The sequence below is a fragment of the Canis aureus genome, chromosome 20 (genome assembly GCF_053574225.1).
Source record: "Canis aureus isolate CA01 chromosome 20, VMU_Caureus_v.1.0, whole genome shotgun sequence".
NCBI lineage: Eukaryota > Metazoa > Chordata > Mammalia > Carnivora > Canidae > Canis > Canis aureus.
This window is the reverse complement of record NC_135630.1, coordinates 34,127,958-34,233,217: the sequence shown is the minus strand read 5'-3', so window position 1 is coordinate 34,233,217 and position 105,260 is coordinate 34,127,958. Positions and strand designations below refer to the sequence as shown.

The following is a 105,260-nucleotide window of genomic DNA, read 5'->3' as shown; positions in this document are numbered from 1 at the left end:
TACAATCCATATTTTCAGTGCTGTTACTAGGGAAATTCATTTAAAAAAAAAACAAAGAAACAACATTTTTCTTTACTTTGAGGCTTCAGGAAAGGCATTGGATTCAGATGAGTAGATAGCACTACATCAATCTAAGTTCAGGATTGATACGGATGGCCATTGAAACCCTGAAGTTTCAAATTGCTGCAAAGAATTTTACCATAATGACTATATTGCAATTTTGAAGAGTTACAGATAAATATCAAAACGAATGACAAGCAAATAGATTTTAAAAAGAATCAGTTGCATCCTTTCATTCAATACAATCTTAGCAATTAACAATGCAATTTGGTCATAACACAAACGTTTATTCATTAATTTGTCATAGGTCAATCATGTATACAGCACCGTATTAGGCACTAGAAATTTTTATTCATTCAACAAATAATGCTTTTCTGTTTAGAATACTGTTTTGGAGCTGAGGAAACAGCAGTAAAACTCATGTGACATTTCCATCCTCATGGAACTTATATTCTAATGGAGAAGAGGCAAAATAGGTAGGACAAATAATATATAGAGTTTGCTTAAAAGTGTTAAGTGCTAAAGAGAAAAAATATATAAAAAGGGAAAGAGAATAAAGACTACTGTGATGGGATGGCGAAGGGGCCACATTTTAGATGTGTTGAGACCTGATCTGATTTGTGATTTGGGAGGCCCACTCTGACTAGTACTATGAGACAGGCATGCCAAGGTGAATCAGATACGGTCCTAATATCAGTGAACTCACACTTCATTTGAGAGGCTGAGACAGATAGAGGTTCACTGCAAGGAGGTAAACATTACTAGAGAATTCAGAGTGTGATGAGATTTGAGAGTTGCAGTCAGACCTCTGCTTACCCCTTGGCCTACTCCAATTTGGCTTCTACCTCTATAATCCCACTGAGATAATTCTTGCTAAGAATTCTCATGACTTTTGTGTTGCCAAGTTCCATGTCCTTTTTTATATCATCACCACACTTGATGATGTCTCAGCCACCTTTGTAGCTTCTCATCTTGCCTTGCTTAAAATACTCTTTTTTCTTTCCTTCTGCTGCCATAATTGGTCCATGTTTTTCTCTTATTTTTCTTTACATGCACTCACTTGATAAGCTTATCCTTCTCTCCCCTAGTCATTGGGTCCTCAAACTTCTGTCCAGGGCTGTCAAGTTGCATAACTCAGAGGGGCCCATTTACAATATAGTCCAAAGGACCGGTGCTTTTTGAAGTTGAGTAATGCTCCTCGGCATAACATGTAATAAAGTAACTCATCTCTGTCTTGTCTGTTTTGGTTTCTTTCTTTAAGCAATCTTAATTGTGCAAGAGACTTCAAATAAGAATTGTTTATTAGTAAATGTCTCCATCCTAGGATACTTTGCTGTGTAACAAAAAAAATTCATGCAGTTGAGTGCTTGCATCACCAGTTGGTTGTCTCAAATGTACTTCAGGTTTGTTATGTCCCAAAGTGAACTCAAGGACTTCCCTTCATACACAATCCTCTTCCCATGGTCCCTGATAAATGGAGAACACTACCAGTCACCCTACTATGCAAGCCAGAACCCTTAGAGTCCTCTCCAATAAGTCTACTTCTGTACCCTCTAAATCCAAATCCATTATCCAGTCTACTGATTTATTTCCTCGAGCCATTGGTGTAATCCAAGATACCTTCACCTCCTGCCCTTTTTTCCTCCAGGAATCCTTTCTTCACACCGCAGCCATACATAGCTTTCAAAACACTAATTAAGTCATGTTATCAACACCCACCTGTTTAAAATATTGTGATGGATTTCCTTTTTAAACTGGAAAAAATGGTCATAAACCTTAAGTCTCCATATGTTATAATTTTGTCATTGCCTATCTCTCCCCACATATCATGCTCTGATGCTTTTCCTGGTCACTTTGCATTCTTACTACTACTTGCAATTTTAAATGTATCTGACCAGGACTGTTACACACAAGAGCCTTCCACGTAAGATGCTGAGGTAGATATCATCATTTATTTATCTGTAACTTTTTCTGAACAAATATCCCCCAAGACACACAAAATATCCAGAAATATCTGGAACTTAACCTTCCCAACAAAACTACCCCTATGGAGTTTATATGGAGCATTTTAAAATTCAATTGGATCTGAAAAAATTCCAGGCAAGAATTAGAATCTGATATAGATATTTTAAAAGATTTTATTTATTTGATAGAAAGAGCCCACATGTCTAAGCAGGGGGGAGGGGCAGAAGGAAGAAGGAAGCAGGCTCCCCACTGAGCAGGGAGCCCAAGGTGGGGCTGATCCAGGGTTCCTGAGATCATGACCCCAGAGGAAGGCAGCTGCTTAACAGACTGAGTGACCCAGGCACTCCTAGAATCTGATGTATTTAGGGAGTTGTACGGAAGGTCCATGCAGACGGCCTGGGTTCTAACCTCAGAATGGCCAGGTTTCAAGTTTTTTTCTAGACAATGTGCACAAGCTCTTCATGCTTCCTTTTTTTTCCATAAACAAAATTTCAGTGAACATTAAAAAAAATGGGAATAAATAAATAATAACTAACATTTATCTGATTTGGTCTATCAGCTATTAGTGCTGTGGCCCTATACTTTCAATAAAATAATAAAACGAATTTTGATTTAATTTCCCTTTCCTCAGATGTCCTCACTGGCTAAGACACTGCTTCTTTGGTTTTAGATACGGTACACATGTGTTTCTATAAAGACTTTCTCTGCCTGTATTAGTAAGCTTAAATGTCATGGAGTGTACACAAATTACACAGATCAAATAGGAAAAACCAGACAGGATTCTCTTTCCCAACAATGAGGAAAAGAAGACATAACACCACTACCTGCAATTAGAAAAAGTGGTTCGAACTACTAGGAGGTATTTCAGTCTACCACAACGTTTTTGGCGTCTGTAGGGACACCTCTCACTGCAAACAAAAGGTTAATAGCCGTGCTTTTCCAGCTGTTTCACTTGGGCCAGCTGTCTGAGTGGCCCAAACTACTTAGCTGCACATTAGCGCCGCAGAAACTGCCGGCTGCTGCTTGCCGGGAGAATTGTTAACTTCTGTAAAATGTTGGGCTGAATGTCATTATGGTTTGAATTAAAATAAATTTGCTAAGTGGCTTGTATATTAGCACTGGTACAAGGATTAGTCTAATGGAAACGAAAATACATGATTCCCTTTCTAGCTGATCTGAGGGCCACTCTAAGGCTTTAGTATACAGCCCTCTCCACAGTCTGTTTCCTGGCTGGCTTTCAGAGTTCCGCCAGTTGCCTGCACATTGCAGTATGTATACCAACCCCCTCTCTCAAAGCTAATTCCTCTAAAATGGAAAGAAATTGAGACGTCTGGGTTGCTCAGTGGTTGAACGTCTGCCTTTGGCTCAGGGATCAAGTCCCACAACAGGCTTCCTGCAGGGAGCCTGCTTCTTCTGCCTGTCTCTCTGCGTCTCTCTCTGTGTCGCTCATGAATAAGTAAATAATTTTTTTTTTAAACAGAATTTTTGGAAAACCTGTTAGGTGTTTATGCTTATTGAGAATATTGTCGTGTGCTCCCTTTGGTAAGCACGTATACTAAAATTGGGACGATAGGGAGATTAGCATGGTCTCTGCAACGGTGACATGCAACTTAGTGAGAATATTGTAACAGTGAACAATTATATACTGTTCTATAGTTATTAATGACAACATTAGGGGCATGTCTTGGATTTTGCCTATGCTTTAGATTTGGTGCTTAGTTCTCTACGTACTGTTTCGTTTTCTTTTTTTTTTTTTTTTAAGATTTTATTTATTTATTTGAGAGCAGAGCACATGAGAGAACACAGGGGCCGAGTGGGGGAGGGGCAGAGGCAGAGGGAGAAGCAGACTCCCCACTGAGCAGGGACCCTGATATGGGGCTCCCTCCCAGGAGTCCTGGATCATGACCTGATCTGAAGGCAGAGGCTTAACCCCACTGAGCCACTCAAGAGTGCCCTCTACATACTGCTTCTGCAGGCTGTATCTAGAGGCCACACCTCACATTCTGGCCCATTTGCACACACATTGTCTCATTGATTCTTCATAATTACTACAATAGGTGGTTATATGTGCTATCTTCATTTTCTTGAAGGGACTCTGAGACGAGGCAGGATGTGAGTTTACTGGTGGGTGGTGACACCCAGATTTATCCTGCAGGGCTATAACTCCATAGGCCATGATTTTTGTATTGTTTCATGTTTGGATTGGTACAAATGACCTCTGTGGCAACTATGACAATTGCAGGAATCGAAGTTTTGACGCTGGGGCCAGCAGGGAGGAAGGGGAGCATTTCAGAGTTCAGTTCAAAACTGAGTGAGTGCCTGGAGGTCTAATGAAGCAGTCTGGCTTTGGGAAGGCTCTTAGGACCACAACTTTCTCTCTTCCCAATGTGCTTGCGTTTGCCACAAGGAGCAGTTCCTGTCATTTTCACCTAAGACATCTTTGAATTCTTCTCATAAGCTATCTGCATGCATTGATGCCATACAACTAGTTACTCTTCAAAAGAGGAAAGTACAAAACTCATAACTTTAAAACAAAATTATTCCTTTAGTACTGAGTTGTAGGAAGCATTTATTTTATTTTTAACAAGAAAAGTGGCATTTCACTGGAGTCCCTGGGTGGCTCAGTCTGTTAAGCGTCTGCCTTTGGCTCAGGTCATGAAGGGAGGGGGGAGGCGGTCTCTGATAGAGCCCAGCATCTGGTTCCTTGCTCAATGGGGAGCCTGCTTCTCCCTCTGCCCCTCCCCCTGCTTGTACTTTCTCTCTCTTTCAAATGAATAAATAATCTTTATTTATTTATTTTTTTTATTAAAAATTTTTATTTATTTATGATAGTCAGAGAGAGAGAGAGAGGCAGAGACATAAGCAGAGGGAGAAGCAGGCTCCATGCACCGGGAGCCCGACGTGGGATTCGATCCCGGGTCTCCAGGATCGCGCCCTGGGTCAAGGGCAGGCGCTAAACCGCTGCGCCACCCAGGGTTCCCTCAAATGAATAAACAATCTTTAAAAAATTGCTAGCAAACACAAAAATGTTCTATACATAATTAGTTATCACAGAAATAAAAATTATACTACAACCTGATGCTATTACCTATGTATTAGAATGACTATAGTTGAAAACAAAAGCAAAACAGTGATGATTTTTTAATACTAAAATTCTTTCATATTGCTGGTGGGAGTATAAATTGGTACAGTCCCTTGGAAATCTATCTTATAGTATGCACTAAAGCTAAGTGCTCGCATACTATATGCTGTATGACCAGCAGTTCCATTGCCAAGCATATACCCCAAAGAATGGCATGTACATATTCATGAAAAAATACAGGTAGGTAAATAGGCATATCTATATATTTATACTCATAGTTGCAATGTTTATGTGAATCTAAAGTGGAAACAGCACAAATGTTTATCTGTAGTAGGATAGATAAATTTTGGTATAAATTTTTCTTAATTTCTATTTCTTATATTAACATTTTATAACTTCATTTTGATTAGAATACACCTACTTTTTTCTTTTTAATAAACTTACACAAATAATTTTATTATTTTTATATGCTATTTAAGCAATATATAGCTAATTAATTTTGATTTGGTTTTATTTATTTATTTATTTACAATCTAAGAATCTCCTTTTTAATAGTTGGGTTAGCTCATTTATATGAACTGTGTTTATAGGTACATTTAGTGTTACAAATTAAGAAATATTTACCTGTGGGGATAATCAGTTTCAGAGGATTTGAGGAGGACTTCTGTTTATTATACTGTTCTGTTTTACTATACTGTTCCGTTTTTTGATCAGACTGGTGATAAAATTTTATCAATCTGTAAACTTAATATGTGTCTTTTGGAACACACATTATATGTCAACTAATGCATGTCGGTTTAAATATTTATGTAAATGTATTTTTGTTTTTTCTATTTTGTTTTTGTTTTTTATTTTCTTTTTTTGTGTAACTGTGTTTAATGAAAATTTAAGGATTTAAGGACATCTCCCCAAAATGTATATGGCATGTGCTAAATATACTATTATAATTCTAAATAAAAATATTTACCAACCATGCTACAGGCAAAAATAAAATGAATTAAAGATGGATTTAAAAGCAAAATATGGAAGAGGAAGCATCAAAATTATTGGAATGAATGAAACAGAGTATAATTATGGCATCAGGTAAGGAATATATTCTTCAAGAAAAAAGTCAAAGAAAAAAGTCAAAGAAAGAAAGAAAGATTATGTTACCTGACTTCATAAAAATTAGCATTTTACAACAATGAAAACAATCACAGAAAGATACCATCAACAAAATGACAGGAAGTATGATTAGGAAAATCAATTTAGAATGTATATGATATTTAGAATTTTTGATGGAAATGTAAACTAGTATAAAATCTGAAGGACAAATTTTAATATCTATTAAAATAAAAAAGGATCCAGCAAAGAAAGAATATATATGCAAAGAATACATATATAAAGATCACGTATATATAGAGAATACACATACATACAAAACGTATGTATAAATATAAATTCTGGTACAGGTGCATGAATATTTATTGCAGAAATACTTGTAAACAGAAAAAAAATGCGTGGGCTAAACATTCTTTAAAAAGACAAATTAAATATTTAAATATAATACTAAATACAATATAATATTCTATGTATCAGATAATGGGAAAAATTTGTCCCAATGATTGTATAAAGATAGATATCAGAGCATATTTTGAATGCAGCATAATCTGTCCAAGCGATCACATTTATATAAATTTAAAAGGACCATACGCATTAAGTATGCTAATTTGTTAAACCAGTGCAATTCATCCTTTTCAAAAATTAGTGTGTGTATGTAAAACTGTAAAAATGAGTTGGACTCATGATAGAGGTTGCTTCTGACCAGGATGGAGAAATAGGAAGGAAATAAAGGAGAATGACACAGGGTATGACACTGAATTAGAATTTACTAAAAATTATTATTTTTAGTTTAAAAAAATTGAAGCAAATATTAAAGAATTTTAAATGCTTAAAATTCTTGGTAGAATAATTCATATTTGATCACTTATTCAATATTTTATAAAATAAAAGTGTTAGAGAAGGATAATTTATTAGATAAACAGGTTGATTTAAGTGGCCATGAGTATTGGCAAAGTGATTTGGAGACCAGATGAAAGGTCAACTCCGGACCCTAAGTAAGGGATGTTAGCATGTCATGCTGGAACAAAGGTATAAAGACCCTAGAGACACACCCCTGAAAATTTCACCTATCTTGTTTTGCATTAGAGATGGTGAAGGGGAACAGAGGAAGGCAAGATTAGTGACAATCATTCTTTTATTCACCTATTCATTCATTCAGAAAGGATTTATGGAGCAAGAGCTATGTATTGCATAACTATCCTAGCTGCCATCAGGTCACACAGGCAAGTTTCATTCCGTCCCAATGAACTGTGCCGAGCCCTCTAAGAATAAGTACAAATGGCCACTGTAGTACAGAAGAAAAGATTTCTTTGTGGGTCCCAGGGAAGATCTCACAGGCTGGAGGGTTTTTGAAAGATGGGGTGTATCGTGAGAGTGGAAGAGAGCTGTGCACCACTCTGTAAAGAAATGGAGGCAGGAAGGATCAGGGACATTGGGTCACTATCATCATCTTGTCCTGCTCAAGCAGAGACTGTCTTGTGGGAACCAGCAGAATGGAGGCTTTAAATCAGCCTGAGGCCTCATTGCCAAGAGCCCTTTTGACTGTTCCTCATTGTTATGGGTGATTGGAAGCCATCTAAGCATTTCCAGACTGGGGATATCACCACAATTACTGTTTTGGAAACGAAATCCTGTTAGCTGGGCAGAGGAAGGTCTCATAGGAACAGGGGCCAGGGACAGAAAGACAAATGAGGTTGCTAAAGAAAAACACAGACTAATAAGACAGAGGCCATGTGGATGGAAAAGGAGGGGGGAGAATTTAAAAATGAAAGTGGTATTATATGGCAAGGTTTGATGGCTATTTGGATATGAGAAGGTAGGGGGAGGACAGATGTGATAATGACTGAATTTTCATAGCTTCAGATAAGCACTTGTAAGTCATCCAATGATGTCCACTTGGCAGGTGGAAATAGGAAAACCAATTATGGGTCTTCTTCTGCCTATGAATTTCAGGAAGGCTGTATTGAAACTAGTTCCTCTTCTACTCAGGAGTCCTGTTTGGGCTAATAAGCTATAGAACCAGTACTTACTTCATGTCATGGCTTTGGCTGTGACAGGAAAGTTTATTTAATAATTGAATTTTCCTGAGGTGCCATCAGTATGGATGCACATCCAAGGGAGAATATTTCTCTTTTGACAACATGCCGTGAAGTGAAAATTTCCAGAGACCTGGAAAAAATATTAACATAGGGAGACATTGAGAAAGGATACTGATTGGTTTGAAAATGATTGTGTTCAGATGAACTCTTAATATGTGTAGTCAGTCTCAAAAATAATCACCTTCTCTACTCTTAGAATGTCATGGTATTAAAATCTTCCATGGCCATTCAGACATTCATCACTTGAACACACAAGTTAAAGGAATACTGAACTCCTTTGATACCTGGAAGCATGACTTTAAATAGTTGAGGAAATTAACAGCTCAAAGCAGGAAAAGTCAGACTGGAAACTAGGTGATAAGTCATTAATTTGGGGAAAGTCAGAAGATGTCACTGAGTATTTGCTGGTCACTTATTTATGTCAAGAAATTGATTACTTCTTTTGCCCAAAGTGAAAAAGTTCTGAAGACACTTTGTCAAGATCTGAATGTTTTGAAAACAGTTATAGTCATGGTCTCAGAAGTGCTTTAACTCATATTCATTGGTTATGCTCTAACTCAGAGCCAGGGCACAGATTTTGAACAATGAAATCCAAATGTCAATTTAAACAATATGCCTGCAAGTTGCAAGTTCTTGAATATTCAATTAAATCGCTAGCTCCTTCAGTTATGCTTCCTCTAGCAAAAAGGATTCTCGTTTCCTGAATCCCAATGACATTTTCTTTATCCATTTGTGAGATGCCTTATTTAGAGAAAAACCAGTGTGAACTTATATATTCATCTGTTTTGTAATGGTTCACAAGACTGGGTCACTTTGCTCTAGGAGAGGATATAAAATCAGAAGAAAGTGGATTTTCCCATGCCAATCACTAGAAGAAGAAATTATACTTGAGAACAAGGTAGAAGGAAGCTAGATTAGCTCCGGTTAGGAATCCATGCAGATAGATCCATGCATAACCTCTATCTCTGTCAAAACAGCTATTTTACTTTTGTTGCCAGCAGTACTGAATGCCCAGTGCCAGAGGCTGGCCCATGTCAAGTGGATGAGACATTTTGTCAGCTTATGATTTAGTGCCTTTTCCATGGTGGATGCTCTCTGCTGGGCATTAATGGGCAATACAAAGGTCTTCATACTTTGTGCCCACTCCCATGTCTCCACCTCAGACCACCTTGTCCTTAATCTTCTGATTGTTCTCTATGCAGGCCCTTCACCAATTGACCAGCCCATTGGCCACTGCTCATGAATTCACATATATTCTAATTTAAGGGTATTTCTTTTTTTCAAGATTTTATTTACCCAAAAGAGAGAGAGAGCACAAGTGAGAGAGAGCATGAGTAGGGGGAGGGGCGAAGGGAGATGGACAAGCAGACTCCCCACTGATCAGGGAGCCTCACATAGGGCTAAATCCCAGGACCCCAGGATCATGACCTGAGCCAAAGTCAGATGCTTAACTGATTGTGCCACCCAGGTGTTCCAAGATTTATTTATTTATTTATTTGAGAGAGAGAGAAAATGAGGAAGAGAGAGCAAGCAGGGGGAGGGTAGAGGGAGAAGAAGAGGGAGAGAAGTAGACTTCTGGTTTAGTGTTACTTTCTCAGGCTATCTGCATTGGTCTTTAAGAAGACCAAGATTGTTATAGCCTTGGACTTGAACTTGGGATCAATTTCTGGTCCACTCCCTTGCTTCCTTCTGGTTTCTGCTCTGATATGACCTCCTCCTAGGTCCCTCCTCTGAATAGCTCACCCTATACACTCCCCCAGCTCTTTTTTTTTTTTTTTTTCCATGAGAGACACAGAGAGAGAGAGAGAAAGAAAGAGAGAGAGAGAGAGAGAGGCAGAGAAATAGGCAGAGAAAGAAGCAGGTTCCATGCAGGGAGCCTGATGTGGGACTCAATCCTAGGACTTCAGGATCATGCCCTGGGCTGAAAGCAGGTGTTCAACCACTATGCCACCCAGGTGTCCCTCTTCTCACTCTTTACAACATTATTCTTTAATGTGTCTTGCTTTCTCTTCATAGTGAGATAGACCCTAAGAGAGAAAAAACTTTTTTTTCCCCATTCTTCTTTTTGGGCTTCTGTTCTTGCTAAGACCTACACTCCCACTGCACTCTATGCATGCCCTGTAATGCAACTCATTTATGTCCTTCTTGTAAGGGTCAAGGAGTTTAATGATTCTCTAGAATAATAGCATCTATGAAGGACCAGATGAGAATGACCAGAGAAAGCTATCATATGCATATTCCAGACCACCGGCAAGACAACTAGACAACTCCAAGCCAAGGCCTTCTAGCTCCAAGGAATAACACCTGGGACCTCATTTTTGTTTTTTTGGTTTAATGGTTTCCTGGATGCCCAAGAGGACACAGGCACCAGACCACTATACTCATTAAAAAACCCCAGACTCAGAGAGTGATGTGGAATATTTTTCATGTGCTTGTTGGGCATGTGTAGGTCTTCTTGGAGAAAGGTCTGTTCAGGTCTTTTGCTCATTTCTTGACTGGATTGTTTTTTTGAGGGTGTTTACTTTGGTAAGTTCTTTATAGATCTTGGATACTAGCCCTTTATCTGATGTCATTTGCAAATATCTTCTCCCATTCCATAGGTTGCCTTTAGTTTTGTTGACTGTTTCTTTTGCTGTGCAGAAGCTTTTGATCTAGATAAAGTCCCAGTAGTTCATTATTGCTTTTGTTTCCCCTGCCTTTAGAGACTTGTCTTGCAAGAAGTTGCTGTGATCGAGGTCAAAAAGGTTGCTGCCTGTGTTCTCCTCTAAGATTTTGATGGATTCCTGCCTCACATTTATTTTACTTTTTTAAAAGATTTTATTCTTTTATTCATGACAGAGAGAGAGAGAGAAAGACAGAGAGAGAGAGAGAGGCAGAGACACAGGGAGAGGGAGAAGCAGGCTCCATGCAGGAACCCGATGTGGGACTCGATCCCAGGACTCCAGCATCATGCCCAGGGCCCAAGGCAGTGTTAAACCTCTGAGCCACCCTGGGATCCCCTGTAATTCTCCTTTTTGATGGGGTCTTTGTTTGGCTTGGGGGTCAAGGTAAAGCTGGCTTCATAGAATGAATTTGGCAGTTTTCTTCCTATTCCTATCTTTTGAAATAGCTTCAGTAGAATAAGGTTTTATTTCTTCTTTAAATGTTTGGTAGAATTCCCCTGGGAAGTGCTCTGGCTGTGGACTCTTGTTTCTTGGGAGGATCTGATGACTGCTTCAATTTCTTTGCTGGTTCTTTGCTGGTCTGTTCAGGTTTTCTATTTCTTCCTGTTTCAGTTTTGGTAATTTATAGGTTTACCAGGAATGGATCCATTTCTTCCAGATTGCCTAATTTTTTTGGCATATAATTGCTCATAATATGTTCTCAAAATCATTTGTATTTCCTTAGCGTTGGTTGTGATCTCTCCTTTTTCATTCATAATTTTATTAATTTGAGTCTTTTCTCTTTTCTTTTTAATAAGTCAGCTAGGGGTTTATCTATTGAATAATTCTTTCAAAGAACCAGGTCCTAGTTAGTTTCATTGATCTGTTCCACTATTCTTCTGGTCTCTATTTCATTGACTTCTGCTCCAATCTTTATTATTTCTCTTCTCCTGCTTTATTTAGGCTTTATTTGCTGTTCTTTCTCCAGATCCTGTAGGTGTAAGGTTAGCTTGTGTATTTGAAATTTTTCTAATTTTTTGAGGAAGGCTTGTATTGAAATGTACTTCCTTCTTGGGACTGCCTTTGCTGTAACCCAAAGATTTTGCACATTGTGCTTTCATTTTTGTTAGTTTGCATAAATGTTCTTAATTCTTCTCTAATTTCCTGGTAAACCTATTCATTTTTTAGTAGGATGCTCTTTCATCTCCAAGTGTTTGAGTTCTTTCCAAATTTCTTCTTATGCTTGAGTTCTAGTTTCAAATCATTGGGGTCTGAAAATATGCAGGGAATAATCATAATCTTATGGAATTGGTTGAGACCTGATTTGTGGGGGCAACCCCAGTGGCTCAGTGGTTTAGTGCCACCTTCAGCCCAGGGTTTGATCCTGGAGATGCAGGATCGAGTCCCACGTCAGGTTCCCTGCATGGAGCCAGCTTCTATCTCTGCCTGTGTCTCTGCCTCTTTCTCTCTGTATAGCTCTCATGCATAAATAAATAAAAAAAAAATCTTAAAAAAAAAAAAAACCCATAGGAGACTTGAATTGTGACCCAGAATGTGATCTACTCTGGAGAAAGTTCCATGTGCAGTTGAGAAGAATGTGTATTCTGTTGCATTAGGATGGAATGTTCTGTATTTATCTGTGAAGTCCATCTGGTTCAGTGTGTCATTCAAAGCTCTTGTTTCTTTGTTGACCTTTTGGTTAGAAGATCTGTTTGTTTGTTTGTTTGTTTGTTTTGCTGAGAGTGGATGTTGAAGTCTCCTCTTGTATTATTATCTATGTTTCTTTACTTTGGTTATTAATTACTTGATATAATTGGCTGCTCCCACATTAGGGGCATAAATATTCATAATTGTTAGGTCTTCTTTAAGTATGATATAATGTCCCTCTTCATGTCTTAGTACAGCCTTTGGTTTAAAATCTAATTTATCTGATATGAGAATTGCTACCCCAGCTTTCTTTTGAGAACCATTTGTATGGTAAATGGTTCTTCATCCCCTCATTTTCAGTGGGAAGGTGTCTTTAGGTCTAAAATGAGTCTCTTGTAGACAGCATATAGATGGGTCTTGCTTTCTTATCCAGTCTGATACCCCGTGTCTTTTGACTGGAGCATTTAGCCCATTCACATTTAGAATAACAATTGAACAATATGAATTTAGTGCCACTGTATTCCCTGTACAGTCACTGTTTCTGCAGATTGTCTCTGTTTCTTTGGGCTCACTCTTCACTTACAGGATCTCCCTTAATATTTCTTGGAGGGTTGGTTTGTTGGTCACATATTGTTTCAGTTTCTGTCTGTCCTGGAAGATCTTTATCTCTCCTTCCATTCTGAATGACAGCCTTGCTGGATGAAGTACCCTTGGCTGTGTGTTTTTCTCATTTAGTATCCTGAATATATCATGCCAGCTCTTTCTGGCCTCTCATGTCTCTGTGGATAAGTCTGCTGTTAATCTAATAGTTCTCCTGCAATATGTTAGCAATCTTCTGTCCAAGCTACTTTTAGGATTTTTCTCTTTATCTCTGAAATTTGCAAGCTTTACCATTACATGCTGGGGTGTTGATCAGTTTTTATTGATTTTTAAGAGAGGTCCTATCTCTTGGATATGAATGCCTGTTTCCTTCCCCAGATTAGGGAAGTTCTCAGGTCTGATTTGTTCAACTATACCTTCTGGTTTCTCTCTCTCTCCATGCCTTCCAGAATCCCAATAATAACGGATTTTTTTTTTTTTCAAACTATAACTTAATTCTTGGAGCCTCTCCTCTCGTGGGTTCTTAGTTGTTTTTCTCTCTTTTCCTCAGCTTCCTCCCTTTCCATGAACTTGTCTTCTACTTATCTTCTATGTCACTTACTCCGTCTTCTGCCCCATTTAACCTAGCTGTTAGAGCAACTAGTTTAGACTGCATTCTCAGAATATTTTTAATTTCAGCCTGATTAGATTTCATTTTTGCAGTAAGAGATTCTTTGGTCTTTTGTGTTTTTTTCAAATCCAACTAGAAACTTTATAATTATAATCCTGAATTCTATATCCAATATCTTACATAAATCCATATCCATTAGATCCGTGGCAGAAAGTATTACTTCTGGTTCTCTCTTTTGTGGTGAATTCTTCTGTCTAGTCATTTTGTCCAGTGGAGAATGGCTGTATGAATGAGCAGAGTCAAAAATATCAACCACAACATGAGCAAAATGCACACTAGACAAATCTGAAGAGGTCAGGGACCAGAAAATAAAAGAAAAAAGACAACGAAAAGAAAAACAAATTAAAAAGGGGGGAGGGCAATGGCGGAGGTGAGAGAATATAATCTCACAGAGTGGATCAAGACAGTGACCCATTTGGTTCTGAGTGTATTTTGGTCTGTATGTTACTAAATCCCCAAATTGTCATTATTTTTTAAAAGCAAAACATATATATACAAAAGTAAAATAGAATACGGTGAAAGGAAGCCAAAAATGAAGAATATATCTATAATATATGATTGTAAAATATGAAAGTTAAAAGAGAAAGAAAACTTAAATACTTAAAAACAAAGAGTTGATAAAATATCAAACTAGTTGAGGTGGGAAAAAAGAAAGAATATGGGAAAATTTTAACCTGAAAGATAAATGAACCATAAGAGAGACACCTCGAGTTTTATATACTATTTCTCTCAGTCCTGGAGTTTTCCTGCTTGGTCAGTATACTTGTTGTTCAGCTGTTCTTCCAGCTTGTTTTCTAGGAAAGGGGCCTGCTGCACTGATTCTCAGATGTCTTTTGTCTGGGTGGAGTTGTACCACCCCTTGCCAGGTGGCTGGGCTCAGTGTAAGCAGTTTGCCAAGTGAGGTCTTTCTTCCCTGGAGGCTTTCAAGCCTCTTACAAAAAGTGGTCTCTTTTCTATGTGTAGAGTTTCCACTATTCTTTCTTTACTTCTCAGGCTGAATTCATAGATGCTCAGAATGGCCTGATAGTTATCTAGCTAAATTTGGGGACCAGATGAAACAAAGACCCCTTCTCTTCTGCCATCTTGCTTCCTTTTTCTGTTTTTAGGTTTTTAAAAACCATTCTGGCTGTGTGGAGAAAAGAGGGAGGGAGAGGATATAAAAGTTAGTAGGCTAATGCCATGTTGCAGGTAAGGGATCACATCATGATACTCTCACTCATCACCTGGAAGTAGGGGTAGAAGGAGTACTGCCTGAACTGTGTATTTATAGATGAATCACATGGAATAGAACCTGTATATTCCATACTTAGAATCAAACCGTGTTTATCTTTTATCTGTTCTCAGATGAAAGTTTATTTGTGGGTATTTATTCTTTTTTTTTTTTTTTTAAACTTAGGCACCTGCTCTCCTATACCAATTAGAATTTCAACATGAAGAAGCAGAGCCACTATCTACATAATGAAGAAGATAATTAAAAGTGATGGGACAATTTCAAAATGACTTTAAAATAGATATTTATGAAATCTTTAAATAGTAGGAAAGAAATAATATCTACAAACATCAATAAGAAGTCAAAATAGAGAGAAATAAGATCTAATTGGAAATTCTAACAATTCCAAAAGTTCTTGAAATTGGAAAAATGTCAATTGATGGGATAAACTCTTGGCTGGACAGAAGGAGTAAATTTGGAAGATGGACAATGGCAGTGAATATTTCTTGAATGCAATATATATTGATAAATCATGACAATCGTGAAAGAGAAGAAAGGTGCATGGAATATCTATTTAGAAGAACCAACACACACCTGTATGTAAATTCCAGAAGGAAAGAGTGTAATAGTATTTTCAAAATGATTGTGATTATTTTCTAGAATTGAAAGACAAGTATCTACAGATGGAAAATACACTCTGAGTACTAAACAATGTAAACAAAATTGCCCCTCATTTAGACACATCATGGAAAAACTGATGCATGTTAAAGATTAACAGAAACCATTAAGGTTAAAAACAAAGTTTTCACCAATGGGAAAGAACTAGATCAACAAAGGGTTCATGGGAAGCATTCTTTGGGTCTGTGCTGGTGTGGCAATACCAGTTGTCAGATATTTCCTAGCCAATTGTTAAACTGCCCCAGCCTGGGCCTCAGATTAACCTCACCACTGCCATTTTTTGACTTGCCAACTCCTCCTTTAGGACACAGTGGATCTCCCCAATATACGGTAGTTGAGAGAGCTCCCCTTGTACAGCAGCATGAGCCTCAAGTGCTGTGGCTGGTATACATTGCATGGAAATATTAAAATATCATCTGGGACACATTGCATGGAAATATTAATGTATCATCTGAGAGTAGATGTAAACTATCCCTACCAATAGATGCCCAGTCAGTAGCTCAAGCAAAATAAAGATATCTTCAAATATTGACGAATCTCAACTTCCTGAAAATGAACATGCAAACACTTCATTGGGATTTTAAGTGAATCCAAATACAAGTGGAATGTAAGAGGAAAAAATATGATGAGCAAAGCATGTGGTAAAATTTACTAAAAGAGTTAAAAAGAATTCAAAATAAACATAGTTATTTAGGAAAATAAAAATATTTGAAATAAAATGTGAGGCAAAAATAATAAGGAAAGATTTCATGGGAAAAGAGCAAAGATACTATAATGTTATTTAAAATCTGCTATGCTCCCACTTCATTTAGGTGAATAATCAGTATTTCATGAATTTAGACACAATAAGAAAAAGTTAGGAACAAATTTGTATGAAAAATATATCATAACTTCCATAAGAAGAAATCTGAACCAAATGCATGGACATTTCCCAGAAGCATGAATAATAAATAAATACAGATAAAGCTACACAGTATCTTTAATGAGCTGGGTAATGCAAATTAAGACCACCATGAGAAGCATTTTTCTGCCTATTAAAAAGGCAGAAGTTAAGAATCCTGACAAATGGGAATTTTAATATTTTTATGACTCATTTTATTTTTACTTAACATGAGAAAAATGAGCATGTTGCTGAGCATGTGGCATAGAGAAACTCTTACAGTGTTTTTACTTCTCAGTCTTCAAAAGTCGAACGTAAATGTTTCATGTATCACATCAGCTCCCTTCCTAGAGAAACTTATAATGTTTCTCTAGGAAGAACCACAATATGTACCACAATATATGTATAATAATTTTGGCAGCACCATGGCTCATAATAGGAAAAAGTGGGAAACGTTTGAATGTCCATCAATAATAATGGATAAATAATTTGTGTGTATTAATGTAACAGAATACTATATAGGAGTAAAAATGAATAAAACATAACTTTGTGAGTCAGCATGGCTCACTCTTAAAAATATAAGCAAGAAATAGAAGACTGTACTCCAAATCTTGATTTTTTCTTATAAATTATGGAAAGAAGCAAAACAAAATCATATATGCTTTGAGATACATAGGTACCTAAGCAGCATGGATTGAGACCACAATAAAGGCAGGGAGGAGATAATAAATTTCCAACAGTGAGGCAATGGCTAAATAAACTGATATATTTTTATACCATTTGGTAGTATAGAGCAGTTAAAACAGATAAAAACGTGTCACTATGTATAAACACAAGTTACTAAAATACAGTTTTGAGTTAATAAGTTACAGAATGTAACAATGCACTGCATGATGCCATTAATGTAAATGAGAATCACAACTCAGTTCATGTAGTTCATTGACATATGCATACATATGAAAAACATAAAATGTACTGAGTACACACACCTACATTCATGATAGCAGCTATGTCTGGGGTGGGAAGTATGGCTTGGGATAGAGGATGAGGGGCATTTTGGATGATAAATATATACATATTTTTATATTTTCCTTACACCTTACTGTTTTTTTTTTTTAAAGAAAGATTTATTTATTTGTTTGAGATAGAGCACATGTGCACCTATGTGCACATAGGTGGGGGGAGGGAATCCAAAGCAGACTCCTTTCAAAGCACAGAGCTCCATGTGAAGCTCCATCTCATGACCCTGAGATTATGATCTAAGCCAAAATCACGTCGGACACTTAACTGTCTGAGCCATCCAGGCACCTCTCCTGTTTTTTTTTTAATATGAAAAATATGAATATTCATTAGAATTAAGATTGTAAATCTGAAAGTCTGAAGGATCTATTCCCAGCTCTGCCTTTGTGCTGAATTACTAGGAGCCATCTATTTGCCTCAAATGTATTCAAAGTCCTCACTTCTAGAAACAAATTACAAAACAATTTCTTAAGATCCCTTCTGGCTCTGACAGCCTTAGTCTGACATATGACTTACAATTTCACTCTGTTTCAGGGGCAGTGCATTTGGACAGGCTATTCTAGTAAGTTTCCATTAGACCAGATAATCTTTGAGAAACCCTAAGAAAGGGATTTCAGTTTAACATGCCCAAATTATTCTGTACCTTTGACTGACCTTGAATCACCCTAGGTATAGGCTTAGACTCAGCAGGATATTGTTGAGGTTCATAAGAAAGAGATGTACACGAAAGGAAATAGTACCTGTAGTCTAGGAGAGGAAGTTTCACTTTGCATAGTTATCCTGAGGGAAAAACAGAATGCTATGAGGGTCAAAAAATCATAAATGTCAAAGCTTTGGGTGAAGTGAGCATTTTTGATCTTGGTTCAGTCCACAGCATATACGGAACTCTGAGGCTGTTAGCTAAATGGAAGGAATTTCAGATGTGAATGAGCCTGGATTCAAATTCTCTGTACTACACAACTATTAGACGTATGTCTCTGAGTACATTACTTCTTTCAGCCTCCACATCCAACCATCCAAGGAAATACAGTGAGATGATGGAGATAAAACATCTAATATATTTCCTGGCACATAAAATACCATTAATAAATGGTAGCTGGGATTATTTTAATGGTGCCCCCACTTAAGTCACTGGCATAATTCATTAATAATAATTTTTAATGTTTTATACATGCATTTATAAGCATTAATTCACTATATATTCACAATATAGATGAATATGTAGTATTCTTGAAACAAAGCCAGGTTACTGCTCCATTTTATCAATAGCAAGAGGTTTCTACAGGCTTAACTCTGTATAAATCATGTACATAGTCCTTGAACATTTTGCATAAAGGATCTCTAGGCAATCAACTTTGGAGTGTGCATAGTTCATAGCTCTCCTCATAATATGTGCAAAGTAATCAGAAAATCCATATTATTTTCTTCCACTAACAACACAGATTTGAGATCATGGTATAAATAATTCTTTAATAATATTCAATAAAATAAATAATAAAAATACTCTTTATGCAAGGGACCATTAAACTTTAAAATTATTAATAATAATACCTTGCCTTTTAATAGGGTTGTAAACTTTTCAAAGTATTTTTAGACTTTTTTTTCACTAGGTAATGGGAATCCAGACCAACATGTCATAAAAGGAAGATAAACTCATGAAGGATGTTCTGTTTTTATTAAATGACTATACAAAATATATATTTGCAAGTTTCTTTCTTCAGCAGTATTCCTGTGATCTCTATAATCTGTAGGAAAGCAAGATGATGTACTTGGAGGTATTGACTATGGAGTTGACTATACTTGAGTCTTATGTGATCTTTGGCAAGCCATTAACTTCCTTGAAATTTCCCATTTGTTAAAAGGGAGATAATAATATCCATCCTCAAGTGTTAAAAATATTAGAATTACTTCTCTATGGAATCATGCCTAGTATCTTATATAATGTTGAATAAATGGTGAATCCTTCTTATTTTATTTTAAGCTCTCATCCTCTTATTACATTGAGGCTCTGAAATATAGAGGTCTTGGGAGATGTTTCCTGTGACCTGTGGAAGCAGCCTGGAATGAGGTAGAGGGGTTCCCAATAAGACATCATGGGTGTCTGCCTCTTGAAAATGGAATAAGTTAGTCTCTGAGTAGAAGATGATTCACAAGAGTTCTGGCAATTTTCATAAAGAGTTATTATCTGATGTCAGTTATCTGTCAGGAAGCAGGTAAAAACCATACTTATGCTTAGGGTAAAACATGATACAGAAAAAAAGAATGTCCCATCTCCAATTTCCAGAGTAGCAGTGACAGTGTAGTCCTCACTGAGAGGATTCTGACCCCAGAGCATTGCTAGATTCATCAACTAGAGGCTGATGGTGGCGGTGCCCACAGGCTGGAGTGGGATACCTGAAGACTTTCTTCCTGAGCCTGTGATACCATTCCCTTCAGCAGTGTCAGAAAAAGATCAGGACATTTTGAGGGGGAAGCTAATTTCTGTTAATAGCATCATAGATTTGTACCAACTTGTCTGAGTTACAAATGTAAGATAATTAGCAAAATATTAACACACAGGATGCTCCATTTAGCATTTTCCTCCCCTTCTTTTTATGGCCGTATTTTCACCCAAATAAAAAAGTAAATAGATTTGTCATCTCTGCTTTGAATCCTATATTCAACTATAAGCTCCATTTTTAACTTTATTCTATCAGATTGGTGACATGATTTGGCAAAAGCTGTAGAGTGTTGGTTATACAGAATGAGTTATCCAGGATGGAGAAATGATAGGGCTGTTGGCTTGAGGCTTTGTTGACTATCCAACTGCTCTACAGACCCTCAGGAAAAAGTCTTTATTTTGACACTAAAGACCTATCATAGTGCCTTAAAAAGAGAAGGCTCACTTCCACTTGAATTACAAGACTTAGTCAAAGTAATTCCTCTTGCCTTCAAATAACTATTTTTCTCCCCAAATTAAAATGCACAAGAATAAGAAGACACAACCCCATAAAAATTAACAAACATCCCAGAAAGTTTCTTTAATGTTGCCAAAAAATATTAAAGGAGATGACAATCCAGGTGGTATTTTCCATTTGACTAGCTGATATTTTAGTACTTGGCATTAGTGTGTCCACTCCCATAACAAACTATGTGGTGATTAAAAATTAAATGTTCTGTATTGTTTCAAGAGCTGCTGTTTAGGGCATTGCATTGAAAAACGCTACATGAAAGGAAAGCCAGTGTTCTGATGGCAGAGGGCAATGACTGATTCCCATTTGCTCTGTGCATGTCACTAGAGAAGTTCTAAGTTAGGATACTTCAGTGTCTACTTATGGGGTTTATGTATGTGGTTTCTACATGAGTTGTCTTTATAAGTGGGACTCAGAAATATCTTTACACTTACCCAACAGCCTTTCCTCATCTCCATCAAGTAGAAATGAACCCTTGGGACTGAAAGTATCTTCTAGGTGTTTGATTTTTCTGGGAAATTTTGAAATGATTTTCTAGCTCCAGAGTTCATAAAAACAAGGTGATTTTTTAAATGTAATGATATTCTGAGAAAAGATTCCTGTATCTTGCAACTTATATGATATAAATTCCAGGGAAAAACATGAGATTTGCAGTTAAATCTAATAGTTCTTGCTTCCCCCTGCTGCTTACTGGCTCAGTAATGGAGGACAAATTATTTAAATTCCAAACTTCAGTTGTCTCATATGTGAAATGGAGATGAAAATTTTTTCCTGAGCTCTGCTTCCAGAGGATATGGCATACTGATCTAAAAGTTGGGATGCTTGATGCAAAAGACAAAAAGGAAAACAGAGGTGAGAGAAACTCATGCAAAATCTATGAGAAAATATTATGAATGCAGAAGGTAATGGAGTCTCATTGAGAGAGAAGGAGCAGCTTTGAGTAAAAATGATCCTGATGGGTGCTCAGAGAGTATGTTGGCAAACCCTGCTTATTGTGATTTTTTCTCCCCTAGCATTTCCCAGAAGACTGTTGCCCAATCTGTGACCCAACATGGTTGGTCAGGAATAGCAGCACTATCTGCATGCTTTTCTGAGGTGGTGAGGGTTATCAACAGAGCAGCCTGTGATAATGGCTGGCAGAAAGTAAATCTCAATCAATTTAGGTAGCAGAGCTGACACTTGAGAAATCCTTGCCCACTCATATAACACATACCTCCAAGGGCTAGGTGATTACACAAACAGCACAAATCAAAGAAGAGGCATAGGCATGTCCCCTGAGGAGCAGGGCTGTGGGTGGGGGGATGTGGCAAAGGTATTAGATTTACACTTTAGGATGTGTCCTTTTACCAATACAGAGATACCCCTTTGCCCAGGCCTGTCCCAAAGTCCAAATATGGTGTATGTTAAAGCCTAGGATTTTGCTTCTTCTCCTTGGGAATACAGCAATTTTTAATATGGTTGAAAGCCTCAAGAAATTATGGGATCACAGGGGAAAATAAAGAAACACAGACCCCAAAAGAAGGTTAATAAGCTAACTAACTTCTATCTGATGACCTACTAAAAATGAGAATTAAAATGAAACCCATAAATAGAAGGGGTAATATTGATAATGAGAAAAAATTCCAATAGTTCCTTTTAAAAGAATCAAATTAAAATACTAATCAAGAAAATTTTAATAGTTGAAAGAGGAGAATTGATTTATGGTGACGAATTGACTTTACAAAGCAATGATTTGCAGATCCCTTTCCCAGAAAGCATTGAGAAGAAATATAAAATACAAACTAATAAACAGAATAAAAGAAATTTTAAAATAATAGGCCCATTAGACAATATAAGAGAAATGGAGGAAAAAGTAGGTACTTGAGTAAATTATGCTGAAAAAATCATAATTAATGGAGGATGATGATTTTATATTGATGGAGTTTGTAGGGGCCACAGAGTAAATAAGGAAAAGAAACCCCAGAACATTCTTGAAATTATAGTGAAATTTAGATAGATTAAACGATGAAGCAGGATTCCAAATAACTTCTGTAAGAATCAAATTTTATCAGATACCTCAAGAGCAAAACTATTGGCAGGGTATTGAGATTTATTTATTTATTTATTTATTTATTTATTTATTTATTTATTTATTTATTTTAAAGATTTATTTATTTCCTTTAGGGAGAGAAAGAGAGTGTACAAGCAAGGGAAGGGTCAGGGGGAGAGAGAAATGAGAAGCAGACTCCTCACTGAGTGAAGAGCCCCATGTGGGACTGGAACCCATGATTGGGATCCCATGATATCATGGAGCTGAAACCAAGAGTAAGATGCTCAACTGACTGAGTCACCCAGGTGCTCTGTTGAGTTTTGTTTTCAATATATTCAATCTGGAGAATATTTTTAAATTTTTCTCAGTAAAAATAGAAACAAAGTTTAAAAACAGCATAAGAGAACATAATAAGGAACAACAGATCAAGACATAACAGACTTAACTATATAGGAACCTAAGTTTGTAGAATTGAAATGTATGAAACAACTTGCAAAGGTAGAGAACAAATACATAACCTCATAATTGTAGTTGGATAATTGAACATACACATTTCAGAAAATAACAGGTCACACAATCAGATTAAAATAAATTTATTACAAAATCTAAACCAATTAATTTATTACAGATATGCATAATGCATGTGTAGATGGAGGGATTCCACCAAAAATAAATATTTTGAATTCACAAATAATACAAAAATTACCATATGGAGGTTACAAATGGAGTTTCATAAATTTCAAAGATATAAAATCCTGTAGACTAAGCTCTTTGATCCCAATGCAATACAATTTGGAAATCATAATAATAGAGCTACTTCAAAATTCTATTTAAGATATTTAAGTAAGACACTAAAGAGGTTTTGAAAAGTATTAAGGATATTATGAGCTGTTCTTTGCTAATACATCGAAAATTTAGATGAAATAGCAAATTCTTACAAAACCTGAAATGTCAAAAACTGTCAGGGAAATAACATGAAGCATTCATGAAGTGTTAAACCAATTAGAGTGGTCAGCAAGGAGTTAACCAATAAGTTCTACAAACTTCCAAGGAGTAGTTATTTATTAACTTAAAAAGTTTTTCCAGGAGAGGTGCCTGGGTGGCTCAGTTGGTTGAGCATTGTCTATTGGTTTCAGCTCAGGTCATGATCTCAGGGTATGAGATCGAGCCCCATTCTATGCTCTGTGGTCAGTCCAGAGTCTGTTTGGGATTCTTTCTCTCCCTCTTCATCTCCTCTACCCCCACTCATGCTTTTTTTGTCTCTCTCTCTCTCAATAAATAAATGTTTTTGAGGAAGTAGGAACACAGAATGAAGCTTTCTAAGCTCATTTTCTGAAGTCAGAGTAATCTTTATTTATATATTCATATATATATATATATTCACATCTATATGCAGTCTAAAGAGCCACTGGAGCTTTATGTGGCCAATATACTACTGATTTGAAATTGAGAGATGAGGATAAAAAGCTCAGAAACATAACCATGTGTGTATGGCAGATGTGATATATGGTAGGCCTGGCATGCCAACCCAGTCATGAAAATGTCAAAAATATAAGCCCACTAAATGGAGCAAAGTGGATTGGATTTCTCTCATTCAATATATAAATGTGAAATCTAGAGTGCTTACAAATCTTTAAAACTATAAAACTAAATAAAGAAAAAGAAGGAGAATATCACTGGGGCGTGGAGGAAAGGTGGAGGAAGGAGATAACATTCCTGACCTTCAAACCAAAAATTCTAAGGAGAAAACGAATGAATGGATTTCATTACATAAACATCAGAAATTCAGTAAAGAAGGAAAATATAGACAATATTAGTAAAAACATGGCAGAGGTATTTGCAACAACTGAAATCAATTAAGGATTAATATCTTGGATATGGAAGACCTACTATAGATCTACCAAAACACAAGGAAACCTAAAGAACAAGCAAAAACATCTAGAGTATATAGGTAGTCAGCAACAATAAACACAGATATCATCTTACTATTATTAGAACATATCTTTTAGAAAATGATTGAGGTTTGAATCACACCAAACATTAGTTTGGATGGGCGCGCGTGGTGTGGATGTGGGCAGTGTGGATAAAGCTGGTATAGCTGATCTAGAGAGCAACTGGCAATAGCAACATTGTATATGTACATATGCTATTACCCTGAGACCCCATTCCAAAAAGTTCATAAAAAAAAATGTATGAAGCTAATTCTTCTCAGCATTGTTTGTGGTAGCTATTGGTTGTAAACATCTCATGTGTTCATCTCTAAATAAATAAAATATGATGGATACATTTACTGTAACAACATTAGAGAGCAATAAATTAGGGGCATATACAACAGCATGAAGAAGACATAAAGCTACAGCATTACACACACACACACACACACACACAATTTCCATAGCACAATATCATTTGCGCAACCTAAAAACACATACAAAGGTACCACTGTATTTTCATACGGTTTTATACATATCCAAGGACATGTGACAAACACAGCAGATTAGGTACCTGTGTGGGAGAGTAGGACAGGACCCAGAATGAGACGAGTGAAAAGCACATAAGAGAGAATGAGCTTTTCCATGAATTGATGAGAATTATATACCATAAACTGGAAGTTATACTATCAATTCCAAAGCTGAAGCCAATGAAAAAGAAGAAAACGCATGGCAGCAAGATATTTCAGTTACTCATATTCAACTCATAAGTGTGTCTTTGTAGTTTAGAACACTGCCATCTTGAAGGTTTTGGTTAATTTAGTATTTCCTATGCTTTTTGTTTGATCAGTCTTTATCTCAATTCCTTTTTGAGGAGAGGAGTTTATTTCTTGCTGTGCATTTCTCTTGTAGTCTTCAGGCAAAAATCCCCAAGTGCTTTAATAAATATATGATCTTTCTTTAGTATCGGATTGATGTTGGTTAATCAGTTTCTTGCATTCAGCTCCTTGCTCTGTCTAACAGACACTGCTGAAGGGTATGATCCTTAGTTAACAGGAAAATACACACTAACAGTAAAAACCGACCACACTTGGGCAGCTCACCTGGTGTTCCCAGCACACCATTTTGCTATGACGCACTAGTGGGCAAACACAGCTAAATGAGTTCTAGTAAAGTAATTCAAAAGGACACTATATGGCCATGAAAATTATGGAAACAATTTTAACAATATGAAGAATATAAATTCCATGGATAGTATTTGTAGTAAAGATAGGTTGAAAGAAAGTGTAAAACAGTTTAAAAGCGATTTTTTCTTTATGGTAGGAAGATTCGTCTTGGCTGTAGCTGACACAGTGAGTGCCCCCCACCCCCATAGTCCCCCAACCCTTCATTGTGCTCTACCAAATTTCAGTTGCCAGTACTGCATCTTTGTGTCTGAGATCTGTTCCCTTAGAAGAGGGGAAAACTGCCCTGCTGTCCCTACTGTTTACATGCCAAGCAATTGCTACCTCCTGGGGGCAAATCTCAAAAGACACACTTTGGGAGTTGTTTAACACCAATAGGAAAAACAATACGACATACAGATCACTTTATAATAAATTAATCACATTGGGGTGATGACTGATAGTCTAGAAATGTTGTCTATTACATGACTTTCTGACTTTCTCGGACTATGCTTAACTGTAAGGTTCATTAAAGCATGCTAACCACTTCTTAGTAGCTCTGTGAAAAAAAGAAAACTGAAAAGATCAGAGGAAAAATAGAAAATAAAAATTATATGAAAGACTCAATTGTGGATTTTTTTTCCCCTAAGAGCCAATTTATTTTGTTAGGGTACTGCTATGACATAAGTCTTGGATTAACCAAATATCTGGTACCAAGAGATTAGGATATGTGAATTTAAGAACTTCTTAATTTTTATTTCGGTATTTCATTAATTAAAAATGCTTAGTATTCTAAAAGTTTTTGTGTTCATACCTGTCACTCAAGATAGGCAGGCTAGACCATTATCCATGGAAATGTTGTGCTAAAAGTCCAATCCATCTTAAGCTGTACTTGATGTTCCTTTAGGAGAGCTTCATCTAAATGAATTGGACAATAGCACCGCTCTCTCCCATCTAATGGTTCCACATGCCTTATAAAGAAGTCTCTGAATCTTGCATAAGCTTACTTCTTGATATCACTTTGGTTGGCTGTCACACTGAATCTACAAACCATGTATTGCCGGAACACAGAAAAACAAGTTAAAGGCAAAGATTCCTTTTTGGAAACTAACTGCTCAGTAGTCTTCATGATAAGTCTTGGAAAACCAAGTCACATTAAAAAAAAAAAAAAATCCCCCACATACTTGCGTATATGCACATGCAGGCAAAAGAAGTGTGCTTTTAATCTAAGACAAAACCCTTTTAACTCATTCAATTAAAAATAATCACTCCATTGAATACCAAAAAAAAAAAAAAAAAAAATTCCTGCACAGTTTAATGTTTCAATTAAAAGAAATTCTAATCAAAATATTTCTCTGACATTTAGAAAATGGTTCTCAAATTTCTCTGTAAGAGAAAACAGAATAGCAGATATCTTTCTTTTTAAAGGGATGTGGGATTAGCTGTGCCTTGTGTGAAAGGGACACTGGTACTTAAAAATGTAGGTGGCTTCTTACCTTCCATACTCAAGCCTTTTGAGAATTTCTTTCACTTCTTGCAATGAGGCGCCTTCAGCCCACCCCTGGACCTTTGAACTGGATCTTGTTTCTTCTGTAAAATTATTTTTCTCCCCACATCTTTCTCCAAGGTTTGTATTTAATCTTTACCTAGTCTCCACACTCAGGGTGTTCCCCATGGTTTTCTATAAATATTTTAGTGAGAATTTATTTAATACTTGTTTCTCTTACTAGAATGTAAGCTGTGTGAGAAAACTAATTTTGTCCATTTTTTCCCCTCATTATTCTATTCTCAGTGCCTGATATTAGGAGTGTCCAATAAATAATCTCAATTTAGAACAAAATGATGAAATCAATAATTTATAATTGGATAATGAGTTAATTGTCTAAAACAAATTACATAGGGCGCTCTGCCTTACATAACTTCAAAATAAATGCCAAATGTTTGTCACCTGGGTAGCTTAATTGGTTAAACGTCTGAGCCTTTGACTCAGGTCATGATCCCGGGGTCCTGAAATCCACTCCCTGCTCAGTGGAGAGTGCTTCTCCTTCCGCCCCTCGCCCCTAGCTTCTGTTCATTCTGTCTTACAAAAATAAATAAATAAAATCTTTAAAAAAATAAATAAATGCCAAATGTCCTAAATATTTAAATGTAAATGATGAAATTACAAAATATTTTAGTAATATATCTATAATTTGGGTGGTTGGAGAAAACTTTTCAAAATATAAAACCAAAATTGAAGCCATGTGGAAAATATTAACAGTTTTAATTGCATAAAACTTAAGTGAATTTGAATAACAAAAGAAAGTCTAAAAGTATTAAAAAAATCAATGCTGAGAAATATGTGTAAACCTGCTCCCATCAATAAGGAAGAAGAAGAAAACATTTCATAAGGAGATGATTTTAAACAAGAAATAAGTTCCTCTGATTTATGGTTTATAAGTATATAAGAACATTGAATCTTATTTGAAAATAAAGAAAAGTAAATTGTGTAGCACGGAGATACCACCTTTTTCCTGTCAGATTCTTAAAGAAAATGTAATAGAAATAATGTTTCCAAGTGTGCAGAAGTAGACACTCATCTACACTTTAGTATACATGTAAAACAAATTTACAATACAATAATTTGAAATATGCCTATTTATTGGTATGTGTATTGTCACATTATTTGTAATAATACATTGGACAGAATTAAGTCTCCTATAAGGAGGTTTTTAAAAATGTATAATAGTGCATCCAACAAAGGAAGGAGACACCAAGAGTGATGTCACCGAGTGTTTTTATTAGCATGGAAAAGAATTTCTTTTTTTTTTTTAAGTCTTTTTTTTTATTTATTTATGATACAGAGAGAGAGAGAGAGGCAGAGACATAGGCAGAGGGAGAAGCAGGCTCCATGCACCGGGAGCCCGACGTGGGATTCGATCCTGGGTCTCCAGGATCTCGCCCTGGGCCAAAGGCAGGCGCTAAACCGCTGCGCCACCCAGGGATCCCGGAAAAGAATTTCTGTACCATGTGTGAATCTTGCTCACAAAGAAGAATGTTTCGAATTATTCATCATCCAGTATTAATGGTATCTATATATATGCATATACATGCACATCAATTTATACTTATATGCACTGAAAAAGTTGTATTTTTATCATAAACAGAATAACAGGAGTTATAGGTTCTTTATATATGACTTGTTTTTATTTTAATTTTAATTTTTCTAATATTTCCTCTGTAAATGTCTTACCTTAAATAAAAACAACCTTTCATTGAAAGGTATTTGGAATAACTCCAAAAATGTATTCTGTGTGTCCAGCCCAAACCTGAGAGTCAATAAAGTTTAAGAATGAAAGAAATTGAACACAAAACACTTTTCTCAATTTTTTCTTTCTCCTTTCTCTGATCCATCCTGCTTCGGCCCTCATTATTTTCTTGGAAATGAGAAGCAGTTTATTTCAGGTGTCTTAACTTTTTTTCTTTTTTTTTTTTTTTTTTTACTATAACTAAAACATAGGCTGATTTGTCCATTCTTATTGAAAGTCTAATGCTCAGAGGACTTTATGTGCACTGCATATATGTCACTTTCTTCATGGCAATATCATTATTTATGAGCATGCTTTCCTTCTACTGGGTTGTAAATTTTATGAGAACTGTGTTCTGACTAATTGATCTAATGTACCTCCCGCAGTGTTGAAATTAAATATGTATTTATTCATAATAGATTCTTAATATAGTTGAGGCAGTAAATATACTTTTCCTTTTCTACTGTTTCTTTTTTAAATATTTATTTATTGATTGATTATTTTTTAAAATTTTTATTTATTCATGAGAGACACAGAGAGACAGGCAGAGACATAGACAGAGGGAAAAGTGGGCTCCATGCAGGGACCCCGATGTGGGACTTGATCCAGGCATTCTAGGATCACGCCCTGAGGGGAAGACAGATACCCAACCACTGAGCCACCCAGGAATACCGTAGTTTTTCTTTTTTTTTTTTTTAATATGGGGCCTGAAATAGATGTACCTGTTCTTTATACTCAAGTCCCCTCCTTTGTCTATTTGAATCATTTTCAGATGTTTTACTATGTCTTAGGAAGATATATAGGGAGGTTTACGTAACATGGTTGTATGTCTAGTTTCCTTGGTATGAAGATCTTATATTTGTAAGCTGGTCTATCTCACTATGGACTGTCAAGACTTACTTTTTTCTTTTCTTTTTTAAAGATTTTATTTATTTGAGAAAGAGAGAGCTCAAGGGAGGGAGAGGGGCAGAGGGAGATAATCTCAAGCAGACTCCCCTGCTGAGCATGGAGCCCTACTTGGGGCTCAATCTCACAACTCTGACATCATGACCTGAGCTGAAACCAAGAGTCAGTTGCTTAACTGACTGAGCAACTCAGGCACACCTAAAATTTTCTTTCTAATAGGTGGACTGAATATTTTATCTGTGAATCTAGCCATTGGTTCCATCTCTGTGCCTTGTAGAAACAAGGTAGTGTGGCCTTTTGTCAACATGGTGGCTTCACATTTGAAGATAGGCACTTCTTTTCTGGGCTAAATGGCTCTACGTTCTCATGTGGCAGTTTCCTGTCACTTATTCCAGGCACTTGTGATGGCTCTTCCTGAATGTTTTGGTAGTTAACCCCTTGTGTTCCTTGGCTCCAGGAATAAAGCAAATGGGTGGAGCCTATCTGTGGAGAGCCCAGCAAAATGTGCACTTCCTGCTTTAGACCCTCAATGTGCTGGAAACAAGATGTCCAAGTAGCTAGTCCTAGCGCCATTTACCTGGCAGATGGTTCCAACATCTAGCTCTTGTTCTCAGTAGGAACATATTCCTGAAGCCAAGCTTGGAAGGCTGCTGGGAAAAGATCACCCAGAGTTGTCCCAGTGAAGCAATTATGCTCTGACTCAGCTGCTAGGAGAAAATGGTTTTGTGAGTTTGTTAGTTTGGATTTTCAATTTCCATTCGTCTATTGTCCTTGTATCTATGCGAATATAATTTCCTCCCTCTGAAACTGAAAAGGAGTGAGTAGTAGAATTCCTGTAGCAAAAATCCTGTTTTATATTCTTAATATTAACCTTATACTGTCCTGACTTCTACCTGACCTGGGGTTAGAGCTAGCTGATTCAAGTAGGAAGAAACATGGGGTAGCCTCTCAGAAATGTTCTTAGCTGGAAATAGCCAAAAGTACAATCTTCATGGGTGGTAAAGACCTTCTTCTTCTTCCTTAGGACACAGATACCCAGCTTAAGTGCTGTCCCTGTGCCCCTCTGCCACACTCCAAACTTGTTTTTCTCCCCTCTGTAGCATATCATGCCTTTCTTCCTCTTCCTGTCCCCATGTTTTGATGCAGTAGGTTCTTTCTGACTAGACAGCGGAAACAGTCTCTGTGTGACCTCTCCTTCCTCCCCATAAGCCACAGGTCCCTCTGTAACATGATTGTCTCTTTATACATTTTGTTTTACATTGCATTTCTTATTGGAGCAGAAATCAGTATTAAGCCTGTTCCTGAGGGATGGAGGTGAGCAGCTTACTTGATAAGATGGGAGTGAAGTTAGGGGAGCAATGCCTTCCCTGATGCTTTGGGCTGGATGCTCCCTCCATGGGTGCTGAGAGAGTTTGTCATATTGCATCCTGCTACTTACTAACTTTTTAGAGTATGATTTCCTTAACTATTCCTTCCTTTATTTACTCAACAAGTACTATTTAGAGATTGCTCCCTGTGCTTGAGTCATAACTAGATCCCAAGGTAAAAAGAAACAAAACAAGTAAAAGAATATGATACCCTCCAAGTCACTGCTGGTAAGTCACTCACATCAACCCAGACAAGGAAACATGTACAGTAGAGTCACTGCTCAAAGGATCGGCTAATGTCTGTGAATCCTTAGAAGAGGTGCACTACACTTGGCTGAGACATGAAGAGATCCTGAATGGAGCAGATCACTTTAAATCGAGTCCTGAAAGATGACCAGTTAGTCAAAAGAAAAAGCAAGGCTGGGGCAATGAAATACAAGCATCCCTCATGCACTGCAGGTGAAACAGTGGCAATGCATTGTTCCTAGTGAAAGCACAGACAAGCTCAGGAGACTGGGAGTGTTGAGAGCAGCTGGAGAGGAGGGTGTGAGAAATGGGGACTGGAAATAGAGTCTTGAGCCAGTTACTCTGATCTTGGCATCTACTCTATGACCCCACAAAGTGTAGCCTTTACTGTCTACTCCATCTATCTATCTATCTATCTATCTATCTATCCATCATCTATCAATCTATCCATCTCTTTTTCTCATTTCCTAATGAACACATGAATGAAGAACAAAGTAGACATTTCAAAGCTATTTCCCCAATGTTATGTAAATATACATGAATAATAGCTGTTGAAATCATCAGAAAAAAAAGAACATTACCGTTTAAGTGTCATTATTTCTTAAGTGCCTGTGTGTGTGTTTGCTTAATTACTTTAAGTGAAAGCATATTTTTAAATTGCTGTGACTTCTACAAAATAAATGAATGACAGGGAGAGACTCAAACCATGGACCACAAATTGCCTTTCATCCTATGAAGTGATCAATACCAGTCCTTGTTTATTGATTATTTGAGGGATTTATTTCCATCTGGAACATTTTATCACAGATATTTTAGTCTGCGCTAAAGGCTCTGGGAAGGCACACCTGTACAGTTTCTGTGATGTGACACCCTGTTCTTGCATGAAGCTGTTTATGCTGTAAACTCATGGTCATCCAGAAGATTCTAGAATAAAAACTATTGGAAGGAGCAAAATAAGGCTGGAAATAGGCCAGAGAAGAAGTGAGATAGAGCAACCACAGCTGAAGAGCACTCAAGTGTGTTTGTCTCTGAGTGGATCAAGGTGTTATTTGCATTAAGTTAAATAATCAAAACTGAACAAAAAAGTTTTGGGGTACCTACTTTGTTCTTAGTACTGAACCAAAGAAAAAAAAAATATATATCCTGGGATTATAGATCTGTACTCTGTACTTCATTAAATAGCTATCAATCATCTTTCCAGAACACCATAATGACTCCCAGGAAGAAAAAAAATTTCCACAGAAATAAAAGGAACATTGGGTAGGTGGGGGAGGAAACAGAACCCTACGAAGAGCTGGAATAAATGTTAATAGCCAGCTGAATGGAAAGATGATGAGATCTGTAGTTAACATTTGTTAACGGGCCTGTAACTTAATCCCTTATAAAGTAGAAAAGAATGAAACAAGAGACTAATATAATGGGGAAAAGATAGTTTTTTTTCAAAAAGTGGTGCTAGGAAACTGGATAGTTACATGCAAAAGAATGAAACTGGACCACTTTCTTACACTATTACAAAAATAAATGTGAAATGGACTAAGACCTACATATAAGACCTGAAATCACAAAAGGGAAAGTATAGGCAGTAAAGTTTTGCACATCAATCTTAGTTCTAGATTTTTGGAATATTGTCTCCTCAGGAAAAAGCAACAAAAGCAAAAATAAACAATCAGGGCTATGTCAAACTGAAAGGCTTTTACATGAAAAGGCAATCGAGTGAACGGGAAAAGATACTTGCAAATGACATATCTAATAGGGTATGGTATCCAAATTATATAAAGAATGCACACAACTCAATGTGCATAAATACATACACAAACAAGCCAATTGAAAATGAGCAGAGGACTTGAATAGACATTTTTTTCCAAAGAAGGCATACAGATAGCCAAGAGGTACATGAAATCGTGCTCAACATCATTAATCATTAAGGAAATGCAAATCAAGAGCATATTGAAATATCATCTCATACCTGTCAGAATGGCTAGAGTCTCAAAAAGACTAGAAATAATAAGTGTTGGTGAGGATATGGAGATGCACAGTTGGTAGAAATGCAAATTGGTATAGCCACTATGGAAAATAATACAGAATTTTCTCAAACAATTGAAATAGAAATACCATATGATCTAGCAACTTCACTTCTGGATATTGATCTGAAAACAAAAAAGAAGCACTAACTCAAAGAGATATATGTACCCCGATGTTCATGGTAGAATTATTTACAATAGCCAAGATACAGAAGCAAACTGATTGTTCATTGATAGATGAATGGATAAGGAAGAAGTCACACACACACACACATAGGAATATTACTCAGCCATAAAAAATGAGATCTTGCCATTCGCAAAAACATGGTTGGACCTAGAAGGTATTATTATAAGTGAAATAAGTGAGACAGAGAAAGACAAATACTGTATGATTTCACTTATAAAAAGCAAAACAAACAAGCAAAACAAATCAGAAACAGGCTCATAGCCTCGGTGTCCATCAAAAGATGAATGGATAAAGAAGATGTGGTCTATGTATACAATGGAATATTCCTCAGCCATTAGAAACGACACATACCCACCATTTGCTTCAAGGTGGATGGAACTGGAGGGTATTATGCTGAGTGAAATAAGTCAATCGGAGAAGGACAAACATTATATGGTCTCATCCATTTGGGGAATATAAAAAATAGTGAAAGGGAATAAAGGGGAAAAGAGAAAAAATGAGTGGGAAATATCAGAAAGGGAGACAGAACATGAGAGACTCCTAATTCTGGGAAACGAACTAGGGGTGGTGGAAGGGAAGGTAGGCGGGGGGTGGAGGTGACTGGGTGACGGGCACTGAGGGGTGCACTTGATGGGATGAGCACTGGGTGTTATTCTATATGTTGGCAAATGAACACCAATAAAAAATAAATTTATAAAAAAATAAAATAAAATAAAATTCAGAGAAAAAAGAAAAGAAACAGGCTCATACATACAGACAACACCCTGGTAGTGGCCAGAGAGGAAGAGGTTGGGGTGGTGGGCAAAATAGGTGAAGGACATTAAGAGGTACAAACTTCTAGTTACAAAATAAATAAGTCATGGGGAAGTACAGTACAGAATAGAGAATATAGTCATAATAACTTGGTATAGTGACAGATGGTAACTAGACTTATTCTGGAAATCATTTTATAATGTATATAAACGTTGAATCACTATGTTGTGCATCAGAAACCAATATAATATTGTATGTCAACTATACTTCAATGAAAAAAGAATAGGGAGACTGATACATAATTTTCATGCCTACCATTAAGATTAGGCAATGCATACGAAGTGATAGGCAATTTGTAATTCTTGCTATTTCAACTGATGTAGCTGTTATTACTATTATTAATTTATGTTATTTTATTTATTTTTAAAGATTTTACTTATTTACTTGAGAGAGAGAGATGGGAGAGGAGAGCAGGGAGAGAGAGAAGCAGACTCCCCGCTAAGTATGGAGCCCCACACTGGGCTTGATTCTAGGACCCTAAGATCATGAAAGCCCCCCCAGTGCCTCACCATTATTATTTTATATATTTTAAAATTGTATATCCTTTGCTCTCAATGAACAGAAAGAAAACTGAGTTCTTATTAAAGGTCATGTAGTAGTTAATGAGAGATGTAGAGTCAGTTCCTCTGACCCATAACCAAATTCTCTTTCTATGAAATCACGTGACATGCTCAGTTAAAACATTGTTGCCCTACTCTGTGCTCCGTATGGCCTCTTAGACTCTCTCTACTTGCTCTTCTCCACTTACATGCCTCAATGTAAAGAGAACCCCCCCCCCCACCCCTTAATGGAATAATTTGAGGAGTCAGGAAGAGGCACTGCCTCAGTAAAACATGTCTCCTGCTACCCCAGTGATGACTGAAATCTTACCATTGAGAGTTTAGTACTCTGATTTCAACATTGCCTTCTTCCTCTGTTTGTTTTCACAGTTACTTCTAGCCATGCAATAGGAGCATGAGTGACTTCTTCAACACTGAGGCAAAGATTCCTGAATTCATTCAAATGATTACACCATTGGGAATTCCTCTACCCTTTGGGGGAATGCTTTGGTATTTTCATAGGTTCACATTAAAGGAAGTAATTAAAGCAGACACCATTCGTTCTAGGCCCTAGTATGAAAAAAAAAGTTTAAATAAAAGAGACAACATGAAAATAACCCCTCCCAAATTTCTTATGTATAGATCTAGCTCCGATAATTGAGAGACTAATATTATCACCAGGCCCCTCCCTTCATGGCCAGGCATGACAGAAATATATAATGTTCTCTCTGGAATAAGAGAAAAGGGGGAAGATGCTGGCACATGGTAGTGATTACTGGTTGAGCAAATACCAATAACAAAGGTTACTTCAATAACTGGGAGTTAGTGAGAAGGATCTGGGGTTAAGGGCATAGACTCAGACACAACTTTTGTTCAAGTGCTAGCACAGCATGTTGCAAAAGTGACTTACCTTTCAAAGTTTCTCAGTTTCTTTATTTGTGAAATGGAAGTAATAAGATCTGCCTCTTGGGTTGCTGGGAGAATTATGTTACATAAGAAGCTCTCTGTTTTGTCTTTCATAGAGTAGACTTTTAGAAGATGCTAACAATTTTTTAAAAAGATTTTACTTATTTATTCATGAAAGACACAGACAGAGGTAGAGACATAGGCTGAGGGAGAAGCAGGTTCCCTATTGGGAGCCTGGTGTGGGACTCGATCCCAGGATTCCGGGATCACGCCCTGAGCCGAAGGCAGACACTCCAGCACTGAGCCACCCAGGCATCCTGATTCTATCAATTTTAAAAATAACTTTATAAAAAAACATTTAAATTCTATATCTCATGAAACACGTTTTATTGCCTGGATAGAGTGGCCCAGTAATCTCCTCTCATATGTAGGATGCCTCAACCTTTTTACTGACCAAAGATTCTTTAAGAAGCCCAGTGTTTCAGCTACATTATGGGATGCAGGCCAACCGTAATGTTTTATTTGAACAGCATTTCATGAAACTAAAATCACTCCAAAACATTTTAAAATAATGAGATTTCATATTAAAAACCAAACTTATGTACATCTGTTGAAAAACTGTAAACTCAAGTAAGCTGGGCTTTGTTCTGGTGAGGTGGTGATGAGGGGGGACTCAACTGTGTCAGGCTGTCCCTTCAGAAAGGGCTGTCCCAGCTCCCACTCTGCTGATCACTGATCTGGCCTGTCTGGTTGACCCTCATCTTAAGCTCAGAAGTTTAATAGTCCTGAAAAGTGGTCTGTGTTCATTTGCTGATATCTAAAGTATCATTTTTTTTTCTCGAAAATTGAATAGTTATTATTTGATGCAGATTTTCACCTGGTCTCAGAGCCACCAAACATATCTTTTATCCCATATTTTGAGAATTCTATTTTATCAAGAGTGACAAATAGATGGGACTATCCAGTGTTTTAACGTTCACTATTAGAAAAGGGAGGAAGGGAGGTGGTGATATCAGGCTTGAGAAGGATGATAAAGTCACAGAGGTGAACTGCCACTGAAGCTCAGATAATGAAGACAGATGAACAAATGTTTCCTGTAAACCTCCCTCTAGAAGGTAGTTTCGTGCCTGTTCAAGTAGAGGCCTGCCTGAAGTTTTAAGCTTCCTTGTCCCAATAGGACAGAAAAACACAGATTTGGAATACATCCTGTGTATTGTAGCCAGAAGAAAGTAGGGCCAGGCAAGTCCAGAAATTCTCTAGAACTGTAGCCCCAGGCCTCGGACTGGTGCAAGGTGGGAGCATGCAGAGTGGTGAGGTCAGGATCCTGGAAATACACCTGTACTGCAGCCAGAGAACTATCTTAGAAATAAGACTGCTAACTCTGGGAAACGAACTAGGGGTGGTAGAAGGGGAGGAGGGCGGGGGGTGGGAGTGAATGGGTGACGGGCACTGGGTGTTATTCTGTATGTTAGTAAATTGAACACCAATAAAAAATAAATTTAAAAAAAAAAAAAAAAAAAAAAGACAGGCAAGAAGCAGTTATGTGAACAAATGATTCCAAGCCAGGGGAGGTGGTGAGCCAATGCTTAAGCAACAATGTACTTTAAACTACTTCATCTCAGGCCATGTAGTATAAATGTGTATATTAGCAAGTTTCCATTGCATGTTTGGGTTGGTCAGTTGCCATAATCATGCCAGGGAGATCTGCTAGCTTTAAATCAGAAAGCTCACACTGCAGAAGTGCCTACCTATGCATTCTATTTGTTTTCTCACCAAATGATATTAGAGGCTCTGCTAATTAACTAGAAAGCTTGATAGATATTAGAAAGGTTGTTGATTAGAAATAGGAGGTGTTAGAAATGTGCTTCCACTGAATAATTTTTGGTATTCAGTATTTGTGGATAAAGTAAGATATTTTGAAAATAATCCTTGCTTTTTAAGGAACAGAGCACTAAAATCTAGTGTCCACCTTACCATATACCCTTTAGAGATAACGTGGATGGCTTGATTCATCAGTGAGCTTGTGTCTAGAGGCTGGTTTAGAAAAGAATTGGTCATAGCATTCCAAGAGATGATTTGCTGAAATACGCACTTTGAATATTATATGATTTATTTTCAAAGAATCTTCCAAGCAAGGCATATTCAGTCTCAAAATAGAATAGTGGGATTTCATTGGGGCTGCACTCTTGCTTGTTAATATTTGTACATGTGACAGAATTTGGTCTGGGACTTGATTTTATAATTTCCTGGTACCTACGTTATGAGAGAGTGCTAAGTTTCACTTATATCCAATCATTGGGCTGTACTAGTATGATTGTTAGAAAGCACCTAGTAACTATGCGTGACTACCATGCCTATGAGCTGGGGAGATAGACAAGCACAAGGATGACCCAAAGATTAAAAGGCAGAGCACTGGTACCAAGGGAGCTTCATGGATCAGTAAAGGCATCTGTGCTCTGGTGGGGCCAGCATAGGGCTTGGTTGTAGCTCTACCTGCTGGGGGCAGTGGGGTAGATACCTTGGTGAGTGGTAAAGCACTAAGACAAGACTTGGGAGGCTTGGTTTGTGAACTTGTGTAAGACTTCTCTCCGCTCTGGGCTTCAGCTTCCTGATACATTAGATGAAGCATTGGAGGAGATATAGTATCAGCTGGACTAGCACAGTGCAGTGAATGAAACAAGATTTCAGAGCCTGCGGTCATGGCTAGGATCCCAGGCTTACTACTGATTAGTTCAGACTCCTCGTGCAAGTTATTTAGCACATTTAAGTTTTCATATTCTTTTTTTAAAATTTTTATTTATTTATGATAGTCACAGAGAGAGAGAGAGAGAGGCAGAGACACAGGCAGAGGGAGAAGCAGGCTCCATGCACCGGGAGCCCGACATGGGATTCGATCCTCGGTCTCCAGGATCTTGCCCTGGGCCAAAGGCAGGCGCCCAACCGCTGCGCCACCAGGGGATCCCAAGTTTTCATATTCTTATCTATCAAACAGAGGCAATGATATTTCATAGAGACTGGTTTTGAACTAAGTGAAATGAGAAATGTGAAGTACTGAAACATGGCATGCCACACGAATGGTGTTCAACAGTGGTGAGCCATCCCCCTCTTCTCTTTCCTTTAGGCTCATTCTATAAATCTATGCTTAAGAGTAAATGAAGGCCAATTAGGACCCAGGTAACGTAATCTTGGGAATGGTGATGTTATGTACTCAGTGTTGGATTTGAGATGATGGTTAAGTGATGACAGTAAAATCTCCTACTTTTGGGGATCCCTGGGTGGCTCAGCAGTTTAGTGCCTGCCTTTGGCCTGGGGCATGATCCTGGAGTCCCGGGATCGAGTCCTGCATCGGGCTCCCTGCATGGAGCCTGCTTCTCCCTCTGCCTGTGTCTCTGCTCCTCTCTCTCTGTGTCTATCTGAATAAATAAATAAATAAACAAACAAACAAATAAATAATAAAAATCTTTAAAAAAATCTCTTACTTTCAAAGTTAAATGGTTAACGTGCTAATGAAGGAATGCATGTTTAATAAGTGAGAGACTCATTTTTAGGCTGAATTCTTCCCCACAGAAAGGGCAAAAGACAGCATGCCACAAACTAAGAAAGCTCTGAAGGGAAACTAGAACACACAAACTATTCCTTCAGCAACATGACCAAGAATACCACCAGAGAGGCAGAATCTCTCTTCCGCCACACATGCATACACACACACACACAAACACACAAATTATATATATACATATATTATACATATACATATATATTCAAGTAGAATTAAAAATATGGAATTATGATTTTAGTCATCACCAATTTCTTCTGTCTTCTTTAAGCCATTAATTAATGACTTTGGCCTTATTAAAAACTCAAATTGCTTGGTTCCTTTATGTGGCATTTCAGTTAAGCAATAATTTACGTTTATTTAAAAATTAAGCAAAATATTGGGGCACCTGGGTGGCTCAGTCAGTTAAGCATCTGACTCTTGATCCTTAGGTCATGAGTTTAAACTCCACATTGGGTTCCACACTGAGGCTAAAGCCTACTTAAAAAAAAAAAATAAGCAAACAGAAAGGAGAAGCAAAACCTTAAAAAGCAAAAAAGGAAGCCCAATTCAATGAAAGAGAATTAAATCAGTTAGTATTCAATAAACAGGAGAGGTAGATATGGATGTGGAGGCAGAGAAGCAGAAGAGTAGTTAGATAGCTAGAGACAGATATGTCTTCTTATTGGAATAGGGAGAGCTTCTGTCCCCTGTCCTAGGAACACAACTCTTTAGGTGTGATTCCAGAGTGAATTGGTGTGGCTCACAGAAACCTTCATGTGAGGATTTTTTTTTTTTTTTTTTTAAGATCTCATGATTTCTGCTCCTTCTTCCCCTTTTCCTCTTCCCAACAGTTTCCCAGCCAGAGGTAGGCTGAAGACGCAAAATGACACCTGGGAATGTTTCCTTCTTCATCTCTACCTATTTTTAAATGAGGTCTGCATGTGAACATCTCCTACTTTTCCTTTGCATCCCTCATTCCTCCTTCCATTGTTACTCCCTCCAATTGTCCCTCTTTTAGGGAGATCTGAATCTTGAAGACCTGAGTTAGCACTTTGAGGCTTCTACCTCATTTTGTGCCCAGTACCATTATATTTGGAAAATGATCTTCAGAGCGTTGGAGTTAGGAACATATCCATACTGTGGTGAAGATAGACCTGTCTCATTGATTTTTTGTGGTTGCTTTTGTAGATTTTAGCAAGTTTCCTAGGGTAAGAAGTGAAACAGGAATGGCTTTATTTAACCTCCTTAGCCAGAAATCCCATACCTGTGAAGATTTGGGTGACCAGATTTAAAACAATCAAGTAAGTATTTCCGAAAGATTTATGCCTTAGCCATTTATTTTCATTTTTGGATGTGTCGTGTTTTATTTCAGTACTATCTATAGAAGAAAACAACTACACAGGTAACAACAAGGGAAAGAATGTCTGAAGGGCCAAAGTAAAAATATTTTAAAATATTTAATATTTAATGTATTCAAAACCTGCAAGTTTTTAAGGGGGAGTTCCAAATGAAAGAAACATGAAACAAAATTAGAGATGAGAAGGAAAAATGTTCTCACATTGCCATGTGTGTTTGATGTCTTATTTCTGCCGTATTTAGGGGGATGTCCAGGGTACATTAAGGCTCCATGTGGCCTCCCTTACCATGAATCCCCCTCCAACACCCCTGGTACAGGATGCTATTTATTCTCTTTGCTTTTCTTCAGGAGTTCTTTATCCCTCTTTTGGATATATATTTGCCCCTGCATGGTAGACCCAAAGCACTAGAACTGAAGCATTAAAACCTTTTGAATTAAATAGTGTTAGGAGATTATTTTCACAGGAACCCTTAAAAATAGATGTATCAAATTACTGTAATTCTAATTTTTCAAATGTTAGTACTTTTGACAAGTTGCAGCTCTGTTTACCCATTCTTATAGGAGCCTCATGATTTCCCCTAAAAGAGCAGCATGAGGCTGGAATTTTCAGTTTATCAGAGAAAATTGCGTGCATTTTCCAAAGGCAAATTGCAGACCAAAGGCATTTGTAGATGAATAGAAACCTATGTGAAAGGGAACACTCCGCTGTGTTTGCCCACTTGTAACTTCAACCACTTCAACCCAAATTACCTTTTGAAACACCGTTTGGAAATCTAAAGAATTTCAAAAGGCACCATTAATAGGTATGTTGAAAATAGAACCCAACTTCCTCCAAACCCAGGGCTTCACTATTCAACATCTTAACTTCAGCTGAATCTTTCTTTTAAGTTTTTTCAAGTATGTTCAAGTTTAAGTTCATGAAATTCACAGGTCCAAAATACACGAGAATTTACATTGTACTTTCTCAGCATTATGAGATTCACTATTAGGAAGTCCTGGATTTAAACCTCATCCTGCCCTGAAGAAGCATGGCTTATTGCGAATCTTATCACATATATCTGAACAACCCTTTTATTAAAAAAATAGTAAGTAAAAATATTATTGTGAATTGAAGCACAAAGGATTACGGGACTCTTTTGAAGCTTCTCAGCAAACCCACGGCAGGCTTGGTACTTGGACTCTGATCTCCTCTAGTCTTTCAGGAGAATATTGCTTTAAGCGGAAAGTGCTTTATGTTTTCTCTATAATATTTAATTAGATGAAGGCGTCACTCCCTCTGGTATTGGCTTCTCAACATTTACTGTCCATCCCCATTCTCTAGCTTACCCTCTCCTGTTCTGTGTTTCCTGGAGGCTGATGGCCCAGGGTACTGACTGGGATCCTTTCCTCTTTGGCTTCAGCTCTGGTAGCCTGATGGAAAGCATGGAAAAGGGAAGAGGGTGGGAAATGGAAGACCAAGTGCTTATTCCTCTCACTCAGGCCATCTTCAGGTCTGGCAACGTGGCAACCCTGAGACTATAGCCGGGGGGCAGCTCCTGTTTCATACTCTGCTCTTGACCACATTCCACCTCCTCCCTTCACTCCATTAGGTCTAAGGGCGAAACAGCTTCCCACTATTGCTAGTTCCTAGATGTCTGCTTATACCCTTGGGAGTTTCCTCACTCTATCCACATGCTGGTAAATAATTACTTCATTAAGAAGTTACTTTAGGAGATCCCAACTGAAGATTCCGTGTTTAATGCTGCACTCTGACATGTCATGAACACTTTGCATGTTTAATAAAAAAGAAGTTTGTATCTCTTTCTACTCCTGCCCACAATTGTGGTGCATAGCCTGTGGTTATAGAAGAGATAAGCAAACTCTCTGTAACTAAAAGCAGATGTGCACTGGAATGCTCTAATTCAAAAGCTGCTACCAAAACAATTTCTAAAGTGGGCAAGACATTTCTACTCTGGAGAGATGGATCTACGTATGTACCCATGTTATTCTCTTAGCAGGAGCTTCTCATCGTGTGATTGGCTTGCTGTATCTCCCTGCTGTGGTTTCTGTGTCTTATTCAGGTGTCTTGATCTCATCAGTCTTTGTATCCCCTAGTGAGCTGTTCCAAGCAGGGTGTTAGGGAAGGACAGATGACAATGCAGAGAGCACAAAGTGCTGTTTCATGTTATCAGGGAGAGCAGAGTTCTGATATACAAAAGAGAAGATAATTCTTTATTTTTGCTTTTGGAATATGCTTGGCATTTATTAATTAACATGCCTGTGACATACTCTGAAAACTCTAAAAATGTACTTTCTTAAGAAGTGTAAGTTTAAGGGGCACCTGGATAGCTCACTGGTTAACCATCTACCTCCCACTCAGGTTGTGACCTTAGGGCTCTAGGATTGAGTCCTGCATCAGGCTTCCTGCAGGGAACCTCCTTTTCTCTCTGCCTCTGTCTCTCTCTCTCTCTGTGTCTCTCATTAATAAATAAGTAAAATCTTATTAAAAAAAAAAAAGAAGTAAAGCTTACTTTCCTCATGGTATGCAACTTTCTTCTCCCAACCTAACATTAATTGAATTATCCTACTCTATTTTGAAAATGGCCAGTTTCAAGCTGAATGCAAAACTCACATCAAAATTTACTTCTCTCTCTCTGTCTCTCTCAATTTCATTTCTATCATTGGTCTATCTTATATAACTTCATTTTGCCAATTTTCCTGGTCCATTATGTCAAAGTATTAATTTACTGTTTTACTGTAAAAGGTTTTCCATTGCCACTCAAGCTGCATTCCATAGAATGCATGAGAAAGAAGAAAACTTTGAAGAAAAATAAACAATCAGTAGTCTGATTGAATTTAAGTTTATTAATAGTAAACAATCAAAACTATTTGTTAGGGGAGTTTTCAATATGTAAATTACTCTCCAATGCTCAAAATAATAATAAAAATAAAAATTGGAATAAGAACATGTGAAAAAAAGGTCAATGAACACCCTGTGAAGTATTCGGTTTTGGGGTAATTGGTAATTGCTTATACTTATATGCTTTGCCATCTATCAACTATTCACTTATTCAACAAATATTTCCTACAGCTCTTTTAATATACAAAGCATTTTGGAGTGGCTTTAAGCACAGAATATATTCCCTACCATAAAAAGAACTTAAAGTTTACTTTAGAAGAAAACACAGGCATTTTTAAATACAAAACTAGCAGCAAATAAATATTTCAAGCAGAATGAGGCAGTGCAGTGGAGCATCTACCCTGGGGGTGGAAACAGGATTCTACTCTCGGCCACCAGTCAATAAGAAGTGTCACTGACAGGAACCCCCCAATGTAGCCACATTTTTTTTTACCCCTTCTGGATACAGAGAGATGCTTATAGCAGTTCCATAAGAATTCCTCCTGGAAACTACTCTCTGGAGTCAGTGAACAGTCAATCATGAGAAATTTTCGTCTGCATATTGGGAAATTTGATTAGCAGTCATATTTTAAGGGTTAGGAAAAACACAACTATACTTTCCAGCAGTTTAAGTGACTTCATCAAAGGAAATGTATTTATTTATGTCAGCTGCTCTCCACATTCCCTTTTCTTTGTCCCTCTCTATGTGCATGTGTCTGCACACTACACACACTCATGCACACACACAGCAGGTATTGCACGTGAGAACTGGTACATATCACTAGCATTTTAGATATATAATTGGTGCAAAAAGGTACATTTATGACAACTATTTTTTCATGTGGAAATTCTGACAAAAATCTCACTTTATTTTTTCACTACTCAAAATATTTTCTCTTTGTGCTTACCTAAAAGTCATTTGTCCTTTATAGTTTATTTCAAGGGCCTGTTCTCTTCTTGTCCTATTCAGAAATGATCACCCCCATCTACTCTCCATCTTGCCCCAGAAGACAAGCCAAATAATTATAGATCACATGATCAGTTAGTAGCCTCACCAGGTAAAGAATTAGTCCTCTGTGCCAGCAAATAAGGAAAGAAAAAAAAGAAAAGAAAAAGAAAAGCTACTAATATTTCTATTAGTCTGCAGGAGAAATGCACTATTTGAATAGTAGCTTTTAATTGTCATTTTCTGGAACAGCTACTTCATTTAAACTTCTCTGTTATTTAAAATAAACACCCTAATGCTCACATTCCTGCCTGGGACATTTTTAGCAATAACTGCTGGTTGTCAATGACAACAATCATATTTAATTGTTCATCCTGACATGCTCCAGCACTCTATTAGACACAGATTACTCTAGATTGAATAAATGAATAGCAAAGAGGCTGGCCAAGAGGTCTGAACACATTGGTGGAAACAGTGAGTTACATCAGCTCTCATGAAATGCAGGAAGAGTCAGCATGGGTCAAGAGCTTGTTAGAATTTCAGGTTGTCCATTTCTGCCTGAATTTTCAAAAATCAAGCATATTGTTGACTTTATCTTATAAAAGGGAAGAAGATGAAGATCAGATTCTGAGATTGGGTGTTACTTCACTATTTCACTATATCTCCCCAAGTTATAATTCAGGAAGAGAATAAAATGTATCTTGTTCTTAATAGGAATTTTTAGAAGCTACACAATCAATAGTCTTATAACTGAGTTATAGTTCAATTTTTCTTTCATTTCAATATTTTTATTATTTTATTAAGAAAGATAACTAAGTAATACCTTTACATACCATATCAGAGCACTGTTGTAATATAAATGGGATTATCACAATGAATGCCTGAAGATAAAATTACAGAACCTCCTTTTCACTCACATAGAGTTTTATTAACATGCCTTTCCTTTGTTTCTATCCTATCTTGAACTTTCCTTAAAATTCTAGAATAAACACTTTTCTGATCATCTTTACATCATTGACAAGTCATAAATGGCTATGTTTTTCTTTTAAATGATAAAGATGAAAAGTTTGGGATATTTTTGATCACTGAACCCAGATGTATGGGAACCACTTTTGTGCCCTAGTTAGGGCTTCATACCAGATCAGGAGTCTGGATCTCATGCTCTGGTATTCGGTTAAACACTGAATCAAAATCATCAAATAATAATAATAATAATCACCATTATTATTTTACACATATGTGTTAACATTGAGTATGTATTATCTCAAAAAATGTTCTCCTTTTAGAAAATATGTGCCATAAATATTTTCTCCACATATGTAAGTAAATGTCTCTATTTGCTACAGAGTAGTCCATTCACTGACAGCACCCTCTTGAATAATTTATTCAAAAATTATTTTGTTACTTCACGTTCACAAGTTTATTGTTTTATAATCTTTTGTATCAACACCCCTGTATGTCTCTATGCACAAGAAAGGCAGAGAATAGATATTTGAAGACCTTTTTAAAAAAGATTTTATTTACTTATTTATTTATTTATTTATTTATTTATTTTTCATGAGAGACACAGAGAAAGAGGTGGAGACATAGGCAGAGGGAGAAGGATGATCCCAGAAGGGAGCCTGATGCAGGACTTGATCCCAGGACCCCAGGATCATGACCTGAGCCAAAGGCAGGCACTCAACCACTGAGCCACCCAGGGGCCCCTGTCAGTTTCCTTTTTTAAAAAGCATATTCAATATAAAAATGCAATATAATTATTAGGGTGATTTAAAAAAAAAAGTGTCTTTGGCACCTGAATAACAATGCATTCAAATAAAGAATAAGTGGCTAGAAGGGTATTAAGGAGGTCACTCATGATGAGCACTGAGTGTTTTATGTAAGTGATGAATCACTGAATTCTACACCTGAAACCATTATTGCACTGAATATTTGAAGAAGAAAAAAGAATAAATGTCATGGTGCAATTTTAAAGAATGGGAACTCAGTAGAAATCTGTCCTTACAATGCAGTGAAAGGACTTTGTGAAGACTATTTTCTTCAGCCCAGCTTTACTAGATCTGCATTTTTGAAGGTGTCAGAAATTTTGTCCCAAGATACATGAGTATTGTTCTCTGGTGCTAATTATTATTTTAGTTATCTAAAGATAACACATCTATATACCTACAAGTTAATTGAAAGGGAATTTCTTGAAAGTTAAGGAATGAGAGTTGGTTTCCTACCACTTTGCTTTAAATTTAGATGGTAGTTTTGTTTCTACTCTACATTTATGGTCAATAACCCTGCATCATAACCAGTTGACAAGGGTGAGCCAAACATGCTGAAATATCAGCTTGAGAATTTTAAATGTAGATCTTATAGAAAATAAAAGCAAGCTCGTCTTACTAATACTAACTGCCCAGGAGGACACCTGCATTTTAATAAAGCTAATGAAATGTTTTTTGTTGAATCATGGTTTCCTTATTATCAGATGCTCAATGAGTATTCCGTGTTAAGCCCTGTACTCAGCACTGGTGGATTAAGGATTATCTATCTATCATCATATCTGTCTTTATCATCTATCTAGATATTGATATATACATATAGATATAGTTTTTATCTTTAGGAAAACCAGAATTAAATGAGGATCTCAAGGGGAATGAGGAGTGAAAAGTGGAGACTCTAATTCAAGTGAGTGATTCAAGGAAGGCTTCCTAGAGAAGGGAATCATTACATTGAAGCTCAAAAGGCCAGGACATTATGTGGGTAAATAACTACGGAAGGGCTGTAAAAGACTAAGGAGGAAGAGGTAAGCTTTAATATGGTTATTTAAAAATTGTTCTATAAAACTAAAGGATAAGTAATAAGAAATTACCCTAAGTCAGTGTTTCTCAAGCCTGTCCATAAGAAGGAATAATTCTTGTGAATTTAAAAGGCTCATGAGCATGGAAACTATCCTAGGCCTACTTATAAGAATCTTAAAAGGCCAAAATAGAAATTTTAAATAATGGCAATCTTGAAGACCACAGATAAAGAAAAAGACTGAAGGAATCAGTGCAAATAATCATTTCAAGCACAGAGAAATAAGACAATAAATACTATTCCTAAATATGAAAACCAAACTTCTTACTAATGCACAGAAATATAGAAACTCAAGGCAATATTTGAAATGAAGAAATGAAAAAGATAACACATCTATATACCTACAAGTTAATTTCAAGAAAATAAAACTTGCTTTTGGAGAAAAATGTTAGGAATTAGGCAAATAAAGAGGAAGAAGAAAGTTAAACTCAGTGCCTGATTAGAAATATTAGGTTTCTCGACTTAATCATTTTATTTTCTTTGCTAACTTAATGAAAAGCTTTGGAAACAGCCAAGTCTCAGAAAGTTCTTACCAAAACTCATTTAATACTCTCTCAAATCCAAGAATCTTTCTCTCACACACATATACATATCCATATAAGTATACAGACCCAGTAGATTTTAAACACAAAATCAATAAATATGTCATCCAGGTATTAGATATTTCAACATTTAATATAAAAAGTACCATAATCAATAAATATGCTAGGTGTAAGAAATTTTCAGTTTTTGCAATATTTGCTCCATATTTCTAAAGCCTTCAAAAGGTTCTAGTTGAAGTGTCTTGTGTATTGTCATTCTTGGTCTAACTTTTCTCATTTCCTCTCTTTGCAGAAGATAGCATATTACTGAGCATTAAACATTTTGATTGAAGTCATCCCATTTAAAATCTGTGTGGTATGAGTCCATCATAATTGTTTTACTCATTCTTTTATTTATGGACTTTTAAGATTATTTCTAATTTTCAATATTACAAAATGTTGCAGTAAGTATCAGTATCTTTATCTCTTAATGCACATGTATCAAAATTGCCCGGAGTTCTAGACAGAAGTGGGAGTTCACAGTTGCAGTAGAAGTCAGCATGACTAAATCTCATCCTTTTCATCTGTCTTTGATTTTTTTCCTGGCCCTACTTCTACTTAATCACATTCACCAAAAGGGCAATAGGCTTTGAAGGGTATTATCGCCCAGCACTCTGTGATGGCCTGAAGCACATATTCTTTTCAAGAACAGCATGAAGTATACAGACTTAGTCCCATTCTACAGTCGAGGAAGGTAAAGTGAAGATGGACAGAATACATTTCTTAGATCTCAGCTAGCAAATGGCATATCCTGCATTGGAACTCAAAAGCCCGGGCTGTTTTAACCAAACTCAAAAGCCATGATAGAAGATGAATTTATAAGAAAGCTGCTGGAGAATATGTGCATATGTCTGTGTCTATGTTCTTGTATGTCTGTGTATAAAGAAGTACTACACAGCCTATAATCCAAATGGATCAGCCTCCCACTTACTATACACATGTGGGGTGCACACGCCGATACACATGCAAAACACACACACAATATAAAGGTTATTTCCAAAGCACATGACAACATCAGATTATAGATACTGCCTTTATCATAGTCTGAAGGCTGCTTTACGGAAGTCTCTGGTAAGAATTAATTTGAAGGATATAGTTGAAATATCTCCCTGCTGTCAAAATATTTCCTTTGTATACTTCAACAATGCCTGATAGTTCAACACTGGAGGTGCATTAATTTGTTGGCAGGCATTGGGATTTCCAAAGATTCTTCCTTTAAAATAAAATTTTTAGAAATTATAAAAAAGCATATTATGTCACTAAACTTTGAATAAGTAGACATTTCTAAAGCATTTGTAACTACTTTCCTTTTACATTTTGGGAGGAGTATGATGGTGAGGAATATAAAGAACCCTAGCGTGGGTATGTCCCACTAGGGTAGCACACAAAAGGGAATGAAAACCTGAGGCCAAAAACAGAGAAATTATTGCTGCAGGGACAGGCAGGAAAATGCCAGTGGTTACTTTAAAATTTCACCTAGCCTGGCCCCCAAAGTGTAAACACACTGAGTGTGTTCCAAATCTGGGTTGTCCACTGTGGTCAGCGCTAGGATTTCAAAGGCAATAAGACACGACCCATTCCCCAGGAGATCACAAAGCATGCAAATGATTGGTGACTAACTTTAACTCAAACAGAGTTGACCTGATACTTTGTAGTCCATTCCCTGCTTGCCATGGAACTAAAAGGAACAGCAGTGTGTCTCAAGAAGCGTTGAAATGCCGAACCCTACAATGTGTTTTATAAAGAGGAAGACTTCCTACAGAACCTCATTCAGAAACCTTCTCTAAATGTCCTCTTTGAACACCACTCCCCTTCCCTAACACAGCTGGTAAACTCTCCCTGTATCTCTTCTACCCCACAGCTCTCACTGTCAGACTTCCTCATTCTTCCTTTCCCTGCCTTCAGGTGCTTGGGCTTCTCCTGCCATCAGTCCCCATCACACCCACAACCTCAGCAGGGTTGGCCTTTCTGGACTGCTTTCTGCTCTGCTCATGTGGTTCTCTCTTCATTCTTTCAATTCAGAATTTCTCAACCTTGGCACTATTGACAGTCTGGGCTGCATAATTCTTTGTTGAAAGGGTTGTCTTGTGCATTGTAGGGTACATTCACAGCATCCTGGGTCTTTACCCATTGGGTACCAGTAGCACATCTCTAGTGTGAGCATCACAAACGTCTCCAGACATTGCCAAATGTTCTCTGGGGGGACAAATGATTGAGAACCACTCTTCTTTTGTATACATTTTCTCTTGTTACTTTAAAAAATTGCAATACAGAGTAGAAAAAGATGTCATGAGGATATGTTGCCATATACTGGCAAACTCTAAGCCAGGGGTAAATGGTGGTCCAGTAAGACCAAAGAAAAGACCCAGAGACAGTGATGGAAACATGAATTTATTGGAGGAACTCATGTAGAGAGAGGCCAGGAGTGGCCAACTGGACAAAGCATCTGCTGCTAGGATCTACATGAAACAAATAGCATAGCAACTAGCCTCACAACTACCTATAGCCCATCCCCTCTTTTCATGACAGTGTTCCAAGATCAAGGCATGCCAAGATCAATGGCCATCCAGATGTCTTTCACTACAAAGGAGATGTTCTGGGTTGGCCATTCCCAAAGTCTGTGACTTTGATGCTAAGCGATGTATTCTTCTATACATTCTGCCTAATGGGAATATAGAGGGAGGACGGGATCCCTTCTTTCTCAAGATTGTGATTAACAGGGGCATTCAGGGTGTGCTTGTGCAAACCAGCCTTCCAGCACCTACTACAAGGTGGGTACTAAGAAAGCACTTCACCCAAACTGGAGAATTCAGAGAGCTCCCTTTAGGGAATGTCAGAAACACACACAAGAGGTAGAGTTTTCCAGATTGAGATAAAATCAAGTATGAAGCCTGCTAGTAAATGAGAAAGGAAATTAAGGGCATCAATAGGAGAGTAGCAAACTATATAGCCAGGGGAGGTGGGCGGGAGGGAGAGGATGAAGAAGCTTGTGTGACTCCATGAGCAATTTAACATTCTCCTAAGGTCAAGAGGGGACCACGGAAGTACTGCAAACATACAAATAGTTTTATTTTAGAAAGTTATTCTGGTAGCCTTATGGGAGTAAATTAGAGACCAAGAAGAATAGAGAAAATTAGCAATGGCTCTCAAAGAACATTCCTATAATGTTTAGGATGGCGGGGTCACTGAGTGACACTGAACGCCAGTGTCCTTCTATATCAAGATTCTTTTAAAAAGTGTGAATTTTGACTATATACAAAGGAAGTCATAAGGTGCCTGGGTGGCTCAGTGGCTGAGCATCTGCCTTTGGCTCAGGTCATGATCCTGGGATCAAGACCGCATCAGGCTCCCCGCAGGGAATGGCTTCTCCCTCTGCCTGTGTCTCTGCCTCTCTCTCTGTGTCTCTCATGAATAAATAAGTAAAATCTTAAAAAAAAAAAAAAAAAAGGAAGTCTCATTTTCACACACTTGAGTTTGGAAAGAAGAAAATAATATATCTATGAACTCTTAATCACAATTTTTACTATGTTTTATTAGAACTGTTTTTGTCATTTCCTCAATCTCCCAAATCTGAAGTTCCCCAAGGCTTAGCATTTGGACTCTTCTATCTTCACACCCTCCAGGGGCCTTATTTAGTCTCCAGGCTATAAATATAACCTATATTCTAATAAGTCCAATTAACATTTCTAGCAAGGCTCTCCACCCCCACCCCACCCCAATTCTAAACTCAACAACTGTTCAACCTACTCACTTAGATTGTACAAGGCATCGTTTACACAAAAGCAAATTCTGAAAAGCACTACCATTGATATATATTTTACATATATCTCTAACACATACATATTTTACATGTATCTGTAATACACACAACTCGTGGTCATTTAGAGTTTCAAACATGATTCCTTCCCCCTCCCCCCCAACTGGTTGCAAAGTGAGTTCCTATTTTTATAATCAGTCTTTACTCAGCTAATGTCAGCTATAGTGCTATATATACTTGAACATTAGTTATGAGGCTCACCCTTATATCTTAGTATTATGAGAACCAATGTTTCATTTGATACTCTGTGCCTCAAAGCTGCTTATTATTAAATCATGGAAGCACTATTACTTCCCAAATGGGTTGGCCTTAACCTAATCTCCAAATCCTTACAGGCACATGTCCATGGGCATGTTATTAACCGAGAGTACTTACTCATACAGCCTTACCAATGTGAAGAAACAGGAAATCTGGCAGAGAAAAAATATGAAATATTAATGGTCCATATTCTGTTACAAATTCTTCTGTACCAAAGAAACAAATGCAAAAATGATGATATATATAGCTCCCTTACTCTTGTGTAATGATATATCATGAAATGGCATATGTAATTTCCTAGTCTAACTAGTTATTTCAATATTACTTGGTAGAATAATATTTCATGCATATGAAAACCTTAGGTCCCATCCCACAATCCTTGATATTCCATTTTTGAGATGGAAACCATACCACATAATTTCTGTAATTATTATATGATTTTTTCATGGCAAATAATATGGTACAACCTAAGCTAGCAAAATAAAAAGAGAGAACTTACCATGGGATAGAGAATCATCTCAGATAGCCAAAGACAGATGTAGAAGCCTCAGAAATGAACCCGGAGCAAGTACTAGATCCCATGCAGTGTCTTTTGACTTCACTCTGTTTTGCCGTACTCAGCAAAACCATTTCATTCTTCTCTTATGTCTTAGTCTGCTCTCTTCTGATTCATTAGTTTGTGAGGTAGAGTTTGGCCAGTAATAATTCTTGGGCTTATACATCACTCTTTCCATCATGAGATAGAATAATTTTCTCTCATTCCCAATGTCTAATTCCTAGGGAAGGCATCATAATAATCTTGTCAAAGAGGTGAGGTTCTGCTCCACTGAATGATTCCTTGTGCTCAGGTATAGATTGAGGAAGTAGGCAGTTAATGGAAATGATTATAAGAAATTTCAAAATTGTCTGATATGGTACCTTTAATAAATTAAATTATATTATGTCATTTGCTGTTCTGGTTCAAAACACACCAAACAAACAAAGCAAGTCATGTCCTTGGTATTTGATGTTTTGAATTTAGGAAGAACTAAAATAAAAAGGGAGTAAGTGGAACCTCAATCTCTTTAACTCATTATGCTTTGCTAAAATAGTGACACTAAAGAGACTTTATTTTGCCCAAATTTGGGAGTTCTCCTTGATTTGATCCCATTCAATTTATCCAGATTTTATTCAACACATGCTTTCTGTCGAAGATACCTCAGCCCTTTTTCTTGCTTCCCTAATCTTACTCATTCCTCAAGTTTCTCCCCATCCTGTTTTTTATTAAACTTTCACTTTTTAATATACACTGTATGGGGGGCAAAAATTGCAAGAATAAAAACATTAATTTCTATTTTCAAGGAATTTATAATATTTTAATAAAGGGAAGGGAGACTTTCAAAATAAATAAATAATACCCTCTAATATAGGCAAAAAGAGAAGTATTTGGGTATCTGGAGAAGATTCGAAGAGAGGAATGACTAGCTATTTTGGAGTAAGGGAAAGTAGGAGATGGGGAGATGAAGTTCTGGAAGAATCCATATCACTGTAGTGATCCCTCCTCCCTGTGCTCCTGTTCCCCCTTTAGTTGATGCCATGGAATGTCATATCCATTGGATGCACTGAATTGTCTGTGTACTTTGTCTATTTAATGAGGTTATGACTTTGTGTGAGGGGAAGATAGGAGTTATCCATCTTCTTCATTTCACAAAACACCTGCAAGCTCTCCATCATGGTGTTGTTTTCAATACTATTTATTAATTAATTTTTCACTTTTCGAAGTTTTAGTGCGTTGTGAAATCTGGGATTTTAACAATTTTTTTCAGCAATTGCAAGAAAAAAAATTATTTGATGCCTGAGAATGAAATAACTATTATCAGCCAAAGTGCTCTTTCTCTAATGCAGTAGAAAATGATGGGAAGGGCAGAGAATCCTGTCAAAAGTGTGTACGAGCTGCAAGTGTGTCATTCGAATGATCAGTCTTGTATATGCTTCACATAAAGCAAAGCTCTTCTTGTGCTTCTTCGTGTAGGCAGTTGGTTTGGGACTATTGCACCCTATGGTCTTCAGATGAGTGCTTAATCACAAACAAGGAGATTTTTTAGACACATGACAATAGCTTTTGTTTGAAAAGGACTTCAGAGGTTAGAAAATGCATTATCATCTTTGCATTAGTTAGCTCAGGCTGCCATCACAAGCCAATACAGATGAGGCGGCTTAAATAACAGAACTTGATTTTCTCACAGATCTGGAGATCAGATCTGGGTATCAGCATGGCCATTCTCTGGTTAGATTTCTTTTCCCGGCTTATAGATGGCTGTTTTCTTTGGTCCCCTTGCCTGGGCCTTTCCTCTGTGTATGCAGGAGGGAGACGGAGAGATAAAAAGAGAAAGAGAGGGAGAGAACTCTCTGGTGTCTTTTCTTATAAGGGCCTTAATCCTATCAGATCAGAGCCCCCCCTTATGACCTCATTTAACCTTAATTACTTCTTTAGAGGCCCCATCTCTAACTATAGCCACACAGGGGTTAAGGCTTCACCATACAAATTTTGGGGGCACACAAACATTAAGTCCAGAATTAATCTGCTACCATCTGTAATCCTCAGATCAGTGAAGGAGGGCAAGGATTTATATCACCATTTGTCAATGAAGACAATGAAGATTCAGGAGCTTGAGGGTTGTTCCAAATCACTGAAACGGGAAAAGGTAAAACTGAGACCTATCATGTCTCAGTACCTTTTTTCCATGTTTCTCTACTTTAAGAGTGCTGGTAGCAACTTTGAGATCAGTAAGGAAGTCCTGTGGAATGCTAGGTAATATGAATTTTAACGTGAAAGAAATCTACCCTTTTATGTTGGCTTTTTTTTTTTAAAAAAAAAAAAAAAAGACTTTTTCAGATGCACCTAGAACCCAGGGGATGGGCAGAGGGTCAGGAAAGGAAAGCAAGAAGAAATGAAACAATAATGAGGCTTCAGGGTACCCCCTACCATCTTCAGATCTAAAGCTGACAACAGTAGAAGTAGGGGAAGCAGTGCAGAAACGTGTTGTGGATCTCAGTGTTTGTTAAGAGGTACTTTAAAGAAACACTCTTCATAGCAATACGGTGGGTCATAATGGTAGGATTATATTTACTAGATGTTAAAACTCGTTCTTTAGTTGTTAACCTTTTATAAGTACTCATCAGCAGTGTATTTCTTTAGAGTCTGAGATACAAAAAGGCCATGCCCGTTATTCATTATTTTAAACAACATGATAAAGAGACATGATACAAAGTAGAATTTTGGAGAAGAACATCTTTTACTATGTGATAAAATTTGTATTTTCAAAGGGAAAAAAAATCCAACGGTAATAACAACAATAGCAACAAAAGGACAAGAAATCAAGCTTCTGGATTTCTAAGGATTCTCATTAATTTTTCCTTAAATGTTTTAGCTTTTTTTTTTTTTTTTTTGACAAAGCACGATGCTAGCTTTGGTGTGATGAACGACCAAGGAGATGGAGATGTACACCTTTCTTTGAAGTGAGGATCATTCAGGCTTCCCTGGTCCTTAGAAATGTCTCATGTTGCCCATTGTCTGCTTCCATTGGCTCTGAAGGAGGCCACCATCCACATTCTGTGCACTTTCCTCTTACCCTTCCACTCTGCACATCCATCACCAAAGCACTGTTCTCAGGGACCTGGGCTCATAAGTAAAGAGAATTGGCTTCATATTTTCCTCTGGAGGAAGGACTTTTTCTTAACTGCTTAATGTATCAGTTAACTCCCTCTTGTCTGCTTAAGGTACTCAGTTACTCGCCAGTGTTCACAGGGTCAGTTGTGGACTCTAGAACTCTCCAGGAAGTTCTATGTCCCAGGCCTCTCCTCCAATCCCTCACCCTTCACCATTCACATCCAAGGCCAGGCTGGCTCTTGACTCTCTGCCTTTATTATTATCATTAGTAATAGTACTGGTATTATTATTATAAAAAAACACATAAAGTTTACCATCTTCACTATTTTTAAGTGTTAACATCCAGTGATGTTAACTATATGGACATTGTTGTGCAATAGGTCTCCAGAACATTTTCATCTTGCAGAAATGAAATTCTACACCCAATAAATAACTTCTCATTTCCCTCCCTTCTGACCCCCTGGAACCATCCTTCTATTTTTTTTTTTTTTTTGTTGTTTGTTTGTTTGTTTCTAAGAGTTTAACTACTTTAGATACTCGTATAAGTGGAATCATGGAGTATTTGCCTTCTTATGCCTAATTTATTTCACTTAATACAATGTTCTCAAGGTTCAATCATGTTGTAGCAGGTGACACAATTACCTTCTCATTTAAGGATAAATCATATTCCGTTGTATGTATATACTACATATTGTCAATCTATTTGCCTTTTGATGGTAGCTTCTACGTTTAGTTATTGTACATAAATGCTGCCAAGTAAATGAAAAGCTGTACAACAAATGAGTGTGTAAATATTTCTCTCAGATCCCATTTTTAATTCGTTTGGATATATATCCAGAAGTAGAATTGTTGGATTGCATGGCAATTAAATTTTTAAAATTTGGGGAAATTCTATATTGTTTTCTGTAGCAGCCACACTGTTTTACATTTCCATCAATCATGTATAGGAGTTCCAATTTTTCCACATCCTCATTAATACTTTTTATCTTCTGTTTTTTTTTTAAGATTTTATTTATTTATTCATGAGACACACACACACACACACACACACACACACACACACACACAGAAGGAGAGAGAGAGAGAGGCAGAGACACAGGCAAAGGGAGAAGCAGGTTCCATGCAGGGAGTCCCACGAGCGACTCAATCCTGGGTCTTCAAGATCACGCCCCAGGCTGAAGGCAGCGCTAAACCACTAAGCCACTAGGGCTGCCCCTATCTTCTGTTTTGTTTTTGATTCTGGCCATACTAATGGGTGCGAGGTGATACCTTATTGTGGTTTTATTTACTTTTTTTTTATTGCAGTATTAATTCATATTTCCCTGATGATTAGTGATACTGAACATCATTGTGTATGCTGGTTGGTCATTTGTATATATTCTGTGGAGAAATTCAAGTCCTTTGCCTATTTGTTTTATTCAGGTAATTTGGGGTTTTTGTTGTTGTATTGTAGGAGATGTTTATATAATTTAGGTGGTAGAAGTGATCTGCAAATATTTTCTTCTATTCCGTATATTGCCTTTTCATTCTTTTTGTTAAAAAAAAAAAAGATTTTATTTATTTATTCATGACAGACACAGAGAGAGAGGCAGAGACATAAGCAGAGGGAAAAGCAGACTTCCTGTGGGGAGCCTCATGTGGGACTGGATCCCAGGACTCCGGGATCACCACCTGAGCCAAAAGCAGACGCTCAATCATTGAGCCACCCAGGTGCCCCATCCTTTTCATTCTCTTAATTGTTTTCTTTCCTGTGCAGAAGTTTGTTGTTGTTGAAGTTTGATGTAGCCCATTTTGTTTATTTTTCTTTTTGTTGCCGGTGCTGTTGGTGTCATAATAATAAAAAAAAATTATTGCTGAAGTCAATGCCATGGAGCTTTCTCCATTTGTTCTCTCCTAGGAGTTTTAGTTATAATTTCAGATCTCACATCTATATATTTAATTGTTTTTGGGTTGTTTTGTGTCTATGGTGCCCCGTGGGGGTCACAGTCATTCTTCTGCAAATTGAGATCCAGTTTTCCCAACACCATTTATAAAGAGACTCAAATTCCCCACCAGATAGACTTGGCACTCTTGTTGAGGATGATATGACCACATAGGTCGGAGCTTTCTATTCCATCCCTTTGGTTTGTCTTTAATCTAGCACTGGATTTGATCCAAGCACTGATTTGATTACCATAGCTTCAGTTTTATAACAAGTTTTGAAATCAGGAAGTATGATGACTCCAGCTTTGTGTTTCTTTCTCAAGACTGTTTAGGCTATTCATAATATTCAACCATAGAAGTATTTCAAAATTTTCTTGAACATTTCCTAATGTGGGATCATTAACATTTTATTTTTTATTAGTATCAATGACAGAGCCATAAACATCTGTGAACTGAGAAGAGTTCTTGTCGACTAAAAGCATAGGAATAAATTAAGGGTCTGCCACTTACCAGTTGGGTATCTTTGGACAATTTTCTTCATGTCCTGATCTGGCACCTCATCTAGCAAACAGAGTGTACCACTCACAGAGCTGTTGTGAGAGATAAATGAATTTGTATGCATAAAGCAATTAGAACAGCACTTTATACCGTAGGAGCTTGGTAAAGGTTGGTTATAGCCTTTTATTCCTGCTATGGCTTCTGCCATATCCTAGAGATAGAATTGTTGAACTGTTTGTTCCAGTTGTGAAATAATTGACATATATCACTCTATAAGTTTAAGGCATACAATATGATGATTTGATTTACATATATAGTGAAATGATTACCACAGTAAGTTCAGATAACACCCCTTCTCATAGTGATACAATAAAAAAAGGAAAAAGAAGAGAAAATAAAGAAAAGTTCTTGTGATGAGGACTTCTAGGCTTTACTCTGTTAGTAACTTTGCTATATTGTTAGCTGTAGTTATCATGCTGTACATTACATCCCTAGTACTTATTTATCTCACAAGTCTGATCTCTTTTTCTGTGAGTTTGTTTTTGTTTTGTTTGCTTTAGATTCCACATACGAGTGAGATCATTCTATTTCACTTAGCGTAATGCCTTCAAGGTTCATTCATATTGTTGCAAGTGGTAGGATTTCTTCATTTTTTATGGCTGGATAATATTCCTGTGTATGTATGTGTGTGTGTGTATGTATGACATTTTATATATATATATATATAATATATCTCACTATATATATATCACAACTACTTTATCCAGTCAGTGGATATTTAGGTTGTTTCTATGTCTTGGCTATTGTAAGTGATGCTGCTATGAATGTAGAGATGCATATATCTCTTCAAGTTAATGCTTTCATTATCTTTGGATGTATATCCATATATATTCTCCACAGCATTCAGATGTTTTCACCAGCCCTTCTGGTCAGATGGGGTTGGCAGACACTCTCTACAGTGGGTAGGGACATGTTTCAGTCTTTATGCCTGGTTGGGAGGGGGAAGGGCTAATCCAGGGTACTCTCAATTTGCCAGTCTCAAGGTTTGGAAGGGTCCAGGATCTATTCATAGTCTTGTGTATGAATCAATCCTTCTGCCGGTGCATAGCTCAGAAAGCCTCCATATCTGCTACATGGGTTGTTCTGGGGATAACCAGTTCTGTCCACCTCTCAGTTCAAACATCCTGGGTTACATGACTTCTTGGAGCCATTTTCAGCCCTTCCAGTCAGAGAAGGCTAGAAGGTGCTCTTCACAGCAGGTGGGGCTATGACTCAACATTTTCCTGGGCATGAGTAAACCAGGCTCTAAGACTGGCAGGACCCCTTGTTTGAGTATCCAAATCAGGCAGATTTGCACCCCACCAAATTCCCTGGTCACAGTGTGCTCCCAACCTTGTTCTGCAGATGAGCAAAGCTAGTAGTTGGGATTACTACTTAGGCACTTTAGGTATGAACTTGATTTTCCAAGATCTTGTGCTGGTTGCAACAAGCATCTACCTCCTTCTCTGTTACAGATTCCCAATGGTTGGGCCCTGTAGATTCCCCTGAAATCTTCAGGGTTCAAGAACAGAGTAGGGACTCCCACAAAGTGACCCACAGTGCTGAGGAAGGCAGGTTATTCCCTAGGGTAGTCTTTTCCTACTAGAGGAACCTGAGACTCAGAGGAGACTTCTTTTTGTGGTGCTGAACTGGCCCAGGGGAGGGGAAGTGCTGTCAGTGAATAGGCCCTTCTGTTCCCTTCTAATGAAGCCTGATTTAGTCTCCATGGTACAGAGCATTGCTTCAATTGTACCTCTGTGTTCCAGGATTTTCTTCATGGTGTCTTGATCTCAACTAGATGCAATTTGTTTTTCTTGGAGGATGAAGTCAGAAACAATTTATATTACCATTTTGGTGAGGTCACTCACTTATTGAACACTTTTAAGGCTGTACTGTTTATTGAATTTGGTTGTTTTAGTTGCAATTTTAAAAAATTATCCTCATGGTGAGGTGGATATGTTTTATAAACATTTATACAAAAAAAAATTTTTACAGGTTTTCTAAGGTTCTTAATCTGGAGTCTTTTGAAGGTCTGAATCGTAATTATTTCTTAATTTTCATTTCTCCTGAATCAGCCATCCTCGCTGTCAAGTTTGGGTATTGCCAGAACGATAATCACTTAAATAAGAAGAGTCATGTGTAAGCCGTTGTTTTGGAAACTGGCAGGACTCTGCAGTTTGGAACATGAGGAAAATGAATAATCTCCCACATATAGCACATCAACACCACTGTTGGGCATTCTGCTGAAACTAACTTTGCCTTTTCCTTTCTGTTTTGAGCATAAAAAGATAAACTCTAAAACTGAATGTCAACGAGATGGAAAAATGTGGACAAGGAGAGTCGGAATAAGGGTAGTGAAAGAGAGTGAAAAGATCCTTGTTTGTGATTGAAGCCCATTTAACTTATTCTTTTTTCAATCAGTATTTGGGACATTAAGTTCTTTTCAGTTTTTTTTATTCTTCCACACCAGTGAAGAATTGTAGGATGTTGTTAGGAAGTAATGTATATAAGTCAAATTGAACCAAAGAGACAAAACCCTGTATTGTGAATAACATTTTTATGATAGGATAAGACCTTACACAATTGTGACTGAATCTAGAAGGTAAGGAACTGGAGGGGAAATTGAAGAATTGGTGAAATGTTACTATCCTGCTCTTTTGAAAAATTGCACCAGATTAATACCTTTTTTTTTTACCAAGATAAACTTATATTGATATATCATCATCATCATCACCATCATCATCATCATCATCATCCTAAATCCAGAGTTTACCTTGGAATTCACTCTCAGTGTACATTGTCTTGGATTAGGCAAATGCACAATGACATATATCTGTCATTATCATATTTTGTAGAGTATTTTCACAAGTCTAAAATTCCTCTGTGCTCTGCCCACTTACTTGCAGCCCTTCACTCTGTCCATAACTAACATTTTTATTGTCTCCAATGTCTTGCCTTTTCCACAATGCTATTTATTTGGAATCACACAGTGTGTAACTTTTTCAGATTGTCTACTTTCACTTAGTGATACGCACTTAAGTTTCTTCTGTGTCTTCTCATGGCTCTGTGGCTCATTTCTTTTTAGCACTGTATAATATCCCATTGTTTATAAGTACCGCAATTTATTTATCCATTCACTTACTGAAGGACATCATGGTTGCATCAAGTTTTGGCAATCATGAGGAAAGCCACTGTAAATGTCTGTATGTAAGTTTTTGTGTGGACATGTTTCAAAGTCCTTTGGGTAAATACCAAGTTGTGCACTTTCCAGATTATATGTTAACAGTATGTTTAGTTTTGTATGAAACTGCCTATTTCCCAAAGAGGCAGTGACCTTTTGAATCTTTACCAACAATTTATTAGAATATCTGTTGCTCTGCATCCTCAGAATTGATGATGTTGATGTAGATTTGGGCCATTCTAATAGGTGTGCAGTGGTGTCTAATCATTGTTTTAATTTGTATTTCCCTGATGATATATCATGTGGAACTTATTGCAATAATTTTAAAACTATGTATTACATTTATCATTTTCTATTATTGCCATTAAATTGTTAACTTACACTTTTAGAAATTTATTTTTTTTAATTTATCATTTATGATAGTCACACACAGAGAGAGAGAGAGAGGCAGAGACACAGGCAGAGGGAGGAGCAGGCTCCATGCACCGGGAGCCCGACATGGGATTTGATCCCGGGTCTCCAGGATCGCGCCCTGGGCCAAAGGCAGGCGCTAAACCGCTGCGCCACCCAGGGATCCCTAACTTACACTTTTAAGCAAACATTTTTTCTTACCTTTTACGCCAAACAATTTCTGTAGCCTATCCACAACAAAACAACCCCTCTGAGTGCTCCCTACTATTCATTTCCTTCCAACTGTGACATAGGGATCATCTGTGATTTTTATTCCAAGTAATTACTAGTTTCTATCTTTTACATTATATTTCAACAGCTATTTTGACCTATTACTATTATTTAGTGATACTGTTTTCACAATTTGTTTTATTAAAGAATTTATTTATTCGAGAGAGAGAGAGGGAGTGTGTGAATGAGTGTATGGGCAAAAGAAGAGAATCTTTAAGCAGACTTTCCATTGAGCACAGAGTCCTATACAGGGCTGGATCTCAGGACTTGTGAGATCATGACCTGAACTAAAACCAAGAATTGGACACTTAACTGACTGAACCACCCAGGTGCCCCTGTTCTCACAATTCATTCTGTATTCTACAACTTCCTTTTTCTTAAATGTATTACATAACTGTATATATATAATGTATTATGTAATTATATTTAGAAAGGGCCTCTCTAATGGCAGTATTTCTAAGTCTATGTATGCCTGAAAAATATATATATATATATTTTAGCTACTTAATACTTCTTTCAATGGACAGGTACCACTCTTATTCTAGTTTATTTTAAATAACATTTTTCCCATTTATTTTATTCTACAACTTAAAAATGATTTTTCTTTACCTTTTCAGTTGTACAATTTCATCATATTATGCCTAGCAATTTTTTTTGCATGCTTTGATTTTTTCTTTGCATTGATTCTGCCTTGAATTTTGTTACTATCACTATTCTGCTCTGAGAACTTACTGTCATTATTTCTTTGATTACTTCCCCTCCTTTATTCTCTCCTTCCTCTTGGTCTAAAATACTATTAGGTTTCTTTTGGAACTTTTATTTTTACTCTTCATGGTTCTTGACCTCCACAAACCATTTTCTACGAAGAGAGAAGCCATCTGCTCCATTCTTCATCACACTAACTCAGTTGTGGTAATTTGGTTACATAGTACAACTTGAATCCTTGGGGAAAAAAATTGATTTCACATTTTAAATTTCTGAATTCTTTATCTTTTTAGGGGTCCTGACAGGGTTGCCACTGAGGGCTTGTAAGGTTGCTCTTTTATTGGAAGTCAACCAGAGAACCTAAATCCTTTCAACATTACCTATTGATATCATCATTGAGTAAAGACTAGTGATAGCATCTTTAATGACTGACTTCTTTGGGGCCTGGTTATCCTTTGTTGGTCACAGATGACTGTCATATAAAAGACACCCTTCCTGCCCTCACCTAGGGCTTGTTCCCTTATGTCTGGTTTCCTTACACTTCAGCATTTTGGGGATTTTTGTAAACCTGATCGCATAGCCCCCTATCTATCTCTCCCTACCTAGCCCTGCCTGGCCTTTACTCACTGTGTTTGTTTGCATTTATTTTACTTCTCTTTCGATGTAGTTCTGATTATAGGAGATACTGGTTCAGATCACTAGAACTGATTTGAATGCATATTCTTAAGCCAATAGGTTTTCCAGGAAGCCCCATTCTTCCTCTAAACCAAAAGTGTGCTTCTCATTCTGCAGTCTTTCTCTCCTGTTGGTTTCCCTTATCAATTAATTATCTTTCCTGAATTCTACAAATTGTTTGTGTTTGTGTGTACTTGTGTGTGCTTATACCAAGGCTATTATAGATTAAATATTTAAAATATCATAATGTCTTTCATATTTATTTTAAGGCCTTGAGGTAAGAGGTTATATATATATATATTCCCCATCTTGATTCATCTTTTCTTATTGAATATAAGAAATACTTAGATTTTAAAAAATAGGAAGTATTGGTCTACCCATAGCTGAGAAGGTGATACTTACAATGAGTCTTGGAAAATAGATAAAATTTTATCAAGAAAAAAGTTTGTCACAACCTGAAATCCTAAGGAAATCTCATCTACTTGGATATTGTCAGAGGTTTGTTGCATCAGTCCAGAAACTCCTCTTGGTATTTAAGAAAGAGGAATTTTTATACAGGGACTTAAACACAAAGTATAAGAAGGCTTATGCTGCTATCCAAAAATCAGTAATTACAAAAATCTGCTATCATCTTTAGGGTAGAGGAGCAGAAGGAAAAGTGGAGTTACACAGAGGCCATGCACGGTGTATTGATCAAGCGTTCAGGATCAGAAGTGGCCCCTGAAAACCCCCTATTGTGGCATAAGATTGTATTTTTCTCAGAATTAATAGAGCCAGAACAAGCCAATTTTCAGACAGTTAATGACAACTACTCTAAGGCTAATATATTTTTATCCTGTATTTTGGTTATAATAATTTTCATTGTATTTTTAATGGATTTAATTTCCCTTTCCATTTATTTGCATATTTTATTAGAAATCTTGGAATTACAAATGTTGAGTCAGATGAATATGTTCCATTGACTATTAAATATAACTCAATATGCAGCACCTTTGCACGACAAGGAGTTGGTGGTGTTTATTTGGAGTCAACATGGAAGATAATATTAGGAAATCTCATTGTATATAGTTGAGGCAATGTGTAGAAAGTATTTTGAGGAGTAAAAGGAAGAATGAATGTTGCCAGAAAACAAAATGAACTCCTAGGTCTACCCTACACATCAATTAAAGTACAGGAAACTAAAAAAGGCCTAGTTGGTACTAACAGTTCCAACTTCTGTAAATTTTATGACTATTCAGTCATTATTGATATTTTAGGATGATTGGAGGATACTTTATGGCTTTCAAATTAAGTCCTCACTATTTAAGATAACAAATTACACAAAGAGTCAGAACTGAAAACATATTTTATACATATATAAACTTGTCAGGCTCAAAGAGAAAATTAATTGGGAAATGTGCCTTTCCTGAGAAAAATATCAGGCACTGCTGTGTCCCAGCACGTGTGGACAATGTAGGCAGAAAATTCCTCTAGGGGAACAAGATGCTAGAAAGCTTCCTAAATTTACTTTTTGACCCCTTCAATACTAGCATGCTTGCACTTTTTGCCTGCATCATATCCCATTTGGTCCAACTTTTCTCACAGGCTGGAGGATCATGTCAGAGTAGGGTCAAGCTTGGAAGGGCATGAGAATGATTCCCAACAGATTCCATCTGCTGCCTATCTCAGTAATGCCACTTTCTGCAGCCCTGGGAGTTGAGTAAGTTCAACCAGGGAAAGGAGCTCTTGGAAAAGTGCAGCCCTTCTGGTGAAGCACGGGAGGATATCCTAAGGGCTATGAATAACAGATAGCACAACAACGTAAAATGAATGAAATAAATCTCTTTTAAAAATGAGAGAAGATATTATCCACATTAATCCTGAACACACAGTTTTGAGAAATAACCAGTGGTGCACACTCTGTGTATTTGTCAGCTATTGCTTAATAATGCTGCTACAAATAGATTCCTCATTCAGTGGCTTACCATGACAATTTAAATTTTTATTAGTTGTAACATGTCTGTGGTTCAACTGGAATTAGCCTCTGGTCTTCTTTACATCTCTCCATATTCTCTTTGGAAGCTACAGTTCCAAAGACATAGTGTTAAGGATCACTGAAGTGCAAGGGTCCACCCAAATGTGCACGTACCTATAACACTTTGCTCATGTCACAACCACTAATATTCCACTGTGCAAGCAACTCAAGGGGTGGAGAAGACAAATCTGTTCACCATGAAGCCACCCCAAAGACCTGATTTTAATTCTTTTAAAGGAAGAAGTAAAGAGTTGAGGGATTGATTCAATGTACCATTATCTACCCACTTGAACAAAATTATGTATTACCCTCACCTCTCCCATAAAGCACCCCAAAGTTCCATTTGTTTATGGCTTCAGGCCCAAAGCCCAGGAGTTTGGGATCTATGTCACATCTTGAAACAAATACTCTAGATTTGGAGACCCAGGAGCTCAAAGGCCACTTCACCTCCTCTAACCAGTCACCTTTGCCAACATTAGAACCACAGCACATAGGATGTAATAGAAACTAGATAGTTGTATGTAGCATTAGGTATGGAGACATGGTGGCTGAAAAAAATGAACTCAGTGGATGAGTAGAAGAACTACAAGGATAAATCCAAGGAGTGGATAGTGAGTCTGAATATGCCATTTTAGAACTCTCTTGAAGGCACCAGGAAGGGATAAAGAGATGGAAATAAAGACTGAAACACTGAAATAAGAAATATAGAATTAGAAGTCTCAACATCTGTTATAATAGGATTTTTAAGTGCTGAGAAAAAAAATAAATGGAGGGGAGGAAGTATTTTTAAAAATATAATCACAGAAAATTTTAGAATTGTTTAAAAATAGAGAACTTCATTTGACAGAGATGCTAAAGAGCCAAACAAGTAAGTAAGAACTGATATTCATAGCTGACACATTATATTTAAATATTGGAAGATTAAACATTAAGCAACGATTCTAATATGTTCTATGAATGGAAGAAGATTGTTTATAAGGAATACAATTCAGACTGAGTTAACCTTAGAGTTCTCAAAAGAATTACCAAATGCAAAAAGACAATAAATACTTTCAGAAAGATGGGATGAGGACTTCAAATTTGGAATTTCAGATCAAACTAAATTATTGCTTTAAAGTGAAAGACACTAAGGTCATAGGCACTTGAGAAAGTTTATTACAAAATAATTTACTTTGAAAGTTCTCATAGAAGAAGCAGTCTAGGAACTAGAAGGAAAAAGTCAAATCTAGGAGAAATAAAACTGAGATGGCAAATAATTTATTAAATTTATTGTATATATTTAAAAAAAAATAAAAAAAAAATAAATTTATTGTATATATTTTTAAAGTGAAACATTTTTCAAGGTGCATATATATATATATATTTAAACATCAAATGGTATACTTTAAATATGTGCAGTTTATAGTATGTCATTTATAACTCAATAAAGCTGTAAAAAAACAGGCATACTAATATAAGAATAAATTGTGGCTGAGGATCACATGCCAGTGAGATTGGGTGAAGAAGTCAAGAAGGAGGTAGCAGTATAGGGAAGACATAAATAACCTAGAAGTCAATAAGATTATGAAAGAAAAAAAAAAAGGTGTTGATTTAATTAGTTAGTAAAAGCAACAGAAAAATTAAAACAATTTTCTTTTTCTTTTTTTTTTTTAAGATTTTATTTATTTATTTGAGAGAGAGAGCCAGAGAGAAACACAGTATAAATGGAGGGAAGTGGCAGAGGCAGAAGCAGACTTACTGCTAAGCAGAGACCCATGGGATGACGACCCAAGCCAAAAGCAAATGCTCAACCAACTGAGCCACCCAGGCGCCCCCAAAACAATTTTCAAAACAGAAGAAAATGTGATATGTACACTAGTATATAGGAAGAGAGGAAAAAGAAAATAAAAAAACTAAAGTAAAATAAAATGTAAACACATTGAGGTGGCAAATTTAAATCTATATACTTACAATAAATATAAATGACAGAGATGAAACAGGATCCAGCAGAAGGACTACAGATTGAGAACGGTTTCCTACAGAGCTCCATGACAATCTGATGCCACTGAGCATTTAAGGCAATGTGTCCTGTCAGGTGGTAGAATGTGCAGTCTGTCTGTCATACAGCTGCATCCAGAAGGCTGGCTCTCCCATCTCTGATCACACCTTTGGAGGTGCTGGTGTATACACAGCTGACAGTGCAGGTAGCGGCCAGGTAGCACATCACACTACAGTAATTCTAGCTACCCTGTAGAGCCTGAGTAAGGAAAGGGTTAAGGTTTAGGCAGGGAAAGGTAGGGGGCCCCTGACTAGGCTCTGAGACTATTCCTGGTAGGCAAAAGTACTAAGTCACAGTGAACAAGTGATAAGGGAATAGACCAGACCACCTGGCCCTGCCTTTTAGGGAGTATTTTTCTTTGGCAGCTTACAATGTAATCACAGAAAATGGCCAAACCTCAAAGTAAGTCATGAAGGGTGTTATTAATAGTCCTTGCTCAAACCAAGACAGCACAAGAATCTCAAGGCCACAAGCTCCCTGGTCAAGTTCTCAATAACTGACCCTAAAAACCCTCAGTGGCAACCCATTTGGGACCCGGCTCACTTTAAAGAGTTTTTTCTTTCCTTTCTGTTCTCATCTCCCCTTAATAAACTTTCACTTCACTTCACCCCTTTGTGTCCAAGAGATTCATTCTTCGACTCTGTGAGACAAGAACCCTGCAATCCTGTAACACTGAGATTCTGTACCACCCCACATGCAGGTCTATAGGACAATCTACACATGTTGCTGTTTCTGTCTCTGAAATTCCACGGAATGTTATTTCCAGCTCTGGCATCACACATTGCTTATCTCAAAGGCCTCTCTAATAGAAACCTTAAGAGGATAGTAAAAAGGAGATTTGCCTTTCAGTAAGATGAGGATCTAGGGATTCTGAATGGTCTTCTATTCCCTGAAAAACCTACATATGCTGGATAAATAACAGGAATGTGGTTTTAAGTACATTGTTAGCCCTATAGGAAGGAATGAAACATCTCTCAGGGTTAGAGGGGAAAATAAGGAGGAGTAAATTGACACTTAGCAGGTAGGTGAATATGAATCAGAGGAAAATGCTGCCCTAGGGACCTCCTTTGGCAGATGAACCAGATTGTTTATTAGAGGGATTAAGATCATAAACACATATAGGAAATAATCCAGGAACAAGAGGGGAAAAAAAAAGCTTAAGAGAAAACAAAATTCAGGTAGTAAGCTATTGAGTATTTTTATTATTAATGTTCCATGCACACTGGACAAATACAGTTATATTCTCTTTCACCTTTGCCATCTCTCTGTGGAGACATGGCTCAGCTAGTCCATTGTTTCAAAGAGGATGAGGAGTATGTGGAACAATCCTGATTCGATCTGTAGCTTAAGATCAAGCTCAGCAGACACAGCTTACATCAGCTTCTCTCTTGGCTCAGTCTTGCCTCCCTTGTTCTTCTTAGGACACAGGTAAATCATGGCCCCAATAAATTGTCTGCAACTAATTTTCTGAAAATCTAGATCAGCCAACCTGAAGACACATGATTGTTGCTTTAAGCTACTGAGTTTTCGAGTAGTTCGTCATATAGGATATTATAGTACTTGCTCACCAGTGCATGACTGACAGACTCTGTACTTGCAGTTTCCCTGGTGGAAAATGAGTATCCAGGATTGGATTTAAGAATGATCACCATGTGCTGGGAAAATTGGACATCCACGTGCAGAAGAATGAAACTAGACCACTCCCTTTCACCATACACAAAGATAAACTCAAAATGGATGAAAGATCTAAATGTGAGACAAGAGTCCATCAAAATCCTAGAGGAGAACACAGGCAACACCCTTCTTGAACTCAGCCACAGTCACTTCTTGCAAGATACATCCACGAAGGCAAAAGAAACAAAAGCAAAAATGAACTATTGGGACTTCATCAAGATAAGAAGCTTTTGCACAGCAAAGGATACAGTCAACAAAACTAAAAGACAACCTACAGAATGGGAGAAGATATTTGCAAATGACATATCAGATAAAGGGCTAGTTTCCAAGATCTATAAAGAACTTCTTAAACTCAACACCAAAGAAACAAACAATCCAATCATGAAATGGGCAAAGGACATGAAGAGAAATCTCACAGAGGAAGACATAGATATGGCCAACATGCATATGAGAAAATGCTCCGCATCACTTGCCATCAGGGAAATACAAATCAAAACCACAATGAGATACTACCTCACACCAGTGAGGATGGGGAAAATTAATAAGGCAGGAAACCACAAATGTTGGAAAGGATGCGGAGAAAAGGGAACCCTCTTGCACTGTTGGTGGGAATGTGAAATGGTGCAGCCAATGTGAAAACTGTGTGGAGGTTCCTCAAAGAGTTAAAAATAGACCTGCCCTACGACCCAGCAATTGCACTGTGGGGATTTACCCCAAAGATACAGATGCAATGAAACGTCGGGACACCTGCACCCCGATGTTTCTAGCAGCAATGGCCACAATAGCCAAACTGTGGAAGGAGCCTCGGTGTCCATCGAAAGATGAATGGATAAAGAAGATGTGGTCTATGTATACAATGGAATATTCCTCAGCCATTAGAAACGACAAATACCCACCATTTGCTTCAACGTGGATGGAACTGGAGAGTATTATGCTGAGTGAAGTAAGTCAATCGGAGAAGGACAGTGTATTTTCTCATTCATTTGGGGAATATAAATAATAGTGAAAGGGAATAGAAGGGAAGGGCGAAGAAATGTGTGGGAAATATCAGAAAGGAAGACAGAGCATAGAGACTCCTAACTCTGGGAGGCGAACTAGGGGTGGTGGAAGGGGAGGAGGGCGGGGGGTGGGGGTGAATGGGTGACATTCACTGGGGGGGGGCACTTGACGGGATGAGCACTGGGTGTTATTCTGTATGTTGGTAAATTGAACACCAATAAAAAATAAATTTATTAAAATAAAGAAAAAATGATCACCATGTTTTCTCAAAATCAGAGAGCTTGCTTTTTCTGTCATACGGTAAAAGGCCCAAGGAAAGACCATTTGAATACACAATGAGAAAGAGGCAAGGATGAGCGCTGTCACCAGAAACCAAATGGCTAGAAACTTGATCTTAAAATTCTGGCCTCTGGGCCTTTAATACACTCTATTGTTTTAACCACACGATCTGTGGTATTTTGTTACAGCAGCGCCCTAAACACTAATATAATGAGGCTCCACCCAGGTTCTCTCTTAAGCTCCACCACATCCCCACAGCTACTGGAAATTTTATTGCTGAAGATTCACGGACTGTCACTGCATATGACCTTCTGCCACAAGATACTGCCTTGGAATGTGCCTTCTCCTAGGGTGTGGCTCATAGTCAAAGACCAGTTGATATGGAGAATCACAGGCCCCAGCCCCTTATCTCAATTTGGGACAACTTTTCCCTCTGCCCAATTTTGTCATTCTCAATTCTGTCTCCTACAAATTTATCTCACAAGAACATTTCTCCATAAATGTATCCAGTTCTCTTATAGTCAGTCTAGAGATAACCCTATGATAGGTATTTATAGGTTATTTTCTGTATTGTACTTCCATTCCAATATTCCTGGTGTATCTTCTCATTAAATATTATAGGAAGTGACTACCAAGCCATCCAAAAGCAAGGGTTCATCCCATGTTTGGCCCATACTTGTATAAAGGAAATAATTTGAGTCTTTTAAGACTGGTGCCTTGGAAAAAATAAGGGAGCTGCTTGAGATAGTGATAGGTAGGATGGTATAAAACATGGGACAATGTACCAGGCAATCCAGCTGCCTGGAGAAATGAACATGATAAAATACAAGGACTCTTTCAGTAACCTTAGATGAGCACTTGGACAATTGTAATTTGGTGTCAAGGAAATCATGAGCTGAAAGGACTGTGACTTATGATGTATGTAGGATATCTTTATTTACATACATATATTAGCAAAATTGGGATTATTCTCTCTATAAACTTTGATGTACTATTTTCTCTCAGTATTTAAAATTCTTTAGGTCATAAAATAATGTTCAATAGCATAACTTTTGATGATTTCATAATTTTATATACTAGATATGCACCATAATTTATTTACCTACTTCTGTATTTTTGGACATTTATATTATTTTCTCATTTTTTTGCTATTATAAATAATACTAAAATGACTATCATTGCACATAAATCCCAATGAGTATTTCTGATTATTTTCTGGCGATAAATCTGTGGAAGTGGGATTACTGAGTCAAAAGGAAGACCATTTTGAAAGCTTTTGATATATTGCAGAGCTGTGACCCATAAGTGTAAAATATGCACTCCTTTCAGCCTTTCATTCAGGATATGTTTATTGAGTTGTACAAAACAATGGAAACTCTTTCTAGACGTTGGGGGGAAAAGGCAGAGCAGGGTATTATTCTCAGGTTTCTTATATTTCAGTGGGAAAGCAATGATAACTAGCATCAAATATAAGATAATGCTAGAGAGTGATAAGTTAGTTCTATGAAGAAAAGCTAAAGCAGGTGGTAGGATATAATGAAGACATTTGTGACATGATCAGAGAGCTCTTGGAGGAAGGAAGTGACTGAAAAATCCAAATGACAGCTGAACTAGCCATGCAAAGAAATAATTGTCTACTCATAGCATGACCAAAAAGTACCCATTTAAAAAAAATCTGATTTTATAGGTGATAGTGGGATCTCATTGTTATGCTCAATTTTATCCTTTAATTATTTTTCAACTCTTTCTTTTTCAAGCTTATTGATCATTTGCATTGTTCTCCTTATGATAGTCCCATCACGATTTGTCAATTTATGTATCTACTGGAGTGTTAGAGGTTTCCTTGCTAATCTTTAAGGATTCCTCACATGCTTAATATAATAACTTCTCAAAAGTCAATGTGTGTGCTGGATATTTATTCCCAATTTCCATTTGCCCTTTACTTTCATTTTTAGTATTTCTATGGAACTTCTCTTTCTCTTCAGATTTTTACATAGTCAAATCTATTCGTCTTTTCCTTTGTGATTTTCCATTTGCAACATGGCTTTCAAAATGACTTTCAAACGATCGTTTTTGTAATTTAGAAGTAAAAGTTCTCCTAGAATGATAGAAATTGAATTTGAACCTAGGTATCTCTGATCCCCAAAGCCTCCTTTCTTTTCATTGTAGCACACTACTTTAAAAATGAGCTGGCTTGTATAAATAAAGCCTGTGATTTTAGTTTTTTAACTTGTCCTTTATAGCCAGCCAGCCAGCTAAAGTATTGTTACTATCTAGAACAAATGAAATACAAGAAAAAATAAACTCTGATGTCTTTGGATTGTGAGATCTGGGGCAAGATGTTGTTTGGGCCCAATTAGTATAATCCAAGAAGTCAGGCAAGCCCCAGTGTAAGGGGGAATGCAAGTAGTCCTCAGAGTCCCAAAATGGTATCAAATTATTAGTTCTAGGGTCAGGAGATAAGAAAATAAAGCTATCAACTAGAGTCAGAGACATATGAGGCAGAAAGGCTGGAGCTGCAAATATAAAAAATATGGTTTGGTGCTTGATTTCCTCTTAGCCATAGGCTTTTTTTTTTTTCTTTTTTTTTAGATTTTATTTTTATTTATTTGAGAGAGAGCATGAGTGGTGGGGAAGGGCAGAGGGAGAGGGAAAAGCAAACTCCCCGCTGAACAGGGAGTCCTACTTGGAGCTCAATCCTGAGACCCCGAGTCATGACCTGAGCAGAAGGCAGACACGTAACTGATTGAGCTACCCAGGTGCCCCTGAGCCATAGGCTTTTGATGTTAATTAGGACCAGGAACTTGATGTATCTGTCAGGGCAGAAACAGGCCCTAGAGTGGCCTGCTGTGCGTTTTCATTCAGAGGAATTAAAGAATATGTACTCTGCAATACAAAACAGCATAATATAAATACACACATATCCACATGCAATTTTATGTATGAGTCTTCATTAGATTATTAATTGTAACAGACATTATTTCAAGTGTTTTCATTTCCTCTCTTCTGGTATGCCCCAAGCAAAGCAAGTTTATGAGGAAAGTGTATCCTTTTCTTGAGCAGCCAGGACTATATGTTTTTTTTTAAATATTTTATTTATTTGTTTGAGAGAGAGAGTGAGAGTGAACAAGTGGGGGGAGGGGCAGAGGGACAAGCAGACTCCCTGCTGAGTGGGGAGCTTGACTTGGGGCTTGATCTCAGGACCCCAGGATCATGACCTGAGCTGAAGTCAGACGCTTAACTGACTGAGTCGTCCAGTTGCCCCAGGACAATAGGTTTGATGTAAACTTTTTCCTGGTCTGATAAGAATAGAGAAGATATGTTGCTACTGACCTTTCTTTCCTATATTTTTTAGTTACTTTTTATTTCACATTCTGCATTACACTTGCTACACTCCAGCATCAATTTATATCCAACTACATCTCAAACTTGGAATCCTTACACTTCCTCCAGAATCTTCTCACAAATCCGTTTCCCATGCTTGTAATTTATATGTACCCTCCAGGTTTTCACCTCATAAAAGGGTAAAGAAAAAAGAGACTTTTGTTTCTACGGTGTAAGGAGTTGAGGTCCCAGCAGTTCTGTCAGTGTGGCAGTTGATGAGCACTGGTCAGCCCGTATAAAACAACTCACAAAAAGAATCAAGACTCTCCTTCGAATGCTGCATTTGAGTCCTCTAATAATTTTTATCCAAGAAAAGACACCATTGTACCAGTCATTTACACCAGCAATGCTACTGTGACTATCAATATTAGCATCCCAGTTATCACTAAATGCTCTTGGTCATTCCCCTTGTGAATAATTGCACATAGCATGATCTACTCTTTCTATAAAGCCTGGAATAACATACCTAAGACTCACACTTGAGAAGCAAAATATAAATGCCCCTCTTTTCTGGTGCTCCTGTTTTCATGGAGCAATAAATGAAGAAGCAGGAATGAAGATACATGCAAACGCATAAAAGTAACTCTGGTTCATAAGAAAATCTATCATTTACAGGCAGGTGGAGTGAAAATGGTACAGGTTTTGGAGACTTTCAGCCCTGAATGAAACTGCAGCTCTACACAGAAGGTTTTTGTGAAATTGATTTATACTCTCTATTTACCACTTCTAGAATGATGCTTGGCCTATGATAGTTGCTCATTACGAAAGTAACAATAAGAGCAAAACAATTTTAGATTTTCTGTTCAGTAAGTGAGGTTCTAAGTAAAAGGACCCACTTTGATGTTTATGGTAATTAGATGTTTTCCTTTGAAATAATATGAAACCAAAATTCCTAGTGTTCTAGTATAATCTCCTTGTTCCTGCCCATGATTCTTTTGAACAGTGAGACAACAATATTCTCTAGGAAGAATCTGTATTTTGACAATTGTGCATTTGCTTGATAGTATTTTCTGAAATAAGTAGTAGTGGTTTAGCTATGTTGCAGATACTCACTACAGTGCTTTTCATGTGTGTCTATATTTTTCCAAACGCAAAATAAAAGTTCAGAAAAATCAATTACAGCATGTGACCCTGTTTTACTAATTATATCAAATCAAACATCAGTTTTAGTCTCTTTTTCTGAGGCTGTAAATAAAATCCCCAACTGGGTGGCATATTTCCTGTCAAGACAAAGAGAGAGCCAATTAGCAGAAGCAAGTTCATCTGGTAAGGCCTAAAGAGACCCACGCCCCAGTTTGTATTTTGTCTATTTACATGATGTGAAAAACTAATTAAACTTTAAAAAATCTCACTGTCCTCATTTGTCAAATGCAGATAGTGACACTGATCTTCCCAATGCATAAAGTTATTAGGAGGGCCACCTAGCACAACAGTGGAAATGTGCTGTAACAATGCAAATGCAGTACAGAATCACACTTTCTTGACAGAACTTGTTGCCAGTCAAGGCTTCTGCTGTGAGTTGCCTTGGGTTATACAATTCAAGGTGAAGGCCCAGAATTCAAACCATCAAATAGAATATCTAGGAACTACAGAATGGAGAATAGGCTGGTCTAGGGTGAAAAACAGATAAGAAGTAAGGAAAGAAATTCCTAGTAAGAAAATAGATTCAGAAGAGAAAGATTTAAAGGCTCTGACTGCAAATAAGTATTGCTGAGCATAACTGCTCCCCAACATACCAGGTTTCGAAGGACCCATTGTGTTTCAACAGCTAATGTTGGACAGATGTAGCCGGACTGGTTGCTATGGAGACACTATGGGGGGACCTCCCACCTCATCATAATGGTTATTAACCCCACACACAACCTTGGAACTTTAGAAGGGTGGAGGCCGGAAGACACCTGTGTCCATGAGTTCCTTCCATTTATATACTGCAGAATATCGTTTGACTCCAGAGAAAAAATGTTTAGTAATGCATTTGGGGAAGGTTATGAGCAAATAAGAAAATATGTGCTTTATCTCTGACTTAAATATGATTTGAAGCATTAGTTGACAGCCTATGAAAGGGATTTCAAAGAGAAGAATCCACCTTCAGCTCTTGGGAAGCGTCATTTGGCTTTTGGGAAAATATGAATTTTCTGAACTTCATCGCTAATCGAAAATGAAGTTACTGTATTAGTCAGGTTTCCCTAGAGAGTATGTGTGTACAAGAGAGACAGAGAGACAGAGATATTTTAAAGAATTGGCTGACAAGATTATGAGGGCTGGAGAGTCTGAAATCCACAGGGTAAGCTGGCAGGCTGGAAATTCATTGAAGCATTGATGTTTATATTCTTGAGTCTGAAGTTCGCAGAGAGGGCGAGCAGACCTGAAACACAGGCCAGATTTCTATATCAGTCTTGAGGAAGAATTACTTTGAGAAACCTCAGTTTTGCTCTGAAGTCTTACAACTAATTGGCTAAGGCCCACTCATATCATGGAGAGTAATTTGCTCTACATAAAGTCAACTGATTGTAAATGTTAATCACATCCACAACTACTTTTACAGAGACATCTAGACTAGTATTTGACTAAACAATTGGGTACTATAGCCTAGCCAAGTGGACACAGAGAGCTGACTATCACAGATCCTTACCTCATAGGGGTAAAGGTGATAAAATATAGAACATTTAGCAAGGGTGTTGACACAAATTACTTTGTCAGTATTTAGTTTGAGTAACTGGTAGTACTAAGGAATTTAAAGGCAATACATTTCAAATACATACATATATGCCTAAAATCTTTTCCAGTTAGCTAGATAATATATGTATATTAAAGAAATTGATGTGATTTGGGTCAATGAAACCAGAGAAAACAATGTTATGTATGGAAAGGAGCACAGCATTTTTATGTATCAGACACAAGTCTGAATCTAACTTATGCTCTACTTTGGATAAGCTGCTCTCATCCTCAATTTCTTTGTCTGAAAAATGGATCTAATAACGTCACTTCAAAGGGTTTTGGAAATACACAAAGCACCTAGAACATGGAGTTTTTCAGAAAATATAGCCTAATATATAAAAATTAGTATTATTTTTTTTCTATTCTCTATTTTCAGCTTGCTGAGTTGAAGCACATTCTCCCATCTGAGGAAAACATTATAACATTACATAACTTTCTATTTATGATTACTAAATTCAGTCCAGGATAGTGTATAAATTCAACCTCATACAGTAAAGGTTTTGTCTCCTTCCCATTGGCTATAACCAAGGGTGAAAGTCTTTCAGAGGAGACCGGGCATGGCTTGTTCTTTCACTTCTCCTTGCCATCCCTCTTCTGAACTCTGAGTGAAGGGTTATAATGAGCCAGTAATTGTCATTGGCAGCTGCAGGGTGCTGACACGATGCAGAATTGCCCTGGCCTTCCCCTAATGCGTAAGGCATCTGCAGACCTGGTATTATGTGTATAGAGTGTACGGTCTTCCACTGAAGACTACTTTTTTTTTGAGGTATAATTGGCATAAAACATTATGTCAGTCTTAGGTGGACAGCATAGTGATTTCATATTGATATGTATTGCAAAAGGATCATCACAATAAGTCTACTTAACATCTTTTACTATATGTAGTCGTAGAAATTTTTCCTGTGATGAGAATTTTTAAAAATCAATTAATTAATTAATTATTTCATTCATTCTCCACACCCAGCATGGAGCCCAAAATGACGCCTGAACTCATGACCTAGAGATCAAGACTGAACTGAGATCAAGAGTTGGATACTTAACCAACTGAGCCATGCAGGGACCCTTCTATGACGAGAACTTTTAAGATTTATTTTCAAATATGCAATACAGCATCAACAGTTATAGTCTTCATGCTGTGCATTACATTCCATGACTTATTTTATACTGGAAGTTTGTACTGCTTCACTCCCTTCACCAATTTTGACCACCACCCCACATTCTGACTCTAACAACTACCAATCTGTTCTCTGTATCCACGAGGTCTATTTGTTTTATTTATTTATTTATAGATTCCACATATAACTGAAATCATATGGCATTTGTCTCTCTCTGACTTATTTCACTTAGCATAATGTCCTCAGGGTCCATGCATATTGTTGCAAGTGGCAAGATTCCATTCTTTTTTATGACTGAAAAACATTCCAGTATGTGTGTATATGAATTATCCATGAATGGACACTTAGGTTGTTTCCATATCTTGGAATTACAATGCTTCAATGAACATAAGGATGCATATACCTGGGGTTTTCATTTTCTTCAGATAAGTACCCCAAAGTGGAATTGCTAGATCATAAGGTAGTTCTATTTTTAATTCTTGGAGGAACCTCCATACTGTCTTCCATGGTGGTTGTACCAATTTACATTTTTATCAACAGTGTACCAGGGTTTTCTTGTATCCACATCCTTACCTGCACTTTTTAGTTCTCTTTTTGATAACAACTATTCTAACACATATAAGGTCATCTCATTAGCGTTTTGATTTGAATTTCCCTAGGGATTAATCATGGTGAGCATCTTTTCATGTGTCTGTTGACCATCTGTATATCTTCTTCAGAAGAATGTATACTCAGATCCTCTGCCAATTTTTAGGTGGAATTTTTAAAATTTTATTTTATTTTTGCTATTGAGTTGTATGTCCTATATTTTTTATATTAACCTTTTATCAGATATATGGTTTGCAAATATTTTCTCCCATTCAGTTGGCTTTTTGTGTTGCTGATGATGTCCTTTGTTATGTAGAAGATTTTAAATTTAAAGTAGTCCCACATGAAGGCTACTTTTAGAGGGGCATATGTGTCTCTTCATTGGCTGCCTTCATCGATAATCCACTTTCAACATTTTCTCTTCAGAAGGAGCCACGAGACTATGAGGTCCTCTTGCTTCTGTCTCCCGGGGGCGTTTGGGAATCTGGGAGGGGAGCAGCATACTTATTTCTATTGGTTGGGGCTACTCTTATAAAATTCCCACGTTCAAATATCAACTTGTTTGACAAAAAGCAGATAGTCCTCTTTGTTTGCATTTCTGAGGGCACACACTTCAAGTTCCTAGAGAACTCTCATAATATAATGTTGTCAGGAAGCATTAGGATAGCCCTATAGATTTGTAATGCTGTGAACATCATCTGGTGAGTGAAATGCCCATCTATCTTTCTTGACATACTCAACCTCTGAGGATGGTTTTCTCAGAGCTCCACTACCTATTATCTGTTGGCTTTTGGGGTGAATTGGTGAGGGGGATCATAGGAGAGAGTAACGTCTTTGGTACCATGGGTGTTTTATTCCCTAGGACTGAAAATGTTTTTTAAAAATGACTCTCTTTGTTTCTCCTTACCCCTCCTCAGTCATCCATTACACATCCTGGGTTGAAGTTATCCAGTGGCAATCATTCCAGAAATATTTCCATCTCATCTTTGTATCTGGCCCCATTCATTTATGGCTCTTTTCTGAATGCTGAATTATGGAGCAACTAGGAAAATTTCACTCAGCATCCTATTACAGTAGCTATTATTAGAAGCAGCAGGAACTGTAGCTCCTTTGTGCACACCAAATTGGTAGCCCTCTGTTTTTCTCCTTTATGACCATTGTATAATATATAGTTTCTGGATGGTGGCTTTTTGGGGCATAAATATTGTAACTTTCTTCTACATAGATTTCCAATAGGGACTCCTCTACAATCATTTCATGGTTTTAAAATAGTTCCATACCCTCTTCAAGACCTTGTTTCTTGTTTCAGAGAGAATTATCAGTCTTCCTCAGGCTGAGAAAAATAACATTCAGAAAATAGAATTATAACACATTCCCCAGGGCTTTTTTTTTTCTATCGGGTGACTGTAAAGGAAGCCAACTAAGGCACTTCACCAGGGTTGTCATTTTTCTGCATGCAAATCCTGGCCACATCTTCCTTTAGACTCCACCTTCCTGTGTATGTGGCTCAATTCCCAGTTCAACTAATTATCTAACATTGAAACCAAGAAGCAACAAAATCCTGGGTAATCTAGAAGAACTCCATTCTTATGAGTTGAAATATCATGCTGTACTGCCCTGGGGGTGCTGTTTTAATCATGGCCCATGCTATTCAGGCTTAGTTAAACATAACTGTAGGTATTTCTTAATTAGTACCTTGAAAGAGCTGGCAGTGAAATATTTTGAATAGGCCCATGGTAAGTAAACTAATTTTTATCTACCTGAGGCCAAACAGAACATTAGGATGCCCTTGGCAGGGTCATAATCACCCCTCCCTTCAACCCAACATTCTGTTAAACTGGAACCAGAGAAAAATTAGAGTTTCACTTAATCTAAATTGAATACCTTTTTACTGATGTTTGTCACTCATATAGAAGATGTCCTTTCTTCAAATTTCTCATGGATAATCCCCAAACAAAACTAGACTTTTCTGGGAGCATCAGGGAAAAATGTAGAGCTTGCTGAAGATCCTGTAAGACAGAGATGATGAGTTCCCGTGGCCCAGCGCTGAGCTTTGAAGTAGCAAAATCATTCTCCAGATGGCATTTACTTAGTCTCCATTTTCTCCCCTTCCTATCTTGTGTTTAGATTTCCTGGCTTTTGACTACTTATCTGACATCTCTTTCTCTTCACTCCTTCCCACAGGTTTCTTAGTTTCTCTGCTGGAGTCATTTCAATCTGCTCCAGCTTCTTTATTTTGTGTTCTGTGTCTATTTCCTAAAACTGTTTTCAAGGGCTTCAAATACTTTGATTTTTGAGGATTTTGTGCACACTAAGGGAAAGACAGTTTCGTTTCTAGGATTCTCCTTTTTCTTAAGGCAACACGTTATAACAAATAACAAATAATGTCTTCTTGTCACATACTAATATTCAAAATAAGGGATTTTTAAAACTTCTACTCAATGCAAGATAAAATGATTTATAATTTACTATTTACCAATTATGTGCTGAAACCAATGTTAAATGGCACCTTATATCCCATTGATATATCTGTTGATATTTTAGCATCCTTTGTAGACTGATACCTCTAGCAGAGGCCTAGATGGCCAGCTCACTAATAGGTGTCTGGGTGATCCTGGCCCTGAGTTCTACCAAGCATATTAATCCATATATACAATACTAAGGTCAAATAAAACTGAGATTTAAGCACTACAGAATTTTTAAAAATGAATTTTAATAAATGTACATAACATAAAACTTATAATTTTAAACATTTCTTGGTATAGTTCAGTGATATTAGATACATGTATGGTGTTGTGAAACCATCACCACCATCCATCTCTACAGATCTTTCCACCTTGCAAAATGGAAGCTCTATACACATTAAACAATAGCTTCTCATTTCTCCCTCTTCCTGCCCTGAAAGCCACCATTCTACTTTCTGTCTCTATGAGTTTAAGTACCTCATTTATGTAGAATCATATAATGTTTGTTCTTTTGTGACTGGCTTATTACACTTGACCCGATGTCCTCTAATTTCATCCATGTTATAGTGTGTTACAGGATTTCCCTCCTTTTTAAAGCTGAATACTATTCCATTGTATGTACACATCACATTTTGTTTACCTCACCCAACCATGGTTGTGTGGGTTGCTTCCATATTTTAGCTCTTGTGAATAATGCTGCTATGAATATGGGTGTGCAAATAACTTTTCGAGTCCTTGCTGTCATTTCTTTTGAGTATATGCCCAGAAGTGGAATTGCTAGGTGATATGGTAATTCTATTTTTAAGTTTTTGAGGAATGAGCATACCATTGTCCACAATGGATGTACCATACATTCCCACCAAGAGTAAACAAAGGTTCTAATTTCCCCCAAATTCTTACCAACATTTGTTGTTCTCTTTTCTTTTCTTTACTTTTTTTCTTAATAGTAGCTATCCTAATGTGTGAGGTAGTATAGCTTTGATTTGCATTTCACTAGTGATTAGTGATACTGAGCATCTTTTCATGTGCTTGTTGGACATTTGTGGATCCTCTTTGGAGAAATATCTATTCAAATCCTTTGCCCATTTTTATTTTCTAATTAATTAATTTATTTTTAAAGATTTTATTTATTTATTCATGAGAGACACACAGAGAGGCAGAGATAGAGATATAGGCAGAGGGAGAAACAGGCTCCCTGTGGGAGCCTGATGCAGGACTCAATCCAAGGACCCTGGGATCATGACTTGAGCCAAAGACTCAACCACTGAGCCACCCAGGTATCCCATTTTGCCCATTTTTTAAATCATATATGTTTTCTGTTGTTGTCTGGTTTTACAAATTCTCTGTATACTCTGGACATGTATTAGGTATATAATTTTAAAATATTTTCTTCCATTCTATGGGGTACTTTCTTTATTCTATTGTTAATGTTTGTGATGCACAATTTTAAAAAAATTTTTGAGAAGTCCAATTTGCCTATTTATTTATTTATAATTTTATTTTGTTACCCGTGTTTTTGGTGTCATATGTAAGAACTCACTGCCAAATCCAAATGTGATGAAGCTTTTATCCTATGTTTTTTTCCCCCAATGTTTCATAGATTTAGGTCGTACATGTTGGCCTTTCATCCATTTTGAATTAAGTTCTTTGGATAATGTTAGTTAAGAAATCAACTTCAATTTTTTGCATGTGATAATCCAGTTTTCCCAGAATCATTTGTTGAAAAAATTGCCCTTTCCCTATTGGCTTATCCTAGAACCCTTGTCAAAAATAATTTGATCATATCTGTGAAGCTTTGTTTTTGGTCAATATCCAATTCCTTTTGGTTTATATGTCTGTCTTTTGTCAGTATTACATTGCTTTGATTACCATAGCTTTACAGAAAGTTTTGAAATCAGAAAGTGTGAGTCCTGTAGGGTTTTTTGTTTTTGTTTTTGTTTTTTGTTTTTTCTGTTGTTGTTTTTTGTTTTTTTCCAAGATGGTTTTAGCTATTTGGGGACCTTTGAGATTCCAGTTGAATTTCAGAATATGTTTTTCTCTTTCTGCAAACAACATCATTAAGATTTTAATATTAATATTAAGATTACATTGAATCTGTAGAGTGTTTTGGATTGTATGGGCCTTTCAACAATAGTAAGCCTTCCAATTCATGAATATGGGATGCTTTCTCATTTATTGATGTATTTTTTTCATTTCTTTCAGCAAAATTTTGAAGTTTTCATTACACCAGTTTTTCAGCTACTTGGTTAATTTAATTACTAAGTATTTTCTTTCTTTCTTTCTTAATTTTGATGCTATTTAAAGGGATTATTTTTGTAATTTCCTTTTCATATTCAATTTTTGTGCGTAGAAATGCAATCGATTTTTTTGTTGTTGTTGTTGACTGTCTATCCTGCTACTTTCCTGAGTTTGAGAATGATTGTTATTAGTTCTTCTTTAACTATTTGGTTAAATTCATCCATGAAGTCATTGTGTCCAGAGTTTTTCTTTATCAAAATACTTCTGCTTTTGTTTTCTAAAGATTTTATGTATTCATGAGAGACACAGAAAGAGAGAGAGAGAGGCAGAGACATAGGCAGAGGGAGAAGCAGGCTCCATGTGGGGAGCCCGATGTGGCTGGCATTTGATCCTGGGACTCCAGGATTATGCCCTGAGTCAAAGGCAGACGCTCAATCACTGAGCCACCCAGGCGTCCCTGTCAGGGACTTTTGATTACTGATTCAATCATATTAGTTATAGGACTACTCAGATTTTCTATTTCTTCTTGACTTAGTTTTGGTAGGTTTTGTGTTTCTATGAACTCATCCATTTTATATCTTATCCAGCTTGTTGATGTATAATTATTCATGGTACTATTTCTAATCTTTTTTTTTTAATTTGTGTATAATTGGTGGTAAGGTCCCCACTCTCATTTCTAATTTTAGTAATTTAAGTCTTCTTTTGTTCTTAACCCATTTATCTAAAGGTTTATCAATTTTGTTGATCTTTTTAAGAAACAACCTTTGGGTTCATATGTTTATTCTGTTGTTTTTCTATTCTCTTTTATTTATGTCTTCTCTAATTTTTATTACTTTCTTCTGCCAGCTTTTGCTTTAGTTTGCTCTTATTTTTTAGTTCCTTAAATTTTGAAGTTAGATTTAATTTGAGATCTCTTTTTGCATTTTAACATAAGCATTTATAGCTATAAATATGTGCTTTAGTTCCATTTTGCTGGGTATCATAAATTTTGATATACTGTATTTTCATTTTCTTTCACTCCTAAGTACATTCTAATTTCCCTTATGATTTTTCTGGTTCATTAGTTTTTTTAAAAGAGTGTTTTTAAATTTTGATAAGTATGTGAACTTTTCAGTTTTCTTTCTGTCATTGATATCTAATTCCACACCACCGTGATCAGAAAAGATATTTTGTGTGATATCTATCTTTTACAATATATTGATGGGGCACCTGGGTGACTCAGTAGGTTAAGCATCTGCCTTTGGCTCAAGTCATGATCCCAGGATCCTGGGATTGAACACTATAGCGGGTTTTCTGCTAAGTGGGGAGCCTGCTTCTCCATCTCCCTCTGCCTGTCGATCTCCCAGCTTGTGCTCTCTCTATCAAATGAATAAATAAAATCTTTCAAAAAATAAAATAAAATATATTGAGACTAAACTTGTAGCCTAACATATGGCCAATCCTGGAAAACATCTAATTTTTGCTTCTGAAAAATGTGTGTGCACTTGTTGGATATTCTGTACATGTATGTTACATCTAATTGGCTTATCATGTTGCTTAGTCCTCTTTTTTACTTAGTTATCTTCTGTCTGATTGTTCTATCCATTACTGAGCTTGGGGTATGGAAATCTCCAACTATTACTGTACAATTGTCTATTTTCCCTTTCAATTCTGTCCGTTTTTGCTTTATATATATTTTGATGGTATGTCACTAGGTACAAAAGTATTTTTAACTGTCATTTCTTCTTTAGTGAAACTTTGCTAATATATAATTCCTTCTTTATGTCTTTTAATCTTTTTTGATTTAAAGTCTATTTGCCTAATAGTACTATATCCACCCCTGCTTTCTAGTCATTGTTATTCACATGGAGTATGTTTTCTATCCCTTAAATTTCAAGCTACTTGTGTCTTTGGATCTAAAGTGATTTTCTTATACATAGTATATACTTGGATCATATGTTTTTACCCATTCTGCCAATTTCTGTCTTTTAACTGAAGATTTTAGTCCATTTATATTTCCTGTAGTTACTGTTAAGGAGTTATTTGCTTCTAGTGTTTTTCTATTTGCTTTCCATGTGCCTTATAGCTTTTTGTCTCTCATTTCCTGTCCTCTCTGTGTTTAGTTTATGATTTTGTAGTGAACTATTTGAATTCCTTTCTCACTTCCTTTTATATATATTCCATAGTGACTTTTCTTTTTGGTTACCATGGGACTTATATTTAGCATTCTAAAGTTATAATACTCTAATTTGAATTTATCCCAGCTCAATTTCAATAACATACAAAAATTCTGCCATTCATAGTTTTATCTTCATTCATTTTGGTTGTTGATATCACAAAATTAAATCTTTCTACATTCTATGCCCCTAAATTTAAGCTAACAACTCTTTTAAATGCATTGGTCTCTTGAATTATGCAGAAAACAAGACTTAGAGTTATAACCAAATTTATAATAATACTACCTTCTGATCAATGATTTTTTTTAAAGATTTTATTTATTGATTTATGAGAGACACAGAGATAGAGAGGCAGAGGCATAGGCAGAGGGAGAAGCAGGCTCCCTGACAGGAGCCTGACAAGATTCAATCCCAGGACTCTGGGATCACAATCTGAGCCAAAGCCAGAAGCTTAGCCACCGATTCATCCAGGTGCTCCTATTGATTGTTTTTTTTTTTTTTTAATATATTATTTTCTTAACTCATGTAAAGCAATAAATATATTTATAAACTGTTACAATAATGTTGGTTTTTATAATTGTCCATGTATTTACCTTTACTTTATTTCTCCATGTGGCTTCAACTTCTTGTTTAGTGGTGTTTCATTTCACCTTGCAGGACTCACTTGAGTGTTTCTTGGAGAGGAGGTCTACTGGTAACTAATTCACTCAGCTTTTGTATATCTGGGAATATCCTAAGTTCCTCCTCACTATGAAGGACAGTTATGCTAAATATAGTATTGTTGCTGATATCGTCTTCTTTATTTTTTTTCCTTTTATCATTTTGAATATATTGGTCCACTGCCTGTGGTCTTTAATGTTTGTGATGATAAATCTCTTATTTTCTTTTTAAGAATCCCTTGTGTGTGATGATTTATTTTTCTCTTGCTGCTTTACAGACCCTCTCTTTGTTTTAGTCTTGTGGAAGTTTAATTATAATGTGTCTTTGTATGGATCTCTTTAAGTTTATCTTACTTAGAATTTGTTGACCCTCTTGGATGTTTGTACTCATGTCTTTCATCCCATTAGGATGTTTTCAGTCATTTCTTAAAAAATTCTTTCTTCTTCTTTCTCTCTTTTCTCTTTCCAAGAATCCTGCAATGCACATATTGGTTCATTGGATTTTGTTCCATAAATTTCTTAGGTTGTGTTCATTTTCTCCAGCTTTTTTTTTTTCCTTTCTATTTCTACTTGAAAATTTCCATTGATGCATCTTCAAGCTTGCAGATTATTTCTTCTGCCTGTTCCAATCCCTTGAGTTCCTCTAGTAAAGTTTTCATTTTAGTTATTTTACTTTTCAATTACAAAATTTCTTTTCGGTTTCTTTTTAGGTTTTCCATCTCTTTATTGACTTTTCCATTTTTTTCATACATTATTTTATCAACCTTATCAACATTTTCCTTTAGTTCTTTGAGCATCTTTAAGGATTTGCTTTTGTCTTCATTTAGTATATCTCCCTTAAGATCTTTTTGGAGAAAGTTTCTGTTGATTTATTTTTCTTCTTTGAATGGATTATACTCTCCTATTTCTTGGTATTTGTCTTGTGTTTTTTGTTGTTGTTGAAAATTGGAAATTTCATTTAATAGTGTGGTAACTCTGGAAATCAGATTTCTTCCTTTCTCAGGTACTGTAGTTTCTGCTTATTGTTATTATTATTACTATTATTATTTTATTGATGTAGGTTGTCTTTACTCTATAACAATAAATCTTGTGCAAAGAATCAGCCTGAGGTGTAAACTTAAGGTCTTCTCAGGTCTTTACTGGGCCTTTGCTTGGGCATGCATAGCCATTTTCTATTTCCCCCATATATATAGTTGTTTTTGAATGTTTTAGTCTTTAATGTCTTTTTATACAAAAAGGTAGAAATAAAAAGGGGTTAAAAGGGTACCAACCCATTAAATCCATGTCTGCATCTCTGTGATCAGAAGTAGCAAACAGCATAAGAACACAGGTGCCCAATATATGGAGGGCAAGGTCCTTTTCACTCACCTTCACTCCCCTTTCAGGAAAATATGCCTGGCTGCCTGCCATGTGGCTGGGATGGCGAATGGGTAGGTGCTAATGTGTAAAAGCTTAAAGTGTCAGAAATTAACCAGAATTTACTGTCTCAGCCTTCCCTTGGCAATTGTAAGCCTCCAACAGATGAGAGTTCCAAAATGGTTACATTGGAACGATTCTGTCATTGCAATTGTTACATGGGTCGGGAGATGGATTTCTTTTTTTTTTTTTTTAAGATTTATTTATTTATTCACTTAGAGAGAGCGAAGAGAGAGGCAGAGACACAGGCAGAGGGAGAAGCAGGCTCCCTGAATGGAAGCCCGATATGGGACTCGATCCTGGGTCTCCAGGATCACACCCCCGGCTGCAGGTGGCGCTAAACAGCTGCGCCACCAGGGCTGCCCAGAAGATGGATTTCTAATGTTTCCTACTCTGCTATCTTTCCAGAACTCTGAACACTACAGAATTTTTAGAGCATATACTCCTGCATTTATGTTTTAGGCACACTTTCTCAACATATGCAAACTATTCGAAGTAAGATTTTAAAAAATTTTATAGATAAATTAAATTTCAGTAGCATTAAATAGCATATTTATAGATTGTAGAATAGCATTGAAACCTATTCTTGGTAGCTCCGTGGATATAGTGCTTTATATTGTGTCATGAAATATATAATGAATGAGGTCTGAGGAAGGTGAGGCAGAGGCTGCAATATGCTTCTTTGTTAAGGAAAAGAGCGTGGACAATTAAACATCTTGGGTAAAGCCCAGGCCTTCATGTAGAAAATGGAGAATTTCTTAAGGAGATGGCAATTTGGTAAAATTTCAAATAGTACAATATATGCAGATAATATAGAGCAGTTCTCAAGGGTGTGAACTAAATGGATACGAATCCATCATGTATTTGCTGATTTGATCTTAGAACATCATTTAGACTCTCAAAAATTTGGTATTATACCTATAAAATTAGTAATAGTAGTACCAATCTCATAAGAGCATTTTGAAATTTCAATGAGTAAATGTGTGTATATCATTTAGTACAGAGTCTGATACACAGTAAACACCAAAGTTATTATTATCTAGCTCCTATTAATTCAAAAAACACTAAGTGTATAATAATGTGTTGAGAGGTTTGATATTTGACTGTCACTGTCATTTTGAACTTAGCACTTTAAGAGTAAATATTTTAGGTTTTATTTTATTAAATATTAATGCTTTTATCCTAAGGGTCCTTTAGAAGTGATTTTATTCCTTTCTGATTGGAAAGTATTTGCATATCTCATCACATGAATTTGTTAATTTGAACCCTATTTCCAGAAAATGAGCATCTTTGAATAATATGGTATTTGAAGTTCTTCTTGCGTATATACATACATGCAATTTTTGAATCAACAGTTGTTGCTTGTTCTCATTTGAGTGCATGAGTTTTCTAGGGCTGCTGTAACAGTGGTATAAATTGAGTGGCTTCAACAATAGGATGTATTGCCTGATAGCTCTGGAGTCTAGAAGCTGGAGATCAAGGCATTGATATGTCCATATTCCTTTTTATGGATCCAAGGAAAGATCTGTTCCAGAACTCTCCAACTTCTCTGGTGGTTTCCTGGCAATCTTTGGTGTTCTTTGGCTTATAGGCATATCACGCTGATCTCTGTATTCACGTTTATGAGGCATTCTCCCATGTGCATGGTTATGTCTAAATTTATTCTTTTTATATAGACACCAGTCATATTGAATTAGAGACCTATCCTACCCTGGTATGACCTCATATTAATTAATTATATCTAATAATAACCCTACTTCCAAATGAGTTCATATTCTGTGGTACTTGGGGTTTAAGACTTCAATGCATGAATTTGAGGAGATAAAATTCAATCCATATGGGTGGTTTTCCTTTATTTGATATACAGACACCTGAACATGCACATAATGTTAAACACAAACACACACATGTGAGCATATACATTCATAACCTTACCATTGCATTACAGGCTGCTAGACTAAACTCCCTGAAAGTGATTTTCTGCCTTATTCAGGAGTGATCACAGCTCCAGTTTATCATTACTTAGTGGTATCTAGCAGATTGTTCCAAAGCAGCATATGCTGTGAATACCAAAAATCTCAAGAGGATGAGAGGTACGAAGAATAGATATTAACAGGTCCAACTATTAGAGAGAAATATGTAGAGAATAAATAATTGCACTTGTGTAGTTTGGTCCCCTGTAACTAAGGATGACAGTTTTGTTGCTCTTGTTCATTACTAGTGGGGTGGATCCTAAGCATGTGTACATACAATGTAAGAAAGATGTCAGGGAGGATCCCTCTGCTCCAGATCCCTTCTCCTGTTCTGTGCTAAGTCCATATTAGCATGGAAGGACCTGAAGCAGCCTTCTGACAGTTACCCAGTTGAGTTCAGTTCATTTTGGAACCAACTGATGAACAGGTCAGCTACTTGATGGTGGACCTGGAGAAGCCTGGCTGTCTGAACCACCCATTCAACCACAGATATGTTATTTTATTGTCATTGACAACACAAATGCAATTGTGGGCTTGGTCTAGGCTTTCATTCTCATTCTATATTTGGAAATTATGTTATATCAGGAATTCTTAACCCTCTTTATAAACCCAAAGATTTATTTACAGATGACTTGGAAGGCATTCCTTTCTCAAGTATGTCATATTTGCAATGTTGTAGGACAGCCTACTTGGGCCAGTTATATTTAACATTTTGTGTCTTCATTTTCTCAGCTTTAAAATGTCAAGAGTTGACTGTACAAACTTGGCATTATTCTGGTTCAACATTTCCATGTGCTTAGGGCAATCACTACAGCAAATGTACCTTGTGACTCAAGCCAAGAACATAACACATCTTTCATTAACAAACTTTATATTTACATTACTATTTTAAATTATCATATATTTGCAGTGGTTACTGGTTTAATCAACCCTTATATAGGACTGTAAAGAGCTATGATAAGGAAGAGAAATACAATAACAACTAAATATCCTCATTGTATTCTTGTTATTTGATATGTCTTTTCATATACATTATCTCATTTAGCCATTAAAACAACTGGGCAAAATGAGTGCTGTTTGACCTCAGTTCATACAGCAAGAAACTGAGTGTCAGGACTAATTAATGACCCATGGCAGAGATGGGATTAAAATCCACAACTAAAAGCCATTTAAACTTCTTGTGTTATATTACACTTAAGAGTCTTTTTGTTCTGAGTTTTGATCTAGCATATGGTAGATATTGCTAAACCCAGGTTATATGTAAGTAAACAAATATAATTTTAGAGCACATGTTAATAAAGTACTACAGCCCAGACCATATTCTTCTCCTAATTAATATAGGAACAATTCGGTATCTATTGCTAACAGCACTAAATGTAACATAGCTTTTACTGTATTAAGGTAAAATGATGTTTGAAAGAATTGTCTTCAAAGTCCTCAAATAAAGAACATGATTTGTTTTCTTTCTAACAGCCATAGCTGAAATCAGGCCTATTAACAACAAGAACAAAAAGCTAACAGCAGAGTTTTGGTAAACAATATATTCCTTAAAATGTGTTTATGAGAACAGATGTGTTTAGAGAGGATAAAGCAACCCAGTTTCATATCTGACATGATGCAAATATGTCACTCTCAACTTAGGCACTTGGATCCAGTTATTGAGAATCATTTAGTTCTCTTTTTATTGGGTTATATAAAAGCAAAGGACCTTGATTTATGTCTGGTTTAAACAAAGAGAAATGGAGGAGGCAGATTGTCAAGAGGGAAAGTTGTTGGAAGAGATGGTACTTGACAGTGAGAGGCTGACCAGGAAGGCAGTTGCCACACCCACAGGAGGCCATCATGCAGAGGGAACAGTAAGTTTAGTTCTAAGTGGCTCATTTTCCATTTGCATAAAAAAATAAAATAAAAACTTGTCATGTCGTCAGGGACTGTCTGGACTCTGAACATTGGAAATACATTAGGCTAGGAAGGAACCCAATGAGTGCCCTTGGGGTGTTTTCTGACTGGGTTGCATCTGGGACACAGTTGACTCTTCAGGCTGAGAGCATTGGTCCTTCAACTGAGTCATCTGTCACCTCCTCCCCTGAGCTCTGAACTTTGTAGCTCTGATTTTTACATGTGGTCATCAAATTAATGAGGTCAAGGGCCTGTTGATGCAATCTGGGATACTCCCTTTCCAAGGTATGAGAGCTTGAGTAAATCACTTGATGCCATTGACTTTAGTTTCCATATCAGTAAAACAGGCATAATAACAGAGATCAACTCATATTTTAATTGACTGGGAACATTAAAATTCTTATAAGCTTCCTTGATTGCAGTTGTTGAATGAGAGATATTTCTGGAGTGCCTGGATGGTTCAGTTGGTTAAGTGTCTGACTCTTGGTTTTGGCTCAGGTCATGATCTCAGGGTCCTGGGGTGGAGCTTCATGTTGGGCTCCCACTCAGCAGAGAGTTTGCTTGAGATTCTCTCTCTCCCTCTCCACCTGCCTCTCTCCCCGTGCTTTCTCTTTCTCTCAAATAATAAGTAAATAAATATTTTTTAAAAAGATATTTATGATAATGGTGTAGTCCATAGTCATAGCCATAGTCCAAATACAGGGTGAAACCCTCAGCTGGGTGATGAGCTGCTGGGGAAAATCACATAAGCATTCTCAATAGCTTCACTTTAAAACTGTAGTAGAAGTTAAAATGGGTACTTGTATATGGCATTGTCTGTATTCCTAGAAGGATCATCTTTCATTTCTGGTAAATATTGTATAGCACCTATCTTTATAGGAATGCCATACCATTCCTTCTACCCCCACTCTCAAGTATGATGTTGTTCAAATGGCACTGAGAGGAAAAAAGAATTGACAAAAACAAAATACCTCATTTTCCTATAACCAACCAGTTGTCTCACATCTACTCAGCTTTATTTTCTTAACCCCTATGCAAAGAAAGGATTGTCTCTCTATCAAAGGTCAGTTCCCTCACATCTAGGACCTGTGTTTCAACTCTTCTTGCTGTGCTTTGTTAACCTGTTTCTCTTGAAATACAAGCAACTAAATTTATGCTGAATCATTTCCATTAGCAATAGATATGTTCTGGTACATTCTATATTTAAAATAAAAAAGAAACAAATAATTCTCTTTTCCCCTCTCTCATTTGGTTACTCCTGTATTTGTCTGCTTCAAATTCATGGAAATAGGCTATTTTTTTTAAGATTTATTTATTTATTTATGATAGACAGAGAGAGGGAGAGGCAGAGACACAGGAGGAGGGAAAAACAGGCTCCATGCCAGGAGCCTGACGCGGGACTCGATCCTGGGACTCCAGGATTGCGCCCTGGGCCAAAGGCAGGCACTAAACTGCTGAGCCACCCAGGGACCCCCGGAAATAGTCTTAAAAGTAGTTTATCTTCACACTTTCTACTTCCTGCTAAACCCCCTCCAATAGGCTTCTTCCTTCACCATCCCATCACTTCTCTAAGCAGTAAATGTACAGGCCAAATCTATGGTGGGCTTTGGTGCTACAGTTGTGAGTAACAGAGTCTTTGATTTTCTTTTCATGGCACTTACATCGTCTAGTTTTTAAAAAGACAAAAGCAAGTAATCACACAAGTTACAGAAGATACTAACAGAGAAAAACTGATTAATATGAATAATAATTGAGGTTCTTCTGGGAAAACCTAAAGGGCCTGTGGGAAAAGTTCATGGATCCTCATGGCAAGGAAACATGAGGCTCTCTGAGGAAGTTTAGGACAGACCCTATAGATGGCGTGAGCATTTTGAAAAGCAGGACATATTAATTTCACAGTTTAATTATAAACATTTATATTATTTTCTAAAATGATTTTTGCATAGCATTGGCATGTAAAATTTGAGATGCTTCTGAGATATCTAAGTAGAAATCTCTCCTTGAAGCATACATGATTCCAAAGCACATTATTTCACTTTGATAACAATGATCAGAGTCTTACACTTATAGATTCTATTTAATGGAATGTTTTTGATCATCTAGGGTGATTATATGGAGAGACTAGAAAAAGAAAAAGGAAACAGAACAAGACTGAATTCTGTGGAACATGGTCTGTAGATATCCTTCAGAGAAGGAAATTCTAGGGAAGAAGAGTTGGTGAAGAAGGATAAAACACATGTGTGTAGTTCTAAATGAAAGACAAGAAAGGAAAAGGCTTCATGAAGGGAGCTTATGTTAGCAGTGTTGACATTTGGCATGAGGTTACTACAGGGTTAGAAAAATAACCCTTGGATGTCACCATCTGAGTTTTGGGGTCTCCATCAAGAATAGTTTGGGTTGGGGCAGGAACACTCCATTTTCCTGTCTTAGAGGCTAGAGCATTCTTTCTTTACTGCTTCCAATGTCCACTGATGAATTTTAGGAGATATAACAATTCTTTCAAAGTGAAATAAGATCAATATCACTGCATATTCTATGCTTTCATGAAATCTAGGTATCAGTACCCCAATCTAAGAATATAAGATGTAAAGAACTTGAAAACTGAGATTCATCAGGATAAGACAGAACAGTCTAGGAAAAGCCCCTGAGCCCTCACAGCAAGGACACATTTGGTTCCTGGGTTAGGTTCCAGATCATTCTTGAAGATAAGGACAATTCTCAGTTTAGTAGAGAAAATTCAACTCAGACTGTCTCAAGAAAAAAGTGCTCCTAAAACAGAACCTAGCACAGTGCTTGGTTTGTAGTAGATGTGCAATAAACAATAGGTAGTAATTAATTCTCCCTTGTAATTATGCTTAGTCCTAGCTAGTTGGGCACCCTAGGGAACCCTCACCCAAAAGGAGCTATTTTGGTGACTGAGAACTAAGATTTTCTGATAGTAGAAACTAAGACCTAACTCTACCATATTATTATTGACTTTTGTAGAACTCAGGGATGATTTGCCCTATGAGATTATGAATTTTATTATTTATTGAATTACCAAAACACTTAGTTATGGTACTAGGTGTTCTTCATTATAATTTAACAGTTAAAACTACTCCAAATGTATGGAGCATTTACTTATCTTAATTTTTGGACATGGAAATGGAGGCCCTGAAAATTTAAGTAATGGCTTAGTCAATATCGGATATTCACTAATAGATTTTGTATTCTAACTGAGTTCTTCCGAACTTCTAGGTTCTAAGGGAGTGGTGAATTAGCCTTACAATACTGATGTTACTTGAGTATCACAGGATAGATATAATAGTGTTTTTCTCATTGTATTCAAGGTTGTTTCTCTTTTTATCTTCAAATGTCCTCTAATCTTGAATTATGTTAAGGGGCTCAGCTATGGAAGCCCAAGGCACCTTGTTGACCTTCCTGACTACTTCCTACATTACTGGAAGAAGGCAGAGAGTTAAAGTAATAGAATAAGATACTTTTGTAACATTGGACAATTCTGGAAAATTGAGACATGGGATCTGTGATCAGAACAAAATACAATATATGGCCAATGACTAAAATACAACAGTTTTGTAGAAAATGACATCTGAAAACTCAGATTATACCAAAAGAAACCTTTCTTCCATGATGTTAAATGGCTTCACCTTAAATTTCTCCTTGTAGTCCTGTATTGCCTAAAATGGAGGAAATCGTTTAAGGAATCTTTAAACACTTTTAGGTTAATAATCCTTTACATGTTTAGCAGGATCTTTCACAAAGGTAGGAATAGGAATGCCCTATCTGAATGAGGCTATGGAAAACAGGGCCTGCTCAGTTGACATTTCTGGTAGGAGAGGCTGGAGGTAATAATGTTATTAGAGCACATGTTACTGTTATAAAGTGGGATCCACGAGAAGAGAAAGATGACTGGCTGACTGATACAGGTCATGATACTTTTAATAGGCCCTGAAAAAGAGAGTCACAAGACCAATTCACTGTATTATTTTCATAAAAGTGAAACTGTAGAAGGAGGTGAGGCCGGGAAGGTCTGACATAAACTGTTTCTAAAATTAAGAATACTTGCATTAGAAAGGGCTTTATTTGGACTGCATTTTAAACTCATCATTTAGTTGATGTCTACCCCATTTTCTGCATATGCTGAAGAATTCCTGCTGCCCCTCTCTGATAGCTTGAGGAACTTTGTACAAGGTGTAGTGTCTCTCCTGGAAACACAGAACAGTCCAAACCCACTCCATCTGCCAGCATGAAAACTGAAGCTCAGAGAAGTGAACTGATAGGCTGAGAGCATCCTTGCCCATTGTATCAGTTCCTAGGGTGGCCATAAAAATAATGCCACAAATTTGGTGCCTTGAAATAAGAGGAACTTAGTCTCTCATAGTTTTGGAGGCTAGAAGTCCAAGATCAAAATGTGAGCAGTGCCATGCTCCCTGCAGAGCTCTGGGGAATAATCCTTCCTTGTCTTTTCCAGCTTCTGGTGGCACCTTGACATTCTGTGGCTTGTGACAGCATATGTCCAATCTCTGCCTCCATCTTCATGTGGCCTTGTTTCTGCCTCTACTCTACTTTCTATAAGGTAAGGATAGTGTTCATTGAATTTCATTTCAAGATACTTAACTAATTACATCTGCAAAGACCCTATTTCCAAATAAGGTTACATTCTGCGGTTGTGAGTGAACATGCATTTAGGGGAAACTATGCAACCTCCTATCCCCATCCATGAAGCTGGCAATTGCTAACTTGTAGAATCTTTACCATGACTGAGAAACTTCCATGTAAAATGTTTGATAAAACTTAAGTGGTCACTAAATTATTTGTTTTAGGGATACCACTATAATTATCTTCATTCATGACCAAGATTGGTCATTTTCTTAAATATATGTTTAATGCCTACTCTGTTTTGGACATCGAGTATATAAGGAAGCTGCAATATATAAACAGAAATGATTATTATTCTATCTAGTAGGCTGTGTGTGACCACTTACATGTGGATTATTTTTTATAAATACAGTACAGAACTGTAAATATATTTTCCTTGTAATTTTCTGAATAACATTTTTTTCTAGCTTCCTTTACTATAAGAATACAATCTTAGAATACATATGACATACAAAATATGTATTAATTGACTATTTTATGTCAATTAAAGCTTCTAGTCAACAGTAGGCTATTCATAGTTGAGTTTTGGGGGAGTCAAAATTTATACACAGACTTTTGACTGTGTGTGTGGCGTTGGTGCCCATAACCCTTGCATTGTTCAAGAGTCAACTGTATACAGGTCAATGAACTATACATATTTAGTAACATAGTACATGAAACCTAATGTGTTACATAATAATGTGCTTATATGGTGAGGGTTACAGGAATTTTGCTTCTTTTTTTCCTTTTTCTGATTAATTAAATCAGAATAAATTTTAATAAATTAAATCTGATAATTTAAAGATCATCTATTTGGTTATGAAAAAAAATTAAACTTTCAACCAATGATGAGGAAAGGTGAAAATAATCCTTGAAGATCTGAAAACTATGAATCCTGAAGAATGCAGTTGAGAAATACTTGTAGTGGGGAGACTTTGTCAATTGCCAGGAGACAAAGACAAGAGAAATATCAAGCTCTCTGGGTGCTGTGTTCTCTGAGGGCACCTGCCTTCATAAGCAAGATTGATTCTGGCTTGCTGGCAGTCATCACACTGTCCAATATTGAAAAGCCCCTCCTCACTGCTCTGCCTCCAGCACCACATCGATTCTGGATATCTTTGGATGGTCTTGGACTCTTCCCAGCCTCCACTCAGCCTCTGCAACCCTCCCAACTCTACTTTACTTCCACAGGCCACATTAAGTCCAAATTAAGGAAATCCTTTAGGCAGAACTTTTTCAAAGAGTTGAAGCCAAAATAAAAGTCAATGAATTCCAGCAAAGGCAAAAGACCTCCAGATAGATGTTTTGCCCTTTTTTATTCATTGAGCTCATGCAGTTTTTATTTTCCCTTTGTAAAACTCTCTGTTCCACCACTGTTTCAAAATTAATTTTGACCTTCTGGCAACATTTTAATTTCACATGCCCCAGTAGATTCTCTTTGTTCCAATGCATATTCTATATGTTCATTATTCTTTTTAGAAAATGGCGTCATTGTGCTCAACATAAGTATTAATTACATGCCTAATTACACTGCACATCGAGGCAGGAGCCTGGTACAAAGGAAGCAGGGCTGGTCTATGGGGGACAGAGTTGGGTTTAGGATGAACCCTGCTATTACTGGCCTTGACCCAATCTGGAATTCTGTCCCCACCACAGGCTTAGCCAGTCACCTGCCTGTCTCAGTCACATTTTCACATGTCCTTGCAATGAGGTGACAGTGACTTTTAGGGTTTGGGGAAGATTTGGAGATGATATTGCTAGAGTAAGTGCAAAATGCTCACCCAGAATATATAATGAATGGTTGCTATTATTACTAATGATAATACCTCTTGACACTTACTAGAAATAAAGTTCTAGTATTCTCCATACTCAGAATCATTTATGTGTTGTATCTTCAAGAAGGTTCAAGACTGGAAGAGGAGGTGGCTTTTCTCCATCTTCAGTAACAAAATCCAAAGTCCTCCCCATGCTTCAGAGGACACCATGCAATCTGGTCCCAATGTCAGCTCTCAGACCTCCTTCCTGGGCCTCATGGATCACACTTCTGTCTTACTGGCCTGCATGCTGTTCTGTACACATTTCACTGATTGTGCATTTGCTTTTCATTCTGCTTGGACTGCCTGCACATCTAGAATTCCCCACCCTTGCGTGACTGACATCTTCCCAATATTCACTGCCTCAGAAAGCCTTTCTCTGACTATATTACTAAGATATCCCTTCATTTCCAGGTGCCGTGTGTCACAATATCACACTCTGTACTCTACAAGACTTGTTTCTATCTGAAATTTCCTTTCCCATTATTTCTTGACTTTCTTCTCCTTCCTCCAACTTGAATGAAAGTTCCACAAAAGTGGAGATCTTGCTGGTCTTCTTTAAAAAGTGTGTGTGGACAAGTGATGCTCAATCATTATTAAATGGATATAAATTGAGTATGAATGAATGAGTGAAAATTATATATATATTTGTATAATGTTTATATATTATATATTATGTTATAATATATAAAATTATATTATTTTTAATTTTATATATTATATATTATTACAGCATGGGAGCTAGAAAAGAGATTTATATAGTATATTTTATATATATCAGATAATAGACATATATAATGCAACACATATATATCATATATATTATGTTTTTATATACATATAAGAATATATGAATATAATATGAATATAAGAATTATATTCTTATAGCAAAGGAAGCTAGAAAAAAGAAAATGTTATCTATGTATTTCATAAATAAATATATATATTTTTTCTATAGACGTGGTGGGTATAAAAGATGGCTTCAAGAAAAATTTTCTTTTTGAGCTGGGCTTTGATGATAGATGATTAGGGAAACAACAAATGTGGAATACAGGGGATTCTAGATGAAGAGAAGAATGTGAGCATGAGGTCAGGGGCCCCCTTATATGGATGTCTTCTGAACATCAAAATCCTAATGTGTCTGAAACTGGTCCTCCAGCAGCTTGTCCTATCTCAGCAGATGTGTGTCTTAATTCTCAGGCCAAAGAACTTGTTCTCACCCTTGGCTTTTCCCTTACAGCTCAAGTCCAAGCAAAATACCTTTAGATCTTGGCGATTGCAAACTACATTCACTGCTACCACTCCAGTTGCCAGTGCTCTCAGATTACTGCAGTAGTTGTTTTTTTACAAATCTCCTGTTCCTACTATCTATTCCCAACAGGGCAACCAGATTGAACCTTTAAAATGAAACTCGTCTCATGGACTCCATGGACCACTCACCTCATTTAGAGTCAGAGTAGATGCTAAGTCTACCAGCCCACTCCTTTCCCATCTTCTCTCTGTCTCACACTTCTCATCCACTTGCTGTACCTTGCACACACCAGTCACATAATAGCCATAGGCATAGATCTTTCCTAAACCTAGAAATTTCTTTCCTCAAAACCTCAGTGACCCCCTTACCTCTGAAGCCTCTACCCCATTATAGCTTCTCAATGAGGTGACCCTATTTAATTCCATCATCTGCCTCCTCTGAGTCCTGAGACCCCCTTGCCTTGTTTCTCATTTTTTGTTTTTTGCCTGGCATACATAGAACTTCCCAGAGTGCCATACATTTTATTCATTTATGAAGTTCATCGTGTTTATTGTCTATCTTTCATAAATAGAACATCATGGACAGGCAGCAAACACATGGTCTTTTTTTTTTTTAAGATTTTATTTATTTATTCATGAGAGACACAGAGAGGCGGAGACATAGGCAAAGGGAGAAGCAGGCTCCTTGCAGGGAGGCCGATGTGGGACACGATCCCAGGACCCGAGATCATGACCTGAGCCAAAGGCAAATATCTGCTCAACCACTGAGCCACCCAGGTGCTCACACATGGTCTTTATCCTCAAGGAGCTCATGGTTTATTAGGGGAGTTAAGACTCATTAATAAGTCATAGTTAGCTGATATGAAAATTGCATTAATAATTATGCACAATTTTTTGAGGGACATATTAACTGCTAGGTTTCATGGTAAAGCTTTGCCATAACTAGATGCATGAAAAATGGCCAGCAGTTTGCAAGGCAGTAGAGGATGAGACATCCATTCTAAAAAAAATAAAATAAAAGAAAGAAAGAAAAACAGAAAAAGGAAATGACAACGTCTACAAATGCATGGATGCATGGAGATGAGAGGACTGATCTTGCCAGATGGTACAGTCACTTGTAGGTCTTACTTATGGCCTGTTCCTCAGCCACCAGATGGACCCCTGGGAATTCAGTTCTGTGAGTTTCTCCAACATCACCCTGTGAGGCCTGGGACTTACAAGACCAGAGAAGGGTGGTAATGAGTAGACAAAATCAAGTTCTCCCATTTTATTAGCTGTGTGACTTTGGGTGTATATCCTAACCTCTCTATACCTTAGTATCTACATGCATCTGATAGGAAAATAACACTAACTCTATCATTGGTTTGTCGTGAAGATAAATTGTGTAAATGTATGCAACGTTCTTAGAACAAAGCCTGGTGTATAGTGCCATATGCCATCAGCTATTATGATGATGATGTACACTTCAACCACAAAAATCACACTTTTACCAAATTTCTGCCCTGTTTATACATTCAGCTATCATGTATGAGGTCTTTTGAAGAAATGTTTACACAAATCTTATTTAAAATTTGAAGATAACTCTTATAGGTCCATTCCTTCAGCAAATATGTAGTGTCTATTTTGACCCAGGAATTATGTTCAGGATTGAGTGGAAATGAATTTAGCAAATCCCTCTGCCCTCATGGACTTTGCTTTGAATAGAGAAACTAAAAAATTTATACAGCTAAACAAGTGCACATCCATATTGTGTATATATATATATACACATATATACATATTTACATATGATACATTGAATCATGCTAGATACTTCAGTGAAACTATAAAGCAGAACACTAGACTAAAGGATTATTGTGACTGAATTCAGAATGGCAGGATGAGCAAGTGATGTCTGGGAGGAGTTGGGAAGCAGGTGAGAAAATGAAGCTGCAGATTCCTGGGAAAGCAGATCCTGCATGTGTGGGGAGCTGGGAGGGGATCAAGGAAAGCCCAGAGGAATGAGTGAAGAACAGGGTCGGGGAGGGTCTTGTGGTTCAAGGGAAGGAGCTGGGCTGACCAGGTATTACTGGCAGGTTGAAGGACGCAGGCTTCAGTGCTGCAGGACAAAGGCATGGGGCATTTGGCATAGGATGACAAGATCTGACTTATATTTATCTGCCTGCCAGCTAAGCATGGACAACTGGAGCCACAAAGGCTAGGATGGAAGGTACTCAGCAATCCATGGGAGAGATTGTGGTCACCTCTACTGGGGTAGTAGCAGCAGAGGTAGTGAGAAATGATAGAATTCTGGATAAATGTGCACAGGGCTATACAGAGAGCAAAGCTGTAAGAATGCATCCATTGAAATAATTTGCAATTGATGTCTTTGGAAATCCTGTCATTGAGAAGTTGTTTAGTGGTTCCTGAGTATCTGGGCAACAAAAGTTTACAGGAGCAGAGGCAGGAGTTGGTGTTCATTCCAGGTGCAGCCATTGGTTTTTCTGTCTTCTGACAAAAATGCTTGGTAATTCCCTTGCTTAAAATGTTCCCCTGTCTCTATCATAGAATAGAATCTGCCCCTGAGTAATGTGACTTAATGAGGGCAATTTAACTGAGCTTACAAAGAACCACAAAATATATATTTATTTTATATTTGGTCTCAGCCATTATCCATAATTATGTTTGAAAGGGCACTGCATGGATAAGTCATAAGCCACAACAGGTGTGACTGGAGAAACACACAGAAGGCACATAAAATTCAGGAGACAGAGCAGATTATATAAACTTCCCATTAAGGCAGGGAGATATAAAGCAAGTTTGAACTTTGAAGTCAGTCAGTGTGCAAGCAAGTAATTACCAGCAGCCTACATCAGGGTGGGACATGCTGGGAGCATGAGCCAAGGGTCCCCTATAAAACTCACTCACCCTCAAGGTGCCCTTGGGCACCTCATCTACCCCAAAAGAGGAAAATATGGAATGGCAGTCTTGGGCTCTGTAGAATTTTATCAGCAACTAAGAGGCCATGGAAAGAATGAATCACATTCCTTGCGATTCAAGCAGACCAGCTGCAGTTTTAGCCCCTCTCCATTCAGCTCCAGTTAACCCTGAGAACTTCTATAGGTAGTATCTTATTAACAAGCACACACCATTGGCGGCACACCATTTTACTAAGAGGTGTTGAGAAGAGGGAAGAAATGACTTGCAGGACTGCAGGAAATGTACGACTACAAGTCCTAACTATTCTGAAGATTGTGCCTCACACACTCAGCTAAGAAGGGAACTGATTTCCAACACTGACTTCATTCCAGAGATTTACATGCCTTGTGTCCTTCATTTCTCACATCAACCCTGCTCTTTGTAGGTAAAGGAAGATAAACTGAAGAGCCTTAGAGTTGCCTCAGAAGTGGTGAGATCTTTCTAGAATCAAAATTAATGCTACACATGTCAAGCCCCACGTTTCCACCACATCCTTCACCCTTCTGGAGTGAGCTGTGTTGTCTGGTGTCACATAGTGTTTTGGTGGTGTAACTGTCCCCCGTGCCCTGGTCTTCTGTGTGTGTCACTGTGGCATCATGCCTGCTCCCACATCCCCAACCTACAGAATCGATACCTGGAGAATTCCAGTTAGGATCTAGATAACCAGGTTTAAGCATACTTCCATCGCTTAGGTGAATGGTGAGAGAGGGGTGGAGGGCACACAGCTGACTTCTCTGTTTTTATTTTTTGTTTTGTAGTGCAAGCGTCAAACATTGGAAGTGGCCAGGTATTTCTGAGTGTAAAGAAAGCTTGCCTTTTTTTATAGGTCATCTTTCTCTTTTTGGTAAAATTACTTTGGTCTCTTCCATCAAATATCCTTTAGGGATGGCCTTAGGCAAGGCTGTGAGATCCATCCTCTGTTCCCAGAACTTCCCCTTGTTTGCCCTTTCCCTCTCTCTGCTCTTTGGAACTCCCATCCTCTTCTGGCACTTATGAAATTTCCCTCCTACAAGCTCAAAAGAGGATACAAATTATTATATGCAGGAAAACTTGTCTCCCTTTTGCAATTCAAAGAGCAAGCCAACTTTGCTTTTACCTCTTATGTATTGGGAATCCCAGTGAAGATTTTTTTTTAAATAAATGGTTCAAATTGAGGCATAGCCAGGTTCTAAAATCAATGCAGAATGATTTGTGGGACTTTAAAATGTGCTATCCTCTACTATTGCTTCCTATCCAGTTAAGTCTTAGTTCTCAAGCCACCATATATATTTTAAGACATATTCTTAAAAAGAAGCTCCACAAGCTTTTAATCCCATGGCTCAAACAAGTTTAAGAGACATTTAATTGAGTGTTGCTTAATGGACCCAATCGAAGATGTGTTAATAGCTACTAATCTAGTAAGAATTCCCTCTGGAAGACCCATAGGCACAAAGAAACCAAACAAAACCTGAGATTCAGAATCAATGTATCTGCAGTGGGCTAAATGATGGCCTCTCTAAAGACGTCTACGTCTGGATATTTGGAGCCTGTGAATATATTGTCATATAAGTCAAAAGGGACTTTGTAGATGGGATTGGTAAGTACTTTGAGATAGAGAGAAAAATCCTGCAATGATGTGATCACAAGGATTCCTATAATCAGGAAGCAGAGTCAGAGTCAAAGAAAAGATGTGCTGAGAAAAGCAGACAAAAGAGTCAGATGTGAAGGTGCCATGCTGCTGGCATTGAATATGGAGTAGGATCCATAGCTAAGACCTGGGGTAACCGCTAAAAGCTGGAAAAGATATGGAATGGATTTTCCCCACAACTTCCAGATGGCACGCAACCCTACTAACACCTTACTGTTAGGGTTTCTGACCTCCAGAAAGGTGAGAGAATAAGCTGGTATTGTGTTAAGCCACCCAATGTGTCGTCATTTGCTGTAGCAGCAGTGGGAAACTAATGTCCCAATTGCATGGCTCACTGTTAATCTTTAACATGATAGGTTTTTGTAGAGTTGCAGCTATTGTAGTGGAGTATTGGAAGATTGTACTAGAAAATGCTTTGGGAGAACACGGTAAAAATGGCCCATGGCATGTACCAGCTGGTCCCACACGGTCTTTGAAAAGAGAAATGGTAGCAGGAAGCCAACTGTGTTTCTTGGAGTAAATATTGGTGTTCTATGAAGTGCCTCAAGTTAAAATTGTAAATTGCTGCATGCCACTGTCACTGTTTCCCTCTCTCTTTTTGAAGGTTTGTCCATTAGAACATAAAACCGTGAAGCTTAAAGCTCCACATTAACTTGATCAGCCTTGAGGTGAGCAGTGATTTCTTTCAGGTGTCAATCTTCACCAGTCACAAGGGAAATGTTAACCTGGGGCAAAATGAGGGCTTTTGTGTGAAAGAAAAGAAGCAGCTCTCTCTGAGGAATCTAATTCTTTTTTCCATATGTTGAATTATATCAGGCTGTGATGAGCAAAAAAATAACAGGAGTATACCTTGGAAATAATAAAACCATTGTTTACTAGAGTAAAACTTAGGCCCTTAGTTGGTTTGTGCCTGAATGTAACTTCTGTTTTCCCTCCTACCACCAACAAAAGTTGAGAAAGTCTTTCTCAGTCCCTTCTCTCTCTCAGTAGAAGGTCTTTTAGTATGTCTTTTTGATCTATTGGGGATGCAACTCAGATTTAAATTCAGTGAGGACAAGGCTATCTGAAGAAATAAAACTGAATGTTCTGTAGAGCGACATAATGTGTTTTACAAGTCATGAGATTCCTATTTCAAAGAGGGCCATGGTTAAGTTATTTGGGGAAATAAATATACCCCTTATCTGGGGTACAGTTGACTAGACACTGCCACAGGCTGCCCAGGATTCCCAGGTCATACCCTTTGTACCCACTCCTCTGAGCTGCCTCATGCACATGTGCTTTTAGGAGTCCCAGCCTCACCATCCTCCAGGATCTCTCCAGGAAGCAGCACAAGGTGGCAGGACTCCTAGGACACACTGTGCTGCATGACATTCCCCCTTTACTATCACTCTCTCCCATTCAAATGTAAATACACGTGGCTACTGGCCACATTACTGGACAGCAGACAGTATATAGTATAGGAGAATAAGGAGGGAAACTAGTACTTACTGTGTTATAACCACTACTATCAAGACTACCATTGGGTGTTATAAATTTATATATACATAAACTTATACTTGTGATCAGTTTTCTTTGGTTGTTCACTGCATTGGGGGAGGTGGAAGAGAGCCTCCATCTCCATGGATTGACAATGCTTTTAAGAAAGGGGGCGGGGATCCCTGGGTGGCTCAGCGGTTTAGCACCTGCCTTTGGCCCGGGGCGAGATCCTGGAGACCCAGGATCGAATCCCACGTCGGGCTCCCGGTGCATGGAGCCTGCTTCTCCCTCTGCCTGTGTCTCTGCCTCTCTCT

At 37.2% G+C, this 105,260-nt stretch overlaps 2 long non-coding RNA genes across 11 annotated transcripts; one reads left to right on the top strand and one right to left on the bottom strand.

Moving 5' to 3' along the window:
- Positions 1-400: 400 nt before the first annotated feature.
- LOC144291659 (uncharacterized) lies at positions 401-87,416 on the bottom strand. Of its 10 annotated transcripts, XR_013359027.1 has the most exons (8): positions 87,263-87,416; positions 80,261-80,385; positions 75,692-76,320; positions 58,299-58,378; positions 52,348-52,368; positions 18,395-18,434; positions 8,239-8,377; positions 7,357-7,605 (listed from the first exon to the last, which is right to left on the bottom strand). It is a non-coding gene; the product is annotated as an uncharacterized LOC144291659 (long non-coding RNA). The 10 variants fall into 10 exon arrangements; XR_013359029.1 differs by lacking the exons at positions 7,357-7,605; positions 18,395-18,434 and adding an exon at positions 401-1,527 and having other exon boundaries at positions 52,334-52,368; XR_013359025.1 differs by lacking the exon at positions 18,395-18,434 and having other exon boundaries at positions 52,334-52,368.
- Positions 87,417-87,534: 118 nt separating this feature from the next.
- On the top strand, positions 87,535-99,361 carry LOC144291660 (uncharacterized). The gene is made up of 3 exons (XR_013359034.1): positions 87,535-87,805; positions 95,654-95,758; positions 98,875-99,361. It is a non-coding gene; the product is annotated as an uncharacterized LOC144291660 (long non-coding RNA).
- The last annotated feature ends 5,899 nt before the right edge of the window (positions 99,362-105,260 follow it).